The sequence below is a fragment of the Haliotis asinina genome, chromosome 8 (assembly GCF_037392515.1).
Source record: "Haliotis asinina isolate JCU_RB_2024 chromosome 8, JCU_Hal_asi_v2, whole genome shotgun sequence".
Taxonomy (NCBI): domain Eukaryota; kingdom Metazoa; phylum Mollusca; class Gastropoda; order Lepetellida; family Haliotidae; genus Haliotis; species Haliotis asinina.
The window spans coordinates 53263034-53380351 of record NC_090287.1 but is presented as its reverse complement, the minus strand read 5'-3'; the positions used below and the strand labels follow the sequence as shown (position 1 = coordinate 53380351).

General features: G+C 38.1%; 2 protein-coding genes across 2 annotated transcripts; one reads left to right on the top strand and one right to left on the bottom strand.

The window, feature by feature from the left end:
* Positions 1-346: 346 nt before the first annotated feature.
* On the bottom strand, positions 347-32359 carry LOC137294583 (uncharacterized). Its single transcript, XM_067825630.1, has 8 exons — positions 32229-32359; positions 21495-22272; positions 19313-19440; positions 17780-17979; positions 13614-13876; positions 11920-12099; positions 10754-10859; positions 347-10415 (listed from the first exon to the last, which is right to left on the bottom strand). The coding sequence occupies exons 2-8, from the start codon at positions 22240-22242 to the stop codon at positions 10289-10291; spliced, it is 1752 nt and encodes a 583-aa protein (XP_067681731.1). The 5' UTR covers positions 22243-22272; positions 32229-32359; the 3' UTR covers positions 347-10288.
* Positions 32360-33349: 990 nt separating this feature from the next.
* On the top strand, positions 33350-116126 carry LOC137295109 (DNA polymerase epsilon subunit 2-like). The gene is made up of 15 exons (XM_067826414.1): positions 33350-33429; positions 38061-38161; positions 48886-48961; positions 50766-50843; positions 52208-52301; positions 53305-53379; positions 53699-53782; positions 54321-54386; positions 54836-54948; positions 55715-55856; positions 56789-56909; positions 57532-57646; positions 63569-63752; positions 70336-70512; positions 113254-116126. Exons 1-15 carry the CDS (start codon positions 33365-33367, stop codon positions 113335-113337), a joined length of 1575 nt encoding a protein of 524 aa, XP_067682515.1. The 5' UTR covers positions 33350-33364; the 3' UTR covers positions 113338-116126.
* Positions 116127-117318: the final 1192 nt, after the last annotated feature.

Below are 117318 nucleotides of genomic sequence, written 5' to 3'. Positions count from 1 at the left end.
GTGTATTGCTTAGTCCCCAACCTACCTCATGTACCTGTAGCAGTTGAGTGTATTCGTCTACATTCCTTGCCCAGCCGACTTGTCACAAACGCATTTACTGCGCAGGGTCATCTAATGCGTGTCAAGCAGTAATTTCATCAGCCAGAAAGTCCAGTGCTTTTTATACAAATTTCTTTGAACTTCTGGATGAATGAGATCACTTCAAGTTTGAATTAAGACCTGGCAAACAATATATAATTTAGATAATTTATAGATAATTTATACTTTTCATACATCTGACTACCATTACAAAGTCAGATACTCATCCAAGTATCATACATGTCATGAAAGCACACAACAGGAGACGGATATGAGAAATATTTATTGAGAAACATGATGTACATACAACACGAAGGCACTTTGGCACGACACATCTGTTGTGATTTGTTGCAAGTTAACAATGATATATACTACTCATCAGAAGTTAAAGCATACCACTACAGCAAATCTGTCATATAATATGAACAAAAGGGTGTTCCTTAACTTTTTGTGAGTAGTATATGTGAAATGAGTGAGCAACGGACAACCTCATATGAGCACATATATCACAGATACTTCAAAATTCTTAATAAAATAGTTGATTTTGGAATGTTGTTACGTAAACACATTCAGAAATGGACATCATGTACTCGGTGGATTAAAAACTTGGGGTATAATTGTACCTTCTGCTGATCACCTTGATCAGTAGTGTACACAGTATTGATCTCTGATAAGTGATTTAGCCAACCGGCCTATCTCATATCTGACACTCTGCTGCATCTTGGATCGAACAAATGATGGCCATAAGCACTGCTCTTGTTTGAGGAATATTTTTTAGCATCTGACCAACAACTTATCACCTCCCAATGACGTTGCCGAGTTTTGCCAAACTGATCTGCAAGCATTGTCAGGCATCAAAAACATATTTCAGATTCTATAAAAAGGCCTTTTTCATCAAAGATTTCAAACATACTACTGACACGACTGTACATATATAAAGACAACTGGATGTTGTTTAGGCCAATATCTGGAATGTCTGCTGCAAAATGTTAGTACGAAATCCCCAACTGGCATGAGTGGGTATTGTTTTAGGTTGCAGCAATAAGTTCTACTAGGGCATATCTGGAGTGGGCATTGCACATTGTACCCAGTTGGTGATTTGGACGCAGGTCTTTGGGGTGATAAGTGAGCGCTTTAACTACCTAACTGTCCCATCCCATAACTAATGTTATAAAATGGTGCTATAGTATAACTAATGTTACATCATGGTAGAGGTAGTTTCACTGTTAACAAGAAATACTGAGGATCTGAAGATAGGCCCTGTTACGTTCATAATTTTAGTGGCATTTAACATACATGTAAGATGGATGTAGAGCTGAGATATCTGTGAGAATAGGGTCCTACAGATTCCATACACCAAATACTCAGTACTGGAATACTGATGTATTAACATAACAACACATACACATAGAAACTCACATGACAATCCAGAACTCATCGCCATCAAGGCAAAGATACCCAAGAACACTTGATGACTTTGAGTAGATTCTCAACACAGAATAATAAAAGATTTGAATAATGTTTTGATACTGAAAATTACATCCATCAAAAAATATGTACACATTACAAAAAGACTTAAGAATGAAATTAAAATTATTGAGTTTCTAAAAAAAAAACTCCTTGCCTTCTGTCAAGGCTAGCTGCTAACAATCAACTTGAATAAAGAGATGAGCACTGGAAACATGAACACATGGATCTAACGTGTGTCAGATCTTACTGACAGCATCATTTATCCTTTGTAAATTAACAAATATAATGGTCAGGCGAACATAAGCACTTTTTCTTATAAAAAGCAATTCTCAGCTAAAGTAGCAAATTCTTGACTACATGACGATGTGATTTCCAGCACCCAAATGGCAATATACATATGATTGCAATATTTGTATGTGGTAAAAAGACACATCGATTGGGATAGCATGAGCATTTTGTCTTTAATGTACACTAAACATATCAAACTACCAACTAAACAAAATATGCATACATTGATGTACCAACTCCAACATGGATCTGTCTGTCAGAGTTACCTCCCTTGAATAATGTTATCAACAGTTTGAAAATTAATTGCTTCATCAAAGCTTTATCAAGGTGGGTGAGTTTGCTTATATGCCACTTTTAACAAAATTATTGTCATATCAAGGTGTGTCACCTAATGTTGGAAGGTGCTGCTTGCTTTAACCATTCACCGTTCAGCTGAATCCTACGTGCATATGCATGCTGCCAGAAAACTTGGAACCAAAGCAAACTGGGATTCAAACCCTTGAGCATAGGGAAACACCTTCAACATGGGTCACATGTCTAATACTCCTGAATTAAAATGATCTGATTTGCAGATATATTTGCCATCAAACTAATATACACTGCTCAAAATTATGTAAGAAGTGAAGCAGTCATAAGGTTAAAGGTTATCCTTGGTGTATATATACTTGGAGAATATATAAAGAAAAAGAACAATTGTCAACATGATACAGCATTTACATATATATCAGCTTAAAAATATATGAATATAGGTTATATGTAATTTGTGGACTGATGATTGGTACATTGAATGAATATGTGAAAAATATGTAAAACACATCATCAACATCCATTCAAGAGGCAGAAGTCAGTCACGTCCAAAATGTCTTATAACAAATACAGGTTCTACATTATTTGTGGACTGATAACAGGTATTTTGTATGAATATATGAAAGTGATCTCTTTGATTTCTGTAAAACACATCATCAACATTCAATCCAACCATTATTATTGTACATGATAGTACATGAAATCGACAGCATGCAGATATACATGGAGGTTAAAAAAGGTAATACATAGCAAAATGGTTTATTCGACATATTGAACAAGTGTTAGGAGAGGTAAAGGGAGGTAACTGGATGGGTTGTTGAAAGACAAACTGCATCAATCACTCAAACCATCCGCAAAAATTCAATTTTGAGGTCTCAGCAAAATGAGTGAATTTCTTGTAATTCATACACCTTGCAGGGGATCACTAACTTATATTTGTATGTCATAAATTAAAAACATTATACATTGCATAATCGTGATCATAATAATGCTGAACGATCTATAGAAGTCAATATGAAAGAGGTTCCTCTAGCTACCACTCATAGGGACATTCTCCACAAACTACTGGTGATATGTACACATGGTTGTAAAAGATGCTTCACTAAATGTATTCTTCTCAGATAGAGATGTCCTTTTTCAGGTACAGTTCATATTTACCAATGGTACAAAAGGCATTCCAAACACAATAACTTGGTGAAATAATCTTCTCTCAGGTGACATTGCAAAACCTGGGTGGGTTGCCACTCCATTTAGATACCCATGAAGGAGAATGTCAACATGTATGAAGTTGATAGTAACTTGGGTACAGTATGAAGTAACCACTGACACTATCATAAGCCTATGTTAAGGCTTACATAAGGTGAGGTAAGGTAATGTAAGGTATTGCCAGGGGTTCACAAATCCCATCATCTGCTCCAAGGACAAGTTAGCTTTCATTTCGGGCAATCAAATAATGGTATCTTACTTGTCCGTGAGCTGTTAGATAATTTCCACATATGGTTTCAAACTGCAAATAAACTTGGAATTAATTTCACATTTCACAATGATAACAAAGTAGAGTTATCTTTCTTTGCTATTTATCACTTTTCACCAACTAGTCCAGTATTCATTAACATCAAAATACCATGTTGATCTTCTGAACATATCAACTAATACCACATTGATTTATTCTTTCATAATTACAACACCATGACTATGTCATAAAATTCAGGACAAGTCAAAAAGCAGTCAGGACAAGTTACTTTCTTAAAGTCACTTGCCCTGTGGCAAGTGGCTTTTAAACATTCTTGGTATTGCTTCATACCTTGGCACAGTGGTTGTAATGCTCTTGTCTGAGATCACTTTAAACAGTACATAATTGTATCAGTGTTTTCCAAACTAACACAGGAAGTCAGAACAAAGTGACCAGGTAGAACATATCAATGGACAATGAAGAACACACCAATGAACCACAGGGAGCACCTCAACGAATCATGGCACACCAAGGGATGTAACTCTGCCGATTCAGTTGCTGCTAGTGAGGCCTGCACAAAACTACACACTGAATATTCATGAAGCAATAAAATGCTTTATGTGGGGAATCCTGGGAAGGGGAAGAAGTATGGCAATTAGCAACATAACCATAGCAACGATCAACATGAATTTGAAAGTTTCTTGTCATATTTTTGGTCTCTGATGATCATCAAATGCATTATATTAATATAAAGCATTCATTTCGAAGTTCGGAAATTAGTAATAAAAAGCAAGGACATGACAGCATAAAGACATTACGAGAACAACTGACTCTCACACAAACAACAACTGACTAATTATTCAGCAGCAGCAGCAGCTTGCAATGCTCAAGGAGATAAGAGTGAGTGAGTGAGTTTAGTTTTACGCTGCTTTTAGCAATATTCCAGCAATATTACAGCAAGGGCCCCCAGAAAATGGGCTTCACACATTGTACCCACGTGGGGAATCCAACACGGGTCTTCGGTGTGACGAGCGAACACTTCAACCACATGACTACCCCACTGCTCCTCCCATCCAGGAATCCTAATCAGGCCTACCATACAAATGGTAGGCCATGCTTAGGCCGATCACACTGATCATACAGCGGTAGGCCTGCTCATATGGCCTGATCAATTACATTTCTTGATTTACTATTCTGCTGGATGTATTTTAAAAAAAATAAATAAATATAAAAATAAACACCATTATTCCCTCCTCAAAAAATAATATCCTTATGTTTTTAATGGCCAAAATGTAAACCTACAACAAAATTTTTGGGTCGGATTTTTTGGATAGTAAAGTAGACAAAGTAAAAAATTTTCATCTTTAGAAGAAAAGAATTTTTGTATTGCTTATTTGCCCCACATATACTCATAGTAAACTAAAAGAAGTAAAATTCTTTCATATTTAGGCATATTAACTTGGTGATTTTATTATTTTTTTCCTTCCCTCTTGCTTTCAGGTTTTAGGACAAAAATCTATAAAACAAGAAATAAAATTGGTCTGGCCAAATTAAACAATGGAATGAGCACTAATATCACATAATGAACACCTAAATAATATTTCAAAACCATTCATGAATATGTAAAGATTAATTTCTGAGTGTTTGCTCACTTCCCTATAACATACATGCTTGAAACATGACAGACACTCCTGTATATGTGAACCCAATACTAGGTCATTAACAATATCACATTCTTAATAAAAAATCTCCAAGGCAGTAAATTTATTTGACTACAGTGACTGAGTGTGATATTCCAGTCATATCATGGTGGAATACCAGAAATCTGTCATTTAAACAGTGTACAGTAAAGGGTTTGTTTGTGAACACTTGTACAGAGTGTCCTTTGTTTACTATATAAACAGCAAATAATGCATTGGAAGGGTTTTGTCAACAATACAAGTCCTGAAAAACGAAACGGTTGTGAAAAAAGAAAACAATTGTTCAGTTTTGCCCAGCTGAAGAAACGTAATCCTATAATTTGAAACTGTGTGAACAAATATTACACCAGGACTATAAAATGGCCATTTCATTAATCCTTATCTGGGGCAGATTTACCAACAGATCACTAACTATACATACTTGCTGTCGTTGAGAATACTGAATTGATCTTTGCTTCATTCTTTCTACGCTTCAGCAACTACTGATGATGCTAAATGATGATAGAGAGTATATAAGAGCAGTCAGCACCAAGCATAGTACATCAAACTGAAGCCATGAGAATCAGCAACGAGGTGATAGCAGCACCTAGACGATATCAACTCCAAAGTTTAGAAAAATAAATGGAAGAAAACTTTCAAATCTAGATACATGTCTAATATACACGTGGCAATGAAATGTGGGCATGTCATACATAAGTAGACAAAGGATTTGGAACCTTTATGGCACAACTTTGAAAATTATTGTGCATTAACTTTGAGTGAGGTGGGTTTTACACTGCTTTTAGCATAATTCCAGCAATATCATAGCAGAGGACATCAGAAACCGGCTTCACACACTGTACCATGTGGAGAATCAAACCTGGGTCATCAGTGTGACAAGCAAACACTTCAACCACTGGGCTATCCGACTGTCAAGTGAGAAAGTGAAGACACGCTCAACATTCTATCAGGGCATGACACCTTGTGCTGATAGGGAGAAGTGGTGCAGGTCTTACCCTTTCACCACTTTGGAAAAGTCTCATGAATACGGTGCTGACAAATCTACAAACAAAATCAAGGTATCTTCGAGTTTAGAAGAGCTTCTATCACACCTCAGAGACACAATTCTCATAATTGTGGCACCTCTGACTGTCCCCTCCCTCAATAAGCTTTCAATAAGAAAACCACTTTCTTACCAGTGGAACACAAATTTTAAGCAAATAAAAATTCAATTGCACCAATTCAAAAAGATATGTAAAGTCAAAAGAAATAGTAATCAAATCAACAAAATATGCAAAATGAGGAAAAAATAAAACACATTCGTTATACTATTTAGGCTATTTACACAAAACATTCACACATCTCAGCTGCACGATGTATAGCAGGTCTATCAACAAACAGTAACTAGGTAGTTTTAAAAATCTCCTTTCTTCAAATGATGGTAGCAAATCAACAATATGGAGTTTTTAAGGTCCTCATTGTATAATGCTTCAGAGACCAAACACTTGTCATAAATATATAACTACAGTAATCTGCTCCCACTGATGACATTATGTACAGCGTAAGTTCTATATACAAGAATCAACCTGTATACTACATAACCATATCTACGACCAATGTTGCTTTAGTGCTATTAGTTGACACTCTCTATCACTGGCAAACAAGGGTAAGTTGAGAAGCGACTTGACAATTGCCCTGTATGGGCATGTCTGACTGCTGCCATTGTGAGTGAAAGGGCCCCAGGTCATCCGGGATCAGGTTTAGTGTATTACTGATTAGCTACACTCACTACATGAGAGTCATAGGAGCAAGCTACATCAGTCAATTTCAACAACATACACTGCACGTGCACTGGCCTAAATCTGCTCTACCTATCACTAACAAAATGGGTTGCTGTTCGACGTCTATTTCTAGTCAACTAGTTCTCTGTGCCGGTCTGACTTATCCTAGTTTGTCATAAATGTTGTTTACTTCCCACCAAACAGCCCTCCTACTCTTTAGTGTCATGACAGAAGTATGCCATGTATGACTATCTACCATAAATCTCCAATAAATATTAATTCTCATATTAATATTGTGTAATTTTGACCTTGGTAATATGGGTTTGGGCTTTTCAACAAATGTTTTAATCCAAATGACCTCTTAATTTAGTCTTGCACTCAAAACATTGTGAAATCAGGACGATAATTTTATCAACAGTCTGCCACCAATGTAACTTGCAACATGTAAATGTAACTTGCAACATGTAAATGTAACTTGCAACATGTAAATGTAACTTCATTCCAAGGATCAGTTTGCGCAAAGTTGCATAAATTCAACCTTTAACTAATTCAAAACAAATCTGACACAAAACAACACCTTGGTTTGTGTATAACGCATTGAGATGAGATTTAAATCAATTATTTTAAATTATTTGTGACATAACAACCCTAGTATGCTTGAAATACAGGTACTGTAATTCATAAAATTAATGCAAGCATTTTATCAATGTGAAAAATGTGTCTGTACTCTTCTTGCATTATTATAATGACACATTTCAGTCTGACCATGGCAGCGCAATCAAAACATTGTCAGCAGTTTCCAGCTGTTGCCTAACAAGCTCAATTTAGGTTATTTGGTAAACAGCAAGTGTGAAAATAAAATGAACAACATCAAAGATTCAGGTTGTCACATCTTATCGTCAACATATATACCGGAGGTCACATTAACTTTGTGACACATTTTGGACTAGACGCTCGTACTCACATCAAGTTTAGGATGCATTAATTTAATGATTTACAGTGAGTCATTGACATCTTACAATATTAACAACACTGAACTCCACACAGGAAGAATCAGTAACTATGACGGCATGATTCCTGCAATTTCTCTAAAAGACTCACAAGATCAGTTTGCACTGCAGTCTAAAATTACTGTAAATATGTCCTCTATCAGATAAAGTCTATCCATTAACAAACCAAGACTACTGAATTGTTTGTAATCTCACTGAAATCAAATCACATCACCCTCTTATGCTATGACAGTATTCTAGCTTAATGAGTGCTATGACCTGATTATAATCTCTGCTCCCATATATCGTATTGGTCAATACCAAACATCCAAATGCACTAGTATGATGTTATATGTTTTTTATACATTTATATGCCATCTTACCTTGCATTAATCTGTTTAATGACCTTTTGAGAAAGTAGAACTGGCAAGGGTTCAAATACAGAATCCAGGGTGCAATATGGAATTTGAAGACATCCACACTGCAGCCCTGTATTACTATCAGGAGTATATAACAAATAGTCAAATGTCAGTGTGCGACATCCTGGTTCCTCTCATTCAACATACAAAAGACTTACCACATGTTATGTCAACATCAATAGGTAATAATTAAGCAATGTTATCTAAAACAGATACATGTATATGCATTGCACATTCAAATTCAAATCACTCCAAGATATGACTGAATGTAACTTGCTAACAAAGCAAATAACACATTCTGTTCAAATATTTTGAGCTTCAATAATATCAAAATAAATTAAAACAAATATAGCCAGCAAAAAGGTCTAATGGCAGGAGCCACGAACAGATTAAAATGTAATCTTCAAACAGCACATATCTTACTATTTTCACCTTCAAAATGTTTAATTTCTGTACATATATCCAAAAATGCTCTAAATAGCCATACACATACAGTATCACACAACAACTCACTGGACCCATATCAGTTCATTAATTTAATTTGCTATTCGTGATCACTAGAACACAATATTAATGAATGTTGCAAAAAAGAGTGCTATTTTGTATTATTTATCACTAAGAAAAATAAGAAATGAAATACACCTAAGCCAGGTAGGATAACTGTCAATACTCCCATATGTTTTATTTGACAATCACATGGTCACACTTTAAAGTTGTGATAATTCAACATGATCAAAATATGTCAAAGAATGTATTTTGCTATTGTTTCATTAGTATAATGAAAAATACAAAACATCAACTGTTATTGCAATCGTTACCTAAAATTTAGATTTATTACCGCTTATTCATGATATGTATCATATTCGCCTCATCGTAACAAATGAACACATGGATTATCAGATGGACGGATTGTTCAGCAACAGTTGTTTCTACAGACCACATCTCCTAAACTCTGCGCTATCAAAACCAAGCATTCATTGGTCTGTAACGTCATAAATAAAACAATGAGATACACTGCACAGATTTTCCACTGCCCAGAAAGAATCTATCTATCTTGAAAACGTTATAACTTATTACCTGTATGTTGGGGTGGTGACATAACTCCCTGCAAGTATTGCCGTTAGGGTAAAGACTCTACGCTTTGTAAAACTAGCAACATGTGGGAAGGAACTGTTGATTACACAACCATCTGACTTTAAACATAACAGAATTACTATCAAAGCCTTTAATACTTCAAGGTACTACATTAAAGATCACTCTTTAAGCAGTACTGGTAAATGAGAACAACAGAAACACCGTAAAATGCACTACAAATTAAATGTTACATTTTAAGAAGTCTGGTTTATGAGAATAAGAAAATAACTGTTAAAAGCACTAGAAAATATGTCTTCATCACAATTTTAAATAGTTTCAGAGAATCATAGAAACATATTGAAAAATTTCACTATCCATTGATTATACACCATTTTAAGTAGCAGTTGTATTTTGTGTAGTATATTCAATCATAAAAGCTTCAAGAAGAAAACTATTATATCACACATGAAGTATAAAATATCCCATCAATTTGCTAAACATCAATATTCTGAATATGAAATAAACATACAAGAGTAGAAAATAACTATCGGAACATTCATTCAAGCACTTATTTATGACAAAAATCACCAAAAGGGGGCTTGGAGTCTGCTTAAAAAGGAATTGGCTGATGCATTCAAGTGAGATGGTAACTTTATGTAACACAGTTCAATTGTGTGTCAGTCAACTTATCTCCCTTGATGGAACACGACCGGGGCAGTTTTCAAGGACATACACAACATGAGATCTCTGGTTACTTGAAGCGTGTGTAACTGGAGTTACTGAAACTAGCTTCCTGACCGCCACCTACAAAGTCATCAGTGTCATTAGACATTATCAGGTCATCGTCATCGTCATCCAATCTCGTCATACGGAATTGCCTGGAACAGAGGATACCATAAATGTTCTCAAACCTTCCAGACAATTTTTTGCTTGCATCGTTAGTTTATTGCTGCAGTCAGCAATTATATTCTAGTTATATGACATTCATTTGTAAATAATTGCTTTTTGTCAAGACAATCCAATGATCAACAACATGAGCACAGTCTATGCAATTGGCATATGATGGTATATCTTGACCAAATCAGCAAGCAAATTCTGTTAGTTGCCTCTTACAACAAGCATGATCGATGCTCATGCTGTTGATTAATGGACTGTCTGGTACAAAGACTTTGATTATGGATCTACTGCTTACATGTACAAAGAAAGATCAACTTACAGTATTCCTCGGCGCTTCTTGCGGATGTACAAGATCACTATGGCAACGATGATGAGGAAGATAACAATGCAGGCAATCACAACACCCACTGTCACACTTATGTTACCTGCAAGAAATCAATAATCAATAATAAATGGGCTAAGAAATAATCAAGCTCTTCCTTCATGTTTCTAAATGCCTGTACTTGTCTGTTTCATAAAGAATGAGTGAGTTGAAGTTCTATATATTTATATATTTATTAGCAATATTCTACCAATATCATAGTTAATGTCACCAGAAACAGGCTTTGCACACTGTGCCCATGGGAGGAATCGAACCCAGGTCTTCAGGTGATGAGCAAATGCTTTGACCAGTAGGCCACCCCACAAACTCTCCCAATTTTTCAACCTGATCCTATACAAAATGTCTCGCTGGCAACGCTTCATTGGAGCCATGGCAAAAACTGTTTGGATGATCATATAAATAAGAAAGACTCACTTTACCGCACCTAACTGAACAGTATCTTAACTTGTGTTTGGATTTGGCTGAAATCTTACAACTGGTATTTGGTTCATAACCAATGAGCAAATCATCTCCCAAACATTTGGTTAGCATCGTTTTTCAGATTCTCCTATTTATTTGTTATTGCTGATAATATATTGTGGTTCTTGCAAACTTCACATTCAATGTAAAATGATGCAACGTGCAACTTTAGAGTGACGACTAATACATAATGAACATAAACTTCCCGGAGTCTTCAGTGAGCAAGTTTTCAGAGAATTAAACACTTTTTCGGGCCCTGCCACCTTTAGCAATACTCCAATATTACATCAAATGACACCAGAAATGGGCTTCACATATTTTGCCCAGGTGGGGAATTGAACCTGAGTCTTCTGCATGACACGCTAACACTTTAACCATTAGGCTATCCACCACACCCAGATTATCTGTCCCAGCCCTAATATTTACAGTAATTGTCTTTCAAGATATTTTCTACTGAAAGAAACGTCTTTTCTCTCCGTTTCATAATAAATACCTGACATCTTACACAAATGAGAATGTTTACATGGCCAACATGTTACCATAGCAACAGCATTAAACTACATTTGTGCAGAAGTATGATATAAATGTGAATAAGAAAGTATCATCACTAAGACATCACACTGTTTCCATAGTTGCTGACTTACCATTCTTCGGGGAAATCTTTTTCGCGATGATGCAGTTATGACATGCGCTAACAAGACACAGCTGCCCAAGTGTTACGTTGTCCATGCAGGTCGTGTCATTGACAATGTTGTCATACTGTGTCTCAAACTTCCCTGCGATATACCACTGTATGGTGGTGGTCTTTGTGCAGTTAATGGCAGCTTGTAAATAAAACAGGACAAAAAGTTAAATACAATTTGGAAAGTACGAGGGGATGTCAATAAGTTTTCAGCCTTGCATAGAAAATCACAAAATATTGGTATGAACCACATTTATTTTTCAACATAGTCCCATTGTGAGTCAAGACACTTGTTCCATCTTTTCTGCCAGGCGCTGATGCCATCTCTGTAGAAGGTGCCATTTTGGTCCTCAAACCAAGCCTCAGTAGCAGCAATAAGCTCATTATCATCCTGAAATCTACGACCACGCAGATGGTAATCACTTGGTGCCAGGTCTGGAGAGTAGGATGAGTAGGAGGGTAGGAGGGATGCGGCAAGATTTCGTACCCGCATTCCTGGACAGCTGCGGCTGCAACGCGAGAGGTATGTAATGGAGCATTGTCTTCATGTAGAAGAAAACCACGTCTGATCTTGCCACAGCGCTTCTCCTTGATTGACTGTCGCACTTGCCTCAACAAGTTAGCATAATATTCCCCATTCATTGTTCTTCCTTTTGGTAAGTAATCTATGTGGATGACGCCTTTGCTATCCCAGAAGACTGTCTCCATTACCTTCTGCACTGATCTGGAGGCTTTGAACTTTTTGGTCCTGGGAGAAGTGACGTGTTTCGATTCCATGGATTCTTGTTTGCTCTCAGGATCTTAGTGGTGGATCAAGGATTCATCACAGGTTACTAGCCTAAAGCAAAAATCTTCTGGATTCTTGTTGTATCTGGTTAGCATGGAGTTGATTATGGTGACCCTTGTTTGCTTCATTTCATCTGTAAGCATTCTTGGCACCCATCTTGCGCACACCTTAGACATGACGAGATGTTCATGAAGAATTGTCTCGATGGATCCGTGGGAAATGCCTGTGGTCTCCTCTAACTCGTGGAGTGTGATTTGAAGATTTTCCAGCACAAGTCTATGCACTCTGTCAATGTTTTCCTGTCTAGTGCTTGTTGTTGGGCGACCTGGACGGGTGTCATCTTCAAGACCCTCTCTACCATGCTTAAATTCATTGACCCATCGTTTGATGGTAGCAGATGAAGGGGAAGACTTCCCATAAACTGCTGAAAGCCTTTCTTCAATGTTCTTCACCGAGTTTCCTTCAAGAACTAAAAACTGCCGTGAGGGGTGTCTCTTTCTGTCAATGTGAGCTGTTCAATAACTTCTGAGAGTAGGATACCAAAACTTATATATCACATCAGCTACACCTCAAGGTTCAATGTCGTACCATAGGCTGTGAAACCTGGGTATGAAAAATGATCAAGGCTCAAAACTTATTGACATCCCCTCGTATCTCAAACTATCAAAAGACATCCCACACAGTATGTGCCAAGTTAGGCTGAAAAATACTGTATGTTTTTCAAAATCGACTCCAGAAACGTTTTTTTGCATAAAAAGTTGTTATGTTATCCCTAGATGTGAAATGCACCAGTTAACAATACAATCTTTTGAAACAATACTGATACAATAAATGCTCTGGTCCAAGGTGTATCACTGAAAATAACTCACCATTTTGTACGTAAACTGGGGAGAAACCACACTGAAATTTCTTGCCAACTTTTTCCACAAAGTAATTGATCAGTTTCCTGGTGGTAGTATTTTTCCATGTGTTACAGGCTGTGTAGTTCAAGGTGATCGTCTTGAGTGTAGGTGCGGGGTCAAGGTCACACTTGTTTGACTGGTTGAATGTAGAGGGGGCTATGATGAAGGAGCCAGGATCCAGGTGTGTGTCTTCACAACGGACAACAGAGACATCGGCTTGCCCTGTGCTGCTGAAATGTTCAAATAAATGATAATAATAATGGGCACTAACACATTATTACCCAAGCTGCCTACTGTCAGGCGCTTAAGGTTATACTCATATGACTTATCAAACCGGGTACCCATTTTCTGTTGACATAGTAAATTTACTACATGATTTAAATCTAAATATTTTAGATATTTAAATACTTACCTTACAATAGATCTTATGCATATTACCTTAAGCTCTGCTTAAAATAGATCAGATAGTGGTTGATTCGCCATTCTCTAGAGAGAACGTCTACCTCATGCATCGACAAATGTACAAGAACAGAAGTGACATGATCTCCCCTCCTGCGCAAGCGCTGACTATAAACAACATTCACTTTTACCGAACAGGTATGAACAGTCCAGAGAGGGGAAGAGCATCCAGCATTGGGAGGGAGTTTCCACCCTATGGTAAGGTAAGTAGTTAGAAAATATTTAGATTTTGATAACTTTTTAATTTACCTTAATGTATATCTTATGCATATCGATTCGACAGTAAGAATGCAGTGTCAAGCTCCAGAGGACCATCCCACAACAAGACGACATGCCAAGGGGAATCTGGGAATACTAATTGAAACGGCAGACAGTAACATGTAACACCTGGAACACGAGACAGATAGTAACCATGGAAACAACAACACACCCAAGGCATGAGTTAACCTTAAGGTAAGGAGAAGTTGTTACCAAAGGGGCGGAAGGTTGGGTGAGCTTCTGGACAATCACCAGTGGACAAAAAGAATAAAGGCACATCCACATCCTCAATCACTAGATCGTGCAGGTAGTGAAATGATAAACCAGAACACCTTCCACTGGTAGTGGGACCCATTGAAAATGAACCTCAGATACTTCCTGTAACGATGGTAAATGGGCACATGCAGTGGGCACCCCGGGGACAGCTGGGGGTCTAGCAATACCACATAGCTTGTTTGTCTAACAGAGTCTGAATGTTGTCTGCTAGCAGTGACTGCTGTGCTGGAGTATACACGCATGTCTGGAGTGGCGACATGACAATTGGCAACTTGTAGCCGGTCTTGAGGATGTTGGTTACAAATGGATCTTCCAGGACTGTCCAGTAGGGCCTGTCTCCCACCTACTCTCTTCTTGCCACGTACAAGGGCCAAGGAATGATGAACAGAACGCTGCACAGCAGTTGCCATGGCCAGCGCCACCTGAAGATGTACCAGTAAATCGTGTAAGACTTTCCCCTGCCATTGGAACAGAGTAAGACTGAGTAGAACACCTGATAAGTGCTTCAGGGCATCAATACTATTGGCTAAGTCCAAGCTATGGATCTTTTAGTCTCCCTTGTGTGACTTAGGAGCCATGATAGTAAGTCTGCATCCTAAAAGGCAACAGCATCAGCGACTCAGGGGAAAACCTAATGGCTTTCGGGTCATCATTACCGGAAGCAGGCAATCCTGCAATATGTCAGCTATCATAGACCTCTCTGTGTGTGTGTGTAGGGACAGGAGAAGGTAAGTACCCACATCATCTCATCTAGTATCTCCTTATAATCTGGGGAAACATTGCATTTCTCCAAATCATCCCATGACACAGTAGGAGCTGGGCGCTGAGGAATAGATGATGACTGAAGCAAAGAGCCATAAGTAACATCAGGAAAACAAGAGCATAGGCAACGTGGTGACTGGTGAGAAGGCAGCGACCTAAAATCAGACCAACCATGGCGCTTCCATCTCTCCCTATCTGTGGATCGCCTGGGAGAGTGAGACTTTGACTGGTGTTGATGAAAAAACACATCAGACCTACAGTGTGGGCACCTAGATCAGCGACGAGACCTTGGTTAGCAAGAACAAGATTTTTTAGAATGACGGGAGCCTCCAAGCGCTGGGCACATTCCTACGATTAATTGTAAATCCTCTACACAAGAGATCATAGACGAAGGCGCCACCCTGGGGATTCAGTAGTCTGCAAAGAGCGTCGCGTCAGCATAGGCATTGGTTTCAACGCTGGTTTATGCAGCAGCTCAATAGCATCAGAGGGAGGATAGGCACTGGCGCTGGAACCATGGTCCTACGAGCGTCGGCGTGTCATAGGGGTAGAACCTTGATTAGATGCCTGAGCTGTCAATGGAGAGGAATGGTTGTCCAGTGTCTATGGCAGAGATAAATGTGAACCCAAAGAAGAAGCCGGAGAAGACATCTTTCTCTTGTGCTGAGTAAAATATTTCCTCTCAGCAACAAGAAATGCTTTAAAGTTGGGTACATACAATGAAGTGCACTGAAGGCACTGCTCAGCAAGTTTACAAGATACTGTCTCACAAATGAATTGTCATGCCAAGCACACTAAAGCTGTAACATATGAAGAAAGTGAAATGTAAATAATACATAAACACCAAGAGAAAAAATAAAACCTTTAGAAAAAATGGAAAACACCCCTGCAGAAGAAATGGGCATGCCCAAGCAGGCAGGACAGTAGAGTAAACAGCCAAAATGGCCACCCCCACTGTACTAAGAAGAGCAAGAAAACAAACACAAATTAGGATTTAATATGACAAACACACAAGCAAGCAAGAACATTATGGTGCAACAGACATAGGAGATTACAAAAAAAACAAACCATAAACAAAGTAGAGGATGTGGAAAATACATCCCCTACTGGAGTGAAAGACATGAGGTATCCATATACGTGAAGTTAAAATATTCATTTTCTACACCGTATACCGCAACATTTTCAAGGTACTAAACGTTCAAGGTTTGAGACCCCTGACCTTTTGAGGTGATTCATATTTTGAGGTTTAGGTACCTAAGGTATTTAAATATTTTAATTTTGAGGTTAGAGGAGAGTGGCCAGAAACATCTCTTGGCTGACCAACAGGACTGTTGTAACTACAGGTATACCAGTTCATGGCAGCAACACTAGTAATGAAAACAAATGTTTGAGCCTTCGCTGTGATAAATGACCCACGAAAAACTGTCGACAGAGTTCAAACATGACACCATTTTTCTCTTAGACGATATCGTTTTCTTAACAACGAACAATCCCGGCATAAACATGTATGCATTGGTCTCTGTGAGTGACATCAGATATTGTGGACCAACAATTACAATTAAATAATCACAACACTGCATAACTCAGGAAGTCATTGGTTGCCAGTAGTTGACTTGCTTATTGATCTAACTCAAGGGTTTAATGTTCGGAATAATTCATGGATACAATATTTTCAGGGTTGCATGTATAACCTCAAAAATTAAATACCTCGAAAATTTCCTGGTATGTCTTACGGCAAACACTCTCCACTTGGAAGCTCCAGGCAAGTTGTAAGAGATAATATGGAGCTAAGGCGAGTGCATGTGCCCCACTATATATAACATAGACAAAATATTGTCGAAAATGTGGTACATTATGCCTCTGGGTGAGTGAGTGAGTTTAGTTTTACACCACACTCAGCAATATTCCAGCTCTATGGCGTCGGTCTGGAAATAATCAAGCCTGGACCAGACAATCCAGTGACCAACAATATGAGCATCGATCTGCACAATTGGGAACCGTTGACATGTGTCAACTAAGTCAACGAGCCTGACCACCCCATCCCGTTAATCACCTCTTACGACAAGCATGGGTTGCTGAAGGCCTATTCTACCCCGGGACCTTCACAGGTCCATTATGCCTCTAATTCTTGAGCGAGTATAATTGTATGCTGCTTTTAGCAATATACCAGCAATATCACGGTGAGGGACACCAGAAATCGGTTTCACACACTGTACCCATGTGGGGAACAGTGAGTCAGTGAGTGAGTGAGTGAAAGGACACCTTGTCAAGAATCACCATGGAGATTAAACGAAATACTGTAGAATTCATCATCAAGTACTAACTATCACTGTATGAACAGCTTGTGCTAACAATTCAATACATCAAATGGCAAATACCTTTTGTTCACTGCGGCAATGAGTATTCTTGACAAATAGTCAGGCACAAATGGTATGCTTGTAGTCATTGTCGTGACTGGGTCTTGGCTGACAATGGTAGCATCTACTGGAACAGCATCAGCAACTATGACATCAGAGCAGCTTGTCCAATTGACAGAGGTGTAGAGAGACACAATCACTGATCTTCTGTTTGCTGGTGTCTTAAAAGGAAAGCTTTGATCATAATGTCATAGGATAGATCTCATGGAGATAGGATTGACAAATTTAGTAGGCATTCCAAATACAATCCATTAGATAAAACAATTCATCAAGTAACTCTGCTAGTCCACAATTTATCAGGTAGTTACAGAAGTCCACTATTCACCATGTGACTTAACTAATCCACTGTTCACCAGGTAACCCCACTAGTCCACTATTCATCAAATAACCTCACTGTTCACAATGTGACTCCACAAGTACACTATTCATCAGGTAATCCCACTAGTCCACTATTCATCAGGTAATCCCACTAGTCCACTGATCATAGGGTAATGTCACTAGTCCACTATTTATCAGGTACTCCCACTAATCCACTAATCATCAGGTACTCCCACTAGTCCACTATTCATCAGGTAATCCCACTAGTCCACTATTCATAAGGTAATCCCATTAGTCCACTAATCATAGGGTAATGCCACTAATCCTCAGGTAATTCCACTAGTCCACTATTCATCAGGTAATCCCACTAGTCCACTATTCACCCAGTAATCCCACTAGTCCACTGATCATCAGGTAATCCCACTAGTCCACTAATCACCAGGTAATTCCACTAGTCCACTAATCACCAGGTAATCCCACTAGTCCACTATTCATATGGTAATCCCACTAGTCCACTAATCATAGGGTATTACCACAATTCATCAGGTACTTCCACTAGTCCACTAATCATCAGGTAATCCCACTAGTCCACTATTCATAAGGTAATCCCACTAGTCCATTATTTATCAGGCAGTCCCACTAGTACACTATTCACCAGGCAATACCACTAGTACACTATTCACCAGATGAGCCCACTTGAACACTATTCACCAGGTGAGCCTTCAATTCATCAGGCAACCCCATTAGTCCAATTATCACCAGACAACCACACTAGTACAGTACTCAGCAGGCAATCCCACTAGTCCACTATTCACCAGGCAATCCCACTAGTACACTATTCACCAGGTGAGCCCACTAATACACTATTCACCAGATGAGCCCATTAGTACACTATTCACCAGGTAACCACACTAGTACACCATTTACCTGGCAATCCCACTAGTACACTATTCACCTGGCAATCCCATTCGTCCAATGTTTATCAGGTAGTCCCACTAGTCCATCATAAGGGGACTCATATATGGGAATTAGAGTCACCTAAGATCGCGTTGTACAACACCACCATGGGCTAATGCTATAAGAGAATGCTATAAGCAACATCCCATACAGCCATTAAGTTACCATGCTGTGGTATTAACAACTTTCAACTGATCTGACACTCAATGAAAACCTTACCAGAGTTGCCTTTTTATAGGCCAGGTTGTCATTCCAAGCTGCAGAATCTATCTGGATGACAGTAATACAGTTCATTTTCACATCCGACACCAAGACCACCATTTTGGGAGCAGCTTCGCCATCCACACCTGGAGGAGTGACAGAGTTTGATTTTACGCACCTTTTAGCAATATTACACCAGTATCATGGTAGAAGACACCAGAAATAGGCTTCACACATTGTGCCCATGTGGGGAATCGAACCCAGGTCATCAGTTTGATGAACCATCACTACTAGGATACCCCACAGCACCATACACCTGAAGGAGAAAATACTAACATGACTTAAGTTTCTCTCACATTTCATCAAACTGCTTTATGCAACCATGGTAACTGTGAGTGAAGAGGAAGGTTTTCTTCAGATAACCATGACAACAATGATCTAAGTGATATACATTTATTCTACATTTCTAAAATCCTTCCAGATAAGGGAAATCAGCTCTAAAAATTCACACAACACTGATAATCAAATATTTCAACATATTGAAAAAACTTTTGAAATCTAATGGAAGTGAATCCGAAGTAGTGATCGGCATTTTTGCGTATTTTTGGTATTCTATAATGCAGACATACTGGAACCATGTTGTTAAATTCTTTACAAATGACCTAGTGAGGAAACTTGTGAAGAGTAGCGTCCCTTTGCTGCTACTATCTCAGCGTGTTGTTTTATTAACATGATGATTGGAAATAGGCTTGTGGGTTTCTCAACACTGAGTGGGATAGCCCAGAGGTTAAAGCATTTGCTTTTTGCGCTGAAAACCTGGGTTCAGTTCTCCACATGGGTACACTTGTGGTGTCCCACGCTGTGTTTTTGCTAGGATACTGGTAAGCAATAAGAGTTATATTTGTTTGATGCTTCATGGCAGTAACCATGGTTTTACAAATATCTGAATATTTCTTGGCCATCAACTATTGTGCTTAGTAACAGTACTCACCAAACTTTACAATAAACCAGTTTGTGGTGTAACTATGGTAATTTATATCATAGTAACATCTACTTCCTGTTAGTTACCATGGATATGGCTCTTGTAAGAAGAAATGCATCATTAGGTTTCAGGATTGGTGTTATTCCACATGAGTAACATATAACACTGTAGGTCCATACTGCCGTTTATTCAAAACAAAAAATTCCTTGTTCATACGGACTGAACATGTTTGACAAAATTGAAAAGCAATGCCTTTAGTTTCATGCAGCTATTACATGTTGTTAAGCTTGACCTGAGCTACTCTACATATTAATGACCAGCAAGGTCAAATGGCACAAACGGCTGGATGAGTTCACTTCATTAAATAGGGAAGCAGATTATGTTGTTATTGTTGTGTACATACAAGACATGAACACATGGATTCGTTATAGAACTTGTCCCCCTCACACACCCCAAACCAATCCCATTGTTTCCACAGTCATAAACTATCCAGTTTGGTTTACTAACTTTACGTCAAGTCATTTACTTTCAGAGACCGTTTCACTGCTGCAGCTTGCTGCCTAAAAGCATGAATAGGCAACATTAAACCATCTGTAGCTAATTGTTTAAAGAAAATTAAACATTGCTGACGGTTTCTCAACACTGAGATGTCAAACAGCAACCTTGTCTCAGTTGTTCGGACATGTTGACAATCAGCGGACAAAGGCGCACCCTTTCACAATAATAGGCCTAACCAGTTGTGACACGGTTATGCAATGCCTTAGCATTCACTTGATCGGGTCAAGGTGAACAACCTACAGCAATATTCAAGTCATACAATAAAATTGTGCTGTATGGTGGGTACCGTCAGCAAATACAACATATTGATTTTTTTTACATAATTATTATTGCATCTTATGTGCACATATTGTAGAGGTCTACATTTTTTATCTGTAATATGACAAACAGATTATTCTGATTGAAAAATGACGGCTATAAAATGTTCACATATACTTCTGTTCAACAATGATTACTTCATGGAATCACAAATAAAGTGCGATGAGTGAGTGAGTGAGTGAGTGAGAGAGAAGGGCTCTTCACACATTGCACCCATTTTGGGAATAGAACCCAAAGACTTTAACCACTGTGCTACACCACAGACCATGTCAAGACGTTGGTATTGACACTAGTAGCAACAGTTTGAAAATTGCTAGAAGTGATATTTGAAAAAATACTTACGTCTAATTTCCACATTAAAGGTTCTGCCATTGGAGAAGAGGTCATTGTAGGAAAACTCATTTATCAGCACACTTGGCGTCTGCGGCAAAATAGTAGATGTTGCCTGGGAAACAGTGGTTGCTGATGGTGATGCGGTAGATTCTGCTGTTGTACTGCCTTGCGATACTGTGCTACCCATAGTGGAAGGAGTAGTTGCTTCCGCTGCTGTCACTGAGGATTCATTCGTAGATGAAGAACTTTCTGGTGTCACCTCAGTGTTAGTAGAGAACATGGTGGAGCCACTGGTACTGGAATTCACATCTGTGGAATTTTGAGATGTCGTTGGTGTTGTTGGTGTTGTTGGTGATGCTGCTGCTGTTGTTGGTGTTGCTGGTGATGCTGCTGCTGTTGTTGGTGATGCTGCTGCTGTTGTTGGTGCTGATGATTTTATTACCGATGCAGCTGCTGCTGATACAGTTGATGATGTTCCGTTAAGCGTTGTTGTTTGTGCTGTTGTTGGTGGCGATGTTGTTGTTTGTGTTGTTGACGATTGATTTGTCAACCGTTTTTCTCCTGGTGCGGTTGGTTCCTGTGTTGTTCCTTGTGACCCTAATGAATTTGCACTTGGTATTGTTGAAGTTGGTGATGGGGATGGGGATGGGGATGTTGTTGTTATAGTTGTTTTTGTTGTTGTTGTTGCAGTAATCACTTGTGCAACAATGATCAGACAACAAGATCCAACTACCAACAACCAGCTTCTACATGCCATGCTGATAGATGTGGTTTCCAGTATTGCTTTCTGAAACAGACATACATTGGAACATCAAAGAAACTATTCAGCATAGATCAGACAAGAAACCAGATCCAACAACAAGTCTCTCTTTGCATAATAGTACAGTCGTGCCCCGTTTATCCGAACCTCAGATATCTGGAAAACCCGCCTTCTGAATGAAACCTACTTGAAACGAAATCACAATGTTGTAAAATTACTCACCTATCCGGAAATCCGGTTTCTGTAACCATACGGTCATTTTCACATACAAAACACTAAATTATGTGCATTTTTTGTCTCGTAAATCCAAAAGGCTGAGCACCTGTACGTTTACATACATGATTACCGAGGGCCTCGCTTGCTGTAAAGATTGTGTCTGATGCCTACAATGTTCGTTTCTTTGTACATTTCTTTGTACATATGGCCCGTGGTTCAGACATCCAAAAATTTGCTTATCCGGACAATTTCAATGAAAACATAAGTGTTCGGATAAACAGGGCACAACTACTAAAGATCACATATACTCTAGGGGGTGAAAATGCAAAATCACTTGCTGACATCGTTATAAATGAAACCCCGTCATTAAACCTGCTCAATTCGATCTTTAATTACCTTAAATCCACCTTTTTGACAACAGTGCACAATTCTCAACCGCAAATGAAATTTTAACCAATCACAGCAGCGCGCCTCCTTGACATAATATTAGGTATAGATATGAAGGTCTACGCAGAATTCATCTACATTTCAGTGGTCAAACTATTTCGCTTACAGGTTTGTACAAACCTGATATGGCGAAAGCATTTGTTAAAAATGAAAGCTATATGTTCTCACAATCTACTATCATTTAGTTTTGTCTCCTGCTTTGCCTAGTTTTCAAGTTACAACCCTTGTTTTCATAGAAGATTCTGTCAAAATTACTTGGTGTCGCTAGGTTGTAATCCGTGTTAGGTGGTATAAACCTACATGTTATTTGTCATCATTCACTTGATGCTCAGTTAATAATTTATAACAGGTATAATTAGTGGTTATGTCACATAGATTACCTGACAAAGGCCCCCATTTGGCATTTCTTGTGTCTGGATCGATCAAAGGATTAACCGATAACACACTGATTGATTAATTATTTTTATGCGGATTTAAATGGGGGATTTGTCAAAAGGTAGTGTTTATGTATGTACATTTACTAATTTATACTGAATAGACTCTGTCATGACTGGGTCTATGTAAAAACAACACCCTTCTTTCAAAGGATTAACCGCCAATATACTGATTGATTGCTCATTATTGGCTAACTAAACAACTTTTTTAAAAGAATGAGGCACATTATGCAATTAGTTGCCAGGTGTGCTATCTTGGGTGAGTAATGAAAATACGGAGCAATGTGAAAAAGCTGAAACAATACATCACGTTATCGTATATTAGACTGTTAAAAGACACATCACTTGGGAAATCACTCGTTTTTGTGGATATTGATGGATACATTCCTTGAACAAGGTAATAGCCTGACATTGCTCCTAAAACTTTAATTTTAATAGTTGCATTTTGTTTTTATGAAGAGCAGAATCATTGTTTTCGTTGTGAAGTATAATGATGCAGACGACATACACTAGGGCGTACGTGCGAATTATGATTCATATAGGCAAACTATAAAATGTCTACATATTACATTCCTGTTATACATTCACAGATCGCTTCTTTTTAATGTTTCAAAATGCATACAAGTATGATTATAAAGTAAGTAGGATTATGAGACCAAGTATAAAGATGTATATTGACAAGTGTCTACATACTGGTGAGTGAACGTTACAAACCAACTAAATTTAGCAATTGAAGATATTTATCGCACAGTATTTTCACTCTGACACCGACCTCGCTTAGGTTATGTTACAAGTTGTGTCATGCAAACTCCTTTGGGTTATGATTAAAATATGTATTAAACAACTAGTAGAAAGTAGTTTTGATTTTCTAACTTGATGAAAACAAACCATAATCTCATTAATTCAAATGGATTTGACTTCACGAAAATGGCGGCGCACTGTCTTAGGATGAATGCTATTTAAGTTTGTTTCCACCGACTTACAGATGCAAAATTACTTTCTTCTCATAGTAAAATATTGTTATGAACTTGGTAGCAACGACAAACAGCTGTTTTCTTTAACAGTGTATTCCATCATTAACTCCAAATTAAGTACAGTCCGCAGCCAGCTACATTCATCCACACCCAGCGTGTCCATGTGCGCACTCGTTCATATGAATTACCACTGTCTGGATAACAGAAAACTGGTCTTGCCTTATCAATATGCTACAAATATGTATTTTATTTAATGGACATTAGGATTTTACATGACATTGCTTATAACATAACAATTTCACTCTTGGAAGCGAGGCGGGGATCAATTTAATATTACTTACGATAATATTGCAACAACTTCGTTTCTGAGGAAGAAAGCTTATATTCATGCAAAATTCTTTCGGTCAGCAATGTGTAGTAAGCAGTCTTGATTTTATAAACTCCATGAAACTTGAACTCCATTTTCTATCCTGGAAGTGTGGTAGGGGGGCGAACCATCCGATTTAGTATATACCAATGGCTTCCACAACGCTTACTTCGCTCACACACAAACAATTTAAGCACAAACTACGGGGTCCGGTGGAAATCTGTGCATAGACACACCATCACCCGACCCCAAGGAGCAATTGATGACAACGCAACAATTTGGCATGTCTTTGGTGACGTTGAGAAATCAGCAAAATGACGAGCTTCCTACACATTTTCTATACAACTAACTGAAAATCGTTCCTTCTATGACGTCACTGCAGGGCTCTGGCGACAGAGTTACATAACCTGTCTGTGGTTTTGTTTGTGGATGAGAGAAAAGCAGACGGCTCTTTAGCAAATTTTAAGCGCTTGGTATTAATTCACCACAAGTTTTTTTGTTTCCTAAAAAAATGGTGTTCCGTTTATGACTAACCAGAAATCTTTCATATGCAGTAGTAAAAAGAGTACCAAAAAATTAAGTTTAGTCGTTCTTTAAATATTTAATATAGTTTTCATCATGGATTTTCAAACTCACTAAAATAACTGACGACTATTTTTTTCATAAAACAGATATTTCATAGCCAACATAAGCATGTCAAACTAGAAAAATCAATCTGTGTTACTCATTATGAAACTTGGTTTTCTACGGGTGAGTGTGGTTTCATGTTCCCTTAACAATATTCAAGCAATATCTCTGCAGGATAATGGACAAATGGGTTTCACATTCTGTACCCATGTGGGGAATCAAACCTGGGTCTCCAGCATGACAACTGGTCACTTTAAACATTAGGCTACCCCTCTGCCCTGGATTTCTACAAAGTTGTTTGGGTGGGTAGGTAGGTTTAGTGGAAAATACAAATGGCAGAACTTTTCAAACAGGTTGTTTAGTAAGTCAACATGCAGCGAATGTTTGGAGCATAACAGTACTACTGATTTACAGTAAAGTTTACACATTCCCAGCTGAGAAGTGCTTGTTATGATACACATGTATCTGTACATGCAGTCACCTGTTTAATGATCATGATAATCATTTTAAAGAGTTGATAGCTTAATTGCAGATTAATCTTGGAGCTGTAGCTTTTATTTTTCTTAAGAAGAAAAGGGTTGAAGATTGATGATGAAAATTGTATGCATGACATGAAACTGGTTACAATTTGGTGTGTATCTTATCAAACAATATGTTCACCCATATCTGTTATCTTAGTACTCAAATTTCAAAAGGCCTCTCACTGAAGTCAATATACATGATAATAAAAATGATTTCAGCTATTAACATTGATTAATATGCATGCTATGCAACACATACAAGTGAGTGAGTGAGTGAGTGAGTGAGTGTGAGTGAGTGAGTGAGTGAGTGAGTGTGAGTGAGTGAGTGAGTGAATGAATATGGTTTCTGTTACGTCGCTTTTTGCAATATTCCAACAGTATCACCACAGGGAACATCAGAAATGTGCTTCACACACTGTACCCATGTGGGAATCAAACCTGGGTCTTCTGCCTCATAAACAAATGTTTTAACCACTAAGCTACCCTACTGCAACTAACAACAAAGAGTGGCAAAAGAGTAGCGGCTATTGTACTGATACATTATCTTATTATCAGCATAATCAGCTAAATATCAAGCATATGAACAAGCTTCTTCAATGCCGAACTCAGCAATATTCCAGCTATATGTTACAGGTCTGTAAATAATCCAGTCTGGACCAGACAATCCAGTCATCAGCAGCATGATCATCAATCTACGCAATTGGGATACGATAACACGTGTCAACCAAGTCAGCAAGCCTGTTAGTCACCTCTTACAACAAGCACAAGTTACCGAGTTCTAATTCAGACCATCACAGGTAAATCAAAAATGAAATTCAACACCAGTATAGAGTGTCTTGGCAAGTCTGCATTGCCCAAATGTGAAAATGAAATGAAGCACTCATGTGGACCTGATTATATTCTGTACACACTGATTCTTGAAAGTTATAACTTTATTTTCTGGGAGTAAAATTCTAATCTAGTCAACAGAGATCATGGAAAGGGCGTGACCCCTGTGGCTGAAGCTATCAATCCACAAACCACATCGCACTTGTCAGATATGTAATCCAGAGTACTTGTTGTCAGACATCTACTTTTGTGGAAGCTGTGAATCCTCATATGGGATTCAACCCAGAAATAATCTGTATGTTGATGGAAAAGAGATGACAAAACATCACGAATGACAACTTCTGCATTCTAACAATGGGGATGTTTTGGTATAGATTCTTAATACCTTTTTCAAACATATCATATATTTATCTGCCTTGTATGTGTTTGGTCTTCTCCATACTACCAACTCCAATGCCACTCAAAGAGTTCTTGCATATGCTTCCCCTCATCATAATCTTCATCACTTGCTTGATGACTAAGTTAGAACCTACACCAAAATATCGTTCTCATTGCAATAAGGAAGTTGCTCGTCCACATATTCTTATCATTCCTTGTTACAAGTTAAGTGTATTTGTTACAAGTAAAGTGTATTTGTTACAAGTAAAGTGTATTACCATAATGCATGTGGAATTCTTCCAACATATGACAGAGCTCTGTAAATCACTGAGTGTGGACTCATATAATGATCACCCAAGTCTGCAAATTTCTCCACTTGAGGTGGTAATAAACAATGAGTTGCCAAAAATCATTTTCTAACCCTGATCCTCATGGGCGTTGTCCTGGCTAATGCACTTAAAAAAACTTTACTGCTGTCACACAACATTCTACAAAGGATCATTTGTCAACATCAATGTCAAATCAGAGTTCAAGCCATTTACGATTTTGATTTTATTCAGTCAAGTGATTTATTGCACAGTTCAACAGTTCACAAGGATATGATTGTTAGATATAATGACTAAGCCAGCTATTTAATATATACTGATGATAAGAAATATTCTTTTAAGTAATACTGTGTGCTCATTTTATATGAGGCTACAGTTTCAGGTCACTTTGATACTTCAGTATCACATTCCACATAGAAACCATGAGGGGATGCAAACGTTCTATAACTTGACTACCCCCCAGGGAAACCATGTCTTTGTGATCAGTTCCCAATTCTGCAGGTCAATGCTCATGCTGTTGATCACTGGTCTGGACTTGACCATTTACAGACCACTGTTAAACAGCTGGAATATTGCTGAGTGCTACGTAAAACTAAACTCACTCATTCACTACTGCAATCTTTTGTCTTTCGGGTGGAAAAGAAGCTGACATTCATATCAGATTGTTTCTAAGCCAATAATTATCATTATCAGTTCTGTGAATTTTTGTTGTTGGTCTTTGGTTTACTATTTTCAATGTGGTTAACATCTTAAATTAACGGCATCACAATTTGGACAGGAAATAACATTTTGATACAGTTGATTTTGAAACAATTAATGCACATTATACTTAAGTGTTATGCAACAATCATACACAGGCATTGTACTATCAATGATTAAAAGTGAAATATGCATCATATTTTCGATTGAGTTAAATTCAATATTGGGCAAAGAAACTAGTTTGTTTCGGTCATGAATAATTGGAAGTGTTCTTCCTTTCAATGCCACACGATCCATATGACATACAGGATTTGGGGTAGAGATCTTTGACAATGGGCCATTATAATGCCTCTGTTGCAATGGTATTAGAACTTGCTTGACTTACGCAAAATTAATATGAGGCAGGCAGTTTCTATCAACTTAAGTTCCTAGAGTAATATACAGAATACTAAACTTGCTTCCGTGAAATACCATTTGTAACACCCATGAAAGATTTAGAATCAAATCATTCATCATTTAATAAAATTGGTATTAAATGGAAGGCTGTTTATTATCCTTTATCTTAACAACATCAGTATCAAGACAGGGAATTGTCTTAATTGAAATCTGATCTGTACTGGCTAGCGACCAGTTATCGACATATTTTAGCGGTATTCACAAAATTACTCTGCAGTTTGTTCAATTAACAAAACAAAATTAACTATGATACTGAATTAGCTATTCACTGACGTGTCCAGCATGTTCACATTTTTATGTAATGCAACAGAAGGGAATCATGGCAGATGTTTCACTGGCATTTAGAATGGCAGTATATAAACAGATGTTCTCTAACAAAAAACTGTAACAGTAATCGCCATTCCGTATTTCTCATGCCATTCGTGAAATACTTCATATTTATATTAGCAAGTCCACACGAAGTGAGTTGCCAAGGGGCATAACTCAGTAGTATTCATGAAAACCTGGTCCATTTTTGGTCGCAGGAGGGGTCCTTGTTTTATGCGGTCTGTCTTTTTCCACGATGTATTTGAGTGAAAAACAATGACTGGTCCCTTCAGAAGATATTCCCACGTAGGCGCCATTGGCGAAAAAGGTTTTTTTGCTCTGTTCTTTCATAGTTTGTTTTATCAATCGATGGCACGCTTTAAATTATTTGTATCATAAGCACACATCAATCCTCTCCCTTATAGAACAAATTTTAACTTAATGTAACCATGGATGCACATTTCAGATAGATTTGTGTGAGGGAGGGGTGTATTGCCAGGGGCAGACAACTCCATGTGTGAATCCACCTAATAATGATCGTGTCATTAACTCATTCATTGAGTAATTTTATTTAATTTTATTTAACATGCTTGATATATTTTAAAGTGTTCAAATGTGTGTACTTTGATAATTAAACAGGTAGGAAAGCATTATTTATGCTTCAAATACCTTGTGCAATTTGTATTTTATTTTCAATAAAAACATTTTGTGGTATTGAAGCAATTATAAACCAGATTTACATGTATTTTCTGTCTGTATCCAGAAGTGACAGCCATAGAACTCGAAATTGTGGCTAATATTTGAAAACTGACTATATTTTATTGATCTTTTAATTTAAGCAGAATTCAGCATTATTCATTTGTGGATGTCATAGCACTTACATAAACACACGATGTAGATCTGAGTAGAGAGTAAGTATTTTTGGCACATTACAGCATCACAACATATTCACTGACTCAGGTTTAAAGTGAACAATGAATTGGTTAAAGGTGTAGGTCTTGTATTCTTTTTCAAACTTTAAATAAGAATATTGCTCCCATATTAACCTATGTTAAGATTTGTTCTGTTTTATGAACCATGTATAAAAACTCCCATTTCATTATTTTCACTGATATAATTCGGCATCAGATTTGCTTTAGGTTTGAAACATGGTATCTTCAGCACTCTTTCAAAGCACTGTCTAAATTGAATCTTCAACACTGGTAATACAGGTTCAAGATTAGAATATATGAAAACATGCTACAATCTTATTCTTAAGTTCATCAGGGCTGAACAAATTTTGAAAACTTCAGTCACCCTGCAGGGCGAGTACTCTTTTTTTTGTACTCGTCCTGCAAGATTTTCACTCGTCCTACTTTTTAACTGAAATAATCTGCAATCTCACCATGATCATGATGTGTTTTCTTGAATAAAAGATATTGATTCCTATAGATTGTGTTATTGTCTTTTATATAGTCAGTGAACAAACATTATTCTATACCTTCTGGCTAGGATCCAAATGGAAGTTCAAGTATTAAATATGACAACAGATGTGTGAAGTAACTGGTTTTCAATTGTCATGAAATTACATCACTGTAGTGACAATGGGATTGAACCAACATAAAACTAGAGCAGATTTAAATTAAAAATAATTGGCAAAAACTCGCAAATTTTGAAAAAGGTTCCCCTTCCATGGCAACATAATAAGCTGTTGTAAAAAGCTTGTTATAGATCACGCTGTTTTCTTTCGTCAACTTTCTGCATTGACTTAGTGTATTGTGCTGTTTGTGGATTTTCAACAACTTTCTCATGTTCACAACACTGAACGTGCTTCCTACTTTTGTTGTGGAATTTCAGTGTCCCCCTCCTAAATTTACCTCTAAGACCTATCACAAGTCCACATTTTGGATCTGACAGTTTGGGGTATTTTCGGCATGGAATACAAAATAATTCATCTTCCGACTCGCTAAATTTCGCCCACTTAAATTCCTTAAACCACGTTGGTTGTGCGAAACGTTTTCGTTTTTCTCTGTCATATTTCTTTTGACTTAGCTTTCTTTGTTGAATTTGTTTTTCTTCCGTTTTCTTTTCCCCATCTCCTGCCCCTCCCACATACTTTCGAATGTCCATGCTGGCGTTTCTTAATGCTAGCAACAAGCCCCTTACATCCACGACAATAGCAATAGTAGAAATACCTCCCCTCCTTATGTATTTAACACTGTTATTGATTTATTATTGGCATAAGCGACACGATCAATATCAGTACGCTGTTGTAGATCAATGCACGTTTTCGATTCTTAAATGGTTTGTAAAATACTTTGTTTAATAAATTGAAGACGTTATATGCTTTATTTCACAGCAAAAAAACGGTACTCGTCCGATACGAGTAGTTTGTATTTTTAACTTGCCCGACATGAGGTACCACTCGTAAATACGAGCGGACGAGTGGATTAGTTCAGCCCTGTTCATCTTAATTGATGCAAAACAAAGGTAGCACTTCATAATCTTGATTCTCTAACTTGAATCTGTTTCAATAATTTAGTGTTAAGATACTGATTTTGCCAACATTGACATTGTACATCAGTCATGATGTTTAATGAACTGTTTCTTTCTTCTTATAGGTCTGCAGACCTGAAACATGATATGTTGATTCGAAGTTTTAGGATGTTAAAAAAAGACTTATAATTCCAGATGAAACATTTTTCCTCTGTAAAGCACTGTGCTGATAGAAAAGAGTTGACAATAGTTGACTTGATCACCTTGTAGAATAAGAACGGATGGACAGAATTCAATCAGCTAAAGTTTGTTGCAATGCTGATGTATCAACAAACCTTGGAAAAATAGTTATAAAAATCCGAACCGTTGATTTAAAAATGGTGTGGACTTGCTATTTATATCATACACAAGGCTCAAATAATCAGTTGTGTGACTATTTCAGTGTTTCTTTAATTGTAGATTGAGACGAAGTGAAACAATTAATGACTTGTGAAATTACTAATATATTGATCATGTGTCATGCCTCCGGTACATATGAACTGACCATAATTGCGCATATGTGATACTGATAGATTGCCATTGGCGATAACTCGTACGCGCAATAACTGTTCGCTAGCCAATAATGAAAATTAAATAAATGTACCTAGTTCAATGGTATTTCCGGATTAGCGAAGTTTTCAGCGGAGGAAATAAGTAGACCATAAATGCTGTGCTTTCAGTTCTAACAACTGACGATGTGGCGTAATGGATTTATTTGTACATACAGTTTGAAGATTGCCTCATCCGGACAAGTACATATATTCCAGTCGAAACAGCTATGTTCGTGGCCTTATATCCGGGTATTGACGTAATCATTTCCGTGTTTGGGGCCCATATACCTGTTTGAGATTTGTTTTGGATTAGTGAACATTACACAAATCAATACTCACCCAATTTAAATACCGTGTACAAAACAATCTGAAACTGTCGTCCGCTGTTATTTGGGATATTGTCCTCCTGGTGTGACACGACAACTCCTACGACCTAACAAAACATCCTGCTAGGTCAGGGGTTATACATTCAGCCAATCAAATGCTCGCTTTCATTCCTCGTGCACCTGTCAAACAATGCGTTTTCTTGACTGGGACCCTGTCTACCCGAAACCACAATGTAGTTACATATGAATGTACCCTTTTGACTAAGCTGTCTGCGCACGCGATCTGTTAAACTAGCTTAATGAATTGTCCCGTGTTAGTGAATAATATATATGTGTGGAAAATTTGTGTAATTAGGAAACTGACACTTAACCTCCGAAAATAAACATCATTCTGATAGAAACAATTGAGCCAATGTTTTTTTGTGTGTGTTTTTCTAAAGAAGCTTGACTGAGATATGGAGACCCGATACGAGGGAAATCAGAAATATGTAGAAAGTATCAGGCGGAGAGAAATATGACCCTGGCATTGTGTGAAAGACTATCAGAACAAACCTTGTTATTTCCCATAACATAGGGAGAAAGGGCTGTAGGATGGATGGATGGAAGGTGGATTTCCTACTTCAAATGTCCGATTTTTTCAATGAAGTTGATATGAATAAGTCCATGAACAATTATGAAGTTAAAAGTAATAGTGAAATTTTTTATTACAAGCACGTACGTAAAAGGATTTCAACGTTAAATTAATGATTTCCTCTAGATCAATCTCAGTTTAATACTCCTCGAAACTGGTCATGCACCCACTTTGTCACAATTATTATAGGAGCGCTTAAATGATAAAACGCGATCCAGCTCCTAACAGTGACATTGGCGATACCTCCCAATTTACTAGTACGAAGTACACACTGTTTAGAGCTAATCTTTGCATCAGGGAAAATCCCATCCACTCATTTTTATACAAATCGATAAAATATAATAAGAATTCATCTTTTCTTCTAGTGGGAATGTTATGCTTTTAGTATATATACACTTAAATTGATAATATTGAAATACATAGTTGGCGACTATACATGTAATTTAGTGATACGCAATTGAATTTTCAACATATGTTTTATCGATTTGTGTGATTTAGGAATTGGCGGGATATACGCAATGGCTGCGAAGTTGAAGTCACACATACAGTCGTCTTTCAAGATGCATGGCCTCACTCTCCGGAGGTGTGTAATCAGATATTATTTTGTGATCGAATCGGAAACATTGTAGTCCACTGAGCTCGTTGGCATCGAGATATAGCAGGAACGTGGAAATTTGGATTTTGCTGGAAAACAACAACAAAACGGAACTGTCATTCTAATGCCTGTTTATAAACTAATGTTACGCATTGTACTGCCCTACAACATTTATCATAAAAGATATATAGCGTACATCTGATCATGGAGACTTTGTTGTATTCTGACATGGTGCTCTTCTGTCAATAATTAGCAACAAAAACATTTCAATGACAACGTATTTGTTATGGTTTACTACCGTTTAGAATTTACGGTAAGACTTCCGCCTGTATATCCCGTAAATTTTAACAACGTGGAAAAATGTCTCTAAGTGGCATTTTTTTATGTTGGATATGTCTTTCAGTATGTTAAGATACAATTAGAGAACTATTTTAATAGTGCATGAGGCAGTTCCGAATCACTAACGAAACACGCACTGCATGCGCCGCCGCAAAAATTATCTGAAGCGACTAAGGGCAATTTCTCTCGGAACAATGTTTCATGTTACTCATACCGAAATATAAAATTTATTTGGTCCTGATTGGCTGCAGAGATATCACAAAAGAAACGCTCCTGCAGTTCCAAATCATTTCTGGCTATTTTGGATTACATGACAAAACGAGGCAGTGTTCAGTTATTGATGCTTGTTTGGGGCTACAGGGGTCTCTGTCAAACAGTAACATGCGTTTAGTTGAATGGATGCGTTAACAATATTCATAATGTCTGATAAACAAATAATTAACAAACACTGCAGTTGATAATAACATCCTCTTGGTAGATAGGTTTAAAGGGGCACTGATGCGGAGCAGTTTCCGTGGACTGGTGTAAACTTTTGTTATTGTTTTTCTCCCGTGAGCACCCGGATGATATCCCAGAATTCGTGACTGGTTCGTGACCTCTGCTGCGCGTTCCGTAAGCGCAATTGATAGTTTAATTGTAGACAGATCAACTTAGGTGAAGTCATTTTTACTTCATAACAAATGTATTATGAAAACAAATGAAACACTTTGAAGGTTAATTATCTGCCAGTGGTAGAAATGGTAAAAAAACTATTAGGACGGGAAAATAACGAAGCCAATATACGTCTCTATATTTTCTCTCATAACCCTAATTAGTTTATTGTCATATTTGTATGATTCTGAAAATTAATAAAAGAACACACGATCTGCTTATACTCATAGTAAATTTCTAACATAACAGCAACATTTATACATTGTATAGATTGCCAATGTGGATCCTATTTCACACACATACGCGATCTAGTGTGTGTTTTCTGTCATACAGATTCTGCTGAATGCTACAACAAATAAATTAAAACAAAATGCAAATAATGAATGTAAAACAGACTAATTTTATAGCAACAATGTCAGGCTACTACCTTGTTCAGGAATGTATCCATCAATATCCACATAAAAGAAATCGTATTCCATTCATCTGCAGCTGGTAAATAATCCTGCTCTGTGTCGCGTGTCTTACAACTGTCTAGTTTGCGAAAAAGTAACACATCGTTTCACGTCTTTCGTTGGTGAAAACCAGATAAACCTCTCATTGGTCACCCAAGATAGCACACCTGGCAAACTAATTGTATGATGTCCACTATTCTAAGTAATTTAGTTAACCAATAATGAGCAATCAATCAACGCAAGGGTGGTTTATACTTTGAAGGGAGGATGTTGTTTTTGCACTCGCTCTTTGCGACAGGGTGTCGTCATCTACACACACTGCCTTTTGACAAATCCGCTAGAAGATAAAAGTAATTAATCAATCAGTGTGTTATCGGTTAATCCTTTGATCGATGTTTGTTTTTGTAACTCAGCTGATAAACCCTCTTGCATCACTTACATGCACATATTACATAACATACAATACATTTGCCATTACAGACCTTAATTTATAATGTTGAGTATTTACTCCAGACAGGAGAAATGCCTAATGGGAACCTTTGTTGAGTAACCGAAGTGGTGTTACTACTAATTATACCTGTTATATAAATTCATTAATTGACCATCCAGAGAATTATGACAAATAACGCGTGTAGGTTTACACCATCAAATGCGAGTTACAGCAAGGAAGATGTAATCTCTGCGTCGCATGCAGCCTGAAAACACCTATGGGCCGAAACTGTCTTGAGGATACCAACGGAACTTCGTTACATAAGGAATACACACAGGCATTTGCTGTGAACTTGGGTACATAGGTGAAATAAGGGTTTTCTTACGTAAGAAAATTTTCCAGTTTCTCTACCAAAGGCAAAGTCATCGTTGTTTGTTTACGAATTCAAATAAATCAACTGTGTGTTTTTATTATCATAAATAATAAACCAGGGTAGCTACCATAGCTACCAAAATTTACGTATGATATTTGCTATCACAGCTGAACCAACACTCAAAACTACCTATATATATATATATATAAAGCTTTGCAATCTTCCGTACTGAAACAAATGGCTTGCTACGAGCCTGTAGACATCATATTTTCATGTAACATGATTAAATATCGAGGTTAAAACACAGAAATAGGATTAAATTGGACCAGTAACTATACCATCCAAGCATCCGAAAAGAATTACACTGCTGGGATATTTGGTTACGATCAGACAAGGGATACCATGGATATTTTTAAACAAATGGCATATGATGGGCATCCGGCCTCCTGACTGTTTAGGTGAAGAAATTCTGCTAATATGGACAGGAGCCCAGTTCCTTTGTCCGTCACGGTCGAAGGAGCGGGCGCTGACCAATTTGCGGTTTGGTTTCGTAATTCGACCGTTGGCGAGAAACATTATTCGCTCCGCATCAGTGCCCCTTTAATACTTGCTGCTCATAACAATACATTCCAGAATCATGATTCCAGGTACCAGTGTCGGCTGAAAAATATTCTCTTGGGGTTTATACATACATGGTTTATGGTAGTGATCTCTTCAGCATTGATATACAATGTTTTGTCGTGACTTTTACATGCAACTTTAACTTGTAAAGTACAACTATCAAGACAAAATAACCCATTTTTTCAGAACCTTTATTCAGTCAATATGAAGATTTTTAACGTCACATCATCAGTTACTGATTGTAAAGTTAACAAGCATAATCTATTGATACCAGCATATTTGAACTCTTTATGGGTGTGCATCTTCGTGTGTCTAAAAATGAAACAAACTAACTCATGTCTACACCAGCCTCATTGATTCCACCACTAGCATAAGTAACCTGCCATTTTTGATTGTCATGAAAGATAACTTTCTGTTGCTGTGGTTAATAACGTAATGACACGGTATGACAATGCCTGCCCTTCTCTGTGCCAGTGAGTAGGCCAAGGGGGAAAACTTGGACCAGGTTCTCCAGCTGGCTCAGCAAACACACTGCCACTTGCATCATTTACCTGAATGACCCTGCAAGACTGCTTGGCACTTGTAGTGAATCGTACCTTACTAAAATGCATCAAGTTATTGAAAAAAAAGAATGATATGACTTGAAAACAAAACAAAACAATTTCAACCCCAAAGCATTGTCAAGTTGGTTATTTCCAATATTCATAACCTTTTACCTGACAGACAGTTCTGTACCGCAAAGTTGAAAAAAAGTAAAGAATAATATTACTAGGAAAAAAACCAAAACATTTTCAACCCCAAAGCATTGTCAAGTTGGTTATTTCCTGACAGGTTGTTCTGTACCTCAAAATACGTTTTGGTGAAATGAAGACCAAGGCGTTTTATGTATCTACTTCGAGCAAAGAACATATAAGACAGACCCTTGAGTGAGTATGTATTTTACATAAAGGGAACTGAAGAAACATCGTGGAACTAATAACTTTATTTCAACAGTAATTAACATCTTTTGGCAGTTGACAGTTTTGAGGTGATCCCTATTTTCTGGTGATCCGGAACCAACTTAACCACATGGCTCCATAAATTGCTCATTTCTCCAACAATATGGCAGATGTAGAGAAGATTTTTGTTGCTTTTTACAGGTGAAAAGTATATGCATGTGACGGATTGTTAACATGAAGCAGCTTGATTCTATTCTTATTGAGACGGGCTGTTCTGAATGAGTTACCTTTTCCTGACATGCCAACGCTAAATTACGCGATGATAGGTATCCTCGGTACAGGGCGCGCAAGTAAACTTCTGGTTCAGATCAAGTTAAACAAAATATATCACCTAAAAGAGCACTATCTCAGCTTTAAAATGTGAGATTTAGTGAAGAAATCCATCAAGGGTTACAGTTTCTAGGGGTTAACGTATGCGGCAGTGATTGGGAATAGCCGAGATCTGGAATACCCTTACCCACGGTTTGGTTTGTTTGTTTTTAAAGACTGTATTTAATATTGTTATTTATCTTTTTACCCTTTATTATTTTAGTTATTTCTCAACTAATTGCATCTAGTTTATTTTGATAACATGTCCAACCATTTCAAAGTTTAGTTTCATCTCTACACATTGTTTTTTAATTTATCCATATTTCATGTGGAAGATACAGATTACTGATTTTCATATTTGTCATTTGCATGTTTGAAAACATAATGTTTTAGCCAAGATATACTTACAAATTTTTAATAAGTGTTTATTGTTGCCATGGTGACAGTGAGGCCAGCCGCTACCTCGTGGATGTGTTGACCCCTGTGGCTGATGTACAGAGGGAAACATGGATGGAGAAAATCATTGAAATTGTGCAGAAGCAACCATGTGAGTTATCCCCCTTGATTCTGTTATGTGTAACCACCATTATATATATAAGCTGTAACCAAAACATGAAAAAAAAACCCACCCAAAACAGCATACATAGCCCTTATGAGATAAAATGGGTTTAGAAGCACAAGTTTCTCATTAGATGGTAATAGGCCACTTTGATAGAGATTTTAGATGTTGAGATGAAGAATGAACAGGGGTTAGGAAAGAGAACTTTGACAATGGGCCATTTTCAGGATTTGTAGCCATTTTCTGAATTAAGAATGGGCCACTGCTCTTGTATCAATGGTATACATCAAAATTTTAAAGGATCATTTTTCATTTTAATGTGCAAAATGGCACATGGCCTCTACCTTTCCCAGCCCCTTATTGAAGATAATTTTTATGGATATGCAACTTTTTAAAAAAAACATGCGTTAATACATTGCAGTATCAGATTATCATCTTGTAGATAACAGATGATTTCTGGTTTAAATAATTTTCATTTAGCGTTACTGGTATTATTCTATTTTTCAAGTTACCTGACTGCATGTGTCATTACAATTGCAAAGAGGTTTTGAGGTCAAGTCTTTGAATGTCATTTAGAAGTGTAAATACATAAGAATGAAGATTTTATGGATATCAACTTCTTTATGAGAGAACACAACGTTTCGGAGTTAATGCTTACTCCTTCATCAGGTGATTGAGAAAGGGATACAGAGGTGTATTTATATGTACAGGTAAAACAATAACAAAGTAACAAGTGGAATGAGTTAACGAAAGCTAGTATAAACAAGCACTGATAGGAAGCCGATAGTTAAGATAACAATGATGGAAGCCAATGGTAATGCATTACAGTTGATTGGATATGTTTACATAACATGATTGGGGATAAGGATGGAAGCCAATGGTGATACATTACGCATGATAGGATGATGTACATAACACACGATAGGGGGTGAGCATGTTTACATGAGGGTTGGTGATGTACAAACACAAGTATGTACTCGGGTAGATAGACTATACATGAATTACATAGATAGAATGTACACAGGTAGATGAGATTAATTTATCAATAAGTCCCAGGCACTTGGTAGGTACACTCCTTGGTCGCGGTTGATGGCTGGTTTCTGTGTCCGGATCTCGATGGCCTCTTGCAGTTTCCTTTGGCGCCAGTTGTTGTTGTTGGTAGATAGTATCCTAGTGTCCTCCCATCGAATTGAGTGTTCAGGGTTCTTGAGAATATGTTCAGAGATGGCCGATTTCTGGTCGAGTTTCCTGACTGAGGTCTGATGTTCCTTCATTCTGGTGTTGATTGGTGTCAGCGTTTCTCCAATGTATAGGTCGCCACAGTTGCAAGGGATCTGGTAGATGCATCCTCTCGGGTTAGGGTGTTGCTAGGGTTTTGAGGTCGCCTTGTGCTTAGAAGGTTTGCTTGTAACACTGACACATGAGTGGTGACACATTTTTGAATGTATTGATAACTTAAAAAGCATTCTGGACAAATTGGAAGGGGCCCATGAATCAAGGTGTAACTCTGTGTATTAGGGGTGTAGATCTGTAGTTACTTGGACAATAACTATGATTACCAACTAACTAGTGACATTAATTTCCAGGAGTTGTATTACTTACTTTCTATTTAAATCACGAAACTTGACAACCAGAGTCAAAAGCGGTCAAATTATGAGACTCGTACCAGACTCTCTCATGTCAGTCTATAGGGACCTGAGAAACGCGGACTCCAAAGTGGCCTGCTTCAGAGTGCATACAGACTTTCTAGAAACTTGTTTCCAAGGAGACTTGATTCCTACACAACTTGTGGCCCTAGTGCTGCACATTCAAGCCACCTACCCTGTTGAGCTCACCATGGCCAGGGCCCAAGCTCTAAAGGGATGTGCACTTAATCTACTATGCTCACACATTTAACTCCCAAACTGTCAGCTAGATAGTATTGAAGAATCAATTAAGGAAATCTAATCAAGGATCCCACCTTTTCTGATGCTGCTTGACTGAACCTTATCAAAACAGCTGTAAAAACCATCTCTCGGAGAGAAAACACTTCTCGACCCAAGATATTCACAGCCCGATTCAAAATACTTAAGGAAGCCACCATTAAAGATAACCACTATGACCCTAAACATTTCGATCACGACTAACAAAACACCGGAAGAAGCTGCTCCCACAGTACTAGATACTGACAACAACCAACTTCTGACAGCCCCCCTCCCCAAGACCTATATCTTGTCACCGCCACGATCAACAAGGCCATCCCAATCAGCAACAGAAGGACCTACGACAGGCCCTTAATATTTTAGCTAAAGGATTAGATCTTAGCAATAGCTCTAACCTCTGCTATAAGATTTCAAAACTCACTTAGAACAACACTTATGAGGTCAATAAACCAGATCAATTGTATAAAGACAATTTTTTTACTTACCTTACCATAGGTCTATAGCATATTACCTCAAGCTTTGCTTAGCAGGAGATCTGACAGAGTTGAATTGCTATTCAATCTTGAATGGCTACCTCGAATTCGATGACTGTAATGATATGGAAGTATCTGGATCTCCCAACTGCGAGAGAGCTTCACTTTTACTTCAAGCGTCGTCTTGTCTAGATGTGGTTGAGTTGCTACCTTTTTTCAGCTGATAAAGTTTGATTTACTACGCTTTTGCACTGATTCCTTTTACAGGTTCTTGGTGTTGGGGTAGGTAGTATTTTTCAATCTTTGTATCGGTTATAGCATGTAAATTCGTTATCATACCCTTGTCGCCTACCTTGGACAAGATATGGTCATGTGTCTCCTATTTTCGATGTTGCCTCCGTAATTTTACTCAGATCGATTTTGTTTGTTGGTGGATTGGTTTCTGTTGATGGTTCTTCCACAGTATCTAAGCTTTTGTGTTTCATTTTTTGTCACATGTGATTTTGCTGTCATTATCAGAGGGGCAGCCATTTCACTTGTCATTTGCAAAGCAGCTGCAGCACGTGCGAATGGAGCAGTCCACTATGTGGTTAAGGGTGTTCTTCATTTTCCTAATTGTCACGTTTATATTTTGTTTTGTTACAATAGTTGTGTATGACACGACACTTGTGCGTGGTGTGTAAAGGCCTGAAGTCAGGCAAAGATCCTCACCTCTGGTGTCCGGATTGTGCTACGGTGTCATGCACCCTTGAGCAGCGTTGTGCGGTGTGTACAGGTTTGACAAGTGCGGAGTTTAAAGTTTTCCTGACTGGTTAAGAAGAGGAAAACTCAGAAGTTACGCAAGATGTCCTGCATCTTCATCAGGATCCAGGTTGTCGGCGCCTTGTACACCAGAGTTACAGCCAGCGCTGGAGGTGCCTGGGGCGGAGTCTGATGCTTCGTTGAGAGTAGAGCCGACACTGATGCAGATGCCATTGCTGATGTCGACGCTGACACCAACTACCCAGACTGGGGGTTGGGTGGACTTGTCAAGGCCAGACACTTTAGCGCACCCGGCGGTACAATGGATTCTACGATCGTTGCTAGTACCTACCCCTTCGATGACGTCGGGCGCTCGGGAGCTGACGACGCCCACTACTAGTGCTCCTCCGTTCGTCCCAGACTTTGCAGCGACACCGAGAAACGCATCCGTTTACCGGTGCCGGTGCCTGTGGGTGCATCTCAATCAGCAAGAGCGCAGGGCTTGGTGAGATCGGCGCCTGGGTTTGGCTCATCAGCGTAGGGAGTGCCTACAGGCGCCACTACTGTAGAGATCAAGATGCACAGAGGCAGCTAGTCGATGAGCGTTCTAGAAGAGTAGGAGCAGAGCACGCGGGTGTGAGAAGATCCAGATCGAGAAGCCCCCGGAGCAGCTCGTCAAGCGTGTGTCGGCGTCGCCAATCTTCTTCTAGATCCCCGGATCGTTGGGCCAGATCTTTTCATTGTAGGAGAAGGAGCAGGCGGTCATGATCCCGGTCGGTGTCACCTCCTAGAGCTAGGGAGTCGGCACATAGGAAACAGGTGCCGGAGCGCAAGTCAGGCGTGTCTTGGAATGTCGATGAGGAGCAGTACTTTTCCCCTGATTATGAGGAAAACCCTGCTCACGTGGAGGATGAAGAAGACTCGTACCTGCCGCTTTCAGCAGTATATGATTGAATCGCTGACAGACTCCCAGATTGCCCTTCCCCGTCTTCAGGTGTGGACAGCGCCAGGGCTATCAGAGTTGATCCAGAGCTGATGATTCCGCCACATCCTATGGTGGCTGATGCCATATCCTGCTTGAACGAGGAAACGCTACGTCCCGAGTAGGGAATCTGTCAGATCCGCCTTTCCCTGAGGTCGTGGCCAGGGCAACGTGGCAGCCGATCATCGCAAGCCTACAGGCTCAACCAGGCGCCCCTATTCAAGACGTTGAGGGTGTTACCTGTCACGACTGGGACCTCCTGCCCCCAGCCGTGCCAGTTTTCCCTACACCGGTAGACGGGAGGAACATCCCAAATCATCTTTTGGAGGAACTGGTCCATCCTCGAAGATCCTTATGTTACCAGAATCCTACAGAAGGGCTACAAACTACCGATCATACAACCTCCACCGTTGACATCTCAGCCATCAGCGCGGGTGTATCCAGAGTCGCGGCACCAGTTGCTGGCAGACAACATCGAGGTGTTACTAGGGAAGTGTGCCATTGAGGAAGTGTTGGAGTTCACAGGAAGTTGCTGACGTTCGTGTTCGACGGTCAACATTACCAGTGGCAGGTCCTGCCGTTTGGCATTTCCACGGCCCGTAGCTGTTTACCAGAATCACGAATCCCATCAGTCGGTTTCTTCATCCCAGGCAGATAGAGTTTGACCTGTACATTGCCCTCTCAACCAGTTCGAACCTCAGTTGATATGCAGACAGCTAGACTTTGCCATCCGTCTCCTGAAGCAGTTAGGGTGGATAATCAACCGGGACAAATCGCAATTGCATCCCATGCAGGAATTGGTGTTTATCCGGGGCCTGTTCCAGACACGGTATGACCGTGTTCAGATCCCTCTTGACTGGTGGGAGAAGATTTCGTAGCGAAGTGACTGTCAGGGCCGTTGCTTCTCACGGAATGGCAGTCTCTCTTGAGCCTACTGACGTCAGTTAAGTTCCGGTCGCCTGCATGGGACCTGAACATTGTGCCACAGCACTTGAGAGGTTGCCCCTACAAGCCACTGGACAGGGCTTCGTTTGACAACTTAATGAGGAAGACAGTGTTTCTGTTGGCACTATCTACAACAGTGAGAGAGTGAAATTCTAGTGGATGTGACTAGGGTCCGATTTGAACAGACCAGACATGGTGCTGTACACTTGGGCCTTGTCTGGGATTTCCTGGCGAAGCCAGCTGCCAGGTCAACCAGACAGGTTATTCACCATCCCCCCTCTAACTGCCATCATCAGACCAGAGGATCGGGAAGAGCAGTTACTCTGTCTGGTTCGGGCCCTTAGATTATATATCAGGATGTCCTTTCCTTGTCAGGTAACTAGGAAGAGGTTGTTCCTGCCCTTTTCCATGACTGCTAGAGGGGAAGTCACCAGGAACATAGTAGCCTTATGGTTGAGGCTTACGATGCACAGAATCTTCCGCACCCGTTGCCTTACAACCTGCACGAGATACAACTGCAACTCGCGCGTCCTTCCACTGTATAAGGTACGATCTTACTTACCTTGGTCTATGGGGGTCTTGTACTTTCGTGAGATAACGTACCGTGCCCCTCTGGTGGTTAGTATATGACTTACTACTCTGATTCTGGTTCTGGTTCCAGTGTTTGTGAATCAGTAGTGGTCCGGCATATGTGGGATGATAGACATTTGACGGTCCTCTGGAGTCCTGCACCACTATCCTGTCTGTTGCATCCATATGCTATAGACCTATGGTAAGGTAAGTAAAAAAATATTTAAATACTTACCTTAACATAGGGTGGATCTTGTGGAGTCTGCGCGTATGCGCAGTGGAAGATCCAGATATTTCCGTATCATTACAGTCGTCAAATTCGAGGTAGCCATTTCAAGATTGAATAGCAATTCAACTCTGTCACATCTCCTGCTAAGCAAAGCTTGAGGTAATATGCTATAGACCTATGGTAAAGTAAGTATTTAAATATCTAAAATATTTGCCCCGCACCATCACATGGCAATAAAAGTCAAAGTTTCTCAGACCTGATGGCCTTTGTTAGGAAACAGTGCATTTCTTTCATGACTCACGTGATGCACACCCATCTTCTGAACTTGGCACACAATTCGGACAACAAGCAGTTGGAACCCACCATATGGTAATGACCATAGTCTGGAATCGTTTATTAAAGCAGTCACAAATCATTTCTTTAAACTCAAAGACACAAAATTCAAACACTGGAATCTCACTTGGAATGAATTCACTGCTATAGACCGGCGTAGAAAAAATGAAAATGTGTAAAGACGTCATTAATCTTTACCCGAAAGAAGAAATATCTCATAAAGTCTTTATGGGACTCCTCCCCACTGGCTGCCATGCAGGTAGATTCTACCTTCTTAGGGATCCATAGATCCCTTACTCCCGGGAAACTTCCTGGCAGACCCATCATTATTGGAAACAACACATACTGAAAACATCAGTAGTTTTTAGGATGAATACTGTAAATCATGAAATTAATGCGTCATGAATTTAATGCGAGTGCAATGGTCTTGTCTAAAATGCGTCATGAAATTAATGCGAGCTCAGGAAGCTGTGTTGATCAGAAAAATGCGACACCCTGATTCTTTGATGTTCATTTTCTTTTCATTTCTTATTACCACACACTAGTGACCTGAATTGAGCTTGTTAAACATTGAATGGAATGGAGATGACAATGTTATGATTACGCTGCCATGTTTGATCACGTGATTGCTAGCTACTACTTGTCATATGACAACAATTAATGGTGAATTCAAGGTGGCCATGAAGAACCAATTTATTAATTGGTATGCCAACAAAGTGTGAGACAATTTGACAGGTTCCAAAAAGGACACACTTGTGGATTTACGAATAAGTGTGCTGAAGCCTCTACATGCCAAATGGATGGAGGCCGCAATTGCAAAGGTGAGCAAAGATCGCTAAACGATCCTGCGTGGCTGGAGAATGTCTGATCTGGCTGATGTGCTTCAATGACTTTGAACAATTGACAGTGATTATTGTAACCAGTGATAACTGACTTGCGATACCCATAATAAGGAAGAGACCTGTATTGACTGGTGTAGTGGCAACACTTCTGCTTAGTGACAAAATTTGCCGATGAATAATTTCAATAGGTATTAAGTAGTGTCAATGAAAGGAAGAGATTTCCGTTTTCTGACGTTTATTCAAAAGTACACCCCCAGACTGAAATGCGTCATTTTAATAATGCGACACATGTACAGACGCATTTTTCGCATTAATAAAATGTTCGCATTAATTTCATGATTTACAGTACATCAAACAATTTGTCAAAGAGTATAGCAGTTTTATACGGGACATGATACATTGTATTCAAAGATTAGAATCAGCTAATTTTCTACCGACCCAGACATCATATTACTTACCATGTATGTCACCTATCTTTACACAAACGTCCCAAATGGTGTACGACTACGATCAGTAGCCCAAGCAATTATATGGTTCAACCCTGACTGACTAGTCAGTCTTACAGGCATTGTTGATCTTTTAGGAATGGTCCTACACAAAAACAGCTTCATCTGAAATGGTACTCGCTACCTCCAAGTCAAAAGTACCGCAGTGGGAGCTAAACTAATGCCGTCGTACTCAACATATTTATGGGTGAACTAGAAGAAAAACTTCTAGCACGATACACTGTTAACCTTACATCTATGTTAGGTTTATTGACAATATCTTCATGGTATGGACACTATGACAACAACACCTAGAATCCTTCCTCAACTACCTGAATAGTTCGCACTGAACTATTAATTCACGGCTGAATTCTCTAGAAACAAAGTCTCTTTCCTAGACACATGGGTATCATTCAACAAAGATCTCCAATTATTGGAATTCACACTTTATTGTGAACCCACTGACATGCACTCTTATATGTTGTATACATCATGTCACTCTAGACATAGACATAGACATTTGTTCAACACCCGAGGAATATGAGAAACATAGCCTCAACCTCATCAGTAATTACCTCAAACAAGGTTATCCAAGGAAATAAATACAACAAAACAAAAACAGGTCCGACTCTGTTATCTCTGTTAAATTAAAGAACCAAACCAAAATAATAGACTGGTTCTAGTTAGCGACTATAATCCCATGAACATGGAACTCAATGCAATTGTCAAAAAAAGTTGGCACCTACTAAGTGGCTTTGACATCTGTCAAGAAATTTTTGTATCAACACACATTGCTGTCTACCAGAGAAATAAAACCCTTAAGACGTCATTAAGACCCTTGTGACGTCATAAGCAATTAAGCATTGTGAGGTCACGGGCTGAGTTAACAGTTAAGCCTTACTGTTCAGTTCAGCTCAACCTGATGAGGAGGCTAGGATAAACCACGAAACGTCGTAAAAATAAACTCGAGAAGTTGCTATCCATAAAATTTATCCTGTATTTCTACACCAACTTCAAAATGCCTTTGAAGAATCAAAACCCTTAAGGTTCACTTAGAGCCAATCTGACCTATTCCAGACAATTACCACAAATTAGTGACCAATATGTCAACTTTGTTGACAGCGCATGCAACAGAGATAACTGCAAAAGTTGCAGTTCAGTCAAAAAAAATGTCTTCAATAAAAGAAGCTACACTTGCTAATCTTGGAATATAGTATGCCTTCTTACTTGGAAACGCTGTAAGAAACGATACATTGGTGAAACGAAAAGATGCTTTAGAATCAGATTAACAGAACACTATGCTGATATCACTCACAAGTGTGACTAACCTGTCGCACTTTAATTCAGAACATCATGGCAAGAATGATCCAAAATTTGAAAGATTGAAAGATCACACAACTCAGAGAAAACCCAGCCTCTGAACAACCAACAACAACAGAAGATCTCTTGCAGTAAGGTGGATTTTTCAGGATTTTTTTTATATGATTGTAGGCTGAAATATCCTTCTCACTTTCAAGAGAATTACATATAATGAGGGAAATATGATCTGCTATTCCCCGGCAGAAGTTGGTTATTGTTCTTATTACCTCTGTCAGTTTGTTATCCCCCCCGGCATGTAATGCAAGGACTTACGTTTCAGACTTAGTCTCAAAATGGAGGGATGGACTTTGTTCCCAGAGCACAACACGAAAACCATTTCATATCTTTCAACAGATCTTGGCAGATGTATGAGACAGATCTTGAAATTGTGACTTTGCTGGTTACAGATATATGCCATTTATAATTTTCATGAATTCCATAGAAACAATTCAAACTTAGTCTAAGAAAACAATGAGTAACTGTCAGATGATTTGTCCTTTCAAATATGTTGGGGCTGGGGGGATATGTCATCTTCTGATGACTCGTATTTATTTTTTTATCCTCGTGTATAAGGAAGTGTGAGTTGTAAAACAATGAATGAACTGAAAAGATGAAGAAAGTAGTTCTGGCATGTTGTTTTTACCCAATGAAATCATTTTTTTCTGAAGCAGCCAAACAACGTTCAACAATACTACAGGAACAATACTACCCTATGTCCTCTTTCCCATATGCAGAGATGACAACCCATACGAATTTATCATATTCGTTATAAGAAAACAACAGAAAATATGTGACTATGATACCTGTAAAAATATGCACAAATTTTGAAAAACATACATTAAATTAAATTATCGAATGGCATACATACCATACACAATACATTTCAACCACAATTTATTCAGGGTCAAGCTATATGTGGATACCTAATGCTGATTTAGATGAGTACACTGTTTTTAACAAGATCTGAGACTATCTATCTATTAAATAACACTGTAAAAGTTAATACTAGTTTTGGCCAAAAAAGTACTGATTTTTGCATTGTTTTTTTTGCAAAAATACTAACTACTCTACAGTAGGGTTGACATCTCTGCTTATGCATAATAACGTAAGATAACCATGACAGTCTTCACACTCATAATCTTATGATTCTTCCTGTCCGCATTGATTCCAAATTATTGACAGCTGTGAATTTCTTATTTTAATTCATTTGTATAACAAATAATGTTAACAGACTTTCTGATACATATTGGTGCAATACTTTTATCATGATACAAAGTCAGGCTGGCTACTGATACCTAAATAAACTTGTCCAGCTGAGGGATTAGAGATTACTTTGACGCTGTCTCTGCTTACAACCCTTGAGACCTTTATCATGTTAATCTGAGTAAACACAATTGTGAACACAACTGATAATGAAGACTATCAGTGTTTACACATGTGAGATTGTGTTGTCTAATAAAATATTGCAGTGGCTTCTAAAATTGCAATTTGATACAAGTAGGCACCTATGAAGATCCTGGTGAGAATTGGTCTTCAGCAAACAGTGCTTGTCGTAAGAGGCAAATAACGGGATTAGGTATATAAGGTGGTCAGACTCTCTGATTTGGTTGAACCTTTTCATATCATAATTTCATAGATTGATGCTCATGATGTAGATCAGTGGAATCTGGTTCAGATTATTTACAGATTCCTGCTATAGAGTTGGAATGTTGTTGGCATTACGTGACAAACATTTTGTCTGGTCCATACAGGTTATGCCATATAACTTGAATATTGCTGAGGACAGTGTTATATATATTGTCTGCAATTATCCGTCCTTTTGATGTTGCAGTATCTTCATCCATGATTGACCGGAAAGTTTGTGAATCAGCAGTACAGGAGTGCAACGATGAGCAGGAAGATGAAGGGTAACACATTACTTGTCCGAACCACACCAGGTTTCACTTGATGGATCAAGTTTAAAGTAGCAGATGTTATAATTATTTCTTTCCTAGTAAAGTACAGATTCTAGTACTTTTGTAGCTTGAGTCGTCTCTGGTTTAAACCCATCTCAGAGTGGGGCATCAAAGCGGCAACATGCAAAATCAGCAATCTAACCCACTCAGCCACTAGGGCTTCCACAAAAATGGAAGTCTGATAATGGTTGTCTTGACCATGTCCTTAGTGATCGTCACTGACAAGTGTGTCATATGGCACATCTCCCACTGCCAAGGTTATGAATACAGGTGTGGTCCTCAAGTCGCAATCAGGTGAAGGTCAGCAACATTGAGCGTGGACAGTGCTTAGTAGGTGACCATGTTTGGCAGCTTGACTTTTGAGAGTTTCTAGGACTTCAGTCCTGCCCCACAATGAAGCACATATGATACATACAATCTCACCTTAGGTAAATGAGTTTGTTCGAAACTGCCTCTGTTCACCCAGCAGAAAATGGGTACCCAGTAGGATAAGTAACCACTAACCTTTTAGTTCCTAGCAGGCACCTTGGGTTATCTGGGGTAATAATAATCAAATTGTTTGTGTGCTTCGAGCAAGCATCATGCATGGAGCAGTGCAAATGATAACCAGAGTATTATTTTAGAAAAAAAAGTAAATATAATAAAGGCTGTATTTAGGATTACATTCTTTTTAGGAAGGGGGGGAAGTGGAAACTTTTTTACTGCTTGGGGTTTGATCAAGGTTGCCTTCTTTTGAAAGGATGTGCATGGTTTGATTGGAGTTTTTGCCAGTTTTATCTCAGAGTTAAGATTGTCAGATTGCCTTAGATTACCTTTTGCATACCTGTGGTGTATATCATATTGCTATCATTGATATGACGTTTTGTGTCTGCTATTCATCCAAGACAGAGACAGTATGAACTCCGAGGGATATAATAAGCAGACCTGTCTTGCATCTTTTGCTGGGTTGATTGGCTTAGAAGTTTTTTTCAGAATGAGTGATGATTTCAGCTTGGAGTTATGTCCCTTAGATTACTTTTTGCATACCTGTGGTGTATAATATGTTGCTATCAATGATATGACCTTTTGTATCTGCAGTTGATCCAAGATAGAGCTTGGAGTTATGTCGCTTAGTATATTCTCTGCACTGCTTACTCTCTCACGATGATGTCTTCCAAACACTTGTAAATTGATGTATTTCATCCTTTTTGCAATGGCATATGATGAAAGGTTTTTATATGACCCCATAGCACCTCTCAGCCCTCATTAAGTGGGGTAGCCAAGTGGTTAAAGTGTTTGTTCGTCAAACTGAAGACCCGGGTTTGATTCCCCACAATGGGTGAAGTCTATTCACTCAACCCTAATATCAGCCCTGTTACCTTTGCCCCTTGAGCTGATGTGGGCCCTAGGTTGTAATGGCTATATTATGACAGTAATGGACATTGTTATTTAATTACTATTTCTGATGATTGCCTGTGTCATAAATGGCAGCTAACAGGATCAGGAGGTCCGGCTTGCTGACTTGGCTGACACATGTCATCGTGTCTCAGCTGTGTAGATCAATGGTCATCCAGTTGATCACTGGATTGCTTGGCCCAGAATGGTTAATTACCAACTGCCACCATATAACTGGAATGTCCATTGATTTAGATGATCAGTTTGAACTGAAGGTTAATTAACCTTGTCAAATAAGTTGCTTTATTGTGTTTGTTAAGTGTTATTTCAGGTTTGTGCTCTATATTGATTTTTATCTGCTGTTGTTTTGTGTCTGTATCAGGGACAAGGTGTTCTGTATCATCGATGCATTCTCGGTCCCAAGGTTTTCATATCATCCAGAGAGGAAAAAGTTTATACCGTAAGTGTTATTAAAGCATGTTTTCATAAGATGCTCTCGAGAGCAATAATAAAAGCCGTTGGTTACAAGTCAAATGACTCTTTAACAAAAGGGTCATGAAATTATTCATTTATTTGACAGTGTCCTCAAGAAAATCATGCACTCTATTCTCTCTTTGAATTATGTGTAAATAATTTACTTGAATACTTCAGTCTAAGTAAACTTAGTCTCAGTGTATTTCATCACACTCCACCAGAGTTTAGCAAAACTTAGTAGAAGGTCGCGTCAGGTAACCTTTGAGAGACCAATCACCGTCCAATCAAACGCGCGACAGTTAAATAGATTTAAACAATCAGACAACGGCTACTAAAACTTTCAAAATATTCAGGTCACTGACACAGATCTCTCCACAAACCAACAGTATATATGCTTTGGGGTTTCTGTTGACATGGTTATCATTAGCTGATATTTCCGAAAGATGACATCCTTGAATATTGCCCAAAACACTACTTTCAGCGACTGTTTACTCACCGTTGTCATGGTTGTACGTACGCCGTGTGCATCACCTGGAAGCAAGCGTATGCTAAATAGCATTCGGAATTGTTCAGATACAAACGTTTTTGAGATAAAAAGTAATGTACGAATGTCTACTTTCGCGATTTGTTAAGCTATTGGTCAATCTCAAAGGCTACCTGACACGACCTCCCATAAGGTTTTGTTAGACTCAATAGTGAAGTGTAACGATAAGTACTGAGGATAAGTTTACTTAGACTGTTGAATAAATTTTACGCATGATTCCCATTCTTAAACGACTTCTGTCTGATCTGGCACAGAGTATGAATATGAGTCTAGTGGAGTCCAATACAGACATGGAAGGATTTGGGAAAACTTTGTAACAGGTGAAACATTTTCCCGGAAAAGTACTGATTCTAGTACCTTTTAGGCGGAGTCTTATCCATGAGTCAAATCCACATTCCCAGAGTCTGGCACCAAATCACCCACACACAGTCTCAGCCATCTAACCCACTCAGCCTCCACCACATCCACAAAAATATAGAATCACATTCTTTGTATACCCTTATGACAAATGTAAAGTTGCATGGCTCCCATAACTGAATATATGTATACACATTGTTATATATGAAGTTATATATGACATGTTACATTTGTGATTACGTTTTCTGTATAAAGTATAAATTCTCTGAGAGTGTTGTTTCCAGTAACCTCTGAAACATCCCATTTGATCAGTTTCTTATTTTCATTGCTTGTTCATAGCTCCAAAAGGTACATACATATCTATAGAACTAAAGGTGCTGATGTATAATTATTTTTTTTTCATGGAAGAAGGAATGATATAAACTTGGTAAATGTAATAATTATTCCAGAGACCTTGACATGGGGTATTCCCCGCCAGTGCTACATGGCAGCCCCCTGGATAAAGCAGCACTGTTTCGTGATCGATACACCACGCTCCACCAGGTACTTGATAATAATTATAACTGATAAATTCATTTTTTAATTGCTTGTATTTTGCATGTTACTTTTTTTTAATAATATTGAACCGCAAACTGAGAAAGCATGTGAACACAAGTGCAGGTCATTCAGATCATACAGAAGATTCGCATTGTGATGTTAACCTTCAGTCGCATGTTGGCAGCAGTGTGAGCCAGGGCTCCATGTATTTTTTCAATACTGGTAGTATATGCTCCTTATTTTTTCAATACAGGAGAACTAGAAAAATTTCGAGTTTATTTGGAATCACAGCTCCAGAAAGGATGTGTGTTTGCATATTTTACGCAATAAAAAATCACATTTACGCAAATAATTACAGGTCTTGGAGTACAAAAATGCATAAGAATCACTGAAAACCTAATGTGTGTATAATAGCTTATGTACTTTACTCAAATTTACTAAATTGGCTTGCGTATGATAATCTGTCGTGGTACCCTAACTCTATAACAGAGGAGTACTGAAAAGAATTTAATGGAGTCTGTCGTGGTACCCTAACTCTATAACAGAGGAGTACTGAAAAGATTTTAATGGAGTCTGTCGTGGTACCCTAACTCTATAACAGAGGAGTACTGAAAAGATTTTAATGGAGTCTGTCGTGGTACCTTAACTATAACAGAGGAGTACTGAAAAGAATTTAATGGAGTCTGTCGTGGTACCCTAACTCTATAACAGAGGTGTACTGAAAAGATTTTAATGGAATACTAGTAATCTTGTTTCATTTCATGAAAGCACCACAACATAGCTACTTTTGTGTGAACATGTCAATACCTTTTTAGAATAAATATGTCCGTAAATGATGATAAGATTGTACACCATTGCTGTGGTGTGTATCTGCTACATTTTCTAAATGGTTTCCTACCGTATTGTGATTATTTTTCCCCTGCATATATGCTGATACAGCCCTTATCTGGAGCCCCGGTTGTATCACATAGTATTCACAGCTTACTGGATAAATCGTTTGTCATTTCAGCGGACATTGCGTCATGATTTGTTCACAGTTCCTGCTCTTGGTTCAGTCCCAGAAGAACAAAGTAAAAAATTTCAGGTGTGTAATCGTTTATGCATAACATTTTATACATACTGTGTATGCATTAGTACTAAACCTGGACAAAACACAACATGTTCCTCTGGTTGTCATCCATAAATCACTCGCTCGCACACTCACTCACTCACTCACTCACTCACTCACTTTCTCACTCACTTTCTCACTCACTCACTCAGACCAGGAATCTCTGTAAATAAGAAAATTTCAGTTAGCACAAGAAAACATCATTTTCACACCCTGTCTGTGATTTTCCCAGTAATGGAATTTGTCCTGCTTTGACAACAGTTGTTTTCATGTATTTGTGATGTTTATATTACAGTTAAAGCCTGTTGAATATTTATTGGGAAGTACTGCCAAACTAGGAGATATCATCATTCTGGGGATGTTGACTCAGCTAAAAGAGGTACATAGTTGCTGGATTTGAACATCGCTTTAATTTTGATGAACTTCATGACTTTCAGAAACTGTTATTGTGAATATACATAATTTTCTCTTGTCTGTAAATTCTTTCATGACTCGTTTGTAATGCCTGAAGTCCTGTTTCTTGTGCTGTCAAGGTGGGGATGGAACAGGATTAGTTTTGTTACCCATCCTGGATTCCAGTTTAGGTTTCCCAACTTGGGTGGTCAGTCAATCACTGGCTTGTCTTGACCAAACGCCATTATTTGAGGGTGACCATTTGATAAGCCAACACGTGTTTATCACATCCATGATTAATGATGCTTCAAGGCAGTTAATTTATTTGCGAATTGAAGGCCAAGGTCAAATGTTGTTCAGCGACTTAATGGAGACATAATCAGTTGTAAGCGTGTTGCTACTTCATGTAATTTGAAACTCCATGTCATTTTCCAAAGACTTAATAGCGGCAATATTTTGGATGTACGGACCTGTTTATGAAGAATTTGTGTCCTATCTTCTGACATAATAACTATGTGTTTAAGGGTAAGTGGTACCTAGAGGATCCCACAGGAGCAGTGCCTCTAGACCTGTCTAGTGCTATATCCTTTCTGTGTAGATAAGCTGAGGAGTGTCTGAAGTAAGTGAATGTCATCCAAATTGGGACCTGTTACAAATATGAGTGTGTCTTAGTGAAGACTAGATACCTGTTATTCTAATTTGGACCTGAAAGCGAAGACTGGTATTGTATGACACAAGAGAGTTTGAGAGATGGACAAATTTGACTGATCATTTTGCGCTATGCAAAGCTATTTGACTCTGCTGAAAGTGAGTTCATCACGTGTGGTGGACAGTTGCTTTTATATGGAAATTTATAAGACTGTACTTGATCAAGCAATTTTTCCATGAGAATTGATATGTAAGCTTTAAATACATAATGATTTTATGGCAAATTTTGGTTTGAAAGTTCTTGTTAAACTAATATATCAAATGGAATTTGATACCTTTTAGTGTAACTGTTCAGTTAAGTGTTTCCTTGACAACTGTGCACAGTTTCCACACAGGACTTTTTACAGAAAACTGTTTTGTGTTGGCGGAAGGGTCATATGAAGATGGTACATTTCATGTGACAGCTTTTGGTTTTCCCCCACCAGAGCCGAGCAAAACAACAAGGTAGATATGGTTTGTTTGTTTATTTCCCTAACTCTAGGGTTTATTTGTTAGAGGCGGGTTAGATTGGATTAATTGGTCTTCAGTAACCCATGCTTGTTGTAAGAGGCGACTAACAGGATGGTCAGGTTCATTGAATGTGTTGACATGTCCTCGTATCCCGACCCGTGAAGGTCCCGGGGTAGAATAGGCCTTCAGCAACCCATGCTTGCCATAAAAGGTGACTATGCTTGTCGTAAGAGGCGACTAACAGGATCAGGTGGTCAGGCTCGCTGACTTGGTTGACACAGGTAATCGGTTCCCAACTGTGCAGAGCGATGCTCATGTTGTTGATCACTGGATTGTCTGGTCCAGACTCGATTATTAACAGACCGCCGCCATATAGCTGGAATACTGCTGAGTGCGTCGTAAAACTTAACTCACTCACTCACTCCTCGTATCCCTGTTGCATAGACAAATTTTCATTCATATTTTGTTTTGCTTCTATTTAGTTCTGTTTTATAGGACGCATGTTATGGTATACCAAATGTGTAGATCAAAGCTCATGACATCAATCAGTGGATTATCTGGTCCAGACTCAATTATTTACAGACCACTGCCACATAGCTGGAATATTTCTGAGTGCAACATTAACAAACAAACAAAACTGTTATTAGAGCTGTTTTGTGGTGATCAAATGTCTGTCTACACTATATCAAGATTGCATTACAGTGACAAAGGTATAAATCTCTGAAACTATTTCAACCATATTTCTGGTTTGTAATTTCAGGTCATACTTTGGAAATATTAACTTTTTCGGTGGGCCATCTAGTGTGTGTGTTAAAGCTTCATCTAAACTGAGACAGATCGAGCTCGACAATGAGGATGCAATGATAGTATTCCTGTCTGATGTTTGGCTGGACCATGTAAAAGTGAGTTGCTTTGTAAAGTGAAATCTTCTGTGACAGTGAGTTATCCCCCTTAGCAAGTTAAGGATAATGGTCTGTTCCATTAACTGGCATAGACCACTGTAACTCCAGTGATATGTTGTGACTCCATATCTCAGAAGAAACTTATGATTGTAATAATTGGAGTATCACATATGGTGACTGTACATGTCAAACATTCCTATGTTGTACAGTTGTCATGTATGTGAAAAGAATATGATCTACATTATGCTATTTAGAATATCCGTGAGGTGACTAAGGACACTACAGATGACAATCATGCATGTGCCATTCCTCCATTTGAAAACTGGAAACCAAAGCTGAAAACTGAATTGATAATCTCTGTGTACTTGTACAACCAGTTGGCAAATCTAGAAGTTCTCAGTAGGTGAGAGGCTGGACTTTGTTATAGAGACAACCTGTGAAGATTCAAGTTAGAACTGATCTTCAGTAACCCATGCTTGTTGTAAGAGGCGACAAACAGGATCAATGGTCAGACTCACTGACTTGGTTGACACATGTCATCTTATCCTAGCTGTGTTGATCGATGTTCATGCTGTTGACACGCTGAACAACTGAATTGGTTAATCAAGATTTTTCACACATGACCTACATATAACTGGAATACTGCTAAGTGCCATGTAAAACTAAACTCACCCACTCATTCCTTATTGAGGTATTTAGCCGGACAAGCTGACAGCGTTGTTTACATCAGAGATCAGGCATCATGACCTTTGTGTCTACTTAATGATCTTATCACAGAATGGAAGTGAAATAATTCTATAATTATTCCTAAAGAAAGAAAGCTGTGAAAGCAATATTTTGTGGTATTGTCCCTTTTTGTAAGTACTGAGATAGAGTATATGGTTACTTGTTATATAAAACTTATCACTTGTGCATGCCATAATTTGTTTTAGGTGATGGAGAAGTTGAGAGAGTTATTCACAGGATACGCAGAGTTCCCTCCAACTTGTTTTGTTTTGTGTGGCAACTTTTCTTCTTCCCCCCATGGGAGTAATCATGTTAAGGTGTTAAAAGGTACGTAACAGTAGGCTTCGATTACAAGTGATTTTGAATGTGTTTTGTCTTGTTGTCTTTTTTCCTAAATTATATAGCTGACAAAGACATTATCACAAAGTGGGCATCATGAGATCTAGTAACTGGCCAGGTTGAAATTAGTTGACAGCATGGATGTTCAATGATATTTACTTCTTATTCAGCTTTTTTAAAATGCATAAATGGTGGAAGTAGAGAAACTGATAAAGGGAGATAACTCTGGCAACACTGACAGGAGATGTTGTTTTGTATCTTCTAACACCCTTTCTCTGTCATTACATAATGGCTTAGAGTAATATTTTGTTTTATTAAGTAAAGAAATCTGAAGGATATATGATTCTTTTCAAGATAAGTTTTATGTGGATATTATGGCCAGTTTAATCAACTGTGAAGTATCAAGTCCTAATATGAAGAATCTGCATGATATTTTACGTAGCATCTTTCTTGTATGAAGAAATGTAAGATGTGATTAATGAATTAGATAGCCGGTGTATTTTGAACAGTGTTTAATGTACTGTTACTCTACTTATATGTGTACAAAAATTATTTAAGGTACCCAGTATTTTTTGTGTTATGTTTTATCAATAACTATTTCCTTTTTCAGAATCATTTCATAATCTAGCGGACCTAATTTGTGAGTTTCCATCAATAAAGGAGAATAGTCGTTTTGTGTTCGTACCTGGACCCCAGGACCCTGGACCGTCAACAATATTGCCCCGGTGAGTGTCAGGGAGGGATAGAGGTACTCCTCTATCTAGTGATGGGGGAGGGAGGGGGAACACAGGTGTTGTTATGAAGTACTGGTCCCATTTCTAGTGATGGGGAGGGGGGAGGACACAGATGTCTCAGATGTTGTGGTGAAGTACTGGTCCCATATCTAGTGATGTGGGAGGGGAGGACACAGATGTTGTGGTGAAGTACTGGTCCCACATCTAGTGATGAGGGAGGGGAGGACACAGATGTTGTGGTGAAGTACTGGTCCCATATCTAGTGATGGGGGAGGGGAGGACACAGATGTTGTGGTGAAGTACTGCTCCCATATCTAGTGATGAGGGAGGGGAGGACACAGATGTTGTGGTGAAGTACTGGTCCCATATCTAGTGATGGGGGAGGGGAGGACACATGTCTCAGATGTTGTGGTGAAGTACTGGTCCCATATCTAGTGATGGGGAGGGGGGAGGACACAGATGTCTCAGATGTTGTGGTGAAGTACTGGTCCCATATCTAGTGATGAGGGAGGGGAGGACACAGATGTTGTGATTAAGTACTGGTCCCACATCTAGTGATGAGGGAGGGGAGGACACAGATGTTGTGGTGAAGTACTGGTCCCATATCTAGTGATGGGGGAGGGGAGGACACAGATGTTGTGGTGAAGTACTGGTCCCATATCTAGTGATGGGGGAGGGGAGGACACAGATGTTGTGGTGAAGTACTGGTCCCATATCTAGTGATGAGGGAGGGGAGGACACAGATGTTGTGGTGAAGTACTGGTCCCATATCTAGTGATGGGGGAGGGGAGGACACATGTCTCAGATGTTGTGGTGAAGTACTGGTCCCATATCTAGTGATGGGGAGGGGGGAGGACACAGATGTCTCAGATGTTGTGGTGAAGTACTGGTCCCATATCTAGTGATGAGGGAGGGGAGGACACAGATGTTGTGATTAAGTACTGGTCCCACATCTAGTGATGAGGGAGGGGAGGACACAGATGTTGTGGTGAAGTACTGGTCCCATATCTAGTGATGGGGGAGGGGAGGACACAGATGTTGTGGTGAAGTACTGGTCCCATATCTAGTGATGGGGGAGGGGAGGACACAGATGTTGTGGTGAAGTACTGGTCCCATATCTAGTGATGAGGGAGGGGAGGACACAGATGTTGTGGTGAAGTACTGCTCCCATATCTAGTGATGAGGGAGGGGAGGACACAGATGTTGTGGTGAAGTACTGGTCCCATATCTAGTGATGGGGGAGGGGAGGACACATGTCTCAGATGTTGTGGTGAAGTACTGGTCCCATATCTAGTGATGGGGAGGGGGGAGGACACAGATGTCTCAGATGTTGTGGTGAAGTACTGGTCCCATATCTAGTGATGAGGGAGGGGAGGACACAGATGTTGTGATTAAGTACTGGTCCCACATCTAGTGATGAGGGAGGGGAGGACACAGATGTTGTGGTGAAGTACTGGTCCCATATCTAGTGATGAGGGAGGGGAGGACACAGATGTTGTGGTGAAGTAGTGGTCCCATATCTAGTGATGGGGGAGGGGAGGACACATGTCTCAGATGTTGTGGTGAAGTACTGGTCCCATATCTAGTGATGGGGAGGGGGGAGGACACAGATGTCTCAGATGTTGTGGTGAAGTACTGGTCCCATATCTAGTGATGAGGGAGGGGAGGACACAGATGTTGTGATTAAGTACTGGTCCCACATCTAGTGATGAGGGAGGGGAGGACACAGATGTTGTGGTGAAGTACTGGTCCCATATCTAGTGATGGGGGAGGGGAGGACACAGATGTTGTGGTGAAGTACTGGTCCCATATCTAGTGATGGGGGAGGGGAGGACACAGATGTTGTGGTGAAGTACTGGTCCCATATCTAGTGATGAGGGAGGGGAGGACACAGATGTTGTGATTAAGTACTGGTCCCACATCTAGTGATGAGGGAGGGGAGGACACAGATGTTGTGGTGAAGTACTGGTCCCATATCTAGTGATGGGGGAGGGGAGGACACAGATGTTGTGGTGAAGTACTGGTCCCATATCTAGTGATGGGGGAGGGGAGGACACAGATGTTGTGGTGAAGTACTGGTCCCATATCTAGTGATGAGGGAGGGGAGGACACAGATGTTGTGGTGAAGTACTGCTCCCATATCTAGTGATGAGGGAGGGGAGGACACAGATGTTGTGGTGAAGTACTGGTCCCATATCTAGTGATGGGGGAGGGGAGGACACATGTCTCAGATGTTGTGGTGAAGTACTGGTCCCATATCTGGTGATGGGGAGGGGGGAGGACACAGATGTCTCAGATGTTGTGGTGAAGTACTGGTCCCATATCTAGTGATGAGGGAGGGGAGGACACAGATGTTGTGATTAAGTACTGGTCCCACATCTAGTGATGAGGGAGGGGAGGACACAGATGTTGTGGTGAAGTACTGCTCCCATATCTAGTGATGGGGGAGGGGAGGACACAGATGTTGTGGTGAAGTACTGCTCCCATATCTAGTGATGAGGGAGGGGAGGACACAGATGTTGTGGTGAAGTACTGGTCCATATCTAGTGATGAGGGAGGGGAGGACACAGATGTTGTGGTGAAGTACTGGTCCCATATCTAGTGATGGGGGAGGGGAGGACACAGATGTGGTGAAGTACTGCTCCCATATCTAGTGATGGGGGAGGGGAGGACACAGATGTGGTGAAGTACTGCTCCCATATCTGGTGATGAGGGAGGGGAGGACACAGATGTTGTGGTGAAGTACTGCTCCCATATCTGGTGATGAGGGAGGGGAGGACACAGATGTTGTGGTGAAGTACTGGTCCCATATCTAGTGATGGGGGAGGGGAGGACACAGATGTGGTGAAGTACTGCTCCCATATCTAGTGATGGGGGAGGGGAGGACACAGATGTGGTGAAGTACTGCTCCCATATCTAGTGATGGGGGAGGGGAGGACACAGATGTGGTGAAGTACTGCTCCCATATCTAGTGATGGGGGAGGGAGGACACAGATGTTGTGGTGAAGTACTGGTCCCATATCTAGTGATGGGGGAGGGGAGGACACAGATGTGGTGAAGTACTGCTCCCATATCTAGTGATGGGGGAGGGAGGACACAGATGTTGTGGTGAAGTACTGCTCCCATATCTAGTGATGGGGGAGGGGAGGACACAGATGTTGTGGTGAAGTACTGCTCCCATATCTAGTGATGAGGGAGGGGAGGACACAGATGTTGTGGTGAAGTACTGGTCTATATCTAGTGATGAGGGAGGGGAGGACACAGATGTTGTGGTGAAGTACTGGTCCCATATCTAGTGATGGGGGAGGGGAGGACACAGATGTGGTGAAGTACTGCTCCCATATCTAGTGATGGGGGAGGGGAGGACACAGATGTGGTGAAGTACTGCTCCCATATCTGGTGATGAGGGAGGGGAGGACACAGATGTTGTGGTGAAGTACTGCTCCCATATCTGGTGATGAGGGAGGGGAGGACACAGATGTTGTGGTGAAGTACTGGTCCCATATCTAGTGATGGGGGAGGGGAGGACACAGATGTGGTGAAGTACTGCTCCCATATCTAGTGATGGGGGAGGGGAGGACACAGATGTGGTGAAGTACTGCTCCCATATCTAGTGATGGGGGAGGGGAGGACACAGATGTGGTGAAGTACTGCTCCCATATCTAGTGATGGGGGAGGGAGGACACAGATGTTGTGGTGAAGTACTGGTCCCATATCTAGTGATGGGGGAGGGGAGGACACAGATGTGGTGAAGTACTGCTCCCATATCTAGTGATGGGGGAGGGAGGACACAGATGTTGTGGTGAAGTACTGGTCCCATATCTAGTGATGAGGGAGGGGAGGACACAGATGTGGTGAAGTACTGCTCCCATATCTAGTGATGGGGGAGGGGAGGACACAGATGTGGTGAAGTACTGGTCCCATATCTAGTGATGGGGGAGGGGAGGACACAGATGTGGTGAAGTACTGCTCCCATATCTAGTGATGGGGGAGGGGAGGACACAGATGTGGTGAAGTACTGCTCCCATATCTAGTGATGGGGGAGGGAGGACACAGATGTTGTGGTGAAGTACTGGTCCCATATCTAGTGATGGGGGAGGGGAGGACACAGATGTGGTGAAGTACTGCTCCCATATCTAGTGATGGGGGAGGGAGGACACAGATGTTGTGGTGAAGTACTGGTCCCATATCTAGTGATGAGGGAGGGGAGGACACAGATGTGGTGAAGTACTGCTCCCATATCTAGTGATGGGGGAGGGGAGGACACAGATGTGGTGAAGTACTGCTCCCATATCTAGTGATGGGGGAGGGGAGGACACAGATGTGGTGAAGTACTGGTCCCATATCTAGTGATGGGGGAGGGGAGGACACAGATGTGGTGAAGTACTGGTCCCATATCTAGTGATGGGGGAGGGGAGGACACAGATGTGGTGAAGTACTGGTCCCATATCTAGTGATGAGGGAGGGGAGGACACAGATGTGGTGAAGTACTGGTCCCATATCTAGTGATGAGGGAGGGGAGGACACAGATGTGGTGAAGTACTGGTCCCATATCTAGTGATGAGGGAGGGGAGGACACAGATGTGGTGAAGTACTGCTCCCATATCTAGTGATGGGGGAGGGGAGGACACAGATGTTGTGGTGAAGTACTGGTCCCATATCTAGTGATGGGGGAGGGGAGGACACAGATGTTGTGGTGAAGTACTGGCCCATATCTGGTGATGGGGGTTGAGGTGGGGTGTCAGGTGTTGAAGTAGTGCTCTGACATCTAGCCATGGGGATGTGATGAAGTACGGTTTGTAATTCATCTCAGCCTTTTGAACTTCATCCATCTGGACTCGGCTTTCGATTACATTCCCTTAAAGCAAACACAGCTCGACAGTCTTTTGTACCATCCAGTATTCGTGTTGTTAAGGCAACAAATGTTCTTGATCTGTCATCCATACAATAACTTCTAACTCAGCCTCTTTATCTGTGTGGTTTAATCTTATCGAATCATCAGCTTTCTTATTCTCCATCTCATATTGTGTATGTTTTGCGAATTTTGTATATATCATTTGAGGCTGTTTTTGATGCATAAAGAATTTCCTCTGTGATAATAAAGTTGTATCTTATCTTATCTTTGCGGAGAGTAAGATGCTTGCTGAGTCACAAATCTATTGATGGGAAAGGGTCACAGGTGTTATGTCGTGGCTATTTTGCGACACCAGGAAGTTTGCCACGAACGAGTTCTCCACTTTTTGTGTTGTTGGCTTTGATTCTAACACTATATTCTAACTTTCTCCATCATCTGTTACTGTAAGTCAGAAGAAGTCACGCTTATTATATCAACTCTGGTGACAACACGTGTACAGGGATAAGATTTCAACACACCGACATTCCAACCTTGAGCATTATCAAGTGCACTCCCAAATGTTAAACAGTTCAGTCTGCGAAAGAAAACTTCCAAAGGCACACACAGAAATGGTTGTTTTATATTTTTTTCCCAGTTATTAGTTTGTTATACTGGAACAGGTGATTTTACTCTGATCACTTTGTTTTTTCAATTAAAGAAATTGTTATCATTGGTTTCAAAGAGAAATCAGATGCTTTAATGTGGACTCTTTTTGATGACATCATTCACTAACATATCCATGGTCACCTAAATATTGAATGCAAGTATATGCTAAGTTAAGAATGTAATGTATCAACTTTTTTTTAATTATGGGGATGGAATATGTAATGTGTATTCCAGTGTTTAAATTTACTTCTAAATAAAGGTCGGGCTTTGTTTAGAGGTCAACATACAAGGCCCCTGTATTATGAAGCATTAAGGATACTTTGATATCACAGGCCCAGCATATTTCTCCTAGTCATTTGATAAAAATTTAAAGGAATTTTATTTTAAAGATTGTTTTGTACTTCTTTTGTTAGACCAGCAATCCCTAACTCCATAACAGAAGAGTTAAGACGCCGAGTTCCGCAAACTGTTTTCACGAGTAATCCCTGCCGGCTGCAGTACTGCACACAGGAAATTGTCGTGTTTCGAGAGGACATCGTCACCAAGATGTGTCGGAATTGTGTCAAGTTTCCAGCAGACGGAGATATCCCAACCCATGTGAGTCAAGATTTACACAGCTATGGGAGTTGTTGTCAGCATGTTGCTTTTTTTAATTTTTTGAAACATCAAGAGTACATATTTACAAAAAAATATATTTATCTTTCTTAGGCAAGTATGTGTTGGAACAAAGATCATTTGCACAAGTCCAACATCTTCTTTGACTGAGAAAAAATGCCCCAAAAACTAATTAGGTGATTGAACTGTTGTGTGTTGTAAACCGCTGAAGGTCACATGGCCTTAGTTTAATTAACATAATTTATTTTTATGAGCAAGGGTTTTTAAAATGTTTCCTCTTGAAGTTTCTTTCTCTTTTTTTTGGTGGGGGGGCAAAATTTTGGATGTAATACTGTGGATTTTTTCTTTTGTTTTGTTTTGGGGTTGTTTTGGGTTTTTTTTTTGAGAAGTGGAAAATGCATGTCAGAAGTACATATCAAGATATTGTGTTCCGAGGTGGACTTCGGAGCTCAAAATTGAAAGAGATTAAAAACTTCAAAATATTTCATGGATGAATTGTTTATGATTAAATAATTAGCCTAATGTGAGTTGCTAAGTTTAGGTTTACTCTGCACTCAGCAATATTCTAGCTGTTTGGTGAAAGTCTGGAAGTAATTATTGAGTCTGGTTCAGGCTATTTAGTGATCATCAGCACGAACATCAGTCTAAGCATTAGGGATACAATGACATCTGTCAACCAAGTTAGTAAGTCTTACCACCCGATTCCATTAGTAGCCTCTTATAACAAGCGTGGGTCACTGAAGATCAGTTCTGATCTGGGTTCAATTCCAACTTGATCAGTGGTCAAAGTGTCAGGTTGTCCTGCCAAAAGTCTGGGTTTGATTTCTGATGTGGTTAGTGGTTAGTGTCCGGTTGTCTAGCCAAAGGTCAGGGTTTAATTCCAACATGGTCAGTGGTTGCATGTCTGGTTGTCTAGCCAAAGGTCTGGGTTTGATTCCAACAAGATTGGTGGTTAAATGTTCGGTTGTCTAGCCAAAAGTCTGGGTTTGATTTCTGATATGGTTAGTGGTTAGTGTCCGGTTGTCTAGCCAAAGGTCAGGGTTTAATTCCAACTTGGTCAGTGGTTGCATGTCTGGTTGTCTAGCCAAAGGTCTGGGTTTGATTCCAACAAGATTAGTGGTTAAATGTTCGGTTGTCTAGCCAAACATCAGGGATAATGTGTGATAGCTGTGATACGGCTGCAGTGGGGTACACCAATATTGCCTTGCTGCAGAAGCCCTGAGCCCTGACGTGATGTTATGCATGTTACTATTTACACTCTATGTAGCAAGTTCTAAATTTTATTAATCTTTAAAAAAAAAACATGCTGTCGGAATATCACTCTGATGGTTGTGGTTTTTTTGTGTGTGTTTACTTCTTCAGGGGTTAAAAAATCCTATTGCCGGACATCAGGGACAAGTCAGTTTTCATTTCAGGCAGTCAGATAATGGTTTCTTACTTGTCCGTGGACTACTAGATAATTTCCACTTATGGTTTCAGACTGCAAATAATCTTGGATTTAATTTTATGTCTGCTCATAATGAAGCCATTAAAATTAGCACTAATAACAAAGTAGAGCTAGTAGAGCGTGAAATTATCACTCCTCCATAATTAGCCCAGTAAGCATTAACATCACGCATTATGTCATAAAATCAGGACAAGTGGAAAATTAGTCAGGACAAGTTCTTGAAGTCACTTGCCCTGTGGCAAGTGGTTTTTCAAAATACTTTTGAACCCTGTTTTTTGTTTTTAGTCTTAAGTGACCTTCCTGATCTAATTGTAAGTTGTGTTCGCTGGTGGTGTTCTGATGATCAAAATAATCCAAAGGAGGATTAAAAATGATTGTGCATTGTGGAAAATGTTTTTGATCGATCAAAATTTTGTTGTTTTAGTATAAAACACACTTGAATGAAGTAAACTAACCATTAAATTTTATGAATATTCACGAACTATCATGCGCTCAACATTGCAAAGCTATGCGCATTGTAGAACTTTAACCAGTTCTATTGTATAATTCCCGTTCTAGTGTCTTTCATTCATGCATTTTATTGCATGACAGTATTAATTGTAAAAAGGATTAATTCGACAAAATCAGGTGAAAAACCCTTAAAATTGTGTGTTATATTAACAATGTATACGTTTTAATGATAGTCAATCCTTCACCACAAATCCCTTGATAATCGATAGTGGATTTCCGATTCCCAACACTTAGTCTAGTGTGTGATATAAAATGTGTATATTTGTTTTCTTATTTTGAAACGGCATTTTCTGTCAACTACCCTTCATTTCGATACGTGAGATGACACAACACTATTGTGAATTTTATGAATAGTGTGGACCAAAGTTATTATTATGATAGGTAAGTGTCAGTTGTCTGTGGTCTGTGTTTGCCGCAATTAGGACCCCATCGCTGGGGATTGGCTTTTGTATGAAACATATCATTTTGACACTGACTTAACCCCCTGGATGCTGAGTTTTTGTCAGGCTCACATTTTCGTAAGGTTTGAAAAGTGATTGCTGTGCGAGAATTGTGCTCAGTCCTGGATCTGCGTACGCCTATAAAATTACACACAAATGTAGAGTATTTAATTTCCTATCCGTTGGTATAAATATAATTGCGACTACCCCAGGGGTTTGAGAAATAGACACTGCTAAATGTTGTCCAAAATTTTTGTGTGCATTAAAGAACAGTAAATTTCTCCCTTATTTATCCTGCACCAATAAAAACACTCTGCTACGATTTTATAATTTGTCATCTTTACAGAAAGTGTGAGTGAAGAAAATAGACCTTGATATCTGAGCGACATAATTGTATATGAAATGGATGTATGTGCTAATGCATAACGTCATACACACAAAATAAAAAATGAACCGCAATAAATGTCAAAAATCGATTTTCTCCTATGATGTCAAACGTCGACAGAGAGGTCATGCACGTATAAAGATAAGGGGTCATTACTCCGCTATGCTTTATAGTTGGTCAATGTACCTCAGATCACATGGAGAGAATTTGCTGTTGATATGGAGAGTATAATTTCATAATGTTTTCTTCACAGTGAAGCAAACCATTCCAATACAAAGTTCCCCAATGTGACCTTTTGGTAGTTTCACAATTTGTAAGAAAAGATGCCAGTGTGCTACATGAGAAAACAGGTAATAGCAATTTGGATGGTCCTATCCGATACATAATTTAGTTCTTAGAATCCCATATTCTCCTGTTTGTGTAGATGTATTTTGATTAATTTTGTATCATTATTAACGGAGTAACAGACACATCTTCAAATGTAATGAAATAACTGAAAATAGTGCGACATTTTAGTTGATGTCATGGCACTGTTTTGTGCTTATTGTGACGTCAGAAAAAGACAACACTGGTTTGGTGATTTGTATATATTTAACCAAATTTCCACTCAATATGTTAAAGGTCACAGCTTCTGTGCCAGAATTTAACACTTTTATACAAACCATAAAATGAATGGTTTTACCACTGAAATAGTGTCCTGAATATATCAACAATTAGACGGTTTTACTACGTATCATATTGTGAGCAACACGTGCACCTGTCTGACATCAATTTAGCGTAAATGAAAATTTAACACACTGAATATTCATTAAATATTCATTAAGGGTATAACCTTTTTGTCCTTATGATTATGTAATTATTTTGCTTCAGAAGAAAAGATGACAAGAATTTTTATGGATGATCAACTTCTTTATTGCAGGGTAGCGACGTTTCGGTATAGATTCTTATACCGTTTTCAAGCTTGAAAACGGTATAAGAATCTATACCGAAACGTCGCTACCCTGCAATAAAGAAGTTGATCATCCATAAAAATTCTTGTCATCTTTATCTCAGCAACTTCTAGAATGCCTCTCAAACAGTTCAGAAGAAAAGATCTTTTTTTAGTATGGAATCATTACAGTATGGACATAAGGTTTGTCCAAATTAAGACATGACGTGATTTTTATATTTTTTAACAATTTCCCTAAAAATATTGTTTGAGTTAGATATTCTGCCATCAAAATATGTTTTAATCGAATTCAAATTGACTTTATTATCAAAAAATGAAAAATAATAATAAATCATAATGCAAACTCGCACCTGGTCAATCAATTTCCATTATTGTTTTGTCTACAAAAACAACACAAACCAATGCAATAAAACAAGGCAATTCCTTTAAATATGTGTGCCTATACATTTCATAAAATATACAAATCATTTTCATTAATACTTATTACTTATAAGGTTGAATTAAATTGCTGTTTATCAACCTGTTCATATGAAACTGTAATATTTGTCCCAACGCATTGAATATTGTACATCACAGGAACTAAAGCACATGTTGCAGTAATGGCTACGTGTGATTTTCTAACACTTGTGTAGAGGCTCAAAATGTGGTATAGTACACTTACTGAGTCAATTACGCATGTAAATATTTTTCAAACAATCAAAACCTTTCAAAGAATAAAAACGCACACCCTATATCGACATTACTATGATGTTGAACATGGATATATATGGAGCTACTGACATCAGTTTCATGAAAAAATATCTGAACAATACAGAAACTATACATCACAATTCTGAAAGTGAAATCGAAATGATATGGCCATTGTGTTCACTCTTGTTCAACCGACCTTCACCTCAAAGAAATTGCCTAATATGTGCGACAATGTTAACGTGTGACATCACTACTGATGACCGATTTCTTTCAAAATGGCGGCTTCGCTGACAAGGGTACACAAGATTTTGCGAGGACTCTTTCCTTGATTCAGGGATCTTTTGTACATAAAAGTAAGATGTAAGTACAGTAAAATACTTTCATAACGAACTACAAGGGACCACTGAAATGAGTTTGTTATATCCATAGTTTGCTATTCATGAAAATCCATTGGAAGACTAATAAAAAACACTATACAGTACAATACATTCCTACTCAGTTTATTCATGCATCCCTTCATTCATATTACGTTCGTTTCACTTCATAGTCAGTGATCTTATTCTGTGCACACTTGGCCAACTGCATACGTCGCACAGCCTTATTCAAGTCGGCAAGTAAATCGAAAGAAGATGTGTCAGTTGTTTTCTGTGACACAAGAAAGTTCTTCAAAGTTTGTAGTGCCATATTGGCTTCTGTGAATGAAGGTGGGGCCTGATCTGTTTCGTCACTGTTCGTGTCGTCATCATCTCATTCCGAATCAACCCTGGATATTCCGTCGCGCTGATCGGAAACAGTCTTTACGATGTTATCATCAGAGGGGAGTTCAGTAATGACGATGTCATTGTCAGCTGATTGAGTGACTGATTGAGTTTGCTCAATTGATTATTCACACCATTAATTAGTGTTAACAGGGCCGCCGAGGATTTCAAAGTGAGCATCGCTTACTGGCAGTGACACTGATTGAGTTCGCTTAGTTCGTTATTAGCAATGTTAATTAGCGGTACCTGGGACTCGTGTGGATTGCAAATCAGTTCACTATAGCCATTAAGTGTGTTATAGAGAATTCATTATCCACAACTTTTTTATATGATAATAAACAGAGGTTAATTTGGGACTTTTAAAGCAGTTCACTGTAGCCGTCAGTTCGTTATATCCGTGGTCGTAATAAAAGTATTCTACAGTAATCAGAATTATTCTGACTCTGTGTATTGTTACATATTTTTATTGTTAACATTGTAAATGACAGAAGATGCCAGAAATGCCAGTAAGTACCCTAGTCGTTCTGCATGATTTTGCATCAGTCATGGCGTCACGCTGCACTAAAAGTTTGACGGTTTCTTATGAATTATCAAATGATTGCATTGTATCTATTTTCAGTTTGCTATGTCTTGCTACGATACTCTTCCCCTAAGTAATCTATTGAGCTATTGTAGGCAGTGATTAGACAGATAGATGTCTGAAAATTTCCAAAAATGCTGCACAGTTTTTTTCTTTGTTTACTTGTCAAACAAGCCCAGTCTTTCGAGCACAGTAGTTTTCGTTTCGTTTTATCTAGACTTTTGGTATTGGTGACCAAGACCATTTGTAATTTCATTCTAAGATGTTTGGAGAATTCAGTGATGCATTTGTCTGAGATGACTATGAAATATAGGTGATTTATTTGACGTCTCAATATCGGCCTCCCTGAAACGTGATTTTGTAAACACTATCCATTATGGCGGAAAGCACACTTCAGCATTTGTGTAAGTGTATTTTAAAAAAACATCCCAAAACATCAAAACATGCAGCAAATAACGCTGTGAATCGCAATTTTGTATAGTGTGAAAAATGGCGACATTTACAATGAAGCCTGTTTTGAAAAGCAATTTTAAGCACTTTAGCTTGGTCTGAGATAATAGTGGACGGTATCAAGAGACAGGAAATTCAGAACTGTGAAGTATGTAACTGCTTGGTATATTTAGAATATTATTGGACTTAAAAATGAGGGGTGAAGAGGAGGGACATATGTGTCCCTGTGGCATCCAGGGTGTTAAGGGTCAAGTTTGGGATCGGCTTATCTGCACGAATTTTGTGGGGGGTATTAATGTTGTTGTGTTGGTTTTCTTTTAAATTTTGAAACTGAATGAAATATTGTCATCCTTCAGTTTGCCAAGTCCATCGTCAGCCAGGCTCACCTGTGCCCACTCCCCCTCCACGTGTGTCCAGTGTACTGGGCGTACGACAGGGGAATGTGTCTGTACCCGCTCCCTGACATAGTTGTATGCGCAGACAAGTTCGACCCCTTCAACACCTCAACAGCTGACTGTACCATCATGAATCCGGTAGGTCTTTGGGCAGTGGATGGTCAAATGGTTATGGTGATTGCCTATCATGCATATGAGTCGAGTTTGATTCCACTAGATAGCCTAGATGGCCAAATATGTATTACGTCAGAAAGCGCTCATTAAATCACTAAGTTTATAGGGACCAAAATAGAGAATAAAACACAATGACACAGGAACAGTGTTCTGCTACTGCATGTTCACAAATCCATTGGCTGATGAACTACCTCAAGTGGACGTTGCCCAGGAGTTAATTTCTTTCAATGACAGAAGGCGCAACTACTTGGGACTTTTCTCATAAGAGGCAGTCATTTTGCGAGATGCACTAGCCTGTATAAACAGGCAATCTAGTTAAAATAAACACATGCGTTACCAAAATGACATAGTGCATTTGCTATGAATGTTTTAAGGGACCTCAAATGTTTTCCTTTATATTTCCTTTTCCTTTTTTTGAACGTTCATTGTTCAAAGCAGTAGGTACCTTTAGTTGTGTATTACAATGAGATGTCTTTTGAAGCTGTAAATATCTTAGCCTTTCCACAACAAGATTGAAGAAGAATGAAGTGCATTGTGTAAGATAGGATACATTTAGCATTAGAACTATTGAGCTGACTGTATACCAGACACTTCTTGACATGATGGCTAGAAACAAAGCAACACAGCCTTCTGCATGAGGTGACTGAATGGAAAAGACTGTTGAACTTGTAAATGGCAAAGAAAATACATTCATTATTCAAAAATAAATGCAGCACTGGCTGCACCATGAAAACTGTTTTTATGTTCCTGTCCTCTTTCGTTCAATGTGTGGCGTTGTTTTCTGATAATATTTCCTCATAGACTGATTATAGTTGTGGACCCATGAAGGTCTGGGGTAGAATAGGCCCTTAGCAACACATGCTTGCCATACATGGCTACTATGCTTGTTGTAAGAGGCGACTAACGGGATCGGGTGGTCAGGCTTGCTGACTTGGTTTACACTCATCATTGGTTCCCAGTAACTTTGTGGTAGAAGCGCTCACTTGTCACCCTGAAGATCTGGGTTTGACTCCCCACATGGGTACAATGTCTGAAATTCCCGGTGTCTGTGGCCATGATATTGCAGGAATGTGGCTGAGTATAGGAGAAAACACACCTCTGAAGTTTTGGTAGACAATGTAAACGTACATTGTCTACCCAAACCGAAGAGATGTGTTTTCTGACTTGTATACCGTCAATGATAGATAATTACAATGTAGATGATCATTTAATGAAGCTACATAACAACAACTGAAGTGCATGAAAATTCAATTTAATGACAGTAACTATAAATAGATAATTCAGCCCCATTTCCTTCGTCGGCCCAGTGGCCGTGTGGTAGAGCGTCTGCCTACCAATCTGAGAGTTGCATTTCAAATCTTACTGGGGAAAACATTTGCACTTTGAGCTTAATCTTGCAAGATATTTTTCAATTGATTTCAAACACTCATGTGTCGTTTGAATGTTGATGTTCATATAGAGTTAGGAAAAGATGATTGCAGAAAGTAAAACCTGGGAAGAGGTCTTACTAGTGAAAAGTGTAACTTGAGAAGAGGTCTTAGTAACGAAAAGTAAAACCTGGGAAGTGGTCTTACTAATGAAAAGTGTAACCTGGGAAGAGGTCTCTCTAGCGAAAAGTAAAACCTGTCCCTGCAAAACAAAAACTTCAAAAACCTCAAATTTTCTGGGAAAACAAGAGATGACCTAATATATAGTGAGAAGTACACTTCAGGTTTGTGTAAGTTGCTTAAAACCACACTCACTTACTCACTATGCGCATGCAAAGGTGATGAAACACAGTCAAGTCAAACTTAAGTCTTTAGACTGGTTGGGATATCCATGTATAAGTGAGGCAAAGCAAATCCACCTCAGCACTATAAAACCAGCAAAAGAAAGATTAGATTCAATCTGTAGATCAAGCTTTCTCAATGTCTGTTTAACCGCAATCTTGAAACATTCCTTTGTAAATAATGTACGGTTTAAATCTTGCTTCATTGAACTTTTCTTACAAAAAGAATAGGGGATATAATTGCAAACAAGTGTAGGCAGTAAAAATTGATTTACAAAAGTTGTGCTAACATCTGCTAGACCTTTAGGATTGATGTGTATAATCCTGCTGATCATTAAAATAGTAAAACACAAGGCATCGTATCATGTATATCAATTGGCTCAATGCAATGTGTTCAATAACAGATAAAACAGGCTTAACCAATGCTGCACACATGACAACTTGTTGACACAACATTTTGTAGTAAAAGAAACCTGATAAATCTGTTTTGCCCTCTAAACAAGCCTTTGACGAAGATTTTTGTTGAAAACAATGAAAGAAAACCCCAAGAAATAAAGAATTCTGCTCTTTATACCTGCTGGCTGTCACTAGAACGTAACCTCAGCAGAAAGTATACATGCACCCAGTACACTGCGATTTCCTAATGCTGATTGTAAAAGCATGTAAGCTATGTTACATAATTAATTTGATGAAGTAAACATTGCTGTATACCTTTAAACATTTACATTGAGTGATGACAATGTTTAGATTTTTCCTTCAAATATAAAGTCAACGACTACCTCAATTTTCAGTGTTAAAGCATTTGATGGTTCATATTATAATCCATATGATTCATATTTAATATTGAATATTGGTGTGGTCCGTAACTTTTTTGGCTGATGGGGCGGAGTTATTGCCTAATAGAGTTGTGACGAATAATCGATACGCAAGTTATTGTGATTCAAGAGCTGCACGACACATGCTAAACATTTTTAATAAAAATGTCTTTCATGATGACGTGTTTTATTTTTCTTGGTAGAAGAATACCTTCTCTGAAATGATAACATAACAGCACATTATTTCCAGTACTTTTATTTTTCTGTATACAAGGACAAAACATTGTGATACATATCGTATCGTGTGTATCGGACTACCAGTTTCGGGATATGCGTCGTATCGTGGCATGGGCGTATCATCACAGCTCTATTGCTTAGTGACTAAAGTGTTTGAATCCCCACATGGGTACAATGTGTGAAAGCCCATTTCTGGTGTTCCCCACTGTGATGTTGCTGGAATATTGCTAAAAGCAGTGTAAAAGCACACTCAGTCAGTCAGTTTTTCGCAGAGTATATATAAATTTTGTTTTAAAGCAGTGACCTTAAAAATGTTTTTTAAAATCATGACCACAACCAGAGATGTTAAATGGTTTGTTCTTTATTGGGTCAGCTATGTCGAGTTGGATATTTGTTTAGTCGCTCATTCGCAGATATATATGTTCTGACATGTTTGTCCACATTCTCATGCCAGACATGACTGCCAGATATTTTGGAAAGATATCTGGCAACAGAACAACAATACTTAAAATCTAAGTATTGTTGTGCGATATGATTTCATAATTCTTTACCGTTTTTTGTTCAATATCGATTTTGGCCGTTTCACATATACCTGTTAACCTTAAAACTGTCATGAACAGTATCTGTGGATCAAGTTTTTGACAAAAGCTTTGTAATTTTTTGAAAGTTATTATCAATTTGTGTGGCGATCAATCCCAGCTGTGCCTCGAATCTATGCAGTGTCGAGGAGACAGTGGTATCATGTTACACAGTCAAGGCCCCTGTTATACAAAAGCTGTTGTATTTTGGGCTCGCCAGGACAGGTAATCACGGTCTGTATCACATGTCAACAGACCTTGGATGTTCGTGTCTACGTGTGAATGAAACCAACAATTGTGATTGGAGCAGCCTCTGCAATGCAGCACCTCCATTGTTGTAGGTTACGGTTGAACACCAATGCTTATTCAGAATACTGTGAGCTTATTGAATCTGTCTGAAATATGGCCTGTATATGTCTGTTGCCAGCTTTTGTCTATTGTCATTATTCCTGTGTATATAATATTATTATATGTTTTTTTGTCTTTTCGTGATATTTGAATATGATTTTCACACAAATGTTGTTTGCATTTTTAAACCAATAACTTACCTGGTAATTGCTATCAAAGTGTAGCAGTAATTTTATGAAGTTCATGTCAGCTGTACTTGAAATATGTGTTATTGTCAGAATATTTGATAAATATTGAAACTTCCAACAGCCCTTTCATGGATATTTATCAGTGTTTGCCATGATGCTGAAAACCTGTGTATTTGACGCACAAATTATCTCAAATAGGCAGTAAATTTAGAAGCTTGTGTCATTGTTGATGCAATGCTACTGGGTCCTAAGTTCAGATAGCCTAAGCTTGTAATTTGCTGTTGTTTAAAACTTAGTTTAATGTTTGCCAGTTGACTACTCGTGGCTGATTAACTACCTGACCAGCCTTACCTGGCTTTTTGTCGTTAATAAACAATCATGGTAGATTTCTTGATGAAAAGTTCCAAACTGAAGTTGACTCTCAAACACATATCCCTGATTCCTTCTCCTTACACCAGGGAGTCATGATGGCTCCTTAATTTTTATGCGAAGGATGAACACTGAGTTATGAATTGCTCCTAATTCACTGTAATTTTTGTGAATTTATCTAGTCCACAGGGAAAAGGGGCTATAAAAATTATTTGAAATTTTTTAAGTATATGGTTTCATATTTGAAAAATAATGATTTAAGCAAACATTTTTCACAAGTTCTCTCTTTGCAATTAGTGAATTACCTTGAATTTCTGTTTGCCAAGACTTCAAGTAAAACTGACAGTCAACCAAACCATGAACAAGAAAGTAAACGAAATAGAAAATAACACAATCATAAGATAAAAATGACATATCCTGTAACTTAGAAGTATCTCTTGGACTACAGTATATTGACAGTTTCTAGACGTTTGTAAAATGTGTTTTACCCAGCCTCATCCTTTGTGATTTGATTAATTTGGAAAAAAAAGAGCACAACAGATTCATCAACTGAAATCAGTTATCAATGACATTAATCAATTTGAGTGCCATCTGTAATTTTATATCAGTGTAAGAGGTTGGCTTTTGAAAAAGCAGTGACACTTACCGCCATCTGACATGTTACCAGAATTCAGTTGGTGTCACATATCTCAGTTAATGTCTGAATGTTTTATGAATTTCCAAGAACATTAAGTAATAGTTAGAAGTTATCTACGGAGTGTTTTTTTACAATTTTATTTTCAGTTTATCAGTTTATCTTGAGTGATTATAACCTTATGAATAATAAACTATTTTATCATTACTTTGTAATGAGGTCAAACTGTCAATAATCAAAAGCACTAGACAGGAGCCATTATGTTATACAGTGTTTGTCAGTATGTGGTTGATGTGGCACTAGATAGGAGATATTATGTTATACACTGATTGATGTGCCACTAGATGTGGCACTAGATAGGAGATATTATGTTATACACTGATTCATGTGGCACTAGATAGGAGATATTATGTTATACACTGATTTATGTGGCACTAGATAGGAGATATTGTGTTATACAATGATTAATGTGGCACTAGATAGGAGACATTATGTTATACGCTGATTGATGTTGCACTAGATAGGAGATATTGTGTCATACACTGATTGATGTGGCACATTATGCTATACAGTAGTTGATGTAGCACTAGATAGGAGATATTATGTTATACGCTGATTGATGTTGCACTAGATAGGAGATATTGTGTCATACACTGATTGATGTGGCACATTATGTTATACAGTAGTTGATGTAGCACTAGATAGGAGATATTATGTTATACAGTGGTTGTCAGTATGTGGTTGATGTGGCACTAGATAGGAGATATTATGTCATACACTGATTGATGTGGCACATTATGCTATACAGTAGTTGATGTAGCACTAGATAGGAGATATTATGTTATACAGTGATTGTCAGTATGTGGCTGATGTGGCACTAGATAGGAGACATGTTAAACAGTAGTTGTCAGTATGTGGTTGATGTGGCACTAGATAGGAGATATTATGCTATACACTGATTGATGTGGCACTAGATAGGAGATATTATGTCATACACTGATTGATGTGGCACTAGATAGGAGATATTATGTCATACACTGATTGATGTGGCACATTATGCTATACAGTAGTTGATGTAGCACTAGACAGGAGCCATTATGTTATACAGTGTTTGTCAGTATGTGGTTGTTGTAGCACTAGATAGGAGATATTATGTTATACACTGATTGATGTGCCACTAGATGTGGCACTAGATAGGAGATATTATGTTATACACTGATTCATGTGGCACTAGATAGGAGATATTATGTTATACACTGATTTATGTGGCACTAGATAGGAGATATTGTGTTATACAATGATTAATGTGGCACTAGATAGGAGACATTATGTTATACGCTGATTGATGTTGCACTAGATAGGAGATATTGTGTCATACACTGATTGATGTGGCACATTATGCTATACAGTAGTTGATGTAGCACTAGATAGGAGATATTATGTTATACGCTGATTGATGTTGCACTAGATAGGAGATATTGTGTCATACACTGATTGATGTGGCACATTATGTTATACAGTAGTTGATGTAGCACTAGATAGGAGATATTATGTTATACAGTGGTTGTCAGTATGTGGTTGATGTGGCACTAGATAGGAGATATTATGTCATACACTGATTGATGTGGCACATTATGCTATACAGTAGTTGATGTAGCACTAGATAGGAGATATTATGTTATACAGTGATTGTCAGTATGTGGCTGATGTGGCACTAGATAGGAGACATGTTAAACAGTAGTTGTCAGTATGTGGTTGATGTGGCACTAGATAGGAGATATTATGCTATACACTGATTGATGTGGCACTAGATAGGAGATATTATGTCATACACTGATTGATGTGGCACTAGATAGGAGATATTATGTCATACACTGATTGATGTGGCACATTATGCTATACAGTAGTTGATGTAGCACTAGATAGGAGATATTATGTTATACAGTGGTTGTCAGTATGTGGTTGTTGTAGCACATGATAGGAGACATTATGTTATACAATGGTTGATGTAGCACTAGATAGGAGACATGGTATACAATGGTTGTCAGTAAGTGGTTGTAGCACTAGATAGGAGACATTGCTATGCAGTGGTTGTCAGTAAGTGGTTGTTGTGACTACTCAATAGAATTTGAACACTTTTTCTGTGTTTTAATTTTGTTTGTAATACTGGTTTTTATGATATTTTTTGCAATTTGTTGAATAGATGAAAATGGAGGATCAATCCAATGAAGAAACATCCCTCATCAATTTATTAATTTTCCCTTGTATTATATCCACATTTTTATAAAAACATTAACTACCTGCAATTCAAAGGTTTGAACACCAGCTGCTGGAGCAGCTGTTGAATTTGGTTTTGTTACAAATGCATTTATATTGATTGTAGCATGTAAAAGTTTTGATGATATCAAGACTCAATGGTCTTAAAATACATTTAAAACTCTATACTAATATCTGTCCTTGTAGGATTTCTATGGTTTCAGTTATGTTTGAAAAAAATCAATACACTGGTTTATGCTGTCATCAAAATGAACCTTACTTCTCTTTCATTACGTCTGCCATATTTGTGACATGACCTCTAAATGCATATCAGTCATAACTGCAAATGTCGAATCTGAAAAATAACTTTATAATATAATGGTAATGGTGAACATTTTCTTAGAAATGCAGACTTTTTACCTTGAATTGAAATTAAAAGATTTGCAACTGTGAGTCATTCTTTGGTCAAAACTTTACAAGGAAGACATCTTTGGGTTTTTTTCTCTCTCTCTAAAATAGAAACCTTGAAGCTGTACCATGAGGTCTGTGGTTAAAGAAGCAACTAGACTGCCAAATCACATGGCAAACAACCACTTGTTTTATTTGTCAACGCTTCCTGCCACCAAGGCAAACCTGACCCAGATTTAGAAGGTCTTTCACCTATTGTCAAGGTTGTAAAATTCTCACTAAAATTTGTTACTATAGCAAAGGTTTGTTTGCTTAGTTTCGGCAGCCATCTCTGTTTTGATGCCGTTTCCTCCTTGGTTTTTATCACGAAGGTGGAGAATATCTGAGCTTGATGAAGTAAATGTATGCAAAGATAGCTGGGAGGTAAATGTATCATTCTGAAGAGTTGAATTCCAAAATGATAATCCTATGTGTGATTTTATGACAAATAGAGGTCGGCTTTCATTGAGCTATATAAACAGGTTTTGTTTGAGAAATGTTTCTGGCAATATCTTGTCCTATTTATAAAATAGTTCAAAAGTAGAGGACTGTCGTGCGGAGATTGTTTAATGTTCTTGAAATGATAATCTCAGGCTTTTCTTTTCAACCATTTGAGCAGATGTATTGTTTGTTAAGAATGAATTCTTTTGTTCTGCCAGCATTGATACTTCGTAAAAGACTTATCAGACTTACATTTAGATGCAAGATTTGAGCATGAAGTAAGGGGACTGAAACATTAGCAAGTGCTGGTATAAATGAACTCACCATTTTCACCGAATATGACACATGTAATGAATATTGGATAACAAGTACAGGTGTTTGGAATTGATTCAGATCTCACAATTGATTACTGGTCCATTGCCAACCAGCAATCATTAGAAAAAAAATGGGTTAGGATCATTTTTCAGATTTTCCTATACGGGTTGCTTTGCAGATAAACATAACATATTTCTCTGTGGTTGTTGTTTTTGTTTATTTTTTGTTATTGCTTTTTTATTTAGAACCTGTGCAATTTTCATTTTCAAATTTCACATCCAATGGAAAATTATTTCAATTGCCACTTTAAAGTGATGACTAATTATTCATGAGCATAAACTTCCCCGAATCTCTAAGAAATGTTCAGCCGTGACATCATAGGAAGTGAAGTGAATTTTCTAAGAATGAAACATGTTTCAGACTGTAATGGGGTGATGGGGTAGCCTAGTGGTTAAAGCGTTCATTCGTCACACCGAAGACCTGGGTTCGATTCCCTACATGAGTACAATGTGTGAAGCCTTTTTTCTGGTGTCCCCTGCCGTGATATTGCTGGAATATTGCTAAAAGCGGCGTAAAACTCACTCACTTGCTCAGCCTGTAATGAAGACATGTTTCATTGTCTGTGTTTCAAACACTATATAAGACCGTAGTTTCAAAGTTGTGTTCGATCATAAAAAAAATGTGATTTATCACTTGGTCATTTAATCACTGCAACCAATCTTCCATAAGTTTCATTAATTAAAACATGTAACATATGTTATGTCAAGGGATTACACTTTCTTAGTGAACTGTAGTACTTGTTTGAGTTTAGTCCCATTCGGGATTCAAACCCACACCCTCAAAGGAATGAATACTCAAAGTCCGCTGTCTAGACTACCAGTTGTCCAACTTTCAATTTTGTGGAATTTGTGGTGGCTGAGTAGGTTAGGCGGCTGACTTCATGTGCTGGCAATGAAGTGGTGTACTCGTAGGGTGTAAAGTTCAAATCCTGGATTGGACTGAATTCAAACAAGTACTAGAATTTGTACTTTACTAAGAAAGAGTAACCCCAAATATAAAATGTTCCCTCTGACCACTTACTAAATGGCATTATATAATCGTAACTGGAACACCACTAACAAGTATAATTATGAAGTAGAGAATACACTGACCAAATTACAGTGAAATAAAATATAATAAGGTATTACCTGCCTGGGTGGGATATATTCCATATCGGATATCTTTGATAAATAACATCTAAATTTAAGTAGAAACCCTGCATTTTGATAAATTAATAAATATTTTATTCTTTTGATCATGAATAACAATTGAATTCATGGATATGGCTCATTGCTAGTGCTGATCTCATTGTTTGATGTCATAACCCTGTTATGTCCTTGTGTGATGTCATATCACTAATCTATTTGTATGATATCATAACACTATAAACGTATACACAAAGAAACTTACATGAGGTCTCATTACATACAAATTATGTGTGATGAGTGTCCTTCCTATGGTATCTGACTGAGCAAGAGCAGGAGCGAGACACCATAGGATGGTCTTAAATTGTACAATTCATATGTAATGAGACTGAGTGTGGTATTTTATTTATTATCCATGTCTTACATGCATTAAATTGACATAATAGTGTATTGTTATTTTTATGGTTTCATTCCAAAATTGGTTTCATAAAGAAGCAGAAGAATTTGTGCTGTGCGAGTACACTTTTCCATGACATCACATGGTAATGACTAGAGTTGTGATGATATGCCCATGGCACGATACGATATGTATCACGATACTGGTAGTCCGATACATACGATACGATATATATCACAATATTTTGTCCTTGTATACAGAAAAATAAAAGTACTGGAAATAATGTGCTGTTATGTTATCATTTCAGAGAAGGTATTCTTCTCCCAAGAACAATAAAACGCGTCATCATGAAAGACATTTTGTTAAAAATGTTTATCATGTGTCAGTAAAGTAGTGTTTTCCCCAAAAATGGAACAGCAGGGATCAACATTGGCACAACTGGCTCTTTTACACAGATAACAAAATAAATTTGTGAAAATTATCTCAATCGGAGCATGTCCATGACACTATTTTCCACGAAAATCTAAATAGAAAGGGAGACGGTGTTTTCGTAGACTGCTAAGTATGTAAGTATGGTGTTGAATCGATACACGACAATCGTATCTATGTGTTGTATCGTGCAGCTCTTGAATCGTGATAACTTGCGTATCGATTAATTGTCACAACTCTAGTAATGACATCACTACACCATTTTCATCGTCACCCTTGGTCATGATGCATGTCAGTTGTCATCACCACAACTTCCTATCAAAGAGCGGCATGGGAACGTGCGCAATGTTTACATTCCACAATGCAGTTAACTTGTAGAATGAATGAATTCATGTGGTTGTTATGAATGAAAAAGTAAATCTGTCACAACGTGACCTCAGTTAAAGGTCATTGGTTATCCAATCATAGCATTAGAATCTCAGGTAAAGTCATTACGACACATGTGAATACAATACTGTGACGCACAAGATTAGTATGCAACTGTTCATATGATGACCATGTGGGTAATAATGTGTATTGTAGCTATATTGGATAGAATTATCCCATTAGTATGCCTGCACATTTTCAGAAATGAACGGGCCACTGTAACTTGATAATGTCCCCAAATTGCTTGATGACGAGTCATTATCATGCCCTCTTTAGATGACTAAAGGGCTCAGCTGGTGAAGTTCAGTCACCTATGATTCGTTTGAAATTGGGTTTAATATTGACAATATTTCTGACTCTTATTCATCACATGTACCTGTGCCATAATGCACTTTCTTGCCAGTGCCTACCTTAACAATTGTAACATATATTACAACATGCTGCAATGAAAATATAAACTGGAACTTGTGTTAATGAGCAACGCAAAAAAATGGAGGCTGGTAGTAATGGCAAAGGTCAAGGTTGAATGTCATTAAGACTAAGTCAGTGAGTTTAGTTTTACGCTGCACTCCGCAATATTCCAGCAAAATATGTTTGCATGACTATGTTATTGACAAATTGAAACAATGGAACCCGTGAAGGTCCAGGTTAGAACTGACCTTCAGTATCCCATGCTTATCGTAGGAAACAACTAACGTGCTCAGGTGGTTCCCAGTTGTGCAGACGGATGCTCATGCTGTTAATCACTGGATTGTCTAGTCTAGACTTGATTATTAACAGGCTGCCTCCATATAGCCGGAATATTGCTGAGTTGAAACTAAACTCATTCACTTGAAACAATGGATGAGTCATTATTTTTTAATTTTTGAAATATACGCAATAAATTTTACAACAGCAAAAACATTATCAGATAAAGTAATAGTTCCAGATAAAAATTTCTTCAATCTCTGTATCAAAGCTGCTTTGCTTTGTGTTACTGGGTATTTTTTAACTGAATCATCGGCAAATCATGGAGGAAAATATCTATATCACTAATGTACTGCTGAGTGCTATTCCTGGCTTATTTTACAAGGCAAATACTTACACAACCTTGACATTTATCATACAAAGTTCTATAGAGATGCCAGATACATATTAATCTAAGAATAAATAAGTGAGTCATTCATCTACTTGGAGAGAGTTGATCCCGCATTGTGTTATCGGCTTATTTATACAACAAAAATAGTCATTTAGATATCTTGAAATCAGTACCTTTATGTATATTTCATCCCAAAAGGTTTGAACTGTGATGTGATACTATAAACATCTTGTGCACTGGTATATTAAATTTCCACTTCTTATGAAAAAACCCACCTACTTATATGCCATATCTCTAAACTTAATGTTGGCGGAATTACATGTAAATGTTTTACAGTATTCATTTAGTTTGTCGTTTTTGCCTGCATCTAGAAATTGGTTTCTTTTTTATTTGAACACTAGCACTTGATATTTTGAATTTGTTTTTCATTTGAATAATCATATTTAATATGGTTTCTTGGATTTTATTTGAAAAGTAGTGTTTGATATGTTTTTTGTTTTTTTTTGTTTCAGTAGTAGTGTTTAGTATGGTTTATTGGTTTTGGGTTTGGACATAAGTATTTAGTTTGGTTTCATCAATTTTTTATTATGTTTTATAGTAACCTTTAATATGGTTTCTTAGTACAAGTTTATTTATTTAAACTGACAATCAGCCCAAGATCTGAGGATGTTGCAATAGACTTGTTAAGAAAGACTGAGCTGATTTTGTGCTGATGACAAGAAGTCTTTGTTGCCGTATGAATCCAGCCCATCAGCTACGATGGCCTCTTGATATGGTGACAAGACAGGATTCAAGGTTTTACCCTTTGGAGCATTATGTAATTGTCTTCCGGCAAGTGGGTGCTACTATTACACATTCAGAGGCTCTCGACCAAAATAGTGATGGCCTACATGCGTCTTTGATGGATCAATACAGGGCTTGCCCTAACTTAAACCATTGTCAACTGTAAACAGAAGGAAGGCCAACTCCTCATACCTCCGCCAACTCCTCGTTCCTCAACCAAGGTCACCAATTTCCTGGGTCAAGGTTAGGTCTGGACCCGTGTCAATATATTGTAATGCTTCTGCGATTGAGATTAAGGTGTTTAACTATTTTTCTGTTTTTGATCCTTGTCCGAATTCAGATCAAATTTTGCAGTCAACCTTGTTGAAATTCCAAGTCTGGGTTTGATGAGTCCCCACTGAAATGTTTGGTTGGTTGGTTGGTTGGGTTATTTTCCCTTTCTTTATTACACTCAGTGGGCTACATAATTAAAGTACATTTCAAATAAAAGTACAGTATAAATTAGAAAAGAAACATCTCAGCAAAAGCTGATCAGTCAGCACTTATATCAAGATAAATATTGTCACTGGCAGTAGCAGCTGATCAGTTAGGACAACGTATCTAAACATATACAAATGGCAATAGAGGTGAATGGTACTACATTGGGAAAATAGTTAAGGTGTGGTAGAATCAGTCTTTTTATCAGAAAATGGAACGTACTACCTGCTGAAATTTTAGGTAACATTTTTCAATGACCTCCCCATGTAACATAAATACATGTAACATTCTTTCACGAATCTCATCCCTATTTTACTGTTGTAGATTCAACATCGTTTGTTACATTTGATTTATGAACTTCTTATAATGTTACTGTATTATGCCAATATTGTCTTACTGGACTGTGGTGAAGATCCATGTTGCCTGCACACCGCTGCTGAGTCTGGCATAAAACTAAACTCACTCACTTTCACTGGACTGTGTGGTGTCATTTGTGACATGGTAACTGTCACTATGTAGACGACGCTAACAAATTTAAATTCTGAGAATTGTCAAAACAAAACTGACTGGAAGAATTTGTGTAGCCTACATTAAAATCAACCTAAAGCCTAACCAACAGGAAACACTAAAACCATAGAATTATATTTTTAAGGCATTGAAAAAGTACAGTAAAAAAATGTTTGTCAAAGTGGAAGGGAAATATTTCTTGTTCTCTTGGTGCAGTACAAACGAAACGATGACACATGATATTAAAGGAGAAATAGGCAGGAGACATCCTTTTCCTTTGCCATAGTTAAAAAAAAATCAAGTCTGGATCAGACAATCCAATGATCAACAGTATGAGCATTCGTCTATGTGACTGGGATTCTAGGTTTTGTTTGTTGTTTATTGCGGCACACAGCAATATTTCAGCTGTATGGCGTAAATAATCAACTCTGGACCACTCAATCCAGTGATTAAAATCTTTGATCTACACAGTTGAAATACAATGACATGACCCTAACCACTCGATCCAGTTAGTCGCCTCTTATGACAAGCATGGTTTGCTGAAGACCACCACGGATCTTCAAGAAGGAACTAGTGATTGCCAGTTCACCTGGATTGTGTCTCTCTCGTGATTGCCAGTTCACCTGGATTGTGTCTCTCTCTCTCACCTTATTCTGGCAAATATCTGAAACCAGCAGGACTCATGATAGAAATCCGATACCTTTCAAAGTGGTGTTAAGTCAAACCCTTTCCCTCACTTCAACTCCTAAATCAATACAGAACAGTGTTAAGGAATTTAAAATTTTTTATGTATTTAATTTAATAATATATATATATTAACAAAGGATGTTATGATGCAACTGTTATAATGGACATGCTTTCATTGTTTTATGCTTTTATGTTATTAGATCCAAGTCTGTCTACATTGTTAACTGTCTCTGTCAGCCCAAACTGGCAGAAATATATGAGAAGATATTGAATCTCACTTTCTACAGGGCAGTGGGGTAGCCTAGTGGTTAAAGTGCTTGCTTGTCACACTGAAGATCTTGGTGCCATTCTCCATGTGACTTCCTGTGACTATGACTGCTGGAATATTGCTAAAAGTGGCATAAGTCCTTACTCGCTCACACTTTCTGAGAGACCTCTAGGTCAGTGAGGGCTCTGTATGCTGACAGATGAACTTATCACAGAAACCAGGCAATGTCTATTTGGATGTAGACATTGTCAGCAAGACTTAAGCATCTTCTAAGTGTGCTAGGTGCCAAACCATCTGATTTAAATTATACTACAGGCTTCCACAACACTCACTTTGTACTCACAGACATAACCCATTTAGCACAAACTATGGGGTCCTGTAAAATCTGTGCATGATCACACCATCACAGGACCCTTGGGAGCAACTGACAGCAACGCAATGATTCAGCATGTCTTGGTTGACATCGAGAAATCATCAAAATGATGAGCTTCTTACACAGTTTCTATACAACTAACTGAAAATCCTTCCTTACATGATATCAATGTTGTTTCCTGAAGTGCTCAGGCAACAGAGTTACGTAACCTATGTCTAATGTTTCGTTGGGGGGCGAGAGTGAAGCAGATGACTTTTTGGCTTTAATTGCTCAGTATTATTTAACCACAAGCTTTTAAAAGGATACATTTGGTGTTCTGCTTAAGACTAACCACAAGTCTTTCAAATGTAATGGTTAAAAGAGTGCCCCCCAAAAAAAAACAAAAACAAAACAAAACAAAAAAAAACAGCTTTAGCTATTGATCTGATGGGCTGGTTTAGATCACTGGACCATGACACATTTCTGTGTCATGCCACACTGACCCACTGCTTGTACCTTGACAATACACAGCCTGTGTACTTGATCTGATTGGTTGCTTCAGATCGCTGGACTGTGACACATTTCTGTGTCATGCCACACTGGTTGAATCAGGACAATGGCAGTCTTGTTGTCTTGTTCTCCCTTTCTTTCATGACAATGAAATAAGATAAGAAATTAAGAAGGGTTGTAGTATCTCACTTCTATATGTCTTTGAGTTTTCTTGGTTTGAATCAGTTTCTGATGTCTTGTTTTAATCTCCCAAGGTAATTATGAGACTGAAATGGATCTCTTATATAAAGGCCAGATAGGGGTCTCTAACGTGGGCCTGATGGGGGTCTCTAGTGTGGGCCTGATAGCTGTCTCTAGTGTGGGCCTGATGAGACTCTGTAGTGTAGGCATAATATGGGGTTGCTACTGTAGGCCTGATAGGAGTCTCAAATGTGGTTCCCGTAGGGGATTCTAGTGTGGATCTGATAGGAGTCTCTAGTGTGTTCCTGACAGGAGTCTCTAATGTGGACCCCATAGGGAACTCTAGGCCTTATGGGGGTCTTTAATGTGGGCCTAATAGGGATCTGCTAGTTTAGGCCGAAGAGGGGTCGCTAGTTTGGGCCTGGTAGAAGTTGCTAGTATTGGGTGTTAGGAGTCTCTAGTGTGTTCCTGACAGGAGTCTCTAATGTGGACCCCATAAGGAACTCTAGTGTAGGCCTTGTGGGGGTCTTTAATGTGGGCCTAATAGGGATCTGCCAGTTTAGGCCGAAGAGGGGTCGCTAGTTTGGGCCTGGTAGAAGTTGCTAGTATTGGGTGTTAGGAGTCTCTAGTGTGGGTTCATTTGGGGTCTCTAGTGTCTCCTGTTTCTGTCTAGGGATTCTTGGTCAGAATGGGGTCTCCTGTTTCTGTCTGAGGATTCTTGGTCAGAATCCCTGTATAGATACAGTGTGTGTTTCCCCTGGCGTGATATTGATGGAATAATACTAAAACTGCAAACTCACAAGTGGTGAAAGCGTTCACTTGTCAAGCTGTAGACCATGGGTTCAGTTCCCCACATGGGAACAGTGTGTATAGCCCTTTTCCATCACAGTATTTCTGGAATATTGCTAAAAGTGACGTAAATCCTTTTTCACTCGCACTTTCTGAGAGAGTTCTGGGTCAGTGAGGCTTCAGTATGCAGACAGATGAACTTATCACAGGAACCAGGCAATGTCTATTTGGATGTAGACATTGTCAGCAAGACTAATGATGTTTTACTGTATTATGTTTGTTCATAATATTTCTTGAACAAGATAGTCTAGTGGTTACTGTGCCGCTCGTCATACTGAAGACTGGGACCGATTCCTCACATGGGTACAATGTGTAAAGTCCATTTCTTGTGTCCTGTGATATGGTATTACTGGAATATTGCTAAAAGCGGCGTAAAACTAACCTCATTCACTCCCTCATAACATTTCTGATCCACTCATTTTAGGAGCAGTGGGGTATGATGGAGGTATTTACTCACATCAAAGGCCCAGATTCCATTCCCAGCATAGCCATAATGTGTGCAGCATGTCTTTTTGTATTTTTTTGGCCATGATATATTGCTGAAAGCTAAAACCGTAATCACATGCTCTTTCTTTTCATTTTCCACTTATAGAGTGACATTTAAATAAATCTTAAAAAAACATATTTTACCTTTGATAAGGTAAGAGCATCATTAATATCGGAAGTAAAGAAAACTGTAAATTGTAAAGCATTGAAAAATTCCTTGATATGCACCATTAACAAAAAAGCAGGGGATATTCTATTTTGCGAGCATACTACTAGCCAGTGCCACTGCATGTGAGAAAAAGTAATATGTATCCATGCAGATGAAACATGTCCAAAGGAAGGGAATAAATTGTCACATTTTCCCTTAATTTCTCTTCATCATCAGTTTCCTCCTTGGCTTCATCATTTAGATTTATCAATCTTGCAAATCCATTATTTCCTACGTCTTTTTTTTTGTTTTTGAATGATATAGTATCAGTGATTCATTTCCGGAGTCAGACATATCCCAGAGAAGTACTAGGAGATTAGAAGCTGCCATGTTAACTACGACTTCCATAGAGTTATGTCACAAGAGCCTAGAGCTATTTTCGTTCTTTGCTTGAAACAGCCAGCTTGTGTAGGTGGACATTAGCATTGTGACATTTACCGCAGTAAAGATCTATTGACCAGTCAACACAGGCTAATATGTTATTATAATTAGTCCACAGCTTGCTATTATCCACCATGGAATGTACATTACTATATCAGTTACGCCATTCAGAATATCCTGTCTACAAGCTCCCCAACAGGGCCTATTTCCATATGCTTAGAAACATTATTTTCCTGGGGCATTCTGTGTGAGGAGATTTTCTTAAATGATGCTCCTGCTTAAACATAACATGATTCTGACACTATGATGGGAGATATTGGTTATACTAAATTTTTATATAGTGGTTGTAAACTGATATGAATGTCTAAATGATTTATTACAATTGTTTAGCTACAAATTTTATATGTGTGTGATTGTATGAATACGATGCCATATATTAAGTGGTCAAATGTAACATGTTACACCTGGGATTACACTCACTTAGAACAGATTTTAGTACCTTTGTTTGGTTGATTCCCACCTGGGATTCAAACCCACATTCTCAGAGTTAGGCACCAAATGGCCAGCACACAAAGTCAGATGCCTAACCTGTGGTCCCACCCATGTCTAACTGTAGACAAAGTCCACAACAAACATTCACCTCATATGTACAAATGCTGGAGGGCCGTTGTTAATTTTGTTTCTGAGTCAAATGGAGTAACAGGAGCTTGTTCCTTTGTGGTCATGTTCACTAAAAATTACATCCTCGAAAAGACTTGTTTTCGTCCAACTATAAAATGACCATTATCAGTTATGATATGTGACCATCTATTGATGGACCTTCTTTGGGAGGCATTACTATTATGCTGGCAAGAACAATTTTTTATGGATAAATAGAGAAGTTGTCTACCCCACCAAAAATTTCATATTGCAGGACAGTCAAACTATTTGAGGGTGGACATTAGTTAGATTGAGATCTTTTGTTCAGTATTCAGACTATTGCTGGTTTTCCTAGGAACGCTTGTGATCATCTTCAACTACTGTTCCACTTTGCTTCAATATCATAGAGGATCAACACTTTCAAAGTAACTGATCCATATGCAACAGCTGAAATGTTGAACTTAAACCACTAAATACTGATATTCAGGACAGAACTTTCACATGATTTTCCTCTTCATTACATAAAGGAAAATATTAATATTTCCTTGCCTGCAAGTACATACTGTTATGTGAACTGTACCATCTTTGAACATCTGGGTTAAATTGGTCTTCAGCCACCTATGCCTCTTATAGAAGTCAGCTAACAGTATTGAGTGGTCAGGCAAGCTGACTTAGTAAACACATGTCATTGTGTCCCATTGCATGGATTGATGCTCATTCTGTTGATCACTGGATTGTCTGGTGCATGCTCATTTATTTACAGACCACAACTGAATGCAGTGTTAAACAACCAACAAACAGTACAATATGTCGATTGTGATCTGACATTGCTACAAAAAAATGTTTGCTCATCTCTGATCAATCATCCATTCCTACAGTAAATTAATTCTGTTATGTGATATCTGCTTCTTCTCCCTTTTTTTCTATTTCATTCACCGAACCGGCCAGCTACACACTGTTTAAATGTAAACTTGAAGTAGTTTTTTTCACCCTGGATGTAAATGAATATATGATATATGTGAATACTTCACTCTAGACCTCATACACCCTGTAGTGGTGAAATCTTGAAATGTGTTTTTCAGTATGGATATAAATACATTTGAAATAAATATGAATACTTTGTCATTCCAGATTTAACTGTTGTATTTGTGGAACATTATCTCTAAAAGCTCACCGAAACCTGCAGGAAATCCTACTGCAGTGCATACAGCCACACTTGTTTCGTCATGCCTTGTACTACCATAATGAATGCTGTTGGATAAATCTGAAGCCATGACCTTGGCGAGAGATACATGATACTGCCAGAATAACACCTGACATTAAAACAGTTGGCATGGGAAACTGCCATTGATCTCCAAATGATAAATTATCTATTGTCAAACTCTATTTCCAAGTTGAGAAACATAATCCTAGATTGAATTAAGATAATATTTTTTCTAGATATCAATTACACATTTGATGCCCTTAAAAGCATGAGCGGTTCATCATAAAATAAAAAAAAACCCAAAACATAAAAACAGTTGATAACTGCTTTCATTTTCAGTAAGGGAAATTCAGTTTTTCAAAGCATACAGTCAGAAGTATCAAAATATTACATATCTTAGAAAGTATACCTTAAGTTCATTTTCTGAGACTAACTGCCTGTAGCTCATAAGAAGTTTACTGACATTTTTTGTAGTGTTTGTAGTTACAATAAAGTAACATTTAATGATGAACATATTAGGTTTTAGTGACAATTCTGAAAAATTATTTGCTATTATTGAAGGCTTATGTATGTCAGTAAAGAATAAAGAAATTGAAAACTCAAATCCATTGAAATCAGTTTTCATGATGTGTTTATGTCTGAGAGCTCAGGTGATCCGAGTTAGTACAGCTGAAGACGTCATGTTGTTGTGAAATTGTAGATGAGATTTGTAAGCCATGATGCCAAATTGAAGAAATGAGACCTATATTACATATGCAGGAATATGCACATTTTATAATTCCCAGCTAATGCATCTCGACCTTGTCGGGAGATAAACAAGTTATTTGTTCAGTGAATCAATACATGCTTTATTTGTGTCGTGATCAGACTAACAGCTAATTACAGTGCGTGATCAATACGCTGTGACACACAGCGTATCAGTCCCACGCAGATAAGTTAGCTTAACTCAGTATGGGACAAATAATAACATGTGCATAAATTAACCAAGTTGACTCTACACTGCTAGCGGTATGGGCCGTTACCCCGCAGCATTCTCTCGGCAACAGAGGATGGATGACAATCGATAACCAGTCTATTCAAGGGTGACAGATCGTCACCTTACATCAAAGATAATTAGTGCTGCATCACGGTCCATTGTCACAGATGTTCTTGGCGACTATGTACAGCGGGAGCTCAGTCACCTGTTGACCTTCGATTGAGAAGGCGTAACCATCTAGCCCTGACCCCCCTGGGATCAGCTACTTGTCTGTTATTAGCTGTGTAAAAATAGTGAACGGTCCCAAGGTCACGTTTGACAGCTCACCTGCGAAGCATGTTAGTAAATAGACGCATTCTAACTCTGTGTGTTCTCTTGTATGCTCACTGCTCGGTGTGTGCTGAGCAGATTGTAGGATTTTGTCGGCTGTTTGGCATTGACACGATGCCCTACTTCGGACTCGGCTGATTGAGGCCTCCTTACTTCCCACAGTGACAGACAGACTGCACAGTTCCTTGTTGGATCAGGACAGGGCTATAAAGACACTCGCTACCTCCCTCATCACATTCCAGTCTCGTCATTATCACCGGACACACTACACATACAGGATCCCGCTCCATTCAAGGATTATTATCAATTTGAATATATCTTGAAGTTTTTTTATTCAAAAATTTTAAACAAAGATTAAAATTTGAAATCATTTCAAATTCTTCTATTTGGATTGCTTTTCCTACTGCCAACAAAATGCTGATTCAAAATGGATGTTATATGCAAAGCCCTGGGTATTACCACGATCCCATGTACGTACCCCTCGGCACCCAGGCACCTCTACAAATGGATGATTATTACGCTAGAGTACCCTCCACAACTCCAGCACAATACCAGTATCAGACTTACCCACAGAGGCCCACAACAGCCGGGTATGACTGTGCCTGTCCCGCTGTGCCACCACAACAAAGTCTACTGCACCAAATTTTGACTGGAAAAGGATACAAAAATGATGTTTTGTGTATGGGACAGATGATCAAGATGGAGACTTATCCTGACTTTCCTAGTCAGAACTGTTGTTACTCTAATATACTTCATGACGGATTTGCAGCTTATCCTCACATGCATCGATACTAAGGTACAGTTGTGAATCCTGTCTGGCATTGGTCACATTTTCCTTTTCCTTTAAAGATAATATTGCTGTATTTTTCATAAAAAACACTTTTCATTCATTCATTAAATAATTCATTCATTCTTTTTTTTATTTTTTAAAAAAATTTTTTATTATCTATTACTTTATTTATTTATTTAATTATTGTTTTCTATATTAATCTAACTATTGCCTATTATTATTACCTTAGTTTCATAAAAATATATATCATTTATGAGCTTTTAGAATTTCATATTTGAAATAATGTGTTTTATTGTACTATGGTTTAACTGACCAATGATAAGAGTGTGTTTCCCCCCTTGTTGGAAGTACCATGTATGTTCTGTCTCATTTATCTTTGATGGCCCTTATAACCAAAGTCAGGAACCCGTAATGTATTGAAACATACAAGTTTATCTATGACAACTTCTTATATATTTATTGTATTATGTGTAGGATGTTGGTACTTTGAATGAACTGTGCGTTATATTTCTTACATTTTACAACTTTGCATATTGTATTTCATTTTCTTACAATGAGTCACGTAAAATATAGATAATTTTGTGTTTTGCACAGTTAATTCTCAATTTATATGGTTTTGGATATAACTATATGCAGGTAGATGTTTGAAGGGGGACATTTATCAATCTCCAGAATATATCTTGGTGTATTCATTAAGAAATATAATCTAGGCATCATTTCTGATGTTTTGATACATGTAATCAATAAGAAATTCAGATTTTGTTTTTACATTCAAATTTGTCTAAAATGAAAATCTTTTGCTAGTGTTGACACAGGAGACTAATGATAGATTAATTGGAATTTTCAGTCTTATATTATCAACAGTTGTCATGTGGTCCAACCTTTAATGATGGAACATTTCCGTGGTGAACAATAACGCTCTTGATAAATGCTTGGTATTTCTCGTTGTGTTACGTCCTGACAGATATTAGGTGTGATATTTGACAGGCGGGAGTTGTGTTTCTCTAGTGCGTGTTGCTGGTCTCGAGTTCCTGCAAGAAACCCATTCATCTTGGTCAAACAGACATTGAAAACCTTTCCAAAAGGTTAGAGTTCAGATGTGATGCAAGTCACGTCATGTTACCTGCGGACTGAGAACATATCCTATAAATTCTCTCATTACATAACATGGAATATTTATGTTGTTTATTACCCATATGTTGAAAGAATGAAGCATTATGGAATATTTAGTACATGAGTCCACAAATCATGTGTGCAAAATAGCCACTGGCACAGAGGCCAGTAGCTAGTAAAAATCTAGTTGGGACAGTGAATGTCCATAGTCAATGGCCCGACTGGCAAGTATATTTTAATGGGGTTATTTTGTAAATAAGTCACTCTATCTGACTTACTACACACTTTCATATCATGCAAGATATAGCTAGACCCTCTTCTACACAGAAATTTGGGGGCTAGTGAATTATGTTGGGGGTAGTAACTTTCAGCATAATCGTCATGACAGGCTGGCAATATTTGGAAACTATTTCACATGAGTTTGTCATGACTTTTCTTATACCTATCATCTTGAACATACCATAAACATCACATAGTTGACCATATAGGGAAAATGTTTTAAAAACCCAAAATCTTTTTTTTATTCATTCAGATATTTTGTTGCTTTTTTCCATGTCAAATATGAAAAAAATATAATTGGGAACAATTTTGGCATTATCTGTAATATCTTTCTTCTAGGAAATTATCTACAGTATTTTCAAGATTGAGCTTTCACAGAAATGACCTTTCAAGATATATTTCATTTGTATATTGTATGTTTAAATATACTTTCATTCCAAGTAATAACAGCATATTTCAGTGAATATGTATCCAAAGTTTCAAATGTTTGTAAAAATAAGTATACTTTAATCCCACTTGAGCATATTTTTGGTGTTTTTCTCTGAATGTGCATTCTTGACATTCAATTTTGGATTGAAATAAGAGTGATCTGTTTCTGTCTGTGAATTCCAGTTAATGAAACAAAATCACTGATTCTGGAATGATGCAAAAAATAGATACATTTTTCTTCTGTTGCATGCCATTTCATTTCTTTGATATACTACATCAGACCACCGTATGTAACCTTTTCTGCTTAAGTTTTACATAAACCTGATCACAGTAGGAGGTGAAAAGGGTAAATGACAAATCAAAGGGAAATGTATTTCTGAGTCAGAACCATTTATTTTTTTGTTTCAAGTGTCAGCATTGAGAGGAATGAGTAAGGTTACTGAAAAATGTAAAGAAAACACTTCCTGGAACTTCATCATATGAAACTGTCTTCATTTATCTGAAATTTCAAGAAAGTCAGTCAAAGTATACGTTTGATAACATCACCCATGTTTGACCCTGTGTAGACAGTGTGTCAAGACAGTGTGTCAAGATAGCATGACATTTGCCATTTGGCACACTTTGTGGGAATAGCTTTATGTATTTCTGAATGTAGGTATAGACATCAAGTCATGTTTGATTCATCAGTGGAAAGACTCATGTGTCATGATTCAACATGCATCATTATTTCAGAGTCAAACTGATTTTGTTCCGATTTGATGATTTGTATGTTATCCAGTCAGCGCCTTAAGGGATTATTATGAACATATTTTTCCAGTTTGCTAGAAAACATGGGATTTTCATCTGGGTAAACAATTTTCTCCAAATGTTGATGAGATTTTATTTTACTGCTAAGCTGTGAAATCAGATTTTAAGGACAACCCATTTTATTAGTTATAAGGATTGGATTATTGTAGTTACGGTTAATATTCTGTCATTTAATGTCATTCTCATTACACATGTATTCTAAATTCATCTTTGGGTATCCTAGTGGTTGAGCATTTGCTCAACATGCTGTAGGTCCGGGTTTCATTCCCCACATAGGCTGTGTCATTCTCACTAAATCCATTTGGGGAAGGGGAGTGGTCCAGTGGTTCAAGCATTCACTCGTCATGCTGAAGGTATGGATTTGATTCCTCTAAACCTGACTCAGTCATTCACACTAGATCCATCTGTTAGGTTCACAATTCCACATGAAATGATGTTAGAAGTCTTGTACACGAAAAGTCTGAAAGTCCTGCCATAATATGCCAAGAGTTGACTCTATAAACCTTAATAACAGTTAAAATATCAGCCCAGATAACTAGTGGTTAATAGAAAGAATATAAATAATTGTCAACTGTGAAAAACGTATTTCAATGAATCAGAATTTTGTTGTTTTAGTGTAGCACACTTGAATGAAGTAAACTGACCATTAAATTTGATGACTATTCACAAAGAAACACGCACTCAACAGCATAAAGCTTTGTGCATTGTAAAATTTTAACCACTTTTATTGCTTGATTGCAAATCCATTGTCTTTCTTACAATTCATTGCATGACAGCAGTAGTTATGAAAAAGCATTAATTAGAAGAAACCTGGAGGGAAATCCTTTAGAAGGGTGATTTCAATTTTAGATTTTAAAGGGTGATTTCAATTTTACCTTTAAAAGGGTGATTTCAATTTTACCTTTAGAAGGGTGATTTCAATTTTACCTTTAGAAGGGTAATTTGAATTTTACCTTTAAAAGGGTGATTTCAATTTTACCTTTAGAAGGGTGATTTCATTTTTACCTTTAAAAGGGTGATTTCATTAAAATTTACATACCAATATATCTGTTATAATCAATAATCACCACACGTCTGATAATCAATAGTGGACTTGGTTTCTGATTCCCAACACTACAAATAACATTTCCTGGCTTAACGGGATGTGCTGCTTTCCTCACTGGCTCTTCAGATATGCGAGTATTAGTAAATTAGTGACCAACTGACCATGTTTACGAGACAATCATGGTTTTTACATTCTTGTCATTACTGACAACAACTTCAAAGTCTTCATTCAGTCTCTCATCACAGGAACATCAGATATTTATCCCACACATCTGAAGGATTCTGTGTGGCATTATCATATTAAGGTTCATAAAAAGTTATCAGAGTTAATGTCATTGCTGCTTTTATTAGTGTTTGCTTTGAGTTATGAAAATGGTGTTAAATATTTGAGATCATGCCAGAACCATTTCATTTAAGTTTGATCCAACACAATTGTGAAAATAACTACATCACCTAACAATCACTTGCATGTGAATTAAGGTGGTGGGGTGGCCCAGTGGTTAAAGCATTATCTCGTCTCACTGAAGAGCCAGACTTGATTCCTCACATGTGAAGGGGTAGCCTAATGGTTAAAGTGTTCGCTTGTCATGCCGAAGACCCGGGTTCGATTCCCCACATGGGTACAATGTGTTAAGCCCATTTCTGGTGTTCTCAGACGTGATATTGCTGGAATATTGTTAAAAGTGGTGTAAAACCATGCTCACTCACTGTGTATGAATTCCTTTTGAATTTATTTGAAATGAGATGAACGAAACTAATTGGTGGAGGGGGGGTCTTCTAGAGTGAGGTCTGTCCTGTACTCTACCAGTGGCCTGTTAATGACAGAGGGAGACACCCAAAGACAGTGAGCATACTTTTTTATGGCTTCACCATCGTGTAACCATGCAATTGCCCTGTTTCTGTCATGGGCACTTACCTCTTCATGCAGTGGCCTGGTGAAGAAGTTTTGAGGCATCAATACTCTGTTGATCCTTGTGTTCCCATACTTTTTGTTTATATTAAGGTTAGTTCAGAAAATGAATTCTGAGTTTATGGAATCGCCACTTTTGCAAATCACAAGTGTTGAAATAGCCCACTTTGGCTTAACTGGGCTTACAGTGGGATGTGTAATAGGATATGCACAAGAGCATCTTTACTCATAAAATCATGCAAAACAACAAACAGCTGCCAAAAACATTAGATCAAACAATAGATGGCAATTAAGTCACTCAACCAGGTATGATGGCGGATTGTCAACTCAGGCAGAAAATGCATGTGCTGCCTTCAGGCACTATAGATCATATCAAAGATATTTTATGCTTTTTCATGTGTGCTGAATATGTCACATCTATTTATTAACATCTTATGCGTCTTTATATAGTAGTGTTTATGTTTAGTTAGATGTACAATTATGATACCCATAGAAAATCCTAAATCAGGTATCATATTACATGTTTCAAAATATGTGGGTGGCATGATCTACCCATGATAGACAGGACTGGATATCATTTGCATATTGTTATGACATGCCCTTTACTTCCCCAGTTGAATTCCAATAAAGGATTGTCTTATCCTTGATTCCAACAACTGTTTCTGACACCCACCTTGCTTTTGAGACAACCCCTCATACTTCTGTTTATAGCGATAGTGGGACTACATGGTAACTGCATCCTTCATGGTGTCAGTATTAAAGTTATCTTTTTTTATGTCATCTTTCGTTTACAATGGAGCTAGTGTTGTATTTAAGTTTAATTTCAAAACGGGTATTTAGAAAGTGTCAATTGTAATAAAATATCATCACACACCAATTTGCATAAAGTCTTGGTCTGTTCCAAATAAGTCACTTTGGGCATGTTGCTCATTTCTGCACTTTTCTGTCTTCAGTAAAGTCCTTTTTCTGCATTTCATATCACCCTACCACTGATTTTAATTAAGTTGAACTTAATTAAGGAGATATTTCACACTTTCACATATTAACTACATAAATTGAAAATAGAAATGTGACAGTTCTTAGTTTTTTCTCCTGCGACATGAAATGTGGTATCAGAAATCCAAGAGCCATTATTTCTGGACATTGTTGACTATAAGGCATTATCCGTACCATTTCTTTTGGGTTTACCATTGTTACCTACAAAGATTTGTAATTCAGTGTTTAGCACATGCAATTGTCATCATTGTGAAAACAAACATGAGTTTATTTGTTTGTTTATCTGTTTCAACCGTCCAATGGCTTAATGGAACTTACATGTGTGAGGAAAGACATTTTAACAGATATGTGTTGTGAACACTTTCTACAATACATCAATTCTTTTCAGTTAAGAGATAGGGATGGTAAGTAGCATTTATTGTCCTCCCTCTCCCCCTTCTCTTCACCCCTGCAATGGGGGATTACGCAGACACCAGCTGATTTTGGTGGCATTGATCTAACTTTTTTTTTTAAGGTCACTATGACACTTTGACCACTTTTCAAACTCTTGTTAAATTCTTTCCAATTTGGTGACAGCCTACAATGGGGGATTATGCAGACACCAGTTGATTTGGGAGATCTTGACCTTATCTTCAAGGTCACCAGCCATCTTGTATGTGAACAGTAGTAAATATATAATAAAGATTTCATTCTTCTCCAGCAGTGGGAGACATTGCCATTTTAGCAGCAAACACTTGTTAATGTTAGTGTTATGTGAATATTTAGGAGATAAACATACTGTGCTGGAAAATCAGAGGTATGTAAAGAGATTATAATAGCTTTAAATGCAAAAGTCATAGTAGAATTCACATTAATGGCATGAACAAGGACACTTCTGAATATTAGGACACACCATCACCTTAGGCACACATTGTTATCCCAAAGTATTCAAAATACCAGAATTTCAGCTGGAAATTACTGGAGTGTGCAACAGGTCATGATATAGTGCTTTGTTACGTGCACTGGTGCAGCCCAGTATTGCATTGTGCAACCTAGTTATTAGTCTAACTTGCACCAGGTGCAAGTCAGTTTTTTAGTGGGTAAACTTCTGAATGGAACATCTAAATAATTGCATCTACATATTGTAACAAAAGCTGGAATTTGGCTGATGCAACATAGTCTTTCTCAAAGTTGCCCCAAGTGCAAGTATGTCAGCATCTCTTAAATTGAGCCTTGGTGAGTTTGATTGAACTCTCTTATTTAACACTATTAGTATTACAGCTATATTCCCCCTCGTCAGCTGAATTTTGGTATTGAGGGGAGTGTGGCCTAGTTGTTAAAACATTCCTTGTCATGCAGAAGACCCAGGTTCGATTCCCGACATGGGTACTATGTGTGAAGCCTATTTCTGGTGTCCCTGGCCACGGTATTACTGGAATAATACGCCAATATGATAGTAAACTCACTCACACGCCAATATAGAGGTTGTTACTGCATGCCAGGAAAATAGCTGATGTTGCAAAATTAACCTCCCAATCACTAATGGAGAGTAAAGCTAAAAGTTGTTCTGGTCTTACAGAAGTGGCTGGGGGTTAGTCTAGTGGTTAAAGCATCAGCTCATCACACCAATATTCTGGGTTTGATTCCAGGGTTTGATGGGTAAAATTTGGGAAGCCCATTTCTGCTGTCCCTTTGCAGTTATCTTGCTGGAATATTGCTAAAAGCAGAGTAAAATCATAACCACTCACACATTTCACAGATCCCTGAGCAGAAGTGCTGATAAACTAAGAAACACAATGGAAATAGAACCCTGGAGCATAGGTTTCTAGCAATCAAAGGGACACAACTCTGCATGGCAAATGACTGAGCCACCCAAGGTGGACCCAGCAGTGATCCATTCCTTTCTACATCTGCCATCTAAATGTCGGAATAGTTGTCACCAAAAACATCCCCTTATATTCCTGTAAGGACTATCATTTTACCAACAGGGGAGAAATATAAACAGCTTTTCCCTGTAATATGTGTCTTACATATTTGGAAAAGATATGTTTGAAATGCGAAGCAAAAGCTTTCATCCTAGTTTTTGTTACTGTAGCTCCATGGTGATGAAGAAAAAATATTTGTTTCTTTTTATATAAGCACAGCTTCGGTGTATTTATAAGTGCATGTGAGATGTCGGCTTTTCCGTACAACATTGTCAGATACTTCACATGCTACATCTTATGTTAAAAGCAATGTAATTACATATGATTACGATATGCTGCTAGTTGTCAGATAACTCCTGGTGTCTGCCTACAAGTAGCATCCCACTTGTGACGTCACGTATGTGATACTATTGATTGTCATGGAAATCAGCATCTCTCACAACTTGTGTGTTGCGTTTTTGTATAAATAAAATACTCATAATTTCATGTCATTTCATCAGCATGACCAAGCAGTTGGTTTTGTTTTCAATTTTATTATTACAAAAAAAAACCCCAAAACAACAACACTGAGGCCACACAGTTTGTTTCCTGATAGCTGTCATACAGCTGTTTGGGTTATTTACTAAATATGCCGTGTCAAGTTAGTACTATTAATTATTATGTTGATGTGAATTGATATAAATGTGTTTTTATATTTGTTATAGATGTGTCAGTGTGCACATTGATAGTCTTCATGTGAAAAACAGTTAAATTCTGCGAGTGACGGATCCATATTTTATGGTTATTCCTTCATAAACAAATGTCAGCGTCAGTTTTTGTAAATGATACTGTTACAAAGGGCGTGAAATTGTTGTTCTTTGTACACGTGCTTGTTTGTTTGTTTAACTTTCTGTATGAGTACATCGTGTGTGTTTCGTGTCCAGGAATATTCCTGGAACAGTAAGGAAAATCTACTCACAGCCTGTGTTGTGTTTACTGCTCACAGCCTGTGTCATGTCTACTGCTCACAGCCTGTCTTGCTTCTACTGCTCACAACCTGTGTTTTGCTTCTATTGCTCACAGCCTGTGTCATGTCTACTGCTCACAACCTGTGTTTTGCTTCTATTGCTCACAACCTGTGTCATGTCTACTGCTCACAACCTGTGTTTTGCTTCTATTGCTCACAACCTGTGGTGTGTCTACTGCTCACAACCTGTGTTTTGCTTCTATTGCTCACAACCTGTGTCATGTCTACTGCTCACAACCTGTGTTTTGCTTCTATTGCTCACAACCTATGTCATGTCTACTGCTCACAACCTGTGTTTTGCTTCTATTGCTCACAACATGTGTCATGTCTACTGCTCACAACCTGTGTTTTGCTTCTATTGCTCAGCCTGTGGTGTGTCTACTGCTCATACCCAGTCTTATGTACTAACAGCCTCTGGCTTGTCTGCTGCTCACAGCCTGTGGCATGTCTGCTCTCACAGACTCTGTCATGTACCCTGTCTCATGTCTACTACTCACAGCCTGTGGTGTGTCTGCTGCACACAGCCTGTGGTGTGTCTCCTGCTCATACCCTGTCTCTTGTCTACTGCTCACAGCCTGTGGCATGTCTACTCTCACAGACTCTGTCATGTACCCTGTCTCATGTCTACTGCACAGCCTGTGGTGTGTCTACTGCTCATACCCTGTCTCTTGTCTACTGCTCACAGCCTGTGTCATATCTACTGCTCATACCCTGTCTCCTGTCTACTGCTCACAGTCTGTGTCATGTCTACTGCTCACACCCTGTGTCATATCTACTGCTCACAGCCAGGCTCCTGTCTACTGCTTACAGCCTGTGTCATGTCTACTGCTCACATTCTGTGTCATGTCTACTGCTCACAGTGTTAATGTCTGTCTCATGTCTCTTGTATATATTCCTTGAAAAAGATCTAAAATTCACAGACAATACTGACTCAGGGAAAGAGTGTACAAAATAGCTTGGCAAAACAAAAATGACTGCAATTTGAAAAAAAACCCCCAGAAAGTCCATCTTGACATCAGTATTGTGCAAGGCAACCCTGACAGATGAAAACACTATAATAGTTGTTTCTGCCTCTGAATATATTCTGTCCTTGCTTTTGTTCGTTTGTGTCACATGACCAACATGTTGATGATTTGCAACGGGACCACAGCCGTGCTTACAGCCACAACATGGCCTCAGGGTTGTGCATAACATTGCAACATTGTCACAGGACCACAGGACCTGTCTCAGCATAGTCTTTGGTTGTGTGACAATTCATCAACATGCATTGATGTATCAGTCTATGGGCCATCAATACAGTAAATCGATACAAAGTTTTACATGCTTCCATATCCCGATACCATACTTCAGATGGAATACAATACATAGATGTTTAACTTTACATATTGCCAAAAAGCAATATCTGTCAAGAAAAACGATTTACTGTTGTTTTAGGATAGGTTTTGCTTATTTATTTTCCCTACATAAGTAAATGTTTTCTTAAAATTCTTGCGTCAAGAACTGTGTCAGCCAGCGCTTGCATGTTGTCAAGCCTGTGTATAAATATAATTGTCTCATTTCCCAGTGAACATTGAACAACGCTCGTGGAATTTGATGAAATGCTTTAAAGTTGATTTTGTCTTGATCTTAAGGTGTTTTATGGTTGGTGTTAGAATTAATGGTTTTAGTATCATAATACGTATCATATCGCAGCTTTAATGGACAGTACTTTAGCAATATATCATCATGACTAAAATGATATATTATCATGATATATCATATCACAGGTTATGATTACACAATGCCATTTAGAAAGTTAGATTAGAATTTGTACTTTACTAAGAAAGTGTAATCCCAAACATATGTTACATATGTAAATCACATTGTGTAATCATAGCTTTTGGCCGTTGGAGTCGTGCCAGTTTACACTTATCAGTCTAGAAGACCAGTTATCCGACTTTCATTTTTGTGGAAGTCGTGTTATCTGAACAGGTTGGACTTTGTGTGCTGGTGATTAGTTGCCTGACTCTGAGGGTGTGGGTTCGAATCTGGGATGGGACTGAACCAAGAAAAGTACTAGAATTTGTACTTTTCTTAGAAAGTGTAATCCCAAATACGACATATGTTACATATCGCAAGTTGTATACCAATATCAGCACTAATTGTTATGTGGTAGATTGCTGTCTCTCTACTTGCTGTGAATGGGTCACATGTGTCACAGTGGTCTGCGGTGCCACAAATCACTTCAATTATGTTTCTATGTTTGCCAGCATCACTTCATCTGATATGACATGAAATAAATGGAAGTCTATTTAAAGTGGCCTGAATATGTATTGGACACAATGTTTAAAGTCCTATCAACTCCCCAGAACAGGATCTGAAGAACCTTGTATCTCATGAATACCATTCTAGTTGTGACCACAGTCCGAGTTCCAGTGTCCAGCGACTTAATGGGATAGTCCTTGTTCGGTTCATGAACCTTGTAGCTATTTAGTCCGTCATTAAATGGATTAGGGACCATTATTGGAGAATTTGGCTGTTGTGGTCTTTGCTGGGGCTAATGGAGACTTACTTGGACTTATAATGGTCAGGTTATGGGTTTTTACTGCCAGATGAGATTGATCAGTAGGTCTCTATTTTGTGGCCAGTCATTGATAATGCAGGTGTCTTCTCATTGGTCAACTAGTGCATCCAAAGATAAACCGATTTCTGTATCATGCATACTGTTTTTATGGTGTTATTAACTACCGAGATTGGTTAGAAGTGATCTTAGTATTTTAAAATAGTAACCCTTGCTTGTCATAAGAGATGACTTCTTTCATATTGGAAGGTTACAGCGGTTTTAAGCAGCAGATAAAACATAGTATTACATGTTACCCATCAAAAGTTTACACTCACTGGTGTAAATGTAGCCACTTACTTCTGTTACTGTTCTAAACTAGATCTTGTAAAATATTCCATTCTGGTTATAGGTACTGTTTACACATGAACTGATATATTGTAATACAAATTCATAAAGATTATTGTCTATTACTTCAGTATCACTATTCAATATATATTGTTTGCAGTTGGTTCTTGCAGGTAGTGAAGACATTCATTTTCAATGTAACCACATATTTATTAAATATAAAACATATAGTGAGTGCTTTAAGTGAGTAAACCTTTGATTTTTAGTATAGTCTAGGTGTTTGTTTCCTCAAATGACTGGAAAGTAATCATGCAATTATTGCAAGTTAAACGTGAATATTTTATTTATTACTCAAATGGATGTGTGGAAAATGTTAAACGTAAATACAAAATATTTTTTAATAGGTTACAAGAAATATTCGGTATTTTGATTATCAATATTTCAAATATAACCTTTTTTGGTATTATAATATTCTCATGTTTGAATACACATATCACATAAACTCATCCCACATATTATATGTTATGGATTGTCAGAATGTCTATTCTGTGTATAAAACGTGGTGGAGATATATTAATCCTTTGAATTTAGATGCTTTAATGGAATTTGTCTGTTTTTGTTTTCTGTCTTTTGATGCATGTTTAGGAAATGGCCTTTAGGTTCGGACACTGCATGTAAATGTTTGTGACAGGGACCCATCACGTGTAAGTCAGTGAGAGCAGTCACAGTCACGATTGCCACCATCAAGCTACACATTTTCAGCTTTCTCTCGTGGCAAACTTCTCTCAATGCATGGCAGAAACAGTTTGTTTTTTCTTCTGTGGTGACAAATGAGGATATGGTGATCAGCATGTTTGTCTATCCTTCCATGCATATGAAACCAGACTCTAATTATCGATGTGACGTCTAGGTTTGAGGCAAAATGTATTTGTTTTGTCAAAAAATATAATCAATAGTACAATTTCATTTGCGTACTACTTTGTGTTGCTGTAACTATATTGACCTTACTGTTTGTTTGTTTTTATCCTAAGAGACTCACTGTACAAATAATTTATGTCCAACCTCAATTTCTATGGGTAAAGAATGCCATGATTTGAATGTATTCAAACCTTTAATCCAGGGTAGGAGCCTTTTGAAATTTAACTGTTCTAGGTCCATTTGCACGAAGTAATATTAGCGCCTATTAGCATTAGTACATATCTAGAATAGCATTAGTACATATCTAGAATTGCATTAGTACATATCTAGAATTGCATTAGTACATATCTAGAATTGCATTAGTACATATCTAGAATTGCATTAGTACATATCTAGAATAGCATTAGTACATATCTAGAATTGCATTAGTACATATCTAGAAGTACATATCTAGAATAGCATTAGTACATATCTAGAATAGCATTAGTGCATATCTAGAATAGCATCACAACTGGGTACTGCTGAGACAAGAGAGTTCTCTTCATTAATATAAATGTTTTTTATAAAGAATGACCTCATTAAACAACTTTATTTGAAAATTACGGAAACGATTGACCAAACTGTTAGTATGATTTAGCACTATGACCGAACATGTATATATACTCTTTAAAAAAGTAGGGGAACTGTACTTTCAATGTACAGTTGTCGAAATTGGGAAATATGTGGATGGCATGAAAATTTCAAGTTTACAATTTTCAGTCAGTAGTGCTTGATTTGACCCCGAAAACCCTGACCATGCACAGATGCAAGAAAGGCATTGGAAAAAATGGTCTACAGTGATGTATCGACCTGCCTGAAAAGCATCAAGAGGAGGAGGCTCTCACATTGTGCACGTGCTTCCCATGCATGGTGTTTGCGTGTTGTGATAACATTAAATGATGAACAAGATGAGTGTCATTGTAACGTTCCTCAATGGGTTTTCTTTCTATCAGACTTGAAAGTTCAGGTTCCCCTACCTTTTTTAAGAGTATATTTATGGTAAGTTAAAATGTCGATGCTCATCATATTGGCTCAATCCTAATGAAAGAACAAAATTGCTGTTAAAGATCCCATGCAGCCAAAAAAGTCAAAATACTTAAAACACAGTTATCACATATTCATGATATAGAAAATGCTTTGCTGATTAAGAAAAAAAACAAATAAACAAAATTATTAATATATAATCGCAAATCAAAAGTGCAATATTTTGTGCTTGGGTTTACCTCCCTTGAAACAAAGCAGCCGCAAAGCATAACCCAATCAGAGCTGATGGGTGTGCACTCGAGTGTAACAAAGCCTCTTCATTCGCCACAGGTTCATTTGCTGATAACCTTATCCGGCTCTTTGTTTATGGCTTATAAGCCCGGTAGGTGTTAATGTCAAATTGCACGTGGTCAATGATTGAAGTTGTGCATTGCATCTTGTCATTAGCAGACAGACAGGCAGACACGTAGGTTTCTTATTTTTTGTGTGTTTTGTTTTTTGGGGGGTTTTGCTTTTTTTCTAAGTCATTGTACCCATTGCCTAATTGTATGCATTGACTGTAACATATACAAACAAGATTAGACTGTTAGACTACTGCACACGACCTCATATTCCAGGGAGACATATTGTTTCAAGTTCCGTGAACCTATTCACTGTGCATGCGTTATGACCACAGGGCAGAATAGCTGTTAAAACTCTGATTTTGAACTCCAGACTTTTTTTCATTTCGGGGAAATGTTTTCTTTCAAAATCTGGCAATACCCAAGAGAAAATTGGAAAAACTACCCTACTCTTGGACAGTACTGTCACTTCTTACGATATGACCTTTGTTTTATTACCACTATCAATTTAAGTACTTTATACATAATATCAGTGTGAACATAAGAAATATTATCTTTAAAATTTTGAGTGCTGATGCATTTGATATCAAACTAAATTTAGAGCTACAATAATTCTATTGTGTTACCTCTGATTTCAAAACTCAGTTCATTTAACTCGTTTATCTAATTGTGCCAGCAGTAATGGCGGTATAGTAGCCTGGTGGTTAAAGTGTTCGCTCATCACAACGAAGACCCAGGTTCAATTCCCCACATGGGTACAGCATATGAAGCCCATTTATGCTGTGCCCGCCATGTTACTTCTGGAATATTGCTGAAAGCTGTTTAAACCCTCACTCATGCCAACAGTAGTCTCCTTCAGATGAGAAGATGTAGATGTACTTACAAGAAAAAGTAAATCATTTACATTTTGTTAGTCAGTTTATTTTTCCCTCTTAATACATGAATAACTGTCTCATTTACTGATATTTGCTACTGGTTTCCTTGGTGACAGAAACTGTTTTCATATCGTGGTTGATATAACACATTTATATTGCAAGTAAATTGTTTTCGTGTCATTAACACATTTTCATGCAAGATATTGGTTTTGTTAGCTGAGTATATGTAAACTAAAGGTAATCTGACCATCTTGATGCTGTATCCTGTTATTATCGGGGAACAGTATTGTTAGACATGGCGTAAATATGTTGTGAACTACCCACAACTACCCATGAGGTCAAAGATTACTTCATAATCCTGTTGATATTGTTACCCATAATCTCGTTTATTTCTTAAAGGAAATAATACTTGGTTCTGGCTAAAGCAATGATTATTGTGTATTGCGGGCACCAAGAAACTCCCTGGGTTGATTGATATCGAGATTACCTGTTCAAGGATGCTCGTAATCTGATCATGATGTCCACAATTACTGCTTTTGTCCACAATTTCCCATCAGTGGCTCGTGTTGAGGTTCTAATTCAAGGCCAGGTTCTGATTAGAGCGATGGAGCCAATATATTTGACAGGTCAATGAGTGTTCTGACAGCAAGATGGTTGGAGTGCTGGATCCAAGGATACCACAGACTTCCTGTATTAAAATTGTAGGAAGCAGTCTGTCAAAGTCAATTTCTGTGAAAATGAATCACAGATATTGGAATCCTGCAGAGTTCCACCAACATATAAAGTTAAAGTTCTACACTACACGAATCTGAGATTGTTGAAAAGTTTGAATCCAAACAGTGTGAAATTAAGTATCTTTGTTTTGGATGAGAGAGTGAGTTTAGTTTTAAGCCACTTTTAGCAACATACCAGCAACATTACAGCAGAAATGGGCTTCACACACTGTACCCATGTGGGGAATCGAACCTGGGTCTTCGGTGTGACAAGTGGATGCTTACCTCCACATCCCAACTTGTCCCAGTGCAAATGCCACAGATAATGGTTAAGTTGTACCCATATTTATGAGTATAAATGTGAAGGAACCCGAACAACATCAACAACATCAATAACAACAATCATTAGAGCCATTTATCACCAGTTTCATCTCATGTCAGATTAGGATTATGTAAATCTTTAAAATCCATACCCAAATTCAACCCTTGTTTACAAAAAGGTTCCCTTTTTCTTGATGTGCTGACCCCAGGTACATATGTTAGTTTGTCTTCAGCATTTTTAGTTACTGAAATGGTATCTCAAGTACTCTTAATGCTTATGTTTAATTATGTCCAGTTTGAAGGATATGATTCCCTTTTGGCAGCTCATCCCTCGTCTGACACTCAGACCTAGATAATCCCACAGTAGCCACACCCACATCCATCCCCCTAGTCCCCTTTATCCCTTTCTCCTTACCCCTCCCCGCCCCACCCCACCACACACACACACTATCATGCTCACTCCCATCAGTTGGCATACACACACTTGACAGAACAGAATATTACCCAGCCATATGAAGCTAATCTCCAATCTAGCTTTTTGCTCTCCTTTTGTTGCGTTGTTCTCAATAGATTTTTTTCTTCTGATAATGAAGGGGAAAACTGCCTTGTCAGCAGATAAAGACTTAGGTTTTATGGAACCAAGACATTTGTGTGTCTGACAGTTGAAGAGCCCCACATTCGCTTGACTTGTGTGTCTGTGAAAACATATAACCATCTGGCAGTTAAGGAACCATGTCAGATTGTTCTAGAATTTCCATTTTCATGGAATCTGTCATCCAGTGTACCATTTTTATTGCAACTTTTCAAATGGTGCCGTTTTTAGGACAATAATTACTATATTGCAAGGATGACATCCATTACAATGATTTAAATTTAATTTAATTACTCTTTTCTTTTTTTTTTGAAAAAGCGATGTCCTGCTTTAGGAAATGTATAAAACCAATAAAGCAGATTCCAGAGTCACTGTTTAATATCTTCTTTTTGTGAGTGTGCTCTCCATCATTGTGTGAGGGTGTTGTCTCGTGTGCTTAGAAATATTTCTTAAGTCAAAATGCTCTGCTATGGCCTGACATTAATGTTAAGACTTCCTGCTTGACATCCATTCAACCCCATGTTTAATAATGTTAAATTTCACATGCAGTTTATATATTGTGCAAATCAATTTGCAAATGAAATAAATCCATTTGAATCTGTTTGTCTGAAATCAAGGACACAAAAAGTCATTTGTTTTCTCTTTCTCATTTCCATGATTACTGGCAATAAGGATGATACTTATAACTGTCTTTGAAGAGGGGTTTTTTTTTCAAACTGTAATTAACATATTTGTTCTGTAAACATCAAACAAACACCTGAAAACATCAGCCAAGGGAGCATTTTAAGCATAGAGGATTTATTTATTTATTTATTTATTTATTTATTTATTTATTTATTTATTTATTTATTTATTTATTTATTTATTTATTTATTTATTTATTTATTTATTTATTTATTTATTTATTTATTTATTTATTTATTTACTAAGTAGACCAAAGTATCTTTTGGTTTTCAGTCAAATGTGTTGATAAGGTGATATATCAACATGCAGTATATCGTTAGAATCTTTGGGGTTGTTTTCCAATTTGAAGAGCACATTCACCTAACACATTGACTGCCACCACAAATTTATTCATATCAATGTCTGCTTGAATTGGCAGTCGTCTCCTGGTGGTAGCAAAGAATGCCAGGAGACTTTGTTTCTTGTGCCTGTTTTGCCAATATGTGAAGCTTGTTATAAAATACCTCAGATGTAGCCATGAGATAAGTCATAGTGGCAAATTCAACTAGAATTAATATGAGTTTACATGTGAGAGACAGTCAGCATGTTAAATAGGAATTCAAAGTAATGGTTATCATGAGGTTGTCACTAAAATGTAGGCATCAGGGTGTATATGGATTTCTGGAGTGAAAGAACACACTGGATAATAGATAGGTTAGCCTCATGATTTGCTCATCAAAGACTGACACAGGTGGACAACTTGTGGAACAGATTTCAAATCATCTCATTCTTAATATTTTTGATTGGATGGGAAAAAAATGTTTTAGTCAACTTTTGTCACATCTGAAGTTGACACGTTATGTAAATCAATTCATAGCAAAAGAGTGAATATCAGTGAATATCTGACAGGACTAAGTAGTATATGAAGTGACAGGTAGCCCGTGAATTAAATGATTGTTTCATCCTTTACACCTGTGTTTTTTGTTGTTTTTTTTTGTTTTTTTTTCGTCAGGAGGATGAGGCTCAGATCTGGATTAGAATTCATTTTCAGCAACCCATGCTTGTCATAAGAGACTAATGGAACCAGGTGGTCAGACGGGCTGACTTGGCTGAAGCGTGTCATCATATCGTTAACACATGTCATCAAACTCACTCTAATATTAAATTTACAAAACCATTCTTTTAACAAAACTAATTGGTCATAATACACCTAAACCTTATTCATGTAATACCATCATTATACACTGTACCAAGTAGTCTTAGATCCATTTAGCAGGATTGTGTCCCTTTGCTGCCAGGATCCAGTGAAAATGAGCGTTAGCCTTACAGTCGCTTCATTCAGACTCGAGATTTATTAGCATCATTTTCATCAACATATTTTAAACATATGGCTTTATATAGTCATCTGAACCTAGCAAACATGGTAAAGCCATGAACCAGGATGTAACACAATACTATCCAGAACATGTTCAAACCAACATCATAAACCCTGACTGCTGTGTAGCTAGAATATTGCCGAGTGTGGTGTTAAACAACAACCAAAAAATCATTAATGCTGAAATTACAGTTTTGAATTCTTCATCAGTTGTCAGTTGAAGATGAAATCAATAAAATTATATGTATTGGTCTTCTTTAATGTTACCAGTGGCTTATTCTATAATTATCCCTGCACAAGATTTTATCTGGAGTGACAGACTGCAGTGATAGGTAATCCCATAATGTTTGTGCCATTTATTATCTTCCGTGGTGCGGACAGTGATTGATTTATCACAGTATTGTGATGCTTGGATTTCCTTGCCATCAGCTGCACATTTTTCTGCAACACTGATGAGTATCATTAAGAATGGCTGACAGCGCTGCAGTCATACAAGTGGTAACACAGTAGATGTAGGACTAATCAATGGTTTCACATGTGCTGTATGTTAAGTAGCTAGGTGAGGAGATACAGTTTCCAAGTATCCTTGACTGACTTGCTTCAATGGTTAAGATACTGTAGCTGGGAAGGTTATGTCCATGGTATAGTCACATGGCAATCATGTGACGAGGTGATTGATTGCTCCAGCAGAAGTGTGCTCAGTGGATGGAATGAGGCCAGGGACACTCCATCATCTCATCTGGGACTGTTTTGCTCGGGACTAATTTGACAAACTCTGTTTGTTTTTATATTTGCTTGATTCTTTAATATTGATTTATTAGTGAATTTGGGAATACGTCCTTTGAAATATTCATGTATCCATGACAACACCTTGCACATATTTTCGCAGTTTTGTGTGGCTGATATATGGAAACGTGAAATGTTGAGTTATATTGTTGGAGTGGTGTGTGTTATTTAGAATGTGACAGTTGTTTTCATCAGTTGTAATTGTGTTTGATCTGACCATGTGATCTAGTTAAAGAAAGGATTTTTTCAGATTTTAATTTTATCTAAATTGTATTATAAAATATGTGATGAAACAAATGTATGATGGATGACTGAAGTACCACTTCATGCTGTTGCACATGATGCAGCACACGGTAGGATGCAGGACAGGGTAGGATGCAGGACATGGTAGGATGCAGGACATGGTAGGATGCAAGACAGGGTAGGATGCAGCACACGGTAGGATGCAGAACACGGTAGGATGCAAGACAGGGTAGGATGCAGGACAGGGTAGGATGCAGCACACGGTAGGATGCAGAATACGGTAGGATGCAAGACAGGGTAGGATGTAGGACAGGGTAGGATGCAGGACATGGTAGGATGCAAGACAGGGTAAGATGCAGGACACGGTAGGATGCAGGACAGGGTAGGATGCAGGACAGGGTAGGATGCAGGACAGGGTAGGATGCAGGACATGGTAGGATACAAGACATGGTAGGACACATGATGGAGGACAGGGTAAGACGCAGGACATGGTAGTATGTGTGATGTAGGATGTGGTAGGACACAGGATGTAGGACATGATAGGACACAAGATGCAGGACTTGGTAGGACACAGGATATGTGACAGTAGTACATGAATGATGTTTGGCATAGATGATACAAGTGATATGTGACAATGAAGCCCATCACATATGAGACTCTGAATGTCGGGGTTAGAATATTGATCTTCTTCATGAGAATCAACTAATGGGATCAGGTTGTCAGGCTCGGTTGGTTACACATGTCCAAGGTTCCAAATTGTGCAGATTGATGCTCATGCTGTCCAGACTCAATTATTCACACATCGCTACCATATAGGTGGAATATTGCTGAGTGGGGTGTAAAACTGAACTCACTCACTCACATCAAATAGACTACTCAAAAAGTAACGCGTAGGTAGTATTTTTCCATGTAACTTTTTGAATTTGAATCATTTATGTCTATGTAATCAGTATATCTATGGTGAATGCTGTCTGCAAACATTTCCGAGGTTGAATCCATTGTCATTGTGGACAACTTGCCAAAACGCACGAAAATCTGTTTTCCTCAGTGAACACAATAAATTGTGAATGGGAAGAAATCCATGTGTTTCCTTTTGCATGCACATTCCATGCATCATTTCCAATAAAAGTCGGGGGTTTCAATGCACTTGCAACAGTTGACAACCTTAAATTTGGTGTTAAAGTCATGCCTAGACTTAGTAAGGTGCAGTGCAACAATGCGATTGGTCATTTGGAGGCAGGGTAGTCTCGGTCTGCAAGGCAGCTGAATGTGTCACAGAGTACCATAGCAAGACTTTAGCATCATCTACCAGCAGCAAGGGTCAACACATGATCGCACCAGGTCCGGTCAACCCCACGCAACCATACCGGCTCTGGACATCATTATTCAGCTTCGACATTTGCAGAACAGGTTCACTACAGCATTTCATTTATTGGAAATGATGCATGGAATGTGGGTGCTAAATGGAACGCATGAATTTCTTCCTGTTCACAATTTATTGCATTTATTGAGGAAAACAGATTTTGGTGTGTTTTGACGAGTTGTCCTCAGTGACAATGGATTCAAACTCAGAAATGTTTGCAGACAGTGTTCACCATAGATATACTAATTACATAGACACCAATGGTTCAAATTCGAAAAGTTACATGGAAAAGAACTACCCATACGTTTCTTTTTTTTTTTGAGTAGTTTATATATCTTCAGTCAATTTATAAGATAGATAAAGCCTACTACCTCAGGCATTTCCCCCAGGAAAGCAGCCTTACTTCTTTGTAATGCCTGCATGTCATGCTTTATCCTAAACATAATCATCACATGAGACTGTTGCCTCAAGGTCATATTCTTTTAGCTCAGAGTTGTGTTTCAGTTTGATATTTTCTGACCTACAAATTATTGATCAAGTCATTCATGTTTTAATATTTTTTCCCTTCTTGTTTTTCCAGGGTTCATTTCCAAGAACAGACTTTGCTTTCAAAGTGTACTTTCCGGCCAGCAAGGAGATTCAAGACAGCAAGATTCAGGACTAGAGGCTCACATCGAGATGGCGCAGTTCAAGATAAGGGACATGTAATTAGAGTGCTTCTTGCACCCAGGTCAATATTCACAGCTACAACCATGTTCTCACAATAGTAATGAATATTCCTTCAACTGTGCAAAGTAATAAAATGGTCAAAATAGTTTTAATTTTGTATAATCAAACCATTTGTAAAATATTGCCATGTATTTGTGGATTTATCCAGGTGTAATTGCCTCTGGCTGTCAAATTTGGAAAATAATGTGATCAAGAATTGGAATGTTTTTAAGATTCTTATTTACGTAAATTCTGAAAAATGAAGTTTATAAATTTATAAATTCATATTAGGAATGTTTTCTGTCATCTGCTGCCATGTTGCCCTCTGTAAATCCTTAATATGGTCATAAAATGTCCATTTTTACTGTCCACGGAATTGTCCCTGAAATTGTCCGTAGACATTTTTTTTTATTTTTGGGGACATATGATGAAAATTAAACCATGACCAGTGACCGGGTATTTGACCAACTAACAACCTTGGGTGGTACAAAGCAATGTGTTGAATTCTCACAATATTGATTTACGAGTGTGTGAAAGGTTGCAGTGTGTTTAGGTGGAATTTGACTACGCAAAATGTTCTGTTTGAACTCTGCCAATTATCAATCAAGGTGGTAGTGTTTTTTTATTGTTTTCACAATATGTTTAAAGTTTAAACAACGCTTTAAATTCTCTAGTGAGGATTTTGTCAATGTCAATTTATGTGATGGAAATTGTCATTAGTTAAACCACAAGAAAGTGGTTATTGTTGACCTGGTGCCCAAGGTGACCTGTCATCTCGATGTTGATTCTGTCCTGTTTTTGTAATATAATTGTATATTCTTAGAGGACCTTCAACACTTCACTTATTTATTATCAAGGCTTCATTATGTTTAAGTATCTGCCAAAACACAGAGAACAAAATTCAGAATCCACCATGTTTACCATTAAGTGTTACATGTATGACCTTAAGTGTACAGAATTATATTTATGAAATAGCTTGCTTATCCTTGTTACTAAGTATTTAAACAAATAGTTTTAAGTGTTTTGGTGAGAGTAGAGGATTGTACAAACATTCCTCTTTGTTCTTTACAGTTGTCATTAGGGATGGTTGAATCTGTTGTAAATGGAGTTTTCTCTATTTCCTTGTACTTAGTTAAGATTGACAAGATCAGATTTCTCACAGCCTATATGTTGAACACGCACTGGATAAAAAAAGAACATGAGAAAAAATTGTAAAAACGCAACAAAATTCTGCATACTTTTCAAGTAAAGGCTTTACCAAGGTTAAGGCTTGAAATTTAAGCTGCTATTTTACGTAGTGGATATTCACAGCAAAAATTATTCCCATCTGACACACCTGAACTACTTTTCTATTGAAGAATGATCATAACCTTTTCTGTTGATATTTTCTATGTAATACTTCCAATTGGTTTCCATCAAAATGAAAAAAAGTACTTAATGATAGCTGTTGCTCTTGAAAAGATCATTAGGCATAAAGAAATTACAAAATTTGAAGAAATATTAATTTCTCAAACATAAAAACACCTCATAAAGAATGCTAGGTGTTTGTACTGTCATTTGGAAGTATAGTTGTCATGAGGTGAGTGTAAATCCTTCTATATGATTGTATCAGGGAAACGGTTGATAGGGAATATTAAACGTATTCAGCGATGCCACTTGGGTTATTCTGATAATATAGTTCCCAAGAATAAAGACACCGACTTGCAGATTTTCTGCAGGATAAGTTTGTACAATACAATCTGTGCCTTGACAGCAAGAGAAGTCGGACTTGACATTACTCCTAGTCTGAATCATCTGGTGAATGTCAAAGCAGATATTTTTGTCTTTTTCTGCAACATTTGATTTTCTAATGATAGTCTGAACAAAAACACTACTTTTCAACCTAGATTAACAGTTTCCATTCACCACTAAGTATACTCGGTTATCATTGAGGGTTGATGCAAATAATAAAAGATAAAACATCGCATTTTCAGCTTCCAGTGTAGTCCAGTTGCTTCTGGAATGAACCAGTTTCTACCAACATTGACTGTTGCTCATCATGTATTCACATGGGCTAAACCGCTGGTCATGTTCAGGCATGGGTGTGGGCTAGCATTTTCCACTGCCTTCAATCATGCACTTTTTATTGTTTGGAACAGTTGTCCATTTTTCAAGTTTCACAAAAAATGTATAACTGGCATTAATTACTTCTTTGTCAACTAATAATGACATTTGTCAGCTCAGACCTGCTGGTGCTTGTTCATCATGTTCAAGTCAGACATATTGCCAGCTTGCCCCGAATTAACAAGTACTAGTATGCATGTTTATATTGAAAGTTTCTCATACCAGCTTAACCTTTATGGGTAAATATGGTTTCTTTTAACATGGAATTCTTTCTTTTGCAAATATTTGTGTTAGGGAGGTTTTAATGAATTGGGCTTTTTTGGTAATAAGGAATGACAATTAGTAAATCAGCACTGTTAGCAGTAGTGTTATCCAATCTGATTCGAAACGGCTTGTGCTTGTGTGCATGATTTTCTGTGGTATATTGTGAGAGGCAGAACATTTGCAACAAATGCACATTTCTCCATTGCCAAGCACTGAACTCATCTTGAGACTTTGTTTTGTACAGGGTTGTATGCAGGTCTATTCTTTTGTCGTGGGGAAATTATTTATTTTGTTTCTGTATATTACTGAATTGATTACTTGTCTTTATTTTTTATGTTTTTCAATGTCTTAATAAATAAAATAACAAATCTCATTGTTTTCCTTATTTATTGTTTAATTGACCTGTGGTTAGCCGAGTGTTCACCCGGCATGCAAAAAATCTAAGGTTCAGTTCCACAGTTAGTGAAGCCTATTTAGAGTTTTGGTTAGAACTGATATTCAGCAGTTATATGAAGTAGCTAATTGGATCAGGTGGTCGGATTTTGATGATTTTGACGGTCCCATGAAAATCTGGGTTAGAATTGGTCTTCAGAAACCCATGTTTGTTGTAAGAGGATGACACTTCATTGTATCCCAATTGCATAGATCGATACTTATGGTATTATCACTGGATTGCCTGGTCCAGACTTGATTATTTACCCACCCCTGACATATGGCTGGAATGTTGCTGATTGTGGCACCAGGGAATTGGCCATCACATGAAGTTTATTAACATGGTAAACACAAAAGTAACCCCAAACGATCACATGGGTTTTACTGTCTGTACACATTGATGTCGAGTGAAGTATCATCAGCTGGCCGTTTCAGGTGGTTCCCATGATAGCATCTGGAACTGATCATTTCTGCATTCATGGTGTGAATTTAGTTTTACACAGCTTTTAGCAATATCACTGCACAGGACACAAGAAAGGGCCTCACACATTGTACCCATATGGGGAATCGAACCCATGTGTTCAGCGTGACGAGTGAAAGCTTTGGTCACAAGGCTAACCCTCTACCCCTTGCCTGATGGAAGGCCAATGACCTGTAAAACAGATGAGAATTTTTCACTAATCAGAAGAATTCTGCGTATTTGATTGCACTGGTGTCATTCATGATAAATGTTAACACCACCCCAAAAATGCCCATTACATTTTCCTCGCTTTTTATATAATCAGAACCTTAAGTGGTGCCTTTTACTATGTACAGGTTTTTGTGATTTCTCAGTTTTCATGGAAATGTTTTGGACAAAGCCCGTCCCTCCATGTTAAGACTGATTCCGGAGCAGAACTCAAAAACCGTTCAATATTTTTCTGCAAAACTTGGTAGATATATCAATCAGAACCTGAAGTGGTGCCTTTTGCTCTTTACAGGTTTTTGTGATTTATTATTTTCTTGGTTTTCATGGAAATGTTTTTGACTTCATCTCAAAATGGAGGGATGGGCTTCGTTTTCGGAGCAGAACTCAAAAACCGTTCAATATTTTTCTGCAAAACTTGGTAGATATGTGTGGCAGACTGCAGAGTGGTGC

What these genes read in the sequence shown, in the direction of transcription:
- LOC137294583 (XM_067825630.1), bottom strand. Translation starts at nt 22,242, where the DNA reads ATGGCATGTAGAAGCTGGTTGTTGGTAGTTGGATCTTGTTGTCTGATC. An exon ending in CCTATAAAAAGGCAACTCTG is followed by an intron (nt 17,980 to 19,312) that starts GTAAGGTTTTCA and finishes TTTCCTTTTAAG; the next exon opens with ACACCAGCAAACAGAAGATC. An exon ending in AAAGATTTCCCCGAAGAATG is followed by an intron (nt 10,860 to 11,919) that starts GTAAGTCAGCAA and finishes GATTTCTTGCAG; the next exon opens with GTAACATAAGTGTGACAGTG.
- LOC137295109 (XM_067826414.1), top strand. Translation starts at nt 33,365, where the DNA reads ATGGCTGCGAAGTTGAAGTCACACATACAGTCGTCTTTCAAGATGCAT. An exon ending in GAGAGGAAAAAGTTTATACC is followed by an intron (nt 50,844 to 52,207) that starts GTAAGTGTTATT and finishes TAATTATTCCAG; the next exon opens with AGACCTTGACATGGGGTATT. An exon ending in AACAAAGTAAAAAATTTCAG is followed by an intron (nt 53,380 to 53,698) that starts GTGTGTAATCGT and finishes TTTATATTACAG; the next exon opens with TTAAAGCCTGTTGAATATTT.